At 41.6% G+C, this 144,179-nt stretch overlaps 5 protein-coding genes and 1 pseudogene across 17 annotated transcripts in view; 2 read left to right on the top strand and 4 right to left on the bottom strand.

Annotated features, from left to right (window-relative positions):
- The window catches only part of LOC149320703 (uncharacterized), a 12,238-nt gene extending 1,604 nt beyond the window's left edge, over positions 1 to 10,634 (top strand). Inside the window, exons 1-4 of one of the 3 annotated variants that reach the window (XM_089503105.1) lie at positions 1,364 to 1,424; positions 3,854 to 3,980; positions 5,144 to 5,245; positions 7,358 to 10,634. In XM_089503105.1, the coding sequence (XP_089359231.1) occupies positions 3,947 to 3,980; positions 5,144 to 5,245; positions 7,358 to 10,083 (2,862 nt within the window). In that variant the 5' untranslated portion in view covers positions 1,364 to 1,424; positions 3,854 to 3,946 and the 3' untranslated portion in view covers positions 10,084 to 10,634. Of the gene's footprint in view, positions 1 to 1,363; positions 1,425 to 3,853; positions 3,981 to 5,143; positions 5,246 to 7,357 lie in introns of those variants that run through there. The other 2 variants (XM_089503104.1, XM_089503103.1) reach the window with 2 other exon arrangements.
- Positions 10,635 to 21,613: 10,979 nt separating this feature from the next.
- On the bottom strand, positions 21,614 to 50,264 carry LOC149320702 (uncharacterized). The gene is made up of 9 exons (XM_089503859.1): positions 50,041 to 50,264; positions 42,510 to 43,024; positions 39,838 to 39,961; positions 39,040 to 39,122; positions 35,550 to 35,676; positions 33,829 to 33,924; positions 32,169 to 32,324; positions 30,373 to 30,504; positions 21,614 to 27,351 (listed from the first exon to the last, which is right to left on the bottom strand). Exons 2-9 carry the CDS (start codon positions 42,828 to 42,830, stop codon positions 26,201 to 26,203), a joined length of 2,190 nt encoding a protein of 729 aa, XP_089359985.1. The 5' UTR covers positions 42,831 to 43,024; positions 50,041 to 50,264; the 3' UTR covers positions 21,614 to 26,200.
- Positions 50,265 to 66,669: 16,405 nt separating this feature from the next.
- Positions 66,670 to 76,137, bottom strand: LOC149320701 (uncharacterized). The gene is made up of 5 exons (XM_089503732.1): positions 75,648 to 76,137; positions 72,226 to 72,337; positions 71,718 to 71,803; positions 71,393 to 71,513; positions 66,670 to 68,701 (listed from the first exon to the last, which is right to left on the bottom strand). The coding sequence occupies exons 1-5, from the start codon at positions 75,993 to 75,995 to the stop codon at positions 67,107 to 67,109; spliced, it is 2,262 nt and encodes a 753-aa protein (XP_089359858.1). The 5' UTR covers positions 75,996 to 76,137; the 3' UTR covers positions 66,670 to 67,106.
- A 7,859-nt stretch (positions 76,138 to 83,996) lies between these two features.
- LOC149320700 (uncharacterized) lies at positions 83,997 to 111,366 on the bottom strand. 4 transcript variants are annotated; one of them, XM_089502852.1, is made up of 12 exons: positions 111,349 to 111,366; positions 104,355 to 104,811; positions 102,860 to 103,061; positions 101,346 to 101,514; positions 99,859 to 100,286; positions 98,283 to 98,370; positions 95,950 to 96,063; positions 93,042 to 93,173; positions 89,662 to 91,836; positions 88,143 to 88,249; positions 86,372 to 86,449; positions 83,997 to 85,098 (listed from the first exon to the last, which is right to left on the bottom strand). In XM_089502852.1, exons 2-11 carry the CDS (start codon positions 104,423 to 104,425, stop codon positions 86,405 to 86,407), a joined length of 3,531 nt encoding a protein of 1,176 aa, XP_089358978.1. In that variant the 5' UTR covers positions 104,426 to 104,811; positions 111,349 to 111,366; the 3' UTR covers positions 83,997 to 85,098; positions 86,372 to 86,404. The 4 variants fall into 4 exon arrangements, with proteins under 4 accessions (XP_089358978.1, XP_089358965.1, XP_089358958.1 ...); XM_089502839.1 differs by lacking the exon at positions 111,349 to 111,366 and adding an exon at positions 109,804 to 110,119; XM_089502832.1 differs by lacking the exon at positions 111,349 to 111,366 and adding an exon at positions 109,853 to 110,119.
- LOC149320698 (uncharacterized) lies at positions 94,202 to 143,755 on the top strand. Of its 8 annotated transcripts, none has more exons than XM_089502811.1 (12): positions 111,302 to 111,560; positions 113,649 to 113,749; positions 115,905 to 116,106; positions 118,193 to 118,346; positions 118,839 to 119,245; positions 119,824 to 119,935; positions 121,321 to 121,437; positions 126,346 to 126,504; positions 135,993 to 136,097; positions 136,311 to 138,200; positions 139,870 to 139,922; positions 141,927 to 143,755. In XM_089502811.1, the coding sequence occupies exons 1-12, from the start codon at positions 111,546 to 111,548 to the stop codon at positions 141,969 to 141,971; spliced, it is 3,360 nt and encodes a 1,119-aa protein (XP_089358937.1). In that variant the 5' UTR covers positions 111,302 to 111,545; the 3' UTR covers positions 141,972 to 143,755. The 8 variants fall into 8 exon arrangements, with proteins under 8 accessions (XP_089358909.1, XP_089358937.1, XP_089358894.1 ...); XM_089502767.1 differs by having other exon boundaries at positions 111,303 to 111,560; positions 135,993 to 138,200; positions 141,927 to 141,999; positions 143,474 to 143,755; XM_089502783.1 differs by lacking the exon at positions 111,302 to 111,560 and adding an exon at positions 94,202 to 94,231 and having other exon boundaries at positions 135,993 to 138,200.
- Positions 131,456 to 132,226, bottom strand: LOC149320699 (CD82 antigen pseudogene; annotated as a pseudogene).
- Positions 143,756 to 144,179: the final 424 nt, after the last annotated feature.

Here is a 144,179-nt window from a genome sequence, read left to right as displayed (position 1 = left end):
TCGGGGCGTGGAATTTGTATGATGCATGCCCTGACTTTGCCTCCAGACTGATGTGACGCTGCGCGCTGTGCCACATGGTGCATGCTGTTCCTCTAACACAGCACCAAAGGAGCCCCAAAAAGACACAGTGCCAGTGGCTATGGTGCCCTTTCCGGCGTACAAAAAGTAGCCACTTTCTCCAGCTCCTTTTTGCGCCATGGAAAGGCGAAATTGGGACCGCAGCATGTAGTTGCCATGGCCCCGATCCAGCACTAAAAGGGGTGGTCTGTACAGCCCCTTAAAGAAAAACAGGGTAAACTTCCCAGATCCTTTTTTAGAATGACGGAAGATCTATCAGTAATAGAGGCATGGAGGTATTTGTATAACCAGGAAAAGACTTATACCTTTTATTCCGAAAGGCTTGAGTCCCTGTCGAGGATAGATTTATTCTTGATTTCTAAAATACTAACTAAAAATTTGAGAGACATGGAGATTCAAAATAGAATTATGTCGAACCACAACCCAATTTTGTCGTTGAAGTTGAAGGAACCTCAGAAGATGTTGAGTTGGAAATTGAATGAGGAGTTGCTGAAGCACGAGAAAGTGGTGAACAAAGCAAAAGAAACAATTTTAAAAATGTTTAAAAGAAATTATATATCAAGAAGTGAAATTAGCAACTGTTTGGGGTGCCAGCAAAACAGTTCCCAGAGGTTTTTTTACTCCAAAAAATATAATTCGGCAGAAGGCGAGAAAACAGAAAATGATGGAAATTTCTAATGCACTAAAAGGAAAAAGAAGAGGATCTGAAAAGACATCCAGGAAATAAAAAGGTAACTGAAGAGGCAAAATTGTTGCAGAAGCCATAGTGTTACCACATATGGATTTTAATAAATTTTGGAGTGTGTGTGTGGAGTTCCTTCATGACCCAAACTGACTTGCCAGGCCAGCAGCCATAATCCTGGAAGCAGTGGGTCAGGTAGGCAGATGAGTCAATCTCACAAGACCCCTGAGAAGCAACACTTTGGAAATTCCCCACAGAGAGGTTTGGGAGTTGCTAAAAGAAAAACCATCAAGAATAAAATCTTTTTGGTTTAGGTCTCACACTTGATGAGCCAGTCATTAACTTAACTCCTCTACCTTCTCCCCCTGATTGTTGTCAGACCACTTTGCCTCAACAAGACAAAGCAAAGCCTTTGTTTACAAAGCCCAAGCAACCAAACACCTTTTGTTCTCACCATCAAGCACCTTTGGCAGAAGCAAGATTTGGCCTATAAGTATCATCAGATTTGCCTGTTCACTGGGCCAGTCTGGATTTCAGGGGCAAGCTCTGTCCCTTTGAACCCTGACCTGGCTCCTGACTCCTGGTTCCTGCCCAGTCATTCTATGGCTGAGCCTCATGCCATCATCATCATATTCCATTTGGACTCCTGAAGAAGCCTACTGGAGTAAGTATAGCCCTAGTACTGCCTTGATCTATTCCCTATTTCCACTCTTGATTTCCCGAGCCTTGTATGAGTGTGTGTATGCTAGTGAATTGTATGTGTTTTTCCCCTTATAAATAAATTGGATATTAATTTTAGAAGTCTGTCTCAGCTCCATTTATTGGACTCCCCTGGTCTACTCCGTATACACAACGGGAGGAGATTCTTCAGGGCCGTCGTAGCAGGCCCTCCTCTTGCAATATTTGAGCTAATAACAATACTAATAAATTCCCCGAAACGGACCCTTGGCTAATAGGAGAGAGAAGTAATAAGTGAAATGGGAAAAAAAACTGAAAATAGTAAAACAAGATAACTTTGAGCACGCAAACAAGCCTGGGAAGTTGCTCGCCCACAGATTGAGAAAAGAAAGAGAAAAGAGATACATCACAGAAATAAAAGATAGAAAAGTGATATATACTTCACAAGACAATATTATGGAAAAAAATTTATGAATTTTATTCTGGGTTGTATCAAGAACAATCCATAGATAGTTTTGTTTTGAGTAAATATTTAGATAGTAAAGAGATTTGGAAAATAACGGAAGAACAGAAAGAGGAGTTAGACAAACCTACAACAAAAATGGAGGTAATGGAGGCTATCAAACAATGTAAATCAGGGGAATTGCCAGGGCCTGATGGCCTTATAGCGACATATTACAAAATTTTTGTAGAGGAGTTATGGAGACCAGAGTTAGAATCCTAGTTTGGCCGTGAAACCCACTGGGAGACCTTGGGCAAGTTACACACTCTCAGCCTCAGAGAATGGCAATGGCAACTCATAATTATGAGAACCCTGCACTGAAGAAACATGCCAAGAAAACTCCAGGATAGGTTTGCCTTAAGGTTGCCATCAGTTGGAAATGACTTGAAGTTGCACGACAGCAAATTAATGAGAGACCTCCAAGTCACCTTGCCCTTGCCAGGCCTTGCAGACTGGGCTGGGGCTTCATTGATCGAGTCTATCCATCTGTAAATCAGAGACATAGCCATGTTAGTATGTAGAGAGATCTTGTAGAACCTTTGAGGCTAACTGAAATAAAGAAGTTGGTGGCATGAGCTTTCATAGTCTTCAGTCTACTTCCTCAGATGCATCAGTCTCAAAGGTGCTACAAGATCTCTCTACATACTGATTCTACAGACTAACACAGCTATATCTTTGAATAACTATGTTAATCTAGGATAGATTGGGCTGTGCATTTGCACAGTTAAAGCTAATGTGCCAGTTGTGCCCATTCCTTGAGACACTAGTTCTGGCTACAGTGACACATGTCTTGATTACATCCCGTTTAGACTGCTGTATCACGCTCTACATGGAGCTGCCTTTGGAAACTGTTCAGAAACTTGTCTAGAATGCTGTGTCCAGAATGCTGACCTGTCAGCTCACACTCAAAAAGAGACAGCCTTGGAGGCAGAGGAACTGACTTAGGGCTGAGTGTTGCTTGAAAAGGATTCATAGTTTATTTGCAGAGAAGCAGAATATGCCCGGGTGCTGCCTCAGAATGAGGGATGAAAATGCTGTGTTCAGGGGTTACAGATATAGGGCTGCAGAAGTTTCTTATCAGTGGCCAAACTAATCTTTGACCAGGACATGCCAGTCTAGCCTAATCCTTAAGCAAAAGAAGCACTGGGGTCATTTATAGGAAGCAGATAACTCCTTTGTGATGGAAAAAAATCATTCTCTTTCCCCCTCCTTAGATAGATAGGGAAAATGCAGGCCTATGACTAACATTTTCAATTTCTTTCTCCTGTTTGCCTGATGAAGAAACCAGTATGCCTTTGAAAGCTTGCAACATGTAATTGTGCATTTTGGTTGGCCCAATAAAGGTATCATAGTTTGGATGTTATTGGATTTGTATATATATACTCATAAGTCTAGATATTTAGGTCAAAAAATTGAAACCCAAAACACCTGAGTTGATGTATCCATGGATCAATGCAGGTACTGGTAATTTAACACTCATGTTTGAAAAAGGGAACCATCCCCTGGTGAAAAGAAACAGTGTAATTTGTCCTGGCAGCACTGGCCTCCCTCTGTTCTCTCATTCATCCAGCCTTTAAAGTGAGCACAAAGTTATGTCTGCTGGGATTTTATAAGGTTTTTTGGCATTGTTTTCCTTTGCTTTATCATTGAGATCCTTTGTTACATGCCCCTAAGTTTTACCCTAGACTTATCCATGGGTCATATCAAAATCCATAATTTTGGTCCCAAAACATGCCCTAGACTTATACGTGAGATCGGCTTATACATGAGTCCAGTATATACAATAAATATATAAATAATAAGATTGCCTGGCTCACCTCTTCCCCTTCATCCGAGGAGGCCTTCTCCAGGTAAGACTTGACAGGAGGTAACAGAGACTGAGCAAGGGCGTTGTTGATTTTTTGCTCTTACAGGGTCCAGCGACCTTTGAGGATGTGGCTGTCTATTTCACGGAAGAGGAATGGGCTCTTCTGGACCTGAACCAAAGACTCTTGTACACGGCGACCATGATGGAGAATTATGAGAATGTGGCCTCATTGGGTAAGGCAGTGGTTCTCAAGCCGTGGGGCAGGGCAAGATGTGGAGGCTCTACTCATTCCTCCTCTTCCCAATCTTTTTTATTATATTAACATTGTGAAACATTATTCTATGTATTAGAAAGCTTGATCAGTGATGTTTTAATGCTTTCTAACATTAACAATCCAATATTATTAGGCTTTGATATGTTTTATGTCTTTCAATAAAACACCAAGGTTTTTTTTACTGCTTATACCTGTTGAATCTCATTATGTGTAGATTATATGTAATAAAACTACAAAGTGCTGTTCTTTTAGAAGAACAAATGTTAACCAAAGGATTTGTTTCCGAACAGCCAAAATTTCTTGCTCTATAAAATAAAGGGGTTAAAAAGAAGTAGCTGATGCTGGATGCCAGTCTAATAAGGACTGCCAATATATTGTTCAAGTTGAAATGTTTAAGTTCAAACAATCATGGTTGTTCCAGGAAGAGGATTGGAAAATAGTAATACTAGTCATACTTCTTTTTAATAAATGAATAATCAATTTAAAAAAATAATTTAAAAAATGCTGTGGGTTAAAGTAAACCAACCCAGCTTAATCCAGCTGATCCTGAACCAAAGGACTACCTAAAGCCACAGAGAGAAAAGCAAATTTGAAAGATGGACTTTTGGTTCATAGGAAAGAGCTAGGGCCACTCTGTTGGTGGGGTTTCTAAACTGATCCTCATAGTGAAAGGTTCCCAGACCTTTCACCATTTTGGTGGCCCTCAGTTGCCCTCCAGAAGAAATATGTCGTACAGTTGGTCTTCCGCATTTCCGGCTTTGTCTGTTTATTATTATTACTATTATACTTTATTTATGTAGCGCTGTAGATTTACACAGTGCTGTCCATACAAACAATAAAATCGATAAAAATGAAACCTGCCAATGGCATACATTCTACAAAATACCTATAAAAAATAATAATACAAGATAGAATTAGATAAAAATAATCAGACAACAAATGAAAAAGGTCAAGTGCTGTGCCTCTAACGCTAGAGAATGTGGAGGGTCCATTGTAATTCAAATTACAATAAAACTATTCCACCTATCCATTAGGCAGAATGTGCTGAATTTTCATGTACAGTGTGTTCCTTCTAATGATTCCCTGTTCTCTCTCTTTTTTTCCGCCACATGGGAATGCCAGCTCCCAAACCTGATCTTGTTTCCCAGCTAGAGGAAGAGCCATGGCCTCCTGATCTTCAGGCGTCAGATGGAGCAGAGGCCACTGATTCACAGAACAGCTCAGGTCAGGGTCAAGCATAGACTTCATTTGGGTTTCTCTCTGGACGACAATTCTGGAGACCAGGGTTCAATTTTCAGCTTGGCCATGAAACTCACTGGGTGAGCTTAATTCACACTCTCTCAGGAAAAGGCAATGGCATACTTCCTCCCAACAGACCTTGCCAAGAAAACCCCAGGATAGGGTTGCCATAAGTCGGAAATGACTTGAAGGCACACAACACACACATACACTCTCTCTGGCTGAGAAATGGTGGAGCAATATGTTCAGTCACATCACTCTGAAAGACAGGAAATGTACCATATGTTGGCTCTCCCTTATCTGAAATGTTTGGGACCAGAAGTGTTTTGAAATTTGGGGCAGGGGGGTAGGTGGACTTCAGAATACCTATATTTGTCTGTAGGTACACAATACAATATCTTGGAGATGGGACTCAAGTCTAAGCACAAAAATTAATTTAAGTCTCATATATACCTTCTACACAGAGCCTGAAGATAATTTTATAAACAGCAGTTTTGTCCATTGAATCATTTTGTCCATGGAACAAAGTTTATATATGCTGAACCATCAGAAACAAAAATGTCACTATCTCAGCTGCCCATGAAAAAAAGTGTTGGCTTTTAGAGTATTTCAGATTTCTGAATTCTGTATAAGGAAGATTCAACCTGTATAATGTTGAAATGCTCTTCCTCATTTTGAAAAGAGAGCATTGGCTTCAATAGACTTCTGAGCCCTATCCAGTAATTCTCCTCTTATCCTCTTATCCTACTACACCACGGTGGCTGAGAAAGTGTCATCTTGACTTTCTGATGCAAACTTAGTTTCATACATAAAATCATTACAAATATTATGTGGAAAATTACCTTCAGGATATGTTTATAAGGTGTATACAAAAGATAAAATGAATTTTATGTTTAAACGTGAGTCCCATCTCCAAGATATTTCATTATGTATATGCAAATACATCCAGCCTTTCTTATTTACAGGATATTTTTATCCATGGATTCAAGCATTCCCAAAAAGTATAAATTCCAAAGAGCAAGTCTTGGGCCTGTTACAGACTGCCAAAATAAAGCTGCTTCGGGTCTCTTTGGAGGTATGCTGTTTAAATGATGCATGGGTCCTAAGATTCTGGAGATCGCACCAAAGCCACACTCCATTCCTTAGCACTGGAGTGCAGCTTTGGTGCAGCTTCTGAATTCTTAGGATTCATGCATCATTTAAACAGCATACCTCCAAAGAGACCCGAAGCAGCTTTATTTTGGCAGCCTGTAACAGGCCTTGATTTTTCATTTTATATAAGGGACAACATTTTACTATGCCACTGTATTTAATGGGACTCGAGTATCCATGGATTTTGTTATCCACAAGGGATCCTGGAACCAAACTCCAGCAGATACCAAGGGCCCACTGAATTCCAAAATCCACAACAATCTGAAATCCAAAACACTCCAGGTCCCAAGCATTTCAGATAAGGGAGACTTGACATGTAGTTTAATTTAACTTTTAATGTGGATTTTTTTGGTATGTTTTAATTATTGTGTATTTAATTTGTAGGCCACCTTGCGTTGAGGTTTTTGGGAAAAGGTGGAGTAATGATTATAATAACAATAGTAGAGCCAGTGTTGGACTAGGGCCCTGAGAGACCAAGAGTCGAATTCTGGTTCAGCCATGGAAACCCACTGGGTGTCTTTGGGCCAGTCACCTTCTCTCAGCTTCAGAGGAAGGCAGTGGCAAATTTTGTCAAAATAAATCTTGCCAAGGAAACTTTAGGATAGGGTTGCCATGAGTCATACTTCACTTGAAGGCACACAACAACTACAGCAACAACAGTGAGTATTGGGTATCTCTGTCTGCTCAACCCACTTGAACTTTCTCCCTGAGTAGTCCTCTCAGCAACCTGGGACCAGAGAAAGAGGGGAAGAAGTGCCCACTGTGGAAAGAAGAGCAATTTTCACTGTGGGCATCTTGCCAAAGCTGCCCTCTTTCCATAGTGAAGGTAGCACTGTCTAATTTGGGAAATGGGCACAAGACGAGAGATGGAACTGTTACTGTTCTGTGTTTATATAACATTTAGTCTACTTTCTGATGTTCCCCCTTTCTTCTTCTCTCCTCCAGCAGGGAATTCTAGGAAAACACACATCTGTCCTGAGTGTAGGCGAGCTTTTACCCTCAGATTGTCTCTTGTTGCACACCAGAGACGCCATACAAGAGAGAAGTCCTCTGATTGTGGGGAAAGTCCAGAAGTCAGAAGCCCTCAAGAGCCTCAGAAAAGAAGAAGACCCCACAGCTGCTCTAAGTGTGAAAAATCATTTACTCATCCCTCTATCCTTTTGATTCACCAGAAAATCCATAAGAAATATACATCATATCGTTGCTCAGAATGTAGAATGTCCTTTCCTCGAGTCTCAGATTTTGTGAGTCATTCAAGAGTCCATACAAAAAGTAGGCTTTACAGATGTTGGGAGTGTGGGAAACGTTTTGCTAAGGGAACACACCTTGTCATCCATCAAAGAAGCCACACTAGAGAGAAATCTTACAAATGTCTGAAGTGTGGGAAATGGTTTTCTCAGAACTCACAGCTTTGTAAGCACCAAAGAGCCCATGCAGGAGAAAAATCCTACAAATGCCACGTGTGTGGGCTGTGTTTTTCTGGATGGCAACAAATTGTGAACCATAAGCTGATTCATAATGGAAAAAGGCCCTATCCATGCCCAGAGTGTGGCAAGTCATTTGGTTTATGGTCAGTCCTTGTGATCCATAAGAGAATTCACACAGTAGAGAAATTCCCTAAATCCCAGCAGCGTGGGAAAGGTTTTCCTCAGAAAGTACAACTTAGGAGTCACAAGAGAGTTCAGAGAAGAAAAAGAGTCCATAAATGCTTGGAGTGTGGAAAATCATTTGCTGAGATGTCCTCCCTAGCAACCCATCAGAAAACCCACAGAGGAGAGAGACCATACAAGTGTTTGACATGTGGGAAAAGTTTTACGGATAAAAAGAGTCTTGTGCAACATGAGAAAATCCACACAGGAGTGAAGCCTCATGAATGGTCCAAGTGCAAAAAACGTTTTCTTCGACGTTCAGGGCTTGTGGAGCACCAGAAGGTGCACACAGGAGAGAGACCCCATAAATGCATGGAATGTGAAAAAAGTTTTGTTCGGCAAGCACAACTTGTAGTTCATCAGAGGGTTCATACGGGAGAGAGACCATACAAGTGTGCGCAGTGTGACAAATGTTTTATGATGAAGCAGCACCTTAAGGCACACCAGGTGCTCCACACTGGAGAAAGGCCATACAAATGCTTGGAGTGTGGGAAGTGCTTTGCTCAGGCAAGCTGTTTTAATGCACACCGAAAAATCCACACAAAAGAGAGGCCTTACAAATGTGAGGAATGTGGGAAATGCTTTGCTGATAGTTCATACTTGATTATTCATAAGAGAATCCACACTGGAGAGAAACCGCACAAGTGTCCGGATTGTGGAGAAACATTTGCTTATAAGTGCCGACTTGAGTTTCATAAAAAAATTCATACAGGAGAGAGACCCCATAAATGTTTTGAATGTGGGAAAGGTTTTAACACGAAAAGCAGTATGTTGAGGCATCAGGCCATTCACACAGGAGAAAAGCCCCATAAATGCTTGGATTGTGGTAAATGTTTTGTTGCACATTCAAAACTTCGAAGTCATCAAGTGATTCATACAGGAGTAAAAGCCTCTCAGAGGATGGAAGTAAAAGCCCATAAATGTTTTGAGTGTGGGAAATGTTTCCGCTGGCCTTCAGTCCTTCTGAAACATCAGAAAACTCACAGAGAAGAGCCCCACAAGTGTTTGGATTGTGGCAGATGTTTCTCCTACAAATCCTATCTTCTGCAACATCAGAGAACTCACACTGGGGAGAAACCCTATCAGTGCTCAGAATGTGGAAAATGTTTCCAAAGAAAATGTCATCTTCAGAGGCATCAGATGGTCCACACTGGAGAAAGACTGTATAAATATGTGGAATCTCGCAGGGGTTTTCCTATGAAGTCGGCTCTTGTAGTCCACCAGACAACCCATACAGGAGAGAGACCCTATGAGTGCGAGGAGTGTGGGAGATCCTTTCCTCAAAAGCAATCCCTTCAGCGTCATCAGAGAATCCACACAGGAGAAAAACCGTACAGATGCTTTGAATGTGGGAAATCTTTTCTTACTAGAGCACACCTTATTAGTCACAATAAAATCCACATAGGAGAGAAACCTTACAAATGTTTGGACTGTGGAAGATCATTTTCGTCTCTGTATAGCTTTAAAGGGCACCAGAGGCTCCATACTGGAGAAAGACCCTATAAATGCTTGGTGTGTGGGAAATGTTTTGCCCGGAGCGACAGTTTTTGTAACCATAAAAAAACCCATTCTAATAATCAGAAGCCCTACATGTGTATGGAATGTGGCAGACATTTTGCTTCTGAATCACTGTTAATAATCCATCAGAGAATCCACAGAGGAGAAAAGCCCTTCTTATGCACGGAGTGTGGGAAATATTTTTCCCAAAAAGTATGCCTTGAGAGACACCAGAGAAGTCATACAGGAGAGAAACCCTATAAGTGCCTGGATTGTGGTAAATGTTTTTCCATTAGTTCAACGCTTCAATTACACAACAGAATTCACACAGGAGAGAAACCATATAAATGTTTGGAGTGTGGCAAATGTTTTGTCAGCAATTCAATCCTTCGAGAACACCAGAGGATCCATAAAGGAGAGAAACCCTATGAATGCTTGGAATGTGGCAAATGTTTCACACAAAAATCAACTTTTGTGAGACACCAGAAAAGGCACACTGGAGAAAAAAAAACCATAAATGTTTGAAGTGTGGGAAACACTTTGCCAAAATGGCAGGCCTTCATAGACACCAGAAGATCCACAGGAGAGAAACCCCATAACTGTTTGGAAAGTGGCAGAGGTTTTGCATACAACTCAAGCCTCACAACTACCAGAGCATCCACACTGGAAGAAAACCTTCAGGAAAACAACAACCCTATCAGTTTCCCTGAAGATGCAAAGTTTGCATCAGAAAGCAAAGGTGTCACTTCCGCAGCCACCCTGTGGACAATTTTAGATTTTTTATATTTCAGATTTTGGAGTTCTGGATGAAGGAGACGCAACCAGTACTTTAAAAAAAATTATACGTGGTATTAGGTTCTATTCGAGGAGGAAGGTATGATATAAATGTGATAATATGTAGCCATGATTCCTAGAATGAATGAAGAGGCCATGGAGAAGTGTACCAAAGTGTCTTCTGAATCTGGTTAATGTTTTACTTTTTAAAAATGCTTTTAATAAACATGTCCGGGATCCTGTTGGAGTCTTGCGTGCTTGTATGTGGATGTGCATTGGCAGGAAATAGAATCACAAAGATGCACAATGTCAATATCCAATTGAGGGTTGCTATTGTGTAAACTATGCAGCAAATCCGGCAAAGGATTGATACGTAACAGGAATAAAGGAAATTAGGCACTCTTGTCAATGCGCCGTTATGACCCTTTGCAATTCAGTAACTGGATTTTCTAGTGCCTCTGTTACTACGTTAAGCGCACACAAATTTATGTTGAGTGAAAGGTCATGCAGGATTCTGTCTTAGGTTTTTAAAAGTAGGATCATAGAGTTGGAAGAGACCCCAAGGGCCATCCAGTCCAACCCCCTGCCATGCAGGAACTCACAATCAAAGCGCCCCCCACAGATGGCCATCCTGTATCTGTTTAAAAACCTCCAGACTCCACCACTCACCAAGGGAACGTGTTCAACTGTCAAAGAACTCGTACATTCAGGAGGTTCCGCCTAATGTTGAAGTGGAATCTCTTTTCCTGTAACTTGCATCCATTGTTCTGTGTTCCTAGTTCCTGGAGCAGCAGAAAACAAGCTTGCTCCCTCTTCAATATGACATTATTTGAAATACTTAAACAGGGCTGTTATATCATCCCTTAACCATCTCTTCTTCAGGCTAAACATACCCAGCTCTCTTCATAAGACATGGTTTCCAGACCCTTCACCATTTTAGTCGCCCTCCTTTGGACACGTTCCAGTTTCTCAATGTCCTTTTTGAATTGTGGTGCCCAGAACTGGACACAATATTCCGGGGGGGGGGGGGGGGCTGACCAAAGCAGAATAGAATGGCACTATTACTTCCTTTGATCTAAACACTGTACTTTTATTGATGTAGCCTTAAATTGCATTGGCCTTGTTAGCTGCCGCATCGCACTTTTGACTCATATTCAACTTATGGTCTACTTGGACTCCTAGACCCCTTTCACATGTAGTTTCCTTCAGCCAGGTGACCCCCATCCTATATTTGAGGGGTTATTTTTTTTCTGCCTAAGTGCATATTTCAATGCATTGAATTTCATTTTGTTAGCTTTGGCCCAGCTTTCTAGTCTATTCAAGTCATTTTGAATCTTGATCCTATCCTCTGGGGTATTAGCTGCTACTCCTAATTTGGTGTCATCTGCAAATTTGATAAGTATGCTCCCAATTCTTTCATCTCAGTCATTGGTAAAGATGTTGAATAGCACTGGGCCCAGGACAGAAACTTGTGGTATCCCATATGCTCTTATCATGCTGAAGATATTAAACGTTTAATTCTTTTTAAAAAACTAAAGCCGTTGAATTGTGTTGGATACGACACACCCCAGAAATGATTAATTGAACACATTCAGTTCTTGGGCTCAAATTATACAATCAACCCTCTGTATCCACGGATTGTTTATCCACAGATTCATGCACCCACGGCTTGAAAATATTTTTTAAAATATATAAATTCCAAAAAGCAAACCTTGATTTTGCCATTTTATATAAGGGGGCCATTTGTGTGCCATTGTATTTAATGGAACTTGAGCATCCATGGATTTTGGTATCTACGGGGGTCCTGGAACCAAATACCAGGGTGAAAATGGGAGAATAGTGTCTTTAGATCTGCGTCTGCCTTATTTTTGTTTAATGTGAGGTTGTGGGAGGAGTATTTGAAACTCCACAACAGTGTCTAAGGGGCGTTACAGACCGCCGCTTTGTGGCGGTCTGCCGGCGCTGCTGTTTGCTCCGTGAGGGAGCTGCAGCAGCCAAACCGCACGGCTCCCTCACGGAGCAAAAAAGAAGCTCCAAAATGGAGCTTCTTCCTGCGGCGCACTTATGACGCCGCAAGGCGCCAATGGCGCACTTGCGACATCATATGCGCCACGCGATGTGCGGACACACAGCGTCCGCTATGTCAATATGGTGGCAGCAGTGTGGAATGGCCACCGCCATATTGTACGTATTGACTACATACTAGGGTTAGGGGGGTGCGGAAGCACTGCCCCTTCCTAACCCTAATACGTATTCAATACGTTTTTTATGGCGGTCTGTAACCCGCCTGTGTTTGTGGAAGGGTTTTAAACATATCCCCTCCATCGCCATTATATTTAACTTTACAGTCTTTCATTTAGTTTGGGATGTGTATGAAATTTCCACCTTTCAGATTCCTTGGACTTAGAAGGAATAGTCAAAGCTAAAGGTATCTGGAAGTGGTGGGGCTAATTGCACTGCATGATGATGATGATGATAGTTGTCCCCTGCCTCGAGCCATGGGAAGAGGCGGTTAATTATAATAATAAGGGTGGTGATGCTAATGCTGTGGTCACTATTCTGCTTTGGTCAGGCCTCACCTGGAATATTGTGTCCAGTTCTGCGCATCACAATTCAAAAAGGATGTTGAGAAGCTAGAGTGTGTGCAAAGGAGGGTGACCAAAATGGTGAAGGGTCTGGAAACCATGCCCTGTGAGGAAAGAGTCAGGGAGCTGGGGATGTTTACCCTGGAGAAGAGAAAATTAAGAGGTGATATGATATCCTTGTTTAAGTATTTGAAGGGATGTCATATTGAGGATGGAGCAAGCTTGTTTCCTGTTGCTCCAGAGAGTAGGACACATAGGAATGGATGCAAGCTACAGGAAAAGAGATTCCACTTCAACATTAGAAAAAATGTCCTGACTGTAAGATCTGTTCAACAATGGAACATACTTCCTCCTTCAGAGAGTGGTGAAGTCTCATTCTTTGGAGGCCTTTAAACAGAGGTCAGATGGCCATCTGTTTGGCGTGCTTTGATTGTGATTTCCTGCATTGCAGGGGGTTGGACTGCATAGCCCTTGGAGTTTCCTCCAACTCTATGATTCTATGAGTCAATAAGTACTCATAATGACCACCTGAAATAATAGTCCAGTACTCATACCACTACAGCAGTGGTTCCCAACCTGTGGGTCGGGACCCCTTTGGGGGTCGAATGACCCTTTCATGGGGGTCGCCTAAGACCATTGGAAAACACCTATTGAATTACAGTTATGAAGTAGCAATGAAAATAATTTCATGGGTTTGGGTCACCACAACATGAGGAACTGTATTAAAGGGTTGCGGCATTAGGAAGGTTGGGAACCACTGCACTACAGCATGCTGCCTAGCATAGCCAGTGGTGAGGAATGCTGGGAGCTGCAGTCAATCAACCTCTAGACTCTTTGGTCAGGTTTCCCAGAAGCCTAACGTTCTGCAAGAGGTCACTAGGGATCTCTTTAAACGTTACATTTGGTATTGGGAGGGGTGGTAACAAAATGAAGATTAAAACCTAACCTATACAAAATGAAGGGGGGGGGGAAGTTAAGTATTATGAAATATAAAATATAACTCGGTCTATGAAAATAATATCAAAAGCATTTTTATATAGGTAAGTATTGTTACAAACTCTCAAATCAGCCAGAGCATATTGAAGTTGCACCATCCCAAGAACATACAACCACAGTAAAAAGAACACAGGTCCTGTGGTCTCCAGGAATGCAAGAACCAGTCTCAAATATCACAAAAGTCCTTTAGAAGACAACTGCATGTGAGAAGAAACTTGATGGAGAAGTAAATCCTTTGGTGTCTTGTGAGTCACATCCACCATCATTTCCAGCCAAATGTGTTTCAGTTGAGGGTCTTCCACAGAGACTGCAGTACAAGTGTAAATTCCCACAAACAAATCTTACAACATGCAGAGTAATGTGTAAATTCCCACAAACAAATCTTAGAACACGCAGAGTAATGTATAAATTCCCTCAAACAAATCTTACAGTCTTACATGCAGAGTAGTCAGCATACAGAGTAGTTGCCAATTTCTCTCCCGTTCGTCCACTCTCTGGAAGCTCCAAAGGATTTCATTCCCCATCAGGTTTCTCACAACAATCAGTTGTTTTCTAAAGGATTTTTGTGATATTTGAGACCCATTCTTGCATTACCAGAGACCACAGGACCTAGGTTCTTCTTCTTCTTCTTGTATATTTCTTGGGACAGTATAACATAATTCTTCTCTGGTTCACTTGAGAGGATACTCAACCTGTGTTAGAAATTTGGATTGATGCAAGACATTTTTATGAATGAATACGAAAGCTATTGGAGGCAATTGTAACAAGGCTGAGAATGGCAACCTCTATGCAAAGTATAAATGCTAAATAAACAAATATTGGACTAAATAATCAATAGGAATCCAACAGTGTCAAATTGTTTTGTATTTATGGTGACCCTGTGAATGAGAGACCTCTGGCCAACCCTGTCATCAAATGCTCGGGTCTTGCAAACTGAAGGCAACCATGGCTTCCTTGACCAAGTCCATCCGCCTGTAATAATAATTAATAATAATTTGTTTTATTTATATACCGCTATTCCAAAGATCATAGCGGTGAACAGCAAGTAAGCTAATTAGCAAGTAAGCTAATTTGCCCCCAACAGTCTGGGTACTCATTTTAGTGACCTCAGAAGGATGCAGGCCTGAGTCGAGCTTGGGCCCTTTAGCTGGTCTTGAACTCGCAGCCTTGTGGTCTTGAGTGAATGGCTGCAGTACAAGCATTTAACCACTGCGCCACCAGGGTTTTCCACTTTTCCTACTGGTTTTCATTTTACCAAGCATTACCATCTTTTCTAATAAGCTACGTCAAACTCAGCCGAATCCTCAAAGTCTAGCAAATTCCTCACCTGCCTGAAAAACAATTTCATTGTCCAAAAGGTGGAAGAGGCAACAAGAGGATCAGCTATTTTAGATTTGATCCTAACCAACAAGGATGACTTGGTTAATGGGGTGCAAGTGGTGAGATCTTTAGGTAGGAGTGATCATGTTCTCCTGGAGTTAGTTGTACAGTGAAAGCCAGACATAGTCAGACAGACATTCTAGACTTTAGGAGAACGGATTTTAGTAAACTTAGAGAAATACTGGGGGTGATCCCATGGTCAGAAATACTAAAAGAGAAGGGAGTTCAAGACTGAAGGGAACTGTTCAACAGGGAGATACTGAAGGCACAGTTTAAAATATTTCCAGTGAAGAAGAAAAATGGGAGATGTGTCAAGAAACCAGGATGGATGACTAAGGAACTTTCAACTGAGCTAAGTTTTAAACGGAACATGTATAAGAAATGGGGAAATCACCAAAGGGGAATTCAAACAAATAGTGGACATGTGTAGGGGAAAAGTCAGAAAAGCTAAAGCGCAGATTGAACTCAAGCTTCCTAGAGAGGTTAAGAACAAGAAAAAGGGCTTTATTGGATATGTCTGCAACAAAAGGAAAAAGAGGGAAACAGTAGGGCCACTGCATGGAGAAGATGGCAAAATGGTAACAGGGGACAGAGAAAAGGCAGAATTACTCAACACCTTCTTTGCCTCCATCTTCTCAGAAAAGGAAAAGGGTGTTCAACCTGAGGAAAATGGAGCAGAGGACAGAAGAGGGGAATTTCAGCACATAATAAGTAAAGAGATAGTAGAGGAATATCTGGTTAATCTAAATGAATATACATCTCCAGGACCAGATGAACTGGTCCTGGAGATTTATAAATGTAATATCGGAGCCATTGGCAATAATCTTTGAGAACTCCTGGAGAACAAGAGAAATCCCAGCAGACTGGAGGAGGGCAAACACTTTCCCCATCTTCAGAAAGGGGGGAAAAGAGGATCCCAACAATTATCGTCCAGTCAGTCTGACATCAATACCAGGAAAGATTCTGGAGCAGATCATTAAACAGAGAGTCTGTGAACATCTAGAAGGCAATGCCATAATCACAAAAAGTCAACATGGGTTTCAGAGAAAGAAGTCATGCCAGACAAATCTGATCTCTTTCTTTGATAAAATTACCAGCTTGGTAGATGAAGGGAATGCTGTGGATATAGTATATCTTGATTTCAGTAAGGCCTCTGACGAGGTTTCCCATGACATTCTTGCAAACAAGCTTGTAAAATGTGGACTAGACAAAGTAACTGTTACATGGATTTGTAATTGGTTGACCAGCCGAACGCAAAGGGTGCTCAACAATGGCTCTTTTTCCTCCTGGAGGAAAGTGACCAGTGGGGTCCCACAGGGCTCTGTCCTGGGCCCAGTGCTATTCAACATCTTTATCAATGACCTGGATGACAGAATTAGGAGCATACTTATCAAATTTGCAGATGATACCAAACTAGGAGGAATCGCTAATACCCCAGAGGACAGGATCAAGATTCAAAATGACATGAATAGACTAGAAAGCTGGGCAAAAGCTAACAAAATTAATTTCAACACGGAGAAATGTAAGGTACTGCACTTAGGGCGGAAAAATAAAATGCAGAGATATAGGATGGGGGACACCTGGCTGAATGAGACAACATGTGAAAGGGATCTGGGAGTCCAAGTAGACCACAAGTTGAACATGAGTCAACAGTGCGATGCAGCAGCTAAAAAGGCCAATGCAATTTTAGGCTGCATCAATAAAAGTAGTGTCTAGATCAAGAGAAGTAATAGTGCCATTATATTCTGCTTTGGTCAGGCCCCACCTGGAATATTGTGTCCAGTTCTAGGCACCACAATTCAAAAAGGACATTGAGAAACTGGAGCATGTCCAAAGGAGGGTGACTAAAATGGTGAAGGGTCTGGAACCATGCCCTATGAGGAACGACTTAGGGAGCTGGGGATGTTTAGCCTGGAGAAAAGAAGGTTAAGAGGTGATATGATAGCCCTGTTTAAATACTTAAAGAGATGTCATATTGAGGAGGGAGCTGGCTTGTTTTCTGCTGCTCCAGAGAATAGAATCCAATGGAGCAATGGATGCAAGCTCCAGGAAAAGAGATTCCACCTCAACATTAGGAGGAACTTCCTGACAGTAAGGGCTGTCCGACAGTGGAACACACTCCCTTGGAGGGTGGTGGAGTCTCCTTCTTTGGAGGTCTTTAAGCAGAGGCTGGATGGCCATCTGTCGGGGATGTTTTGATTGAGAGTTCCTGCATGGCAGGGGGTTGGACTGAGTGGCCCTTGCGGTCTCTTCCAACTCTATGATTCTATGATTCTCATGATTTGCCCAAACTACTGCTAAAAGGGTTAAAAAAAACATCCCTCCTGGGGTCGACAGGCCACACACAGACCCTGAGGTCCATAAGCCCATGGCCACAGTCCTATAAGAGGCATTTTACTAAAGTAAATAAAGATATTTTGCATTGTACCCTCCTCTAAATGCTTTGGACCCATGTGCATCCAACATGCACTTTACCCACCTTGATATGGGATTCAGAGACTTGGAACCCTAAAAAGGAACTTTCCCAGTCTCCCAAGGAAATGGGGCTTGGATTTATAGCCATCACCATGTTGTTTTTGTGTGCCTTCAAGTCATTTCCGACTTATGGCAACCCTATCATGCAGTTTTCTGGAGCTGAGATTGTGTGACTCACCCAAGGTGTCATCCAGTGGGTTTGAGTGGAGATTGAAACCTGGTCTCCGGCACTCATAGCACTACATCTCACTGTTCTCAGTGGCACTGTCACATTGTTGTTTCTAACTTTATGATGAAACTATCACACAGTTTTCTTGGCAAGTTTCTTGACATTTTCATCTTCTGAGGCTGAAAGAGTGAGATTTGCCCACGGTCACCCAGTGGGCTTTGTGGCTGAGCCGGGAGTTGAACCCTGGTCTCCAGAGTCCTATCCGACACTCAAACCACTATGCCACACTGCGTGTGACATTCCCCCTTTTTGAGGCACAGGGACAGAAGAGGCCAGATTGTCACATCTGGGAAGAAAATGATCATTCCATTATTCTTTATTTGCAGAACATTTTGCCAATACACTAAAATAGGTATACAGTCTCAAAGCAACCATGCATAATAAAGGCAGCCACCTACGACATCCAACTACTTTAAAACATACGCGCATACACAATTCCTACAGAAGGGCAAACCAGGAGAAGGGAGGGATTGGGAGGAAGAGGGGGAGATGTTGGCTGCATCTGCACTGCAGAAATAACCCAGTTTGATACTGCTTTAAGTAGCCGTGGCTCAATGCTAGGGAATTCTGGGAATGGTAGTTTGTTGGCACCGCAGCAGAGCCGCAACAAGCTACCATTCCCAGAATTCCCTAGCGTTGGGCCACAGCACTTAAAGCGGTGTCAAACTGGATTATCTCTGCAGTGCAGATGCAGCCGTTGTGATAATCAATGAGTGGAAGGACCCGAGCCTCATGATGTCTCAACAAAGTGAATTGACACTTCACCAAGAAAGCCCGAGGCCAAGGCCTTTACACAAACAATATAGTGTTTTCTTTGAAAGGTTGCAGCATTTTCAGAATTTAGTACAGTTGGCCCTTCTTCTACTTGGATTCAAGCATCCACGGTTTTAAAGTGTTCAAAAAAAGTATATATTTCAAATATCAAGCCTTGGTTTTCCATTTTTATGAGGGACACCATTTTGCTATGCCATTATATTTAATGGGACTTGAGCATCCATGGATTTTGTTATCCACGGGGGATCTTGGAACCAAACCCCAGCATATAACAAGGGTCCACTGTATTTCTAGTTGGAGAGCTTTATTTTCTAAAGGTTATCTCAAGGATCACAGTGAGTTTTCCACATTCCCCATTTATTTTTAGTCACTTGCACTTGTATTTTTTAGCATGGCAATCGCCTCCCTCGTAAGGTACTCCGTAGCACCTTTGCTAACATGACTACATTAAGCAACAAAAGAGAAAAGGCAGTGAGGTTAAAATGAGAATTCCCCATAAAACAAGGATCAGCAATATAAACTTGAGTACAAAATAACCTAAAATCTAAAATAAAATACAGAACGTAACAGATTGGATACACTTGCACTGAGAGACATCATACGTGTTAATGTTTTTTTGATGATTTTAGGCTCGTGGGAGGCTAGGACTGGAAAAGGGGAAAACCAAGGGCAAGCTGAGAAAAATAATGACCTGTATTCCCTATCATAAAATCACAGAGTTGGAAGGGACTCCAAGGGTCATCCAGCCCAACCCACTGCCATGCAGGAACTCACAATCAAAGCACCCCAAGAGATGGCAACTCAGCCTGCTTAAAAACATCCAAAGAAGGAATTGAGTTAGGTTAGTTATTTAGTTACTCGGTTACTTAATTAAGTCAGTACTCAAGTCTGTTATTTAGTTACTTATTTAAGTATAACTAAGCAAAATACATTGTAGCATTAGCTTTCGTAGACTTGGTCTTCTTCCTCAGATGCGTGGAGTGTAGACCAAGTCTACGAAAGCTGGTGCTACAACTTCTTTTGCTCAGTTAGTCTCAAAGGTGCTGCAAGATCCTTTTGCATCTAGGGAATTTTAGAAACTGTAGTTTTGTAAGCCTTCGCTGTCAGAGAACTCTGGTGCCACAACAAACTACAATTTCCAGGATTCCCTAGTACAGAGCCAGGGCAGTTAGTGATCTCAAACTAGATTATTTCTGCAGTGTGTTTTGGACCAATGTCTCTGAATTATTTAAGTATACAAAGTAATTTCTCCTGGTCCGTGCTTGACAAAAATGCTGTTCACATATGCTCCGAACACCAACAGTACAGTCCACCTTTTACCCCTGAAGGTGATGTTTAGTAAAGTAGGTGCGATGGGGATTTACAATCGAGAAAACATTGAATCTTAAGAGTTGGAAGGAACCACTAAGGCCACCTAGTCCAACTCCCTGCCATGCAGGAATATACAACTACAAAAGTGTCACAATCATGGCTAAGTAGTGATCATGAATCCAAAACAGTTACCAACAGTTATTCATCTGTAATTGTTTCATATTGATAAGAACTGCTTATGCACGATTGTGACGCTATTGCTATAATCATAATTCCAACCCAAATCTACTTTACCAGCATCAGTTGCATGGGGAAAAGGAGGAGGAACATGGGAAGAATGATGTTTCGGTTAGGTCTGGTGGGAAGTTTCGACCAGGAGAAGTTCAAAGAATCCTAGAAATGGAAAAGACCCCAAGGGTTATCCAGTCCGACCCTCTGCCATGCAGCAAGACACAATCCAAGCACCTGCGACAAAGTGACCAGATGCCCTAACCACAAAGGAGGACAAAGCACCACAAAATGTAGGATATTTGAGAAAAATGGTCGAACCTACCAAATAAAAGCCTTCTGGACAGAGGGTTGAAATGTAGGACATGTCCTGGAAAAGGAGGATATCTAGTCACCCTGCTGACAGATGGCCATCCAGCCTCTCTTTAAAGACCTCTAAGGAAGGAGACTCCATCATTCTCCAAAGGAGTGTATTCCACCCTTGAACAGTTCTCACTGTCAGGAAGTTCCTCCTAATGTTTAGGTAGAATCTCTTTTCCTGTAGCTTGCATCCATTTCTCTGTGTCCTAGGCAGGATACAGACCGCCCAAAAAGGGTGGTCTGCCGCCGCTTCCATTTCTGCTGGCAGGAAGCCTCAGTTACCAAACAACGAGGCTTCCCGGCGGTGGAAAAAGAACCCACAAAAAGTGGGTTCTTTTTGTGTCACGCTTGCGATGCCCGAGTGTGCAAATGGCGCACTCGTGCCGTTGCAAGTGCGATGGGATGCACGGACACTATGCGTCTGGCGCGTCAAAATGGTGGCGCCCGTGTGAACAGGGAGCCGCCATTTTTACACCCCATCACGTGCTGGAGTGAGGCCAGTATGGATGGTGCATCCTCGGCCAACCCCTAGCACATGACGGGGGCGACGCAGAGGCCTATCTAAATCGGGCCCTAGTCTCTGGAGGAGCAGAAATCAAGCATGCTCCATCCTCAGATATTTAAACATGGCTATCATGACACTTCTTAACCTTCTCTTCTGCAAGTTAAACATACCCAGCTTCCTAGGTCTCTCCTCATAAGGTATGGTTTCCAAACCTCTCACTATTTTAGTTGCCCTCCTTTGGACACATTCCGGTTATTTACGGTAGTTAAGTACAACTGCCCCTCCATATCAACAGAATCTGCACCCACAGATTCAACCATCCACAGCGTGAAATGAAATACATATATTTTCACGCTGTGGATGGTTGAATCCTGTGGGGGTATATATATATATATATATATATATATATATATATATATGTATATATATACTCCAAAAAGCAAACCTTTATTTTGCCAGTTTATAAAAGACACCATTTTATTACTCCATTGTATCTAATGGGACTTGAGCATCTGCAGATTTTGATACCCACCGAGGGTCCTGGTACCAAACCCAAATAGATACTAAGGGCCCACTGGTTGTGTAAATAATTAGCCGATAGGGAATACAGAGCAATATTTTTCTATTAGTCAGTCTCAACTCAAGCGCCTCCGGTAAATGACCAAATTCTCTGTTTCTATCCTTCTACAAGTAAAGGATGGTTTTTAGCTTTCGGTTGGCTGTAAACTTCCAGCATAAGCATTGTTAATGACACAATCATTTAAAACACTTTCCAGAAATTTTTGTGACCAACCAGTACCTTTCTAACACGCTTTGTTGTAAACTGAGTAGGCCTGACACACAACAATCCATTTCAAACTGTACCAAATGCCTTTTTAAAACAAAACAACTCTGTTACCCCATCATTTTTAACATTAACTGGTTAATGCTAGTGTTTGCTACAAAAATGTTTTTATCTCTCCAATATTTTTCAAGACGTGAATTCACAAATAGTCCAACCCATCCCACTAAGAGACATTTCAACCCAAATTAATCTGGCAAACGTAGTACCATCAATAATATCTTAAAAGGGCCATACAGAATAGTAAATTTTATTGTCATTTATTTGGTCAAGGGCTAACAATTTAGTGTGTCAGTATTCAAAAGCTTAATCCAACTGATGATACAATTGGGAAGATACCCATTTGCTCACGCATTGGAAAAGTAACTTTGCTATTTGTGCTGATCACAACCCTTTGGACATGGAACAACCCATCCATCCACACAGCTTTCTTTCCTTGCTATTATCCCTGCACTGGTCTACAAAGGGAATGCTGTGGCCCTCTAGTGCTTGTTGAATTTATGCTAAGTTCCACAATCCCAGGCAGTTTAAACAATGGTAAGGAATGCTGGAAGGTGTAGTCCAACATCTGGAGGTCCCATGACTCCCATCTCTCCTCTGTTTCCATCACAGCAACAGCACAACTATTTTAATGGGGAGTTAAATCCAATGGATTTAACAAGGTTTAATTGCTGATACATCTTTCCCCAATTCAGCACTGTGCAGGCACATGTGACTACAACCTCCGTCATCCCCAACCAACATAGGAACTGTAGTCTAGAGGATGTTCAGTTGAGGAAAGCTGCTCTGTTTTTAAGGCAGAGCCTCAACAAGTTATTTTTTGGCACTGGAATTCTATCTGGTCTGTTACATTAGGTAACTTTGTAATAAAATTTATTCGGTCTTTGACCAGTATACATTAGGTAACTTTATGTCTACCTAACCCAGTTGTAGAGGTGCTAAAAGAACTGTAAAGATGTGTAAGGAGACACATCTTTACAGTTGTGCCCAATACGCATTGGTGCCAGATGTACATCAGTTCTGTTGTGCATCAAACACTTTGCTGGCTCTGCTACCCAGGGCCTGAGCAAACCGGCAAGGACGAACACATGCTGGTCCCAGTGCTCAGCCAGATTGGTCTTTAGATTGGCACGGGATGGACGGGTATTCACACACCCATCCTTGCAGCAACCCTGGATCTGGGACTGATGCGCCACTGCTTACCTTGCTGGACCTCGAACCAAATGAGAAAACCTCCAGTCACCACATCTAATGTGGAAACAGGGTGGCCTGGCTGCACCCATATGGCCAGGAGCCCTGTTTCCTTGTCAGACACAGCAGGGCTTCTCAGTTGGATTGATCGCCAGCAAGGTAAGGAGCATTGGGGGAGGGGGCTGTCTGAACAACCCGGTTTTGCACTAGATTCACAGCCTAAATCTTAATGGTTTTCAGCAGCCACACTTAAGTGCACAGAAACCCACTGAAATAACATGGGTTTGCAGTATCTTATTGTGGATAAGTTTGTTGGAAAATGGAAACTAATCATGCTGGTACAATACAATCATTTGCATCATGCATCAACAATGCCTCTGCCAGTTTCTTAGAAACTCTGCAAAAAGCAATGGTACATTAGCCCAGGATCAGGTCAGATCCTCAAGGGGTTTTGGCCTGCGTTGTCTAATCTAGACCATGTGGGGACAGGGGTAAGACAGGCCTTTTGACCCATGTGAACAACCCCTAAGTAACATAAGTGCTCTCAACTGGATATGCATGTTATGCAACTGTGCAATTCCCCGCATATGCAAGTTAACTTACAAAGACGTATGTTCCCCATAGTATTTTGGTTTTAGACTGCAGCTCCCAGCATCACACGGCCAGTTTGGACAATTCCAGGAACTGCAGTCCAAAAAGGTAGTCTTTCCAAGCTCTGATTTTAGGACTGCAGCCTGAGAGGATGGAAATATAGTGTGGGTGGCAAAGTCTCACATAAAATGTTAGTGCCCTTCATTGAAAACGTGTTGTGTCCCTCATCCTATACATTAGTGTTAAATAATCAATAATATTTTTAACCAACACAACCCACAATTCTCCCAAGCTACTGATAGCCAAAGCAGCACCTCTTTTAATTTGCGGGGGCTTCTCCCAATTCCTTCTAGAACAGTGGTTCCCAAACTTTGGTCTTCCAGATGTTTTAGACTTCAGCTCCCAGAATTCTTCACTGCTGGTCTAGCTGGTTAGGGCTTCTGGAAGCTGAAGACCAAAACACCTGGAGGACCAAAGTTTGGGAATCGCTGTTCTAGAACATTTCACATAGTAGAAGCAACCATTTCCTTTATACAAGTCCTTGTATACGGAACTCACATGCAGAAAGCATTGTCTCTGTTAGGGAACTATTGGAACTCTAGCTCCCAGCAGCCCTAGGCAGGACAGCTAATGGCGTGGGATGCTGGGAGCTGTAGTGCAACATGTAGATGGCTTCAACAATTCCCATCCTGCTCTATGCATTTGAAATCCACTGAACTCAGTACAACCAGACTCTGGACAGACAAAAACTGGACTGGATTGTCTTCTTGACCTCTGACCAAGATTCTTCAGAATCCAAATGCACTGGTAATGTGATTTACTCAGAAGTAAGGCATACTCTTTTGTAACTTTGCATAGACTCACAGCCTAAATCTTAATGGTTTTCAGCACAGAAACCCACTGAAATAACATGGGTTTGTAACATCTTAACCTTTGTTGGCTGAGTTGTGGATAAGTTTGTTGGAAAACGGAAACTAAACATGCTGGTACAATACAATCATTTGCATCATGCATCAACAATGCCTCTGCCAGTCTTTTCCAAACATGTGCCCTCTACTTCTGTTGGGACTACAACTCCCTGCATTCATGACCACTGACAGGGATGGCTGGGGATGGTGGGAATTTTAGTTCAACACATCCCAAAGCGCAAGCCTACACCATGAATCACAAACCCGGGAGGGTATTTCCTGGAACCATCTAAAAAGAGTGAATCCAGACTCTGCTCTCCATTTGGGAGTGACTGTTACTTTCTTAGATTTTGACCGTTTATTCTAATGATAACCTTCCCTTCTGTTCTTTTAGCCATATCTCAATATCAGAAGTTCCTTTTATACATTTGACATTTCCAGTCCACATGATTATGATTAATAATTACTTCCAACACTAGCATTTCAAAAAGCCAAATGTGTCCAGCTAGTTTTCTTCTTTAGACCTGTGTTTTTCTTCAAACAAAAAACAAAACAAACTCATACTCCTTGTGCTGTCTTACATGTCAAAAACTCTGTTAACACAATCTTACAGTATATCGTTCTAGGTGCCCTCCTACCAAACTGTGATTCTGAAATGCATTTCTTTTAGTCTTGCACAAAATAGAAAATAGCAAACCTTTCTTTTGATGACATCCCCCCACCTGCCTGTAGATGCTTGGCATAGAAAACTCTATAATCAGCTTGCAAACGTGAGAGTTTATATCTTCATTTACCAAAAATGAGAAACAACTAACCCTTGAAAAACACCCCATTAGGTTTTGATGTCTGTCCAAACAATTTAGAAAGAGAGATAGCAGTATCTAATAATCCTCACCCTGCCACACACACACTATTAAATACAACGGAACAGTGAGGAAGGTAATGGTAGTTATACCACCTTGACTGCCACTTAGTCTTCACGAGACAGAATTCCCATGCTACTCATTTAGCTGGGGAAATCTTTTTCTTTCCATCTTCTCTGAGGACATGAGATTATGATCAGTTTTTAGAAGCCATCAACAAAAATAACTGATTTTGAACTTCTGACCAAAAGCCATTTAGACTATCAGTATTTTTACCCATTTGTCTCTTTTTCTTCCACCCACAAGCAAGCATACTAGCATTAACTTTTGAGAATTCCTGTTCCCTCTCTCCCCAATAATAACACACCAAAGAGTTAGTGAGCGGACGTGTGAAGCATACGAGAAGTCCTCTGCCTTCTGTAACTGCATCTAACATCATTCTTAAAGACTCTTGCCCTCTTTCCTGATGAGGCAAGTCCTGGTATCAGATTGTAGGTCAAGGCGTCTATCCTTGGAAACCTGCTCATTTCAAAGAGAGTCTCAATGTAGTTATGGCTTCTTGTTTTGACTGGGCAATGACACACCCAACAAGTAAGGGCCTAGCTGAAAACACCTCCCATGCCCTGAACATTCATAGTGTTAAAGTCCTGTCCTCCGTTATTTCTTTCATGACTAGGATGGCTTGATCACCAACAGATGTCTCCTCAATTGTCCACAAGTTTGGCAAGCCCACTCCTTCTGCCTCTGTGGAGGATGCATAGGATGTAAGCGGCCAGTGAAAGGGCTCTGTAGGGTGAGTGTAACCATAATAGCTCTCTTGTGTAAACCCTCCAATGTCCAAAAAGATATTGGTTCCAACCGCCGCTTTTGCCCCCCGCAAGCTGCTCTTGTGGCGTTTGGCATCGTGTGTGTTCTGATGCCTGATGAGATGTGAGCTCTGATTAAAGCTTTTCCCGCATTCATTGCATCTATAGGGCTTCTCCCCCGTGTGGATCTTTTGGTGCCTGAGGAGGGTTGCAAGATCATTGAAACTCTTCCCACATTCTGTGCATCTGTATGGCTTTTCCCCAGTGTGGATTCTCTGATGTCTGAGGAGGGTCCTGCGATCGCTGAAGCTCTTTCCACATTCTGTGCACTCAAAGGGTCTCTCCCCTGTGTGCACTCGCCAGTGAGCTTCGAGGTTTGATTTATCGCAGAAGCTCTTGCTACAGCTGGAACATTTGTACGGTTTCTCTCCAGTATGACTCCGCCAGTGTGTTTTAAGACTATACTTGTTGTAAAAACTCTTGGTACAGCTAGTGCAATGAAATGTTTTCTCTCTGGTTTCCACATGAGTTTTCTGATGTGTGATAAGGTTTGTGGTCCGGTTAAAACTCTTCCCACAATCTGGACATTTATATGGTTTCTCCCCAGTGTGGATTCTCTGGTGTCTGAGAAAGCTTGTTTTATCACAAAAGCCTTTGCTGCAGACTGTGCATTTGTAGGGCTTTTCTCCTGTGTGGATTCTCTGATGTACCTTAAGACTTGCTTTACGAGTGAAGCTCTTCCCACAAACCTTGCACTGATTCTTTCTCTTGCCTTTGTATGTTTTCTGCTGAACTGGCACACCACTGAAGTCACTGCCCTGGCAATTGGGTTTATTTCTCCAGTCTTCAGCTTGGTCTTCCTCATTTCTCTCTGATCTTCCTTGACTCCGAAAATTATGTCCCATGTCTTCATTCTCTGTGTCTTCTGACAATGCACCATATGGTTCCCACTCGCTCCCACTCTCCCAGCTATCACCTAGTAGAAAAGGGAGAGAGAAAAAGATAACAAGAAATCAACACAACTACAGGAGATATAAAGACTCAGTTTCAGAGAGACAAAACAAATGTATGGTGTGCACTCTCTCACTGTGTGAGCCATCTCATTTCTTGTGCTATCTCCATTTTCATGTTTAAAATAACACACACACACACTAACATTGCACAAAAATGTGTTTAAAATGATCTTAATATACAGGTTGAAAAACAGCAGCTTAATTACAACATGGTATACAAACAAGCCAGTTAAAATTAAACAATTAAACACACAGCAACAGAAGAAATACAGTTAAAGCTCCTTTCAAAACTAATCAGTTGGATAGAGGAAGAAAAGATTATTGTGGACGAACAACAAGGTTTCAGAAAAGGAAAGACAACGGTTGACCACTGTGCAATTTTGAATCATTTGGCTGAAAAATACTCAAATGCCCTAAATACCAACTTGCATGTTGCTTTTCTGGATTTTGATTCTATACCCAGAAATAAGCTCTGGGCTAAATTGCTCAGCACTACAATTGATAAAAGACTACTTTGGTTAATTATGAACCTATATAGCAATACAACAACACAGGTAAGAACAGGGCTACGAGGGAATCTAACTAAGGACATCCATACCTCTAGAGGGGTGCATCTATTTATGAGGTACTGTGAAGAAAACCAACTATTAATTATAATAAATCCAACATTATGATTTTCTCTAAGACTTGTACTGTAAATGATTGGGAAATAGCAGGCCATAAAATCAAACAGGTTAGATGTTTTAAGTATCTAGGTATAAACTTTCAAGCAGGCAGCTCATGGGTATCCCATCGTATTGCAATTGTCCAGTCTGTAAGTAATAGCAGCAAAGCAATATCCCAGTTTTTCTACACCAAGGGTGGTCAATTTATACCTGCTGCATGCAACATACAACTAATGTTTGGCATCCCAGTATGGATACTGGGCTCCTCCCCATTGGTAGAATGGGTTCTATCAACTTTTCTTAGAAATTTATTTGGAGTACAAAAATGTGTGTCATCAGCAGCTCTGTGATTGGAAGCCAGATGTACATCGATGGAATGTACTGCATGGGAATGGGCACTAAGGGCTAAAGCTCATCTTTGCAGGTCCAGAAAGAGGCCATGTTAGCCTGTTATGAAAGGATTTGTCCAAGAGAAGTTCCAATTAAACTTGCTGTTCCAATTAAACTTGCTGTTATCCAATTTAACGTACAAAGAAAACTATCTGAGAGGCCTCTCAGATAGTTTTCTTTGTATGTTAAATTGGACAACAGCAAGAAAAATCCTCATACAGAGGATTAGAGATATTGATACCCAGCATTCATTATGAAATGCCAACACAACCTGTTCTCCCATTAATTTAGGCCTGGAATTTAATCTAAAGGGTGGTGCAAACTACCTAAAAAAATCTCACAATTCCCAAATATCACCTGGCATTTTCTAAAGTGAGATTTAATGTATTTCCATCTGCGGTATTGGAAGGTTGTTTCAAACATGTTGAGTATAAAGATCGTCTGTGCCCATGTGGAGAAGGGTCTGTAGAATCCATATCACATATCCTCCTTATATGGACTTTCTACAGGGATGATAGAGTGAGATTAATAAAACCCTTATTAAATAAATTTCAGGGAAGATCTCAGGGCTGGTATACAAGATATTTACTAAAAGACACTGATAAAAAGGTTACAGAAGAGGTGGCAAAATTGTTTTTCAGTAATTTAAGACCCGCAGGGCTATAGTAACTATTACAGCAAGAATCAATAACTGGTGTTAGTAACTAACAGTAAACTTCTTCACCTGACCCAGCTCATTTTTACAGTGCACCGAATAACAGGAAAGAGCAGTATCTGTTTCATATAACAGGCCCTGCTTATGTTCTTAACTGATTAACAAGATGAAGAGCTAGAAGCTTTTTATTTTTAATTATATTTGTACTAATATTGTAAATTTATTTTTCAATATGCTATTGTTGTGTTAAAACTGGTTGTGTGTTTTTTTTTGTTCTGTGTTTTGTTGTTGTTGTTGTTGTTGTTGTTTTTAATATTTTGTATTGCCTGGAATTCTGTTGACTGTAATAAAGGCTTTGTATTGTACTGTATAACTAATCAGTGTGAAATTTTAAAGACCTATTAGCATAAAAAGATCTCTGCCTCTTCGCAGAAAGACAACAAAGAGGGATTAAACTTGGGGGTCAAGCAAATGGGGCAAAAGGAATGGCCAGAGGCCACTCCCGCCCCGATCACTGCAGGAACCTGGCAACTGCGTATGCCCAGTCCTGATCCAGGCCACTGCTGTGGTCCTGAACCAAGCCACCGAAAAGGATCGTTTTTTTCCCACTCGTCTGGCCCGGCTCTTTCAGATTAGAGTGGGCTCAGCACAGCTTCTGGCCACATTTGGGGTGTGCGTCGTGTAAACGCCACACCTTTGATGCAGCCTGATGACAGCCCTTTTAGCCAGTCTGTTTCGGGCTAAGGTCTTTTAAAACTTGCGAGTGGCCTCCCTGCATCCCCACCAACTGTGCACCTGGAAATAGCAGAACTGAATTGTCTCATGAAAAACAAGGATGGCCCACGATATTCTGCTGCCAGAGACAAAGAACAAGATGTTGCCCCCCCCTCCATTCCAGAACCTGAGCAGACAAGCAAGTGAATTTTCCTTCAACTTCGGTAATATAGCAGGACCTTCCACCACACCTGAAAGCAGGAGGCATAGTTTAGAGGCTGTAAGACAGGCTGAATGGCATGCACAGCTCTATCTTCACAACAGAGGGAAGCCCAGGGGTTCAAGAGATACAGCTAGGGGGCTATTGCTGCTTCCCTCAAAGACAACTGTTTCATTCTACCTAATGGTAGAGCTGGCCTTGCCATGAAAATTTTAAAGTACAGGTGCAAATCAGAAAAGGAAGCGATTCCCGGCCAGGAAACACAGAGCGCAAGACTGGGAGACCGTGATGTCTGTAAAACTGGAAATTACTGAGAGTCCTGATGGTCAAAGATACTCACTTTCTACTGTCTCCATTATGAAGGGAATGTTCTCTTGGGATCCTCCAGGTAAAGCTTCAAGCGTTTCACCTGATGTAAGATTCTGTTCTTCTTCCACATTCTCTACATTGATCACTCTCACAGGTTCAGTATCTTTGAGAAAAAGAAAAAAAGAAAGGGAATAATATCCTGAAACTTCCTTGCATTTGCTTTATTTACTTTATATACTTGAATATGTACATTTCACTTTTCAAAACATTTCCCCAAGGTCACCTATATCAGAACAAAATAAAAACAGCAATAAAAACAGATAAACCAGACATTAAAATGTCAGTGAATAAGTGGTACTAAACCCAAAAGCTGCACCCCACCCTTATGTTGTAACAGGATTGCTTTCTAATATGTCTGCCAGCTAGCCAAGTCCTTTTCTAGAAAGTCCATTCCATTCTGCCTCCTTTCCCCCTATACTCCAGGGGAAGGATTGCATGTATGTTACTTGATCTTAAAGTCATGCTGTGTGCAAGTTTTCTTAAAATGTAATGTTGGGGAAGGATTAACAGACTCTAAATTGGGCTCATTAAGTATCACATTTCACCCTGAAGCACCCCTAGACTTTCTGGGGACAGGAGAAGCAAAAAAAGGTAATAAACCTTGATTCTCCATTTTGAAAATAACACATTGAAAACTCAAAATTCAGTGCAAACGTCACTGGCTCTTTGTAGGCAGAGAGTAGAAAGCCTCTAGTCTAGTTAGCTGGATAAACCTGGTGATGATTATGTAAAGAACAGAAGCCAAACCTTTTACCTATTTGACTGGAGGGAATGAACCCTCATAACTTTCTGGACTGAGATTTAGAGGAGGTAGTGATAGTAGTGAACATGTCAGAGTGAACCACACAAACCTGTCAGAGCATTAAGATCCTCAAGGGAGTGCTTTCTCTCGGTCTCGCCACCATCACAGGTGTGCTTGGTGGGGAGACTAAAGAGGGTCTTCTTGGCGGCTGCTCCCACACTCTAGAACTCCCTTTTGTAGGAGGCTAGGCTGGTTCCCTTCCTGCTCTTCTTTCACCAGCAAGCAAAGACTTTCTTGTTCAAGCAGGCTTTTAACGAGTAATAGTTTACAGGCAGCTTTCTTATGCTGAGTGGCTGGGTACTCTAGTTTTAACCTTTGTATGTTTTTTAAATGATTTTATATTGTTTAATGTATGATTTCAATAAACTTTATTGTGAGGTTTTTGGCTACTGTATACACTCATGTATAAGTCTAGAAATTTAGGTCAAAAATTTGACCCCAAAAACCTCAGTCACAAGTCAATATAAGTATTGTATCTTAACTCTTATTTAAAAGATGGAATCATTCCTTGGTGAAAAGCAAGATTATAATCGGTCCTGGAAGCACTGACCCCCCCCCCCCCATTACTCTCTCATCCATCAAGTCTTAAGAGTAAGCACAAAGAGTTGTCTGCTGGAATTTTGTAAGTTCTTTGACATTGTTTTGCTTTGCTTCATCCTTTAGATCCTTTGCTATATGCCCCTAGGTTTTGCCCTCGACTTATCCAAAAGTCATAGCAAAATCCATAATTTTGGTCCCAAAACTTGCCCTTGACTTATACATGGGGTCGACTTATAGTTGAGTATATATAGCAATTCTGTTTTATTGTTTGTGAGCCACCCTGGGTCCCACAGTGGGAGAAAGGCGGTATATAACTGTAATAAATAGACAGACAGATTTTTGTGGTAGGTTCCAGTTGTCATCATCACCATCAAGATAATGATACATTTGATAGAGAGTTAGAACAAAACTATCCAAGTAGATACCTTCAGGTTTCTTTTGCCATATCTCTGTTAAATGGTTTTCCTCCTGCACTTTTGTTCCCCTTTGATCCCCTGTAATCTTCTCCACCTCCTCATCCTTATCTCCTTGGGATGATATCTCAATGGAAGCTTCATTGCTTTCGCTTTCCCAGGCATCACCTGCAATAATTAAGCCCAACAGAAATGTAAGGGGAAAGGCGCACCAGTTTTCGACACTTACAAACTCAATGGAGGGCACAGAAAACGTTGCTTCTCAAAGTGACAGATCTGCTGGATGCCTGTTCTTCCTTCTTTACAGACACAGTCACAGTTTCAGTTACTCTCTTCTTTTAAATGTTCTCATATAATTTCTTATTAAAGATGCCTGGCCACTTATAATGGCCTGATTTGTCTCAATACACTGAGATAGGAACAAGTCTTTAGCTTACAAACACAGAAACTAAAGAGTAAAGTTTGAGCTTTGGACTACAGCTCTGGAGAGCAGATTTCAAACCCCCACTTGGCCATGAAGCCCACTGGGTGACCACGGGCAAGTCACACTCTCTCAGCTTCAGAAAATGGCAAAGGCAAACTCTTTCTGAACAAACTTTGCAAACAAAACCCTATGATTGGTTTGCCTTAGACTGAGTCACCATAAGCCAGAAATGACTTGAAGGCACACAACAACACATTAGCAACTCTGAGCTATCCAACTGGGAAACCTCTTAATCAACCATAGAATCTCATGTCATCTGAACCAAGAAACTGTCTTTAATGGCAATATGGGAAATCATATAAGCTTCCCGATGTTGTTGGGCTGCAACTCCCAGCAACTTTAACTAGCATAGCCAATGTTGAGATATTCTGAGAGTCATAGTCCACCAGTATTTGGAAGACCACATAACTCCCACCACTGATGAACAGTTTAAGTGAAATCACAGCACTTTAATTTTACAGTGTGGAACAGCCCTTGAACAGGTGAGCTACAGTTAATTATATGTTCCCCATTTTGGTTGTCAATTCCCAAAGAGAGGTTTGCTGTTGCTGTGTGCTTCAAGTCGTTTCTAATTTATGGCAACCCTAAGGTGAACCTTCACAGGTAACTTGACTAAGTTCACCCAGGGGGTTTCCATGACTGAGGGGGGACTCGAACTCTGGTCTCCAGAGCTGCAATCCAATGCTCAAATCACTACACTACACTAGCTGTCAAAGAAAGGAGCCACAGCGATATAACGGGGGCGATCACTCATTCATATCTTAGCTTATTAAGATGAATGAGGAAAATCCAAATTTGAACCAAGCAGTCTCATATTCTGTCATTGATTACTACAAATATTGAGAAACTTGATTTTTCTTTACAATGTCATTTGTGTTGTCACTCAGTCACAGACAAGAAAAGCTATACAATAGTCCCTTCACTTACACGGGGGATCTGTTCCGGACCCCCTTGCATAAGGGAAATACTGCGTTAAGCTCACAGCGGCGCGGCAGCCATTACGCTTTCTGGCGCACGGCACCATTTCTTCCATTGCGGCTTCCAGCATATGTTGGAAGCCACATAAGACATATAACGTGAGTGCACTGTAAAAGGAAAAACCTCCACCTCTTCTGAGTAACCCTACAATTCTCCAAGAACAGATTTAAAAATGAAAGGCATTTCATTTAAGAATTCAAAGTTTGTTACCTAATGATCTTACTCTTGCTCCAGAGCTCTGATTGAAAATATCTTCTTTTTCTTCCAACCAAGAAATGAGATCTGGTTTAGGTACCGGAGGTCTTTCTGAAGAAGGAAATGAAATGGAGAAACATATATTTTTTAAAAAATTCTGTTGGAGCATATTCTTTCTAACTCTTATTTTCTTTTTATATTTGAAACTTTAAAAAAACAACACAACTAGGCCTACTGTACTCCATTGTTGTTTTCCTCATGTGAAAAATGACAAATGTGAAGAGATGTTCTTGTTCATGCCAAGCAGGAATGGACATCTTTGGAAGGGTAGAGGCCACATTAGCCCCCCAGAAGACCATCAAGGACCTGCTCCTTCTTCCATATGACACTTTCTTAAGCATGGCTATTATGTCCCTTCTTAATCCGCTCTTCTCCAAGCTAAACACGCCCAGATCCCTAAGCCGCTCCTTATAGAGCATGGGTTTCAGATCTTTCACCATTTTGGAGGTCCTCCTCTGGACACACTCCAGCTTGTCAACCTCCTTTTTGAATTGTGGAGCCCAGAAATAGACACAATATTTCAAGTGAGATCTGACCAAGCAGAATAAAGTGGCACTATGACTTTCCTCGATCTAGACACTATTTAATTGTAAGCCACTCTGATAGTCTTGACTGAAGAGCGGGGTATAAATAAATAAGTATTAGTATTATTGATTAATGCAGCCTAGAACCGCATTGGCTTTCTTGGCTGCTGCATCACACTATTGACTCATGTTCAGCTTGTAGTCTGCTAAGACTCCCAGATTCCTTCCACATTTACTGTTGTCAAGCCAATCCTGTATCTGTGCCTTTCTTTTCCTTTTTTCCTACCTTATCATATATACTTGTGCATAAGTCGACCTCACGTATAAGCCAAGGGCAGGTTTTGGGGGCAAAATCATGGATTTTGATATGATTTGTGGATAAGTCGAGGGTCAAACTCAGGGGTATGTAACAAAGGATCTAAACAGAGGAGGGGGGGAACACCACTTCGCTCCCTCCTTCTCCCTCTCTGGACCTCTCCCAAAGGTCACAGACTGGGCATGCAAAATGTGGACACAAACCTCCAATTTCCCTCCCTTCCCCACAACCTTCCCCAAGGCTGATGACTTGCAAAAAAAGGGGGGACACAGAGCTCCGATTTCTCTCCTCTCTCTCCTCCCTCCCTTCTCCACAACTTTCCCAAGACTCACAGAGAAGTATTACTATATTGACCCATATATACAGCTACCTAGGATTTTGGAGCCCCTTTTTGGGCTTAAATTTTTTGACTTATAGACTAGTATATTCAGTAGGTGCTGGGAAAAGAGAAAAACTGCATAAATAGATAAACGGATAAATGCACACCAGGAAGCCACAACTCTGAGTCTGCAAGACCTAAACAGGGCTGTTGAGGATAGGACACCTTGTAGATGTCTCATTCAGAGGGTCGCTATACGTTGAGGTTGACCTGAAGGCAGTTAACATACACACAAAACAAAGCCAGCCAAATGACTCAACAGAAAGAGACAAATATTTCAGGCAGTGCATCTTGTGAGACAAGAAGCAGTAGCACGATGTGCAGAGCTCTGTGTGCTGCTCAGCTTCTTGCACACTCTTAGGACTAGCCTGCTACCCTCAAAGACAATAAGGACAAATTCCTGTCAACCAGTGTTAAAGAACAAGTCACCTACCAGTGCGGTGTGAGAGATCCTTACCTAAAGAGGCTACATTTCCATAGTTTTCCACCATGACTTCTCTGTAGAGAGCTCTTTGGCCTGGATCCAGCAGTCCCCACTCTCCTTCAGAGAAACGCACAGCCACTTCTTCAAAAGTTACCAGACCCTGAAAGAAAGAAACTCAAAATGTTTATTCTCGTAAATAGACTCTGGCAAGCGCTAAACCAGATGGGCAAATTGTGCAGCCCTGTGACCCCCAATTCCTCTCCCATTTACACCTTTTTGGCACCATTTTTGGACAATTATTGCCCCTAAACTATGCAGAACTCTCCCAAATGCATAACACATAATACAACTAGATAGGCTAGAAGTGGATAAGTTGACCTGTCCACTAAGAAGAGAAACTACTACCAGTTTTGTTAAGGACTGGGAACAAGTTGTAAAATACGTAAGTGATGAATAGGAAAGATCTAAATGGTCAGTCTTACAGATTAAGGTGGTTTTAAAAATAAAAGTCTATAAATGACAATCAGATATAAAGTCGAAGGCTTTCATGGCCGGCATCCATAGTTTTTTGTGGGTTTTTCGGGCTATGTGGCCCTGTTCTAGAAGAGTTTATTCCTGATGTTTCACCGACATCTGTGGCTGGCATCTTCAGAGAATGCTGGCATGGAAGAGAATTGGGTGTGTTACACACACACACACACACACACACACACACACACACACACTCACACTGTGTGACCCTGGGTAGGGACAATCAGATAAATTACCTTAAAATGCAAGGATGGAATCTATCTTATGTATAGAAACAGTGACAACAAATTTATGTTAAAAATCATCAAGTCTTGCCAGAGGAGGTTATATAAAGAGAAAGAATCTTTGTTAGCAAAAAGTACAGATGGCAATAACTGGATGGATGTAATGAATTGTATTGTATGGTATTATTGTATATATGTATGCACTTATATTTGTTTTTAATAATAATAATAATAATAATAATGATAATGATAATAATAAGTTAATAATAACAACATGTCAACCCCCCACAAATACCACTGAGCTCCATACAATCCTGAAATACTTCCATTTTCTACTGCAATCCCTCTCAAAATGATGACAGGAAGCTACACAGCATCAATTCCTGCTGCCATTTTGAGAGGGATTCAATAGAAAAGTATTTATTTGTGTGTATGTGGCCCGCAGGAGGATCCATGTTCCCATGGACTGGCCACTTGCCACTGTCCACCCATGCTCTACATTTATTTTATTTCATTTAATTTCATTATATGTTGCCTTTCTCCCCGCAGGGGTCCAAGGCAGCTCATAGACAAAACTTTATAAATATTCATCGTCCTCTATTTCCTCTCTAAGAAAGTGAAGTAAAGCTGGGGAAAGCATATGTGTATCAATGTCTTTGAGGCAGGAATGTTAAGGGCTGTGTGTACTATTTCTCACTCTCTGGGAAAAGTTACATTTCCAAAACATCTTCTACACTCTTCTAGCAAATAAAACTCCCTTTCAAAGACTAGAAGAGTATATCCTCATGTTCAAGTGAAAGAAAGCTGATTAGATAATCTGTATGATCTAGTGGTTAAATATTGGAGAGGGACCTGGGAGATTATCATCCAACAGTTAGGCCGCATCTGCACTGCAGAAATAATGCAGTATGACACCACTTTAACTGCCATGACTCAATACTATGGAACTGTGGCGTTTGTAGTTTTGTTAGATATTTACCCTTCTCTGTCAGAGAGCTCTGGTGCCATAACAACAATGTATCTCCATGCATCTGTGGAAGTAGAGCAAGTCTACAAAAGCTTAGGCTACAATTTCTTTTGCTCAGTTAGTCCCAAATGTGCTATAAGATCCCTTGACATACCGATATTCCAGACTAACATGGCTAGGTCTCTGAATTCTACCCACATTGTACCTGTGTAACACCAAATGGAATCATTTGGCTTAAATATTTTTGTGCACCTATAGCCTTTTTTTGTATTTGTAAATAGAAATGAATCTTTTTTTAAACAGAAAGTGTTGTGTTTGAAAATCAGCAAAACCCACAGTTTTTTCTAGTAGAAACAAAAGAGATGGTTGAAGCAGTGGTTACAGTGTTAGGCCAGGAGTTGGGAGATCCTGGTTCAAGCCATCACCAAGTCCCATGCAACATCCGGTGTGATTTTGGGCTGACCTTTCTCTGAGATATGGATCCATAGCTCAAAGGGTAGTTGTGAAGATAAAACGTGAGAGCTTGCTGGAGAAAAGGCCGACTATCAAGTTAAATCACCCATAATTTAAAAAGACAATGTGTGTTCATCTGTATGTCTACCTCTATCATAGGCAGAGTCCAAAATTTTAAACCATGTATCAGAAATTGCCATAGATACCAAGGGGGTTCATATCAGAGTTACCGTATTTCACTGCATTTTTAATGGATGAATTAATTTTACTTAATTAAATCTGGAGCTTCAGTATCATCTGTAATCATAGAATAGCAGAATTCCATAATAAAACAGGGAGCTGGCCTGGGATATTTACCTCTCTACAGGACATAGCAAAACCACATATGAGTATTTCTTGCCTAAGCAAACCCTGTAAAATTAACGGAGTTGCCTTAAATTGACAGGCAACTTGAAGACATGCATATACAGGTGCACGTTATGTAGGCAGCTCCATAATATGCTTCCTTTTGCAGGATCCAGGATTATTTGAAGACACATTTGAAGACCCAATTCTTCCGGCAGGCCTATCCAGGCAGTTTTTAATCATGAATTTTAAATATGAATTTTATATTTAATTATTGTTCTACGCATTGTGATATAAATATTGTGTAGATCTCTTAATATGTGTATTTTATACAGCTTAATATGTATATTTTATGTAATGATTGTGTTTTAACTATGTTGTAACCTGCCTCAAGCAGTGAGGAGAGGCGGGTAAGAAATAAAATAACAACAACAACAACAACAACAACAACAACAACAACAATTGGTTATTTACTCCAAATTACCCCTCGGGCTTGATGTGTTCAGTATACATATTACTGTTGTTGTTGTTAACTGCTTTCAAGACCAAATGGGAGAGGGGTATTGAGGTAACTACTCAGATTTTTGTTGTGGTTGTTAAGCGCCTGACTCATGGTGACCCTGTGGATGAGACATCTCCAAGACCCCCAATCCTCCACTACTCTACTTAGGTCCTGCTAATTCATACTTGTGACCTCCATAATAAAGTCTATCTATCTGGCATGTGGTCCACCTTTCCTAGCATTACTGTCTTTTCTAATGAGTCCTGTCTTCTCATGATGTGGCCAAAGTACTTGGCCATGGAAACCCACTGGGCAACATTGGCATGTCACACACTCTCAGCCCCAGAAAACTTGTGACAGGTTCACCTTAGGGTTGCCATAGGTCAGAAAAAGCTTGAAAGCACTCAACAAAGGGAAAGGCACCAAAAATGTGCAAATCTGTAATAAAAAGAAGAAAACAAGTTCTTTCTCTCTCTTTTTCTATGATCATCCATCCCCTACCTGGTCTGACTCGACTGAGATGGTGTCCGTTCTGTCATACAATGGAAATTCCCCAGAATACTCTTCTGCTGCCATTCCTTTACCTGCAAAGGAGGCCAAAATAACAATAATGAAGAAAGCAAGACTGCTATTCTTTATATCTATTCCACATTTCACTTCCTTGTGTGAAGTCCAATGGACTAAACAAAAGGCTACTAAACCTCATTCTCCCCCTTCATGGATCTGTCTGGACCAAAAGGACAGGGAAAAGTGGCGCAGAACTGGCTCAAGACATTTTGTCGCAAGGCAGAAAATAGAACATCCTCCTTTTACTTTCCATACAGAGAAGCTGAGTGGGATGAAAGGCGAGTCTGACTTCAGCCTTGGCAAAATGGAATAGTATTCTCCATCACCCCTGATTCTATCGGCTAGATTTTTTTGGTTGAGGGGGCAGAGATTACAATATTTGAAGAGATGTCATTTTGAGGATGGAGTGAGTTTGTTTTCTGCTGCTCCAGAGACTAGGACACACAGCAATGGATTCAAATTACAGGAAAAGAGATTCGACCTCAACATCAGGTTGACAACAAGAGCTCTTTCAACAAGGAAATATGTTGTCTCGAAGTGTGGTGGAGTCTCCTTTTTTGGAGGATTTTAAATAGAGGCTGGACATCAGTGGTGCTTTGATTGGGTTTTTGTGCATGGCAGGGGGTCTTCCAAATCTAGGATTCTAAACTGTGTGGTAAACCTCAGTTTACCAAATCTAGGATTCTAAGTTGTGTGGTAAACCTGAGGACCTCAGGTACAAAAAATCCTTACCAAAAGGAGCTGTGATACTGGCACTCTTTGAAACTCGCCTAAGCAATGGTCTCTGCCCACAGTCCAAAAGTGTCCTGTCTGCCTTGGAGAAATTTGCAGCCATATCTGTCAATGACTCTGGTGTCTGCAAAGGGGAAAAAAAGCAGTAAGAAAACAAGGTTCAGCAAAACAGATAAGAAGGCCCTCTCATCCCACATAAGCCTGTCCAGTCTGTTCTGGTCTTCAATGGAGAGTCTCCTTCTGGTTCAGATGCCAACCTATAGAAGAGAAACATGCCTTTTCTATGTAGTGGCCCCCAGCTGCAGACTATGGACTTTGCTGGCATTTAGGCTGAATCTGCACTGCAGAAATAATGTAGTTTGACACCATTTTGTTGCATCAAAGTGCATTATTTCTGCAATGTAGATTCAATCTTAAATTCCAGATGCTTCCATATCATCCAGTTTGTGGCTCAAATATTCTTTGTATTAGCACAGGGGTGGGCAACCCTTTTGAGCCGGGGGCCGGGTTGCTGTCCCTCAGACAACTGGGGGGCCGAAGCCAAAAAATAAATAAATAAATATTTTTTTAAAAAAAATTAAATAAATAAATAAACCAGGACAAATGTAGGACAAAATTTTCAAATGGAGGGCACTTTTTAAATAAAAAATGGAGGACATGCGAAAAAATTTGCTGATTTTTAAAAAAATGTTAAGATAAATGCATGTTTCTGAGGCTTCTATAGACAATTGCCCCACTATGCCCCTCGTGTGAGACACCAAAGGCCCCGGTGGCAATCGGCGGCAGGAGCGGGCTGGGGCCGGTCCCAAGGCCTTGCCGGGCCGCATTCGGCCCGCGGGCCACAGGTTGCCTACCCCTGTATTAGCATGTTGCTACAGTAGCCGTTGGCCTAGAGTAGACCTGCTGAATCAATTAACATTTGGCAAGTCAACAGTTGTGTAAGTTTCACTGATTCAATGGATCTACTCTGGTGGGACTCACAACTGGATTTAGGCCCTTTTTTATTATTATGGTGCTCCTTTCTTCCAGGGAGTTTAAGGTGACATACACAATTCTTTCTCTCCTAATTCTTTTTATCCACACAACAATGTGCAGGCAACACATTTATATACGCAACAAGGTAGATCAGGAGGGGAAAGAGCTAGGTCAATGGTACAGAATGAGTTTCCTGGCTCATTGGGAACCTGAACTTGAAATTCACAGGTCTTGGGTTACTTTTACATAACAGAATTATAGCAACCTTCCGATACCACTTTAACCCTGCAAAAGAATCCTGTGAGTAGTTATTTATTTAGAATTTACTGTTAGGGAGCTCTGGTGCATCACAAAAACTATAAACATACCTCTTTTCTCCTTCACAGAGTGTTGTACAGTAAATAAATCAATCATCTTTATTAGTAGTCAACAGACCATAAAGCCCCTTGGTAAAAAGGCATAGAAAGGCATATAATACACAGTAAATCATCATAATATTAAAACATTTCAAACATTTCATTGATAAATTAAATAAAATTACAATTATTCTGTCCTAAGTAAGAATTGCCAGATTTAAAAATTTAGCTACTTTCTCCACAAATATGTCAGAGACTTTGAGCAATATAGTTAAAAGAGCCTCAGGGAAACAGCTGGGGAAAAAAGCTGGGTCCCTCTTATGCATCACCTAAGAGGTCATCTAAATTTTTTCCAATGCTAGGAACTTTATCAAATAACAATGGCATTGATGAAGTCTTGATTGATGGCATGGATTGTTGTAGAAGATATGGCAAAAGATTATAGAATCCATTTACAGAATTATAGATTATACAAAGGGCAACGTAGGCTGGTATCTATATACACCACTTTAACTACTACAACTCAATACTATGGAATTCTGGGATTTATACTTTTGTGGGATATTTAGCCTTCCCTGTCAGCAAGCTCTTGTGTCCCACCAAACTATAAATCCAAGGATTCCATAGCATTATGTCATGGTAGTTAAAGTCGCATCAAACTGCTTTACAGCCCAAGTTATTTATAATGGCCTAAATCCTGTTGTTAAGTCTCAACTAGAATAGAGCCAATCAAGTGGATTTAACTGGACCTACCTTGGGCAAGTCACACACTCTCAGCTGCAGGGGAGGGCAATGGCAAATCTCCTCTGAACAAATCTTGCCAAGAAAACCCCATGAGGGTCACTATAAGTTGGAAATGACTTGAAAGGACACAAAAATAACTACAAGGAGTGCATTAGCTGTGAATTTCTACATGATGTGGGATTAGACTAGAAATCAGTGGTTCCCAACCTTTGGCCCTCCATTAGTTTTGGACTTCAGATCCCAGAAACGCCAACTATTAAGCTAACAATCAAGAAATATGGGAGCTGAAGTCCAAAACATCGGGAGGACCAAAGAACTAGATGGTCCTTGAGGTCCCTTCCAACGTTAGGATTCTACCTGGAAGGCCAAGGAGAACCTCTACTGCAGAGGTTCACAAACTTTGGTTCTTTAGGTGTTTTGGACTTCAGATCTCAGAATTCCTTACTATTGGCCAAACTGGCTTGGACTTCTGGGAACTGAAGTCCAAAACACCTGGAGGACCAAAGTCTGGTCTACTGAGATAACTGGTCCCAATGTTGAACTCTCTTGAATGAGGTTGGTACCCCATTTGGAAATGCCCGGATGTGACCTGCTCACCTCATCCTTTTCAGGTTTCCTCAGGAGTAAACCTTCTTCCTGGTCCACTGCTGAGGTATCAGCCTCCGAACAGCCTTCCATCACATTATTCTGCATTTCTTTGGTCAGGAAGGGCTCCTTGCACCAGTATGGATCCTGTGGTCCATTGAACTGGACCATATGCTCCTCCTGAACTGTGTTTTCTTCTCTTTCCCAGAATCTTCTACTATTCCCAAATTGAATAATATGAGAATTTCTGGCCACATTGGATCCCACCATATCTTTCTCTTTGTGCTCCAACTGTAGTCCCAAAGCCACCGGATCACCTTGCTCTGCCCTCATTCTTTTTTGGGGGAGAAGAGGCAAAGGCCACTGAAATTTGGAGAGGTGGGAAACACACTATGTCTCTGTACCAGAAAGTCAAAACAAAACGAGGGCTCTGCAATTCTACTAAATGACAGCATTCAGCAGACAGGCAAAACTTGGATGGTTCCAGCTGGGCAGAGGGGCTTCTCTATGCAGAAACAGAAGACAACCTGTAGCAGAATGAGAATGAAGAGCATGTTATATACAATAATCTCCATGCTTTACAAGAGAATATAGGGACAAGCCTCCCATCCCAGGATCACTCTGAGACTCAGCCTCTGAAACAGAGAATCCAAGTTGAAAGATTCCCCAAGGGTCATCCAGTCCAACCCCATTCTGCCATGCAGGAATACACAGTCAAAGCATTCCTAACAGAGAGCCATCCAGTCTCTGTTTAAAAACCTCCAAAGAAGGAGACGCCATCACTCTCCAAGGGAACGCCTTCCAATGTCAAACAGCCCTTGCCATCAAGACGTTCTTCCTAATGTTGAGGTGGAATTTCTTTTCCTGTAGCTTGAACCCATTGCTTTAAAAAGTGATGGTTTTGGACTACAACACCCAGTGGTGATGCTGGCTGGGGGATTCTGGGGGTTATAGCTAGAGAGGTTATGGACTGGGAGGAAAACCCAGAAAAAATAGTGAGGTTCAATTTTTTTTTCCTGAAGCCTTCCCCCCTTGAAAAAAAATGAAAAAAAATGATCAGATACTTTTTTCAGAATAAGGAATAAATGTTTTAAGACAAGGTTTCCCCCAAAATCAATTCTAAACATTCTGTTAGAGCCGGGGTAGGCAACTTGCGGCCTGCGGGCCGGATGCGGCCCGGCAAGGCCTTGGGACCGGCCCCAGCCTGGTCCTGCCGCCGATTGCCACCGGGGCCTTTGGGGGGCAATTGTCTTTAGAAGCCTCAGAAACATGCATTTATATTAACATTTTTTTAAAAATCAGCAAATTTTTTCGTGTGTCCTCCATTTTTTTTAAAAAAGTGTCTTCTATTTGAAAATTTTGTCCTACATTTGTCCTGGTTTATTTATATATTTAATTTTTTAAAAAATTATTTATTTATTTATTTATTGGCTTCGGCCCCCCAGTTGTCTGAGGGACAGTAACCTGGCCCCCAGCTCAAAAAGGTTGCCTACCCCTGTGTTAGAGGAAGAGTTTTATTGAAGACGGTGTATATCCAGTATCATATCATTATAATTCCTAGTCTCGGTTTTCCTTTCTCAGTTCTTTTTATGGAAGGATTATGTCTACTTTACACTATGGAGAACTAGTGAAAACAAAATAGTCCTTTAACTTTGACAGCCGTGGCTCATTGCTAGGGAATTCTGGGAATTGTAGTTTTGTGAGATATTTAACTCTAGTGCCACAATAAGCTACACTTCTCAGAATTCCCTAGCACTGAACCAGGGCAGTTAAAGCGGTTTCAGACTGGATTATTTCTGCAGTGTGTTTTGGACCTATGGCAGTTTGGTTCTTCATGAGTAGTTCAGCTCTGATGAAACTTGTTTTCGGATTATGGTGGTGAAGGATGCACAGCAGGAACATAACTGTCATACTACACTTTGCAAGCATCTTGTGTTGTGGTGCTGCATGATAAAGTATTTGCTTTGCTTGACCTTGGCTCCCTGGGTCAGTGCTAGAGAATCCTGGAAACTATAATTTACTATAATTAATATATATAGGAATCACAGAGGGAAGAGTCATCAAAGGCCATCAAATCCAACCCCCTGCCATACAGTAGTAACAATGATGATGATGATGATAGAATCACAGAGTTAAAAGAAATCTCAAGGGCTATCCAATCCAACCCCCACCTGCCATGTAATTACTACTACTATTATGAATGACGATGATGATGATGATGATGATGATGATGATGATGATGATGATGATGATGATGATGATGATAATAGAATAACAGAGTTGGAAGAAACCTCAAGGCAGGGGCCATCCAATCCAACCCCCCTGCCATGTAATTACAACAACAACAACTACTATTATGGATAATAACAATAATAGAATAGAATCACAGAGTTGGAAGGGACCCCAAGAGCCATCCAATCCAACCCCTCTGCCATGTATTACTACTACTATTAATATGGATGATCATGATGATAATAATAATCATAGAATCACAGAGTTAGAAGAGACATCAAGGGCCAACCAATCCAACCCCCGCCATATAATTACTTCTACTACTATTATGGATGATGATGATGATAATGATGATGATGATGATACAATCATAGAATCACAGCATTGGAGGAGACCTCAAGGGCCATCCAATCCAACCCCTCTGCCATGTAATTACTACTATTACTACTACTATTATGGATAATAATAATAGAATAATAGAATCCCAGAACTGGAAGAGACCCCAAAGCTATCAAATCCACCCCCCTGTCATGCAATAGTAATAGTTACTACTACTGATTGTACTCCATGCATTTGTGGAAAGGATCTTGGCGGGGGTCAGCCACACCCATCATCCCCTCTCCTTGGAATAAAATCTGTTTTTGGAGGGATGGGCCTCTTTCCCTATCTTAACCCACCCACCCAAAAATCTACAATTTCACAATTAAAATCCCCTTCTGCCTTTCCTCCACCCCTCTCCCACAAAAAATATCTGGCTCCATCTTCTGCCTTATTAAAGGGCCAGGGCTGTGTCTGTCTGTCTGGAGAGAAAACCTGGCATTTTTTTGCACCTGGCATTATCTGCAATGCACCCCCCTACTCTCAATTTCTCAACTGAGTTTTATATCAAATCTCACACACACCCCAAAATAAAAATCCCTGCAAATTTGGTCTCTGTCCTTCCAGGCTCATGTTTTGCATGCTTTACAATCTCACCTGGTCCCTCCCAGCCATTGATGCCAGGCTGGGTGCCTTTTGCAAGTCAAAGGTGGGGTGGGTGGGGGGTGGATTAGGGAGGGTGGGGATGGTATGTCCAGCAGGAAGTGACATCACACCCTTTGGAGTCTCACTTCCTAGGAGGCTCCCTAGGAAAGAGAGACTCAGTTTGCTTAACCCTTTTCAGGGAGGAATTCTCTCACTCACATAGAGCACAGGGCAAAGCAAATGCAAAATCCAGAAAAGTTGCATGGGAAAGTTGCAATTTGTGGGGGACTACAATTCCCCAAATCCACACACAAATACCCCAGAAAGCAAAGTAAAGGCTAAAGAGTGGTCCTGGCTGCAAAAGACCATGGGGAAGTTTCTTTTTTGGACTGCAGTTCTCCAAATCCACTTCCCAGGTAATCTGAAAGCAAAGGAAGAAGAGTGGTCCTGCAAAAGACCTTGGGCGAGGTCCCCAAATCCCCCCAACCAGAAAGCAAAGGAAAAGATGCAGTGGTCCTGCAAAAGACTTTGGGGAAAGAAATCCTTTTTTGGATTAAAAAAAGAAGTCTCACAAGCTCTCACAAGCAACATCTCACTATTGCCAAATAGGCAGCCTTAGAAGTGGCCTGGCCATGCTTTTTAAGTGATTTGTACTATCACTGGTTTATTGTTCAATTGTTTTATATTTCATATTTATATTTTACTACTTTTTCGTGCCTTTATTTATTTTTAACCATAAACCACACAATAATCTGAGTTCCTGGGGTAGTATATAATACAGAAAAATAAATAGATGGTTTAATTTCTTCTACACTGGTGAAGTGTTGTGGTTAAGACCCAGGTTAAAATCTTTGCTCAGTCATGAAACTTACTTGCTGGGCTGATCACACTCTTAGTCTTGGACTGTCCTATCTCACAGGGTTGTTGTATACTCTATTTCCACAATATTTAGACACATAAAAAGAAACAACTACGGTAGCAAACAATTTAACCTCAGCAGAGCTTAGAGTTATGCCTTCCTCTTCCCCACTTCCAATGGGAGTTAACCAAATTACATTACTGCTGAAATAAAGGGTACACTTTGCATTGTAATATGTAAAAAATAATCGTAAGACCTCAGAAACTTATTTTTCCAAAGTAATTCATCCAGTTAATTATTACAGGTATGGATTGAGTCTCCGTTACAGGGTTTTCTTGGCAAGGTTTGTTCTGAAGCTGAGAGAGCATGACTTGCCCAAAGTCATCCAACTGGGGTTCCAGGGTCAAACTTGGATTTGAACCCTGGTCTCCAGAGTCGTAGTCCAACATTCAAACCACTATGCCACACTCTGCAACGTGGCACTGAAAATTTGTGTTACTCCCACATTCCTTCACCATCCTCCGAATGCTGAGGCTGCTAAAAACCTTACAGCTAGAAAGCAGATACCAAAATGAGAAGTCTATACGGCCTGAAAAAAGGAGCTTCTTTGTCAGAGGCTTTGTTAACGGAGGTATACAGTGGCCCTTGGTATCCACTGGGGCTTGGTTCCAGGACCCCTGGGGATACCAAAATCCATAGATTCTCAAGTCCTATATTATTATTATTTTTATTGGTTTATTTTCTTATATCCCGCCTTGCTCCCAGTGTAGAGACGCAAGATGACATAGTATGCCATACAGTCAACCCTTCTTATACACGGATTTTTTATACACAGATTCAAGCATACACGGTTTGAAAATGTTCAAAAAAAGTATAAATTTCAATTAGCAAACCTTGATTTTCCAGTTTTTATAAGGGACACTATTTTGCTATGTCATTATATTCAATGGGACTTGAGCATACACAGATTTTGTTATACACGGGAGGTCTTGGAACCAAACCCCAGCGTATAACAAGGGTCCACTGTACAATGGCATAGTAAAATGGAGCCCGTTATGTTAAAAAATGGCAAAATCAAGGATTGTTTTGGGGAATTTATATATTTTTTGAATATTTTCTATCTGTGGATGCTTGCACCCATGGATAAAATCATGGATCTTTAGGGCCAACTGTATAGGGTTTGAAAAATAATTCTTTGTTATTGATGATGATGATTTTCTTATATCCTGCCTTTCTCCCAAGGTAGGGACTCAAAGTGGCTGATGACGATGGTGATGAAAAAGTTAAACCCTTCTTACTTTTCCAAACTGTTATTGCTTTATTTTTAAGTCGCAGTCTAACGGTCAAACTACTACATCACGCTGGTTTACCAATGCTATAACTTGACGGATTTCCATTTACAATTGGCCCTCCACATTTGCAGCTTTGACTTTTGCAGCTTTGGTTATTTGCAGCTTTGATTAATATGTCCTCGACTCTAGGAATCTCTAGGTCCTCCAGCGCAGCTCTGCCAGAGGTTGACCATAGAGTTGTGCTGGAGAACCTAAACATTCATAGAGAAAATACTTCTCTAGGCATTTGTAGGTCCTCCAGCATGATTCTATGTTCAATTTCTGGCAGATGTTGACCACAGAGTTCTACTGGAGGACCTGGATATTCCTAGACAGGTGTTTGCTTAAGTAAAAAGAATTTGCAGTTTTTCCACATTTATGGAGTCCATCATCCCTAACCCCAGTGAATGTGGATGGACCGCTGTATTTTACACATATCTTTGTCCCTGTCTGAGGGCAATGCCATCATCAATTGTTGTTGTTAGCATCACTCTAATAATAATAATAATAATTTGTATTTCTTTCCTGCCTCCCCTCAAGGCTCAAGGTGGGGTACAACATGTTAAAATACAAAACACAATTCAAAACACATAAATGCACAGTTAAGATACAATACTATAAAATATATACAGTGGTACCCCGGGTTACGAAATTAATTCGTTCCGCCGCCGCTTTTGTAACCCGGAAACTTTCGCTAGCTGAAAAGCCCATAGGCGCTAATAGCGAAAGCCGCTATTCCGTGTGAAATCGCGCCGAAAAGCACCAAATTTTTCTTCGTAACCCGAAATAACCTTCGTAACCCGGAAATGTTTTTTTCAATGGATTTTTTTCGTAACCCGGAAATTTCGTAAGGCGGCGCATTCGTATCCCGGGGTACCACTGTATATACAACTATATACTCTATCCTCCACTGCTCTGTTTAGGTCTTGTAGATTCAGGTCTACGATCTCCCTGTTTCAATCTATCCATCTGTCATGCAGTCTTCCTCTCTTTCTACTGCCTCCATAAATACATAAATAACTTCGACTGTCATAAATATAAAAGCCTTTAAACCAGAGTTGGCTGGTTTAAACCAGATTGGTTTAAACTATGGTTTAAAACAAATTGGTTTAAACCATGGTTTAAACTAAATTACTTCAAAAAATATCTACCGCTTGTTTAAAATTATTGTGTGTGTGTGTGTGTGTGTGTGTGTACACACACACACACACACACACACACACACACTAAAGTCTGGCTATCGTTACTATTTTCCAGCCTTCTTTCTGGAACAACAGACTGAATTTAAAATTTTTAACTTTTAACTTTAGCAGTACATTGTCAGTTCTTGTTAGACCAATATCCAGTGACAGTTGTTGCTTTTTAATCACCTAATTTTATGGTGCAAGAAATGCCATTCAGGAAGAAGTCCTTCTATTAATATAAATCCAACCAAAGCAACTTGCTACAAAACAACACTTTTAAAAGAACAATTATTACTTAAGCTAGTGGCCAGAACATCTGAGCTGTATTTTGTTGCTTAACTTTCTGATGTAGTCCTGTATTGTAGTCTTACACATTAATCTGAACTGCATTTTGACACTTAATTTTCTGATTTAGCCCTATATTGATGTAGTCCTACACATAAATGCAAAGAGTAAAAACAAAAAACAAAAGTGGTTTAAAAGTGTTTTTTAAACTCTTTGCCCCAACCCTCCTTTAAACACTCAGTCACATTGCCATAAAAGCATTTTTTAAAATCCCAATGAAAAACAAGAAGAAGAAAAACCTGGCAAAGTCACCATAATCAGTTTAACACAAAGAGATGATAAACTATTAAGGGCCTGCAGCCGCACTACAGAAATAATCCAGTTTGACACCACTTTAACTGTCATAACTCAATGCTATGGAACCTCTAGGAATGAGAGTTTGGGGTGGCCCCAAAGCTCTCTGACAGAGAAGACTCAATGTCTCTCAAAACTACAATTCCCAGAAAACTATAGACTTGAGCCATGACAGTTAAAGTGGTATCAAACTGGATCATTTCTGCAGTTTAGATGCAGCCTTTTAGAGGCCTAAGAAAAGAGGGGCCTGTCATGCTGATCTTAAAACCTGGGCAGATCTGTGTGTCTGAAAGAAAACAAGGTTGCAAAGGGAATTCAGGTTGACAATGCCTTACCTCCCACCAAAAAGGAATGCTGCTCCTTAGGGTCTTCCAAAATTTGCTCAATGGATTTTGCTAGACTGTATTGCCTTTTTCTTTTCCTCTACATATTTGGTCTCTTTTCTTCCATCCAAGTATCTCTTAAGCAAAATAAATACAGTACTCTCCAAGGTAGCAAGAAGCAAAGATCTGTGGCTGCCCACCCAGAGATCTCAGTCCTTGGCAATCCCCATTGCAGCCCTTCTCTCTTTTTTAAAAACAGTTCTTTAGGGGGTTAAAATGACCAAATATTATATGCCTAGAGAGGCAGGAAATGGAGAGACAAGGGGGAATGGCAATACAAGGCACCCTTCCTGTCCTCAACCCCCCCCCCCCTCCAAAATAATTTGAGTATTTGCATTTCCTTTGGGAAAAGAAGCTGCTTAGTGGTGCATCTATGAGTGCAAAAGTGCCATTTTTGGTTGTAGTTTCTTGCAGGGAGAAGAACATTTGGCAACCAGAAAAGGGCATTTCGCAAACATGGGGGGAAATGTACACTAATTTTCTGATTTTGTCCTATATTTTAGTCTTATGCATGAATCTAAACTGCATTTTGCTTCTTAATTTACTGATTTAGTCCTATATTGTAGTCTTACGCATGAATCTAAACTGCATTTTGCTTCTTAATTTACTGATTTAGTCCTATATTATAGTTTTAGGCATTAATCAGAACTACATTTTCTTCTCAATTTTCTGATTTAGTTCTATATTGTAGTCTTCCGCATTAATCTGAACTGCATTTTGCTTCTTAATTTTCTGATTTAGTCATATATTGAAGTTTTATGGGGCAGTGTAGACACAGGGACTGCCTTGGGAAGAAAGAGCTGGCTTGGGATGGGAGCTGCAGTCCCTGAATGGAAAGTGGTTACAGCTCCCATCACTCTTCACCCACTGGCTGTGGTGGCCAGTGATGACTGGAGTTGCAGTCCAACACCATCTGGGAGTGTCAGCCTTCTTCTGCCTATACCATATTGGGTCAGACTCCTAATCTGTCCAACCCACAGCGGTCTCAACTTTGGAAGGCTGATGCCACACTGCAGAAATAATGCAGTTTGACACCGCTTTAGTTGCCATGGCTCCAGCCTACAGAATCCTGGGATTTATAGTCTGTTGTGGCCCAGAGCTCTCTGACAGAGAAGGCAAATTGGCTCACAAAGCTACAAAATCCCAGGATTCCATAGAACTGAGCCATGACAGTTAAGGCGGTGTCACACTGGATTATTTCTGCAGAGTGGACCCAAACCAAGTGAGCTTTGCTTGGTCTCTTTGGATGCATCTACTCTGCCAGAGAGCTCTCCTGCCACAACAAACTACAAATCCCAAGAATCTGTAGCACTGAGCAAAGACAGTTAAAAGAGTGTCAAAATGCATTATTTCTGCAGTGCTGATGAGGCTGTTGATGGAGTAGACCACAAACAAGACATGAAGGTATCAATTCCTTTCCAACTGTTATTCCTTAGTTTCTGGCACACTGTGCCTGAACATGGAGGTTCCATATAAGTTTCCTAAGTTGCAACACAAATATTTTGATATAAGAAAAGGTATAAGACAGTGGAATGTTTGTACTTTAATGCAGCTGTTAGTTTTTATTTATTTTTATTGATTGAACTGGTGGCTCTTTTTTTTATTGACGCGGAGAAGGCTTTTGACAATATTTATTGGGACTTCATGTTTGGGGTATTAAGAAAAATGGGGGTTGGAGAGAAATTTCAAGGTGCTGTTGAAACGATATATGCAAAACAAGAAACACAGATCGTAGTGAACGGGGAAAAAACACCATCATGTAGAATTTTTAAAGGAGTGAGACAAGGTTGTCCTCTATCACCATTATTATTTATGTTGACTTTAGAAGTGCTGTTGGATAAGATTAGACAGGCCCAGAATATAGAAGGTTTCAAATTAAAGGGGGGAGAATATAAATTGCGTGCATACGCAGATGATTTGGTCTTAACTATCTCAAATGCAAATGAATGTATAGAACAAATGATAAAAGTATTAAAAAAGTTTGGGAAAGTAGCAGGCTACAGAGTCAATGGGGAAAAAACAAGTATACTGGCAATGAATATGACTAGAGAAGAAAAGATGCTTCTACAGGAAAAATCAGGATACAAAATAGTGAATTCAGTAAAATACCTTGGAGTAAATTTAACAACCAAAAATATAGAATTATTTAAAAACAACTATGAAAACATGTGGAAAGGTGTGAAAACTGATCTGGAAAAATGGGCTAAATTGCAAACCTCCTGGATGGGTAAAATTTCTATAATTAAAATGGCGATACTACCAAAGTTTATGTTTTTATTTCAGAATCTACCGGTAATTGGAAATGACAGATATTTCAAGACATGGGAAAAGGAGATTTCGAAATTTATTTGGGGAGGGAAAAAAGCAAGGATCAAAAGCAAGATTCTACAGGATTCGGTAGAGAGAGGGGGACTCGCCCTACCAAACCTAAGATGGTATTATTACGCCTGTGTGATGGATTGGGTATTAGATTGGGTTAAACTTCAAAAAAAGAGGACAATAAATTTAGAGAAAATTGACTTAAAATTTGGGCTCCATGGGTATTTATTTTATGATAAAATTAGAGCAGATGCAAATTTTAATAATCACCTGATTAGAAGAAATCTTTTAAGAGTCTGGAAAAAATATAAACATAGATGGTGTACGAAGCTCCCACTTTGGACATCGTCAAACGAAGCATTGTTTAAAAGAGAAGAACTGAAAAAAGACCACTGGGTGTCATATAAAGATATAACTAAATTACAAAAAGGGGAGAGGGTCATGAAAACCCAGGAGGAATTGATCAAGGAGGGATATTCATGCAATTGGTTCACCTACCTACAACTTCGAGAGAGATTTAATTTAGATAGTAAATTATACGGCATCGGTCCAGCAGAACTAGAATTAGAAAAAATATTAAAAGATCCCACAAAACAAATTTCTAAAGTACATAATTTAATTAGAAAACTCGAATTGGAACAAGAAACGGTGAAGGAATTTATGGTTAAGTGGGCACAAGATTTGGGGGAACAAATTCACCTGGAAGATTGGGAAAAAATATGGAAGATAAAAATTAAATATACTCCATGTGTATTGTTAAAAGAAAATGTATATAAGACAATTTATAGGTGGTATTTAACGCCATTTAATATTTCAAAGATGTTTAAAAATAATAAAAATAAATGTTGGAAATGTAAAAGAAATATAGGTACATACTTGCACTGTTGGTGGAGTTGTAGTAAATCAAAAAAATATTGGAAACAAATACATAAAGAAATTGAAAAAATAACAAAGTTTAAAGAAAAAGCCAAACCCAGGCTGTACCTCTTAAATATAACAGGTACCCAAGAGTTGAATAAGGAAAAAGATAAACTACTTTTTTTCTTGATTACGGCCGCTAGAGTCTCCTATGCAAAATTCTGGAGACTCGAGGAAACTCCGAACATAGAGGACTGGAGATTGAAGGTAATGGAGTACTTCGAAATGGATAAACTGACCACTCTACTTGGAAAAGGCACTCTGGATGATTTTGATAAAACATGGAACCCATGGAAGAAATATTTGAAAAAGGAAATGGGGGATATTACACAGTTGGAGCGTGATGAATAAGAGAAAGAGAAAGCAGAGGAAAGAGTTTGTGTGATAGTAACAATATAAAGGATTTGAATTAGGAAATGGTGTAGTTCTTATAATGGTTATTAAGGATTCGATGGAAACGGTATAACTTGTAATTAAAAAGAGTTAGTGATAAGAAATAATAAGTTAAGGGAGGATACTGGTAGTTAGCCTTAGAAAGGGAGAGAGTATGTGTAACATATAGGATTAAGTTAAAGTTGTCAAGATGAAGAAGAGGTTATAGAAAAGAAGACATCAGAGCTATTAGTTTTTAATTGTATGGTAGACTTTGTAGGAAAATGTATATGTTTGATGTGTATATATTCAATTCTTTAATAAAAAAAAAAAAGAACTGGTGCGATTGGCCTACTCAGATGGTGGCATTCTGGGTCATTTTATTCTATTCTGGATGGTTTGTAGGCATCAAGGTTGGGGATTAATGAAAGCATCATGTTTCAAATGCCTCAGCATTAACATATTGTTCTCAAGCATGCTCAACAGATCCCAATGCTTTTGGCATCCATTAGAATCATAGAGTTGGAAGAGACCGCAATGGCCAACCCTTGCCATGCAGCAAATCTAAATCAAAGCAACCCTGACAGATGGCCATCCAGCCTCTGCTTAAAGACCTCCAAGGAGAGAGACTCCACTACACTCCGAGGAAGGAGTGTGTTCCACTGTCGGACAGCCCTTACTGTCAGGAAGTTCTTCCTGATGTTGAGGTGGAATCTCTTTTCCTGGAGCTTGCATCCATTGCTCCGGGTCCTAGTCTCTGGAGCAGCAGAAAACAAGCTTGCTCCCTCCTCCATATGACATCCCTTCAAGTATTTAAACAGGGCTATCATATCACCTCTTAACCTTCTCTTCTCCAGGCTAAACATCCCCAGCTCCCTAAGTCGTTCCTCATAGGGTATGGTTTCCAGACCCTTCACCATTTTAGTCGCTCTCCTTTGGACACATGGCTCCAGTTTCTCAATGTCTTTTTTGAATTGTGGGGCCCAGAACTGGACACAATATTCCAGGTGGGGCCTGACGAAAGCAGAATAGAGTGGCACTATTACTTCCCTTGATCTAGACACTATACTTTTATTGATGCAGCCTATACTCGCATTGGCCTTGTTAGCTGCCGCATGCACTGTTGACGCAATTTCAACTTATGGTCTACTTGGACTCCTAGATCCCTTTCACATGTTGTCTCCTTAAGCTAGATCTCCCCCATCCTATATCTGTGCATTACATTTTTCTGCCCTTAGTGCAGTACCTTACATTTCTCTGTGTTGAAATTCATTTTGTTAGCTTTGGCCCAGCTTTCTAGTATATTCAAGTCATTTTGAATTTTGATCCTGTCCTCTGGAGTATTAGCTATTCCTCCTAGTTTGGTGTCATCTGCAAATTTTATGAGTATGCTCCCAATTCTGTCATCCAAGTCATTGATAAAGATGTTGAATAGCACTGGGCCCAGGACAGAGCCCTATGGGACCCCACTGGTCACTTCCCTCCAGGAGGAAAAAGAGCCATTGCTGAACACCCTTTGCCTTCAGCCAGTCAACCAATTACAAATCCATGTAACAGTTGTCTAGCCCACATTTTACAAGCTTGTTTGCAAGAATGTCATGGGGAACCCTGTCAAAAGCCTTACTGAAATCAAGATATATTATATCCACAGCATTTCCTTCATCCATCAAACTGGTCATTTTATCAAAGAAAGAGATCAGATTTGTCTGGCATGACTTCTTTCTCTTAAACCCATGTTGACTTTTTGTGATTATGGCATCGCCTTCTGGATGTTCACAGACTCTCTGTTTAATGATCTGCTCCAGAATCTTTCCTGGTATTGATGTCAGACTGACTGGACGATAATTGTTGGGATCCTCTTTTTTTCCCCTTTTTGAAGATGGGGACAACGTTTGCCCTCCTCCAGTCTGCTGGGATCTCTCCTGTTCTCCAGGAGTTTTCAAATATGATTGCCAATGGCTCCGATATTACTTTTGCCAGTTCTTTTAATACCCTTGGATGTAGTTCATCTGGTCCTGGATAATTTAATATCATTTAGATTTACAAGGTATTCCTCTACTATCTCTTTACTTATTCTGTGCTGAAATACCCCTATTCTGTCCTCTGCTCCATTATCCTCAGGTTGAGCACCCTTTGCCTTTTCTGGGAACACAGAGGCAAAGAAGGTGTTGAGTAATTCTGCCTTTTCTCTGTCTTCTGTTAGCATTTTGCCATCTTCTCCACGCAGCGGCCCTACCGTTTCCTTCTTCTTCCTTTTGCTGCAGACATATCCAAAAAAGCCCTTTTTATTGTTCTTAATCTCTCTAGCAAGCCTGAGTTCATTCTGTGCTTTAGCTTTTCTGTATTTACCTCTACACATTGTATCCCTTTACCCCTTTCATGAGGAAACACCACTGACTGGGGGGGGGGGAACCCCAATAATGCTAGTGTTGCAAAAAATAATGCGACTAGAGACCCTCGGAGTAGGAAAACGAGTTTCTTTATTGCAAAAGTAACACTAGCAGGCTCAACAGGAGATACCTTTCTGAAAAGGTGCTGAGTGAATGAGTTAAACAACTGAGCATCTTTTAAAGGACTTTAAACATACAAAGAGCAGTTCTCCCCTCCCTCCTTTCTTAGTTAACTTTCACAATTCAGCACTTCATACTTGAGCAAGAGTTGTTTACAGTACAGAAATTGTTATGGAACATAGAAAGATGTTTACAGAACAGAACGTTAGAAAGCTGAATGTTCATAAGTACTGACGAAAGATGGGCAAAAAGGAACTTAACATCATCATTATTGCTTCTATAAGGTCTCAAGTAGCTATCTAGTCTGACCCCGAATGGCAATCATAGTCAATAATTTTGAACTACAATTTTAACTATAAGCAATTTACTACTTCACTAAGAAAGGTGGTAGCAGAAAGAGAGGAAGGCCACATGCCAGATGCATAGACTCTGTCAAGGAGGCCATGGGTAGGAGTTTGCAGAGCAATGGAGCATAGGGAGTTTTGGGATGTCTCATCTACAGGGTCGCCATGGGTCAAGATTGGCTCAAGGGTGGATGACAATGTACAAAATCATGTAAACCTACTGTAAACCTTAGACAAGCGACACTTTCTCAGCCTCAGGATGATAAGGGCAAACCCTCTCAGAAGGACTGTGCCAAGAAAACTCCATGATATGGCCTTAGGGGCAATATAGCTTGGAACAGACATGAAGGTGTACAACAGCCATATATATTATTATATCCTCTACTTCTGGGAAATAATTGAAGGGGTATTAGTCCTCTACAAGTAAAAAAGATATAAAATCAACTCCATTCAGAAAGCCAAAGAGTTTTTGAGGAAACTGTACGCTGAAGATAAAAATGTTCAGGAAGAATTTCACATGATAACTAGAAGTGCAGAGAGGAAAAAGGCCAAGGAAGCTGATATTGGGTGATAATAGAGCTGTCGACGATTCAGGAACAAAAAAGGATGAAGATCAAGACAAACCATTTTCTAAAGCTTTAGAAGAAGGTGAGCTGGGGACCAGAATTTAGATTTGAATAAATATGGTCAAAATAGAAATTTTATTAATATAAGATTAAAAGACGGTACTAAAACTAGGATCATGGAACATTAAAGGTCTAAATTCAAAATTAAAATGTAGTAAACTTTTGCATTATTTGGAAAAAAAGAAATTGGACATAGCATGTTTACAAGAGATTAAAATTAAAACAAAAAGAATCCTAAATTGGGCCAGTTATTTGCATTCACAAATGAGAAGAGGAAGAGTGGCGTCTCAATAAATGTTCATAACAGAATAATGGCAACGGAAATTTGTAAAGACAAAGACGGCCACTCCATTGGAATTGAAGCTAAACCTGAAGATATTAAATGCTTTTTGATGGGGATTTATGCATCAATTAATAATAAGAAACTTTTCTTCAGTAAAATTTGTGAAATGTTAAGAAATTTGGATTATGAGAACATCATATTACTTAGAGAATGGAATGGAGTAACTGGTCTGGTTAAAGACAGAGATTCTGAGGAAAAGATAAAGAAAAATCAAGGGAAACTTCCTTGTGCCTTCTTTGACTTACAAAATGAAATAATAATAATAATAATAATAATAATAATAATAATAATAATTTATTTATTTATATCCCGCCTCTTCCATTTGGGGATCGAGGCAGGTAACAACAGAGTTTATACAATACACAATATATGAACAATAAAACCTACAAAACCCTGACCCAACCCTCCCTCACAAACTATAAAATTGACATAAAACATAATTAAAATATATCATAGTACAAGGTTATTCTACAATCTGCGAATGACGAGGAGATATAATAAGAAGGACAGATACAATCGGTTCTGGGCGGTTATCACTCAGGGAAGGCCTGCTGGAAGAGAAAGGTTTTTGTCTCTTTTTTAAAAGCCTCCAACGAGGATAATTGGCGAATCTCTTCCGGCAGGTCTTTCCAAGCTTTAGGAGCCATAGCAGAAAACAACCTCTGGGAGGAGGCGTCATGTGCACGAGCCCCATTCGTTTAAATAGGATGTGAGCATAGGTGGAATTTGCTTTACACGGGGGAGTCCGGAACAGATCACCCAGGTAAAGTAAAGGCGCACTGTATTTGAATTTGTATAGAAAGGAAGATATATCTTCAGAACATATTTTTGAATTTCTCAGGGAAAGAGAAATTCCAAAGCAACAAATATTAAATTCCCAGGTTTCCCTAGCACTGAGCCAGGGCAGTTAAAGCCGTCTCAAATTGGATTTCTCTGAAGATGCCAGCCCCAGATGCTGGCAAAACATCAGGAAGAAACTTTTCTGGAACATGGCCACATAGCCCGAAAAACCCACAAAAAACTATGGATGCTGCCATGAAAGCCTTCAACTTTACATTGGAAATGATGGAAATGGATAAATTAACAGCACTTGTAAAACATAAAGACATAAAGAAGGTTGATAAAGAATGGTCTAAGATTGTAGTAAAGGAAGGTGGAAATAATGAACAGGATCTCTTTAAAGAGTTAAAAGTTGTATAAACAGTTCTTTAAGTAAAAGTTTTGAACGATATGTCCCAGGTAACCCTGATCTTATAAATAGAAAATCAATAACATACTACGGCTGTTTGTTTGGACATTTTTGGGGAGGTGGTAGTTGATAATTTAAGCTATATTGAGGAGGTTGTGTTCCATAAATATGGAATGGTATCTCCGAATGTCTATGTAAAACAAGTATTTGTTTGTTTGCTTGTTTTATAATATATATATATATATATATATATAGAGAGAGAGAGAGAGAGAGAGAGAGAGAGAGAGAGAGAGAGAGAGAGACCGTTAGGCTGCACAAGAATGGACTGCAGCAGAGTCATGGAGGCATAGTTACAAAAATAGAGCTTTATTCAGTAGAAGCAAATAATAACCATAGCAAAATGTATTATGGCTAGATACAAACAGGCATGAGGAAAATGTAACCAAACTCAGCCTAGCTCCCAGCATGGAAGCACAGACCAAACAAACCCCAGCATGGAGAGCCTATAATTCCCAGTATGCTCCCAGCCTCCATGCAAACCTCCACAGCATTTGCAGTCTGCTGACTGAGTGCCTTGCAGTCCCTTGGCCTAAGTGGCCCATTGCCATGCCAGCTGCCATGCAGGCTCTCTATCACAGCCTCACCTGCCATTTGCCACACCTTCATTCAGTCACAAGAGTTTGATGCAGACTTGCAAACCGTGGCAGAGCCTGCATGGTTTGAGTGCTGGAATATGGCTCTGGTGACCAAGGTTCAATTCTCAGCTCCTTGGGAAGTCACACTCTCAGCCTCAGAGGAAGGCAATGGCAAATCTCCACTGGACTCATCTTGCCATGAAACCCCCCATGCCTTAGAGTCACCGATGTCAGAAATGACTTGAAGACACACCACAACACACATCTCAATAAAATAATAATAATAGCAATAATAATTGGGATACACATTAATTTTGGGAACGCAACAAAATGAGGATGTGGAGACTGGTAAAGTGCCACAGGGTCCATCAAGGCTCCTGTGATCGTGATCTAGATGGGACACTAAAGTCCTTTCAATGCTCAGGGCCTCTGTGGGTCTTAATCCATCCCCAAGTGTCACCAAGAACTTATCAGGTCACTTGGTGCGATCCTTACCCCCAAAACACACAAACACACCTTAAACACAGACCCATCATCCCCAAGTGAGGCTCCTGTTTTTCAGCCCAAAGGCCTGGAGTCTGTGATTCTGGAGGATCTTCCACCAGAAAGTCAAGGAGCCCCACTTCTTCCTGGCCTTTGCTTTCAGTGGCTGAAGCTGGAAAGTCTGCATTCAAAGGGATCTTGTAGCAAAGGCCAGTTAAAGTAGTTTCAAACTGCACTTTTTCCACACTGAAGATGTCCCCCTTCCCAGTGTGTCTTTTCATCTTCAAAGCCTAGAAAATCAGCATTGAAAGGGATCTGAACTGCCCTGGCTCCATCCCATACAATCTTGGGATCTGTGGTTTTGTGACGCACCACCAGCACTCTTTGGCAAGGAAAGCTAAAGGCCTTGTAAAACTACAACTCCCAGGATTCTACAGAATGGCAATACAGCACTTAAAGTACTGTCAAACTGCATTATCTCTACAGTGTAGATGCACTCAGAGATCATTGACCCTGGTGTGTGCTGTAGTTCCATCCTGTGGAATCCTGGGAGTTGTAGTTTCACAATGTCTTTAGCCTCCTCTACCAAAGAGTGTTGGTGCCTCACAGAACTACACACCACAGGATTATGCAAGCTATGGCCATTAAAGTAGTGTCCAATACCATTCTTTCTACAGTGTAGATGTAGCCCTGGGGTCTACCACTCTTTGCAGAGGTTTAGATATTTACTCTCTATTCATAGGTTCAAACACATTCTGTTGTCTTGGCCAAAGAGTTAGAAGAGACCCCCAAGGGCCAGATCCAGTCCAACCCCATTCTGCCATACAGGAACTCACAATCCAAGCCCTCTCTGTGACAAATGGACGCCCAGCTGCTCTTTCAAAAAGCCTCCAAATGAGACCTCATTCTCCCTATCTGGATCTAATAAGAAGATTAATATGGTCTGTGGCACTGGGTCCAGAACCCAAAGGACCCTTAGGGATCTTTGACTTTCAGCCCTACATCGCCACTGTCTGACTTACATTGAGGGCTTTCAGTGAGACTTGTAGCCTTAGAATTGGAGGACTGGTATAAAGAGGTATGGAAATTAGCGATTAATGATAAATTCACATGCAAATTGAAAGTAAAAAAGGGGATTATGGAAAAGAAGTGATTTTGATGGAATTTGGAAAGAATTTATTAAGAATGTTTTGAGAAAAGAAGATGGAAGATTACCTCCACGAAAGGAACTGAGATCTTGGATGGAAAATAAGGGTGAAAATGGCTCTGGGGAAGGGGAGCACTGAGGTGGGATATTAAAGATACAAATTGTAATAGATTGTAGGAAATATATATATAAAGAATTATGTATTGTATAATAATCAATATTTAATGTATAAATGTTAATAATAAAAACTTTAATTAAAAAAATGATGGAGACATGCCCTAGCCTGAAGAAGCAGAGCCCTCCCTCCAGTCCATCTGCCTTGGTCCAGGCCTCAGAGGGAGAGAAGAGCCACTGGACCTCATCCCTTCCCACCACCATTCCCTTCTCCTTTTGTGTCGTGTCTTTTATATTGTAAGCAGGGAACTGTCCAATTAAAAATAATAATTGTAAGCCACTCTGATAGCCATTAGGGCTCAAGGGCGGGGTATAAATATCATAAATAAATAAATGGCCATTAAAGTGCTGTCCAACTCCATTCTTTCTGCAGTGTAGATGCAGCCCTGGGGTCTAGCACTCTTTGCAGAAGTGCAGGAGGTGAGTATGGAAAGAGCCATTCCTCAGATATTTGAGATGAAGGTGGTTTGGGGAAAAGGGGGTCGGTCAGTTCCCCGGAGCAGAAAAGCCTCCATTGGACAGACTACAGATTTCGGGGGTCTCATGTGGGTCAGGGATGGAGACCCTCGTCTCTGGGGAAAGGGCAGCAGGAGCCCTCTCTGTGTGACTTGGCCTCCCTCTCTTGCCTGGAATTCCCTGGATGGTTTCATATTGATGTTTCTGGGCCTCCAAGTAATTTCTGACTTATGGCCACTCTAAAGTGCTGGGCTTCTCCCAGTGGGTTTCCATGGCTGAGCTGGGAATCGAACCCACGTCTCCAAACTCCCACACTCAAACCCCTCTGCCACACTGGCTCTCGCTTCCATATTTATTTGTTCTTGCTGTGGTGTGCCTTCAAGTAGTTTCTGACTTACCCTACAATGGGGTTTTCTTGGCAAGAGTTGTTTGCCATTGCTGTCCTCTGAGGCTGAGAGCGTGTGACTTGCTCAAGGTCATCCACTGGGTTCAATGGCTGAGCTGGGAGTCGAACCCTGGTCTCCAGAGTCATAGTCTCACACTCAAACTATCATGCCATGATGGCTCTCTTTATATTTTCCAAAGACCTGTTCTTTTAAACTGTTTTCATATTATGCACTTTTTTCAGTGTTGCATTATTTTTGCTACTGTCATGAATTTTAGCTCTATTCTCTTGGAAACTGTATTGTAAGCAACCATGAAAAGGAGGTGACTAACATGGTGAAAGGTCCGGAAACATGCCTTATGAGGAGAGACTTAGGGAGCTGGGTATGTTTAGCCTGGAAAAGAGAGGGTTAAGAGGTGACAGTATAGCCATGTTTGTATAGTTAAAGGCATGTCATACTGAAGATGGAGCAGTCTTGTTTTCTGCTGCTCCAGAGAATAAGACACGGAGCAATGGATTCAAATTACAGGAAAAGAGATTCCGCCTAAACATTAGGTGCATTGATGGTGAGTTCCTGCATGGCAGAATGGGGTTGGACCGGATGGCTCTCGAGGTCTCTTCCAACTCTATGATTGTATGACCCCCCTCCCCACCACACAGACACACAATTGTGTTAATGCATCTGAGGAAATAGACTGAAGGTAATGCTGCCCACTTCTTTCTTTCAGTTAGTCTTAAAGGTGCTACAAGATCTCTCTACATACAATTGTGGTATTCCATCTTGACAGAGAAAGAAGCCATGTTTTATTTTTACCTCTTAGGTTTCCAACTTAACATTGGGATGCCGTTAGCAAAAAAGTTCAAGTCACCAAATATAGTACATAAAACACAAAGTGACATCTCTTTCTAAAGGCAGCGTTGACTAATGGATATTTCCGGGGAGTAATGTTGTTCGACATCAAGTCAACTTGGACTTAAGAAACCCTGTGAATTTTCTCGGTTGTTGCAAACTCAGGCAGCCAATCTTTCCTTGATTGAATCTATCCGCGTGGAACGGGCTCTTCCTTTTTTCTTACTTCCTTCAACTTTGCCCATCTCAGGATACAGTATATCCAAAGGAAAACAACCTCAGTTTAGGCCCTGTTTCCACTGGCCTATAACGTGGATCAGGATGTGAATCATGGGTGCATGGTTTCCATTAGAGCATGCATTTGACCCTCATTGCTCCAAAGTCGTTTCCACTGAGATTCAAATCTGAATCAAATTATCTTGAAAAACCCGAATTATAGGCCAATAAACCGGTTTAAAAAATAATGCTTTCAAAGCGTATTTTCCTGTGCCTCCTGAGTCTGATTCATGGCATACGAATGGGAACGAAAGGGTGTCTGATTCAGGAACCTGGAGATGGGAGGAGCAGCGCTCAAGGGGCTGGCCTGGGGGTGTCACCCTCTTTGTTCTCTTTCTGCATCGCTGGCGCCATTTTCTTCTGTTCGCATAGCCTTTCCCCCCAGTGGATTGGGAAGCAGGGTAAGGCGATCGCGCTACATTGAGCTCCAAACACAGTAAACACATTACTCCCCTTGCAACCTCCCCCCTGCTGCACATTCATAGACCGATGTGTGAGGAGAGCCATTGAACACCATTTTAAACTATTTTTTCTTTTTTTGCCTCTGCCTGAGCAGCAGATGGGCTTTGCAGTACATGCCCTTGATCCAATTTGCCAAGCCTGGGCTTTGGATGCAGAATCTCTCCCCACTGAAACCCACTGCCTTCTCCTCCTTGATCTGATTTGGTAAACACACACGCACTCTCTCTCTCTCTCTCTCTATATATATATATATATAGAGAGAGAGAGAGAGAGAGAGAGAGGTACTAAAAGAGGTTTAGTACCAATGATAGCAGTAACATGGAAATGATGGGGATAGGTTCTTTCAACACCAAAACAGAGAGCAGTTCAACATGTTACATCAATTTTATTTAAACTAACAATATGCACGCATGAAATAAAAAAAATATACACATACACACACACACGTTTATATATGAATACTCACACACTCACATATGCATACACACACACACACACACACAGGTATATACACACATACATATTTGTGTGTGTACACGCATGTATATGCACACATGAATGTATATTTGTGTGTGTGTGTGTGTGTATATATAAAGTAAATTATAAAGTAACAATTTTTTTAATTTATGAAAAAATCCTCATCTGTAGTTCAAAACCCACTGTAGAAATAATATAGTTTCAGACCCCTTAACCTGCCCTGGCTCAGTACTAAGGAATTATGGGAACTGTTGTGTTTGTGAGACATTTATCCTCCCCTGCCAGAGAGTGCTGGTGCCATAATAAACTACCATTCCCAGGATTCCCTAGCACTGAGTTATGGCAGTTAATATGAGGAGACACAGAAGAGCAAGGGTTTAGGACGAATAGAGGCTCCTTCTAGTTTGGGGAGACACAGCAGAAGAGCCTCGGATGCAGCCGATTTTCATTGGCTGCCCCCCCAAAAAACCCCAAGACTTGTGACGTCTGAAGCCTAGGCACTTGATTGACAGCTTACAGACACAAATAGGAATGGGGAGCAAATTATTCTGCTTTAAAATAAAGCGATGTAAAATAAATGGGAACAAAAACAGGGTCTAAATGAATCGAGGTAATTTGCCCCTTTTCGTAATGGAAACGATGGAAAAATTTCGAATTAGACTCGGAAAATAATCTGAGTCAGAATCGCGCCAATATAATCCATTTTATCTGCCAAGTGGGAATGGGGCCTTATAAGTCACCTTCACTTCTAATGAGAGTCCGGGCTAGATTTGCTCTAAGCCCCATTCATTTGGTTTTTTTAGCTGACCATGGTATCCACATTACTGTATTATTATTATTATCCACATAAATCTTCTCCAGCAACACATTTCAAATGAGTTGATTTTCTTTCTCTTGGTTTTTCCTCACTGTCCATCTTTCATAACCGTTGATGGACATGGGAAATACTATGGCCTGGATGATTATGACTTTGGTGTATAGTTATATTTCTTTATACTTTAGGATGTTGTTCCTTCGTGGTTGCCTTTCCCCAGTCCTGGGGATTCGACAAACCGCTGTGAAGGAGTGGTGCGATGCTGCCTCTTTCCTAGCCGGATTAGGGCTGCGGCAACTGCACACCACGGCCCCGATCTGGCCTTTCCAGGGAGCAAAAAGGAGCCACAAAAAGCAGCTCCTTTTCGCACCCTGGAAAGGGTGCCATAACCATGCTGCCACAGCTTGACAACACTCTTTGGCACCAGAGGAGCACCATGATGCCACGCGCCGTATGGAGCAGCATGTGGCGTCATGGTGCCCTGGGGCAGAATCAGGGCGTGTGTCATCTGGAATAGGGAAAAGGGTCATCCTAGGATGTCCCTTATTCTCTTGGCATCAGGGCAAGTGCAACGCAGGCAGCCATGGGCCTCTGCGGAAAGGCTCTGCCAGGTAAAAGCAGGGCACAAGGCCCATTTGGGCTGCACTTTCCAATGCATCCACAGCCACAGAGTGAGTTCTCCTGAAGCACCTGGTCACTCTGCTGGTCTCCTTCACCAGCCTAGGAAGGCAGTGAAAGAATTCAACTATGGAATACTGATAAAGCAGAATGGGTAAAGAGGTAAGACTGGATACCTGGCTACTCCAAATAATATTCAAGGCTCCAAGGCCAGAGGAATGATATCCAAGATCATTAAATGAACTGGCAAAAGTAATCTCAGAGCCACATGCAATAATCTTTGAGATTTCTGGGAGAACAGGAGAGGACCCAACAGACTGGAGGAGGACAAATGTTGTCCCCATCTTCAAAGAAAAGACACTTGCGATGAAGCAAGGTTGTTTTTTTGCTCCTTGAGACATATAGGTTCAAACTAGGACATCAGATTCAGACGTTGAGAGATAGATTCCACCTAAACATTAGGAAGAAGAATAATTTCCTGAGGCTATTTGACAGTGGAACAGGTTAAACTGGAGTGTACTGTAATCTCTTTCTTTAGAGGTTCTGAAACAAAGGCTGGGTGGCCATCTGTCAGGGGGGCTTTCATTGTGTCTTCCTACATAGCAGGAGTATCAATCCATCAAACCATCATATAAAGTTGGAAGGAGTCTCATGGGCCATCAAGTGACACTTGATTTCTGTAAATCAAATTGGACGATGGATTGGATAGCATTTGTGGTCCCTTCCAAGTCTATGATGCCAAGTGGTGGCCCTCTGTCCCCTTCTAAACCAAAGGGCCTCCTGGGTCTTGAAGAGCCGGCTCACTCCCCTCTTGGCCTCTTCTTCTCAGCTCCTGCTTTGGGCCAGTCTAAGCGGCTGCAGTCCAGACCCAAAGGCCTAGCATTTCCACCAGAGGCAGGACTAAGGCTCTCTGTCTCTAGAAGGCTGGCTGGGCACTAGAACTGTATGGTGCTTTTAAACTGTAAACAGCTTTCAGTCCCAATTTTGGGAGAAAAGGGGATATAAATTAAAATAGATTCACCTCATAGATGAGAGGGATATGCTTAGGCTTCATTAAAAGAGGTTTAGTACCAATGATAGCAGTAACATGGAAATAATGGGGATAGGTTCTTTCACCACCAAAACAGAGCAGTTCAACATGTTACATCAATTTTATTTAAACTAACAATATGCACGCATGAAATAAAAACAAAAATTTTTCAACCTTTTGGACCGCATAAACATTTTAAACAGTCAAATATTTTTCATTGCTTCTGCCCTGTAAATTGGTAGATCGTTTTGAATGAAACCTTCTTCATACTCAAAGCATTTAAACAGCTTTTCTCTTGTGCGATTTCTTTTATGACAAGTGTGGAATGCCTTCTGAATATACACTTTCCCACATTTCAGGCATTGAAATGGTTTCTCTCCTGTGTGAGTTTTTTTTTTTATAAAGATGGAATTTTGTCTTCTGAGTGAAACCTTTTCCACATAAAGGTAAAGGTATTCCCAATTGATAAAGCTGTCAAGCCGTGTTTGACTGTAAGTAGTGGTCCTCATGTCCATTACTAAGTCAAAGAGCCAGCATTGTCAAAAACAACTCTGTGATCATGTGGCAAGCATGTTTGCAGGCAAGGCTGTTTACTGGCATTTAAAGAGTTTTTCTCCTGTGTGAGTTTTTTGATGATAGGTGAGCTGTGTCTTCCTAATATAACTGTTTCCACACTCCAGGCATTTAAAGGGTTTCTCTCCTGTGTGAGTGGCTTGGTGACGTGTGAAGTCTCTTTTCACAATGAAACCTTTTCCACACTCCAGGCATTTAAAGGGTTTCTCTCCTGTGTGAGTTTTTTGATGATAGGTGAGCTGTGTCTTCCTAATATAACTTTTTTCACACTCCAAGCATTTAAAGGGTTTCTCTCCTGTGTGAGTGGCTTGGTGATGAGTGAGGTACGTTTTCTGAGCGAAACCTTTTCCACACTCCAGGCATTTAAAGGGTTTCTCTCCTGTGTGAGTTACTTGGTGACGAGTGAGTTGTGTCTTCCAAGTGAAGCCTTTTCCACACTCGAGGCATTTAAAGGGTTTCTCTCCTGTGTGAGTTGCTTGGTGACATGAGAGGTGTGTCTTCCGAGCAAAACCTTTTCCACACTCCAGGCATTTAAAGGGTTTCTCTCCTGTGTGAATTACTTGGTGACAAGTGAGTTGTGTCTTCCGAGCGAAACCTTTTCCACACTCCAGGCATTTAAAGGGTTTCTCTCCTGTGTGAATTACTTGGTGACAAGTGAGTTGTGTCTTCCGAGCGAAACCTTTCCCACACTCCAGGCATTTAAAGGGTTTCTCTCCTGTGTGAGTTACTTGGTGACAAGTGAGTTGTGTCTTCCGAGCGAAACCTTTTCCACACTCCAGGCATTTAAAGGGTTTCTCTCCTGTGTGAGTTACTTGGTGACAAGTGAGTTGTGTCTTCCAAGTGAAACCTTTTCCACACTCCAGGCATTTAAAGGGTTTCTCTCCTGTGTGAATTACTTGGTGACAAGTGAGTTGTGTCTTCCAAGCGAAGCCTTTTCCACACTCCAGGCATTTAAAGGGTTTCTCTCCTGTGTGAGTTGCTTGGTGAATAGAGAGGTGTGTCTTCCGAGCAAAATCCTTTCCACATTCCAGGCATTTAAAGATTTTTCCCTCTGTGTGAGTTGACAGATGAGGAATGAGGGCTCTTTTCTCAATGAAACCTTTTTCACACTTTAGGGTTTTAAAGCATTTCTCTCTTGTGTGAGTTTTTTGATGATCAGAAAGGGCTCTTTTCTCAATGAAACTTTTCCCACACTCCAGGCATTTAAATGGTTTCTCTGTTGTGTGAGCTGCTTGATGATAGTTGAGGGTTGTCTTCTGAGTGAAACTTTTTCCATACTCCAAGCATTTGAATGGTCTCATTCTTCTGTTAACATGTTTAACTGAAATAAAACTGGAGCTGTTTCCACACTCACCACCTTTGATTGATTTCCCTTTTGTCTGAATTCTTCTGCGAAGAGTAAGTGTTGCTTTACAACTGAACCTTCTGTCATGTGTAAGACAAAGATATTTACTTCTTTTCTTTTGTTTCTGTATTGTTCCTTGGATTGTGGTTCTCCACTCGTTTTCTGTGTCGGTTTTTATTTCCTTCTCTTTTACCTGTTTGCACAGGTCTCTTTGCATCAATGCTTGGCATGGCTTCTCTTTACACTCTTTCAGTTGCCCATCACTGCCTGGAAGGGAGAGAAAGAACTGCTCAGAAAAAAATATATATCATAAAACCTCATAGATAAGATGGGACTCCAGAACCTCTTCATTGGTTCTCCTAAGAGTTAAGTTCTCTTTCATTGAAAGCAGGCAGCTCTAAGGACTTTGGCATCATAGAATCATAGAGTTAAAAAAAGAGTCATAGAGTTGGAAGAGAACTAGGAACTAGTAATTTCAGTTCACCTCCCGCCTCACCCGTCACCTTAAACACAATTATCTTGGTTTTCCTGTTCTAATGTCCCTTTCCGAAGGTGGATGTGCATCACTGAGAGTGGCTGGTATTTCCTTGATGGCTTCTAGGGCTGGGTGAACACAACTAACATTGGAAATTACAGGGCCTCGTATATTTGACAAGACTATCTAACTGAATTGTTTCTTTATGTAGTAAACCATTTTCTGAATTACTCAAATACAGTCGGCCCTTCCCTTACACGGGGATCTGTTCTGGACCACCACCCCTGCATAAGGGAAAAAAACATATGCTCAAGCCCCATTAGAACGAATGTATGACGCTGCCGCACTGTACTTCATTTCTGTCCATGACAGAGATTTAATTCTGCTGTCCCTTTCCCATTGTAAACCTCTGGGCAAACAACGTCTGGATTGTTTCTGATCTTGAGTAAAATGTGCCAGAAAAGGAGGGGAACTTCTCACAAACGGAAGAGATTGTGCTTGGCGGCATTAATGCAGAATCAGTATTGTGCAGCAAGTGGTCTTGCATTCATGGAGACTGGGGATCGGCTCCCAGCTCTTACATCCATCAGGTATTGTTGAAATACAGACTGATGTATTCATTTGAAGAAAGAACTGTAGAGCATCGCTCTGTGGACTTAATTTCTGGCACTCTTCCATTTCAGCAGTTTTTAATTGTATGACGTATCTTAACAAGAAATTCTCAAGTCATGTGAAAATTAGTTTGGGGAACAACAAGATAAGGTTCCCGTAGGTCCAAAACACACTGCAGAAATGATCCAATTTGAGACTGCTTTAAATGCCCAGGCTCAATGCTAGGGAATCATGGGAATTTTCATTTTGTGAGACATTGAGCTTTCTCTGTCAGAGAGATCCTTGGTGACACAATAAACTACAGCTCCCAGAATTCCCTAGCATTGACCCAGGGGAGTTAAAGAACATCTGTACAATGTACAGTCGGTTTTCCATGGGCCTGTCATTTGCAGATGGAAGCATCCACAGCTGGTCCCTTCACATTCTCCCCAATGGCAGTGCACACATGAGGTCTATCTGCAATTGGGAAGAAGGAGACTTGAGGTCCTGTGTATTTTGCCATTCATGTGTGTTGGGGGGATGTCCAGAACAGAACCCCCTCAGATACTAAGCGCCAACTGTAAGAGTGTCCTAATAAATATTTTGAAAATGTTTGGAATTTCTAATCCTAAAATATCTAGACAACAGAGTAGGTGCAGAGGACTATTGCTATCTTCTGGGACTGCTCAAGTCCTGTTAAATATAATAGTAGAGTAAAATGGTGCCTCTTAAATAATTGGCATGGTTTACTTTTGGGAATTTATGTCATTTTGATTATTATCAAGATATGGACAGTTGAATCCAAGGATGATGATGTATATCCTGCCTCTCCGGATAGATTGAGGCGGCTTATAATATAAATAAAGACTGACTGTTAAAATATAATAATAATAATAATAATAATAATAATAATAATAAATTACAAAATAAACCCATTATCCCTCATTCCAACACAATAACCTACAATTCCCAATAAACAATACAATTATAAAAACAACAAAAACAATAAAAACTAGAACAGTGGAAAGCTAGTATATTCTACATGGGGTCCTTACTAACAGGGGCCAAGTGAGTAAATCAGGGAAGGGATAAAGAATCTGTGGATCAGGAGGTCCAACTCTACCCTCGTTATCTTGTTCAGTTTAGTTTGGTCAGTCCCAAAATGTGTTCATCTACTGAGAGCATGAGATCCCTTGCTGTCTAAAGGGGCCAAAGGAGAACCAGCATGTAGTAGTTTGGGTGTTGGACTAAGATTGCTGGAGACCAGGGTACAAATGAACTGAGTGGGTTTGGGAAGGTCACACCCTCTCAGCCTCAGAGAAGAGCAATGACAAACTGCCTTTGAACAAATCTTGATGAGAAACCCTATGGTAGGTTCACCTAGAGGTCACTATAGTCTAACTAGCCCCTGCATCCACACCAGGGCTTGGCTTTCTCCATCTTTTGGCAAGAAAGTCTAGAAAAGTAATGGCAGCTACTTCCTCCAGATCTGGCCCTCTCCTCCCTGGAAGGCTCTCCCTCTGTATCCATTTTTGGAGGATTCAGTGGGAGGAACAGGACTAAGTGGGAGCAATGAAGCAAGATGTGGCTGATTTCTACTTCCGCTTTCTCACTTGCCCTAAACAATCTAATATTTCACTTCATTTTTAATGGTGGTTGGATGGGGCCACAGCAGCAATTGGAGGCAAACCAGGCCCTTGATGCGGGAGATACAGCTAGTGAAGCCCTGCCATCGCCACCCAGTGGTTGCTTGGCCAGAGAGGCCAGAGATATAAGCAAAGCTGAAATAAAACCACTCAGCCTGCTGTAATCTATCAAGATTGAAGAAGAACCCTCAAGGTTACTTTTCAGCACTTCTAAGCTGCACAATCCCAAGAAAGAGGGAGCCTTACTCAGAGAGGACAGGGCCCCCAGAATCTCCTCCATCACTTCCCGATGAAGGGCCTTTTGGCCTGGATCCAGCAGGGCCCACTCCTCCTCTGTGAAATCCACAGCCACATCCTCAAAGGCCACCTGCAGAAAGAGAAAATTAATTCTTTCAGGTTGCTCAAGAAAACTGAAATGCTTACAGCATGCCATCCAAAGATTCCTTACAGTGGCAACTTGTGATGGAAGCAAACGGAAAGAACAAGATTCTATGGGGACCAGGGAGTTTTCAAAGGGAGATAGGCACCCAGCCTAGCCCTGTGTTGGCTCACTTGAAATCCTTTTCCTTACCTGATCTAGCCTCCCAGAAGGTGTTCTAAGTCCATCAGGGTGAAGATATGTCCTTGTACACTTAGACCCAGTCCTTATTCCGCCTCCTGGCAAGAAGAGAAAAGGAAAGAGTATTTCTAAACCATCTCTCTCCTTCCAGTCTCTCCTACATGTGCAAATGCAGCATACAACATTTCCCACACCAGGCTTTATTACATTGTTTTCTGCAGACATGCCACTGTAACTGGATACTGAAATCTGCGCTTCTCCTATCCTCCTTCACCATCTTTCAATCTTGCTTTTAAAAGCTAGCAACAAAGAGGATGAGAAGGAACAGGAAGGCTGGTCAGGTATAAAAAGTCTTTGTAAAATATATTCCACTGTCAGAGGCTTTGAGTTATGCCTGTAATTTCGAAGTGCTAGTTACGCTATATAAAATACTCCCAGTACTGCAATAGATAGAGTCCTGATATTTCAGACATATTTGAGAAGAGGGAATCAAAGCGGAAACTACCCTCTTAGCCCTTACTCATTGAGGAGGACATTTCTTCTCTGTCCTGTGTGATCCACTTGGGCTGCTGCCTTTGACTGGTTTCAAAAGGACACTTCTCTTTCTCAGCCATCTCTTTCACAAACAAGTCCTGCAGCAAAAGCAGAAATGGAGAGGGAGGGGTAAGAGAGAAGAATTTGTTGGTGCTGGGGAAAAACTGAGTCCATACGCAGAAGATTGCCAGCCAGGAAAATAAAAGCCACTGCAGAGTCTGGAAGGAGCTGGAGACACAAACTCCTGCTCCTGAACAGAGTTTCACTCACAACTGCTGAGGTTCTTCAAAGAGGCATTAAATCTTGGGAGCTTTTCGCTTTACACTCTCAAAACGGGGCCCCGGGAGCTTTAAATGCTGTGCCTGCTTGCTGATGCATTTTGGGATCTGTAGTTCAGTAAGGTTACAACATCCACTCAGCTCAACTCCACACATTGCACTGGAGCATTCTTCCTCATATACACAAACACTGGCGTTTATCAGATGGGGTCTTTGCAGCTCAGATCTAGGGCTTCTGCGGATCGGGCGATTTGCATTCACGTGATAACGAGAATGTATTTTCCGTTGTTCCGATGCCCTACATCTATCCCAGTGGTCCCCAAACTGTGCCCTTCAAAGGATCCTGGACTTCAGCTCCCAGAAGCCTCAGCCATGTTGGCCAATAGCCTGGGATTCTGGGAGTTGAAGTCCAAAAGCCCTTAAAGAGCTATATCTATATCTATCTACATCCATCCTCCTGTCATTCAGTTGCCTTCTCTTAGGTTGCATCCACACTGGGGAGATAATCCAGTTTAACTCCAGTTTAACTGTCCTGGTTCAGTGCTATGGAATTCTGGGAACTGTAGTGTCCAGAGACATTGAGCCTTCTCTGCCAGAGAGCTCTGGTGCCTCAGCAAACTAATAGCCTAAATTATTATTATTATTTTAAAATAATAAATTATTATTATTATTATTTTAAAAATAAAGTATTACTATTATGGGAGTTGGAGTTTGTTGTGCGGTCCTTGGCTCGAAGCTATGGAATTCTAGGAGTTCCATCTCTCCCTCTATCCTCATGTTTCATTTCCTTCACATCTATTTCAAAAACATTAGTATACATCCTTAGGATAGATGTACATGTGGATGAAATGGATGGGGCTCTGACACGGAGGATCCCTTTGAATTTGGCTGCCAGGGATATGTGTGTGTGTGTGTGTGTGTGCGTGCGTGTGTGCGTGTGTGCGTGTCTGTGTGTGTGTGCATATATGAGGTAGATGAGGAGATTGCCAGGAGGATAGATGTACATGTGGATGAAATGGATGGGGCTCTGACACGGAGGATCCCTTTGGCTCCTGGCCAGGCTGCTCTGCCGAAGTTGCATCGTGGAGCCCCGGTTGCCCTGAAAGCAAAAAGAGCCACCGGAAGAAAATGGGGCAAATTGCAGCAGGGCATCATGGGAGATTTGCAACCTGGGGGTCTTGTGATGGTGTTCAGGATTGGGATTCCACACCAGACCAATTTGCACTGAGATCAAACAGAGCCCCAATGCAAATCGCGTCAATCCACTTATTTCGTGAACTTGCCAAAACGCGCCAAAATGCGGAGCCAGTAAGGATTCAGTTCGGAGGTCCCGCAGAAGGGGCTCACATTTAAAACTACAAGGTATGAAAATACATTCTCATTATCACGTGAATGCGAATTGCCCGATCCATAGAAGCCCCGGATCTGAACTGCAAAGACCCTGTCTGATAAACGCCACTGTTTAGCCTGGAGAAGAGAAGGTTAAGAGGTGATATGATAGCCCTGTTTAAATATTTGAAGGGATGTCATATTGAGGAGGGAGCAAGCTTGTTTTCTGCTGCTCCAGAGACTAGGACCCGGAGTAATGGATGCAAGCTACAGGAAAAGAGATTCCACCTCAACATTAGGAGGAATTTCCTGACAGTAAGGGCTGTTCGACAGTGGAACAAACTCCCCCAGAGTGTAGTGGAGTCTCCTTCCTTGGAAGTCTTCAAGCAGAGGCTGGATGACCATCTGTCGGGGATGCTTTGATTGAGAGTTCCTGCATGGCAGGGGGTTGGACTGGATGGCCCTTGTGGTCTCTTCCAACTCTATGATTCTATGATTCTAGTGTTTCATCATCTTCCTGTCATGGTGGCGCAGTGGTTAAATGCCTGTATTGCAACCACTCACTCACAAACCATAAGGTTGCGAGTTCAATACTAGCAAAAGGGCTCAAGCTCGAATCAGGCTTGCATCCTTCCAAGGAGGCTGCTAAAATGAGTATCCAGATTGTTGAGGGCCATTAGCTTACACTTTGTAAATCTAAACTGCACCTGAGACATTTTTACAGCCTGATGCAAAACCATATTGACAGAATTAGGAAAAGAAGGAAGAAGAAGAAAAAAACCTGGGAAATGGTAGCTAGATTTACATCATTATTATGATTATGTTTTTCATTGGTATCCCTTGTCTCCCCCGGACTCGGATTCATGGTGATTCACAGCAAATAGAACAAGTAGAACAACAAAAACAAAAAGACACAAAAATAAATGCATACACAAATTATATTTAAAAACAAACTATCTGCAGAAGTGAAACGATTAAAACATATGAGGCTAATAGGAGAGATTAAAACAATAAAAACACACATCACTAAAACTAGTTTCAGTCTAACCTCCCCAGGAAGGGAGTTCTAGACCCCAAGGGCAGCCCCTGAGAAGGCTCCATCCCATGTTCCCACAAGACAGGACCATAAGGATACACTCATGTGTGAGAATATGCTCCTTCAAAAAGACTCAAAGGAAGCCAGGCAGAGAGATCCAGGACATAACTAGCTGGACGAATTGTGCCTGGAACTGAATCAATAACCACCAAAGCTGCTTAAAGGGGGAGTCACGGGTTCCCTGTAACCAGCAGCCTCTTTTTGTTCAGAGACATAGCTGTGTAAGTCTGAAATATCAGTTTGCAAAGGGATCTTCTAGTCTATTTATCTTACAACTTTTTTCGAAGTTAGTCCAAACGTGCTACAAGATCACTTTGCATACTCTATTTTCTTGTTTACATTAAGCCTCAGTTGGTTCAAGAATTTTCAAAATCCCTTCCAAAGAAATAGTGATGGTCCAGCAAAATGACCAGATGAAAAGACCTCAGCTACTCCTCTTCCTCCTCCAGACGGAGCTTTACAGGACATAACCAGCACAATGAACTGAGCATGGAGCTGAATCAATAACCATCAAACCTGTTTATAAAGGGAGTCTCAGGTTTCCTGTAACCAAACCCAGTTAGTAATCTGGCTACAAACCGTGTCTTCTAGATACAATAACATCCAAAATCTACCAAAAAATCCTTCAGTAGCAATAATAATAATAATAATAATAACAACAACAACAACAACAACAACAATAATATCCCCTCCAAATGAGCTCACCTGCTCCTCTCCCTGCTTCTCCTCCTCTGCCTGGCTCAGGAGGAAGCCCTCTGCCAAGGCCACTGCTTGGGAGGTTGTCTCCGCTCCACACTCTCGAACCCAGCTCCCCATCTCTGGGGGAAGGATGGCCAGGAACTGCTCCAGGATCACCAGGTCCATCATCTCAGCCTTGGTGTGTCTCTCTGGCTTCAGCCACTGACAGCAGAGATTGTGGAGCTGGCTGCAAACCTCCCGGGGCCCCAAAGCCTCCTCCTGGAAGACAAACTGCCTGAAGTGCTGGCGCTGGACCTCAGAACTGAGCATCTTCTCCCTGAAGCTCTTCTGCATGGCTCTTCCCAAAAGAAGCATGGAAAACAAGAGATCATGTAAACGCTCTTGAGAGAAGGAGAGGTTTTACAACTATAAATCCACATTACTCAGATTCTCAACGCAGCATCCTTCCACTTGCTCTCTCCCTATTGCCTTTCCTTTTTCTTTCCCCCTTTTAGCACCTCTCTGTCACAGGATAGTTTGTTAACTGAAGTAAAATACAAGGTGACACCCCATGTCAGTACACCTGCAACGTATTTGGGGTCTCCATATTTTCAAATCTGGAGCCAACATGCTTTTAAGGGTCCCAGGATGACCTTTGGAATCCCAGGTATATTTCCCATGAGAAAGGAGTGGAGACTGACCCAGGTAATGCTGCAATCCAAGCTCAATGGGGGCTCCGACTCCTTCCTCAGTCCAGGCCCTTTGCCCTTTCCTCTTGCACCAGGAGGCGAAGGAGAAGCCAACTTGATCCACCTGCCCTCTGCCCACCAACAGCCCTCTCCATCCAGCCTGGGGCTGTCCTCATCCAGTCACTGCTTTTGTCCAGAATCCCAATGTCTTTTCCTAGGTCTTTGTTACCTTGCAAGATAGCCCACCCCTTGAGGGTAGGAGCTCAGATATCAATCTTGGTCCCAAAACCTGGCTCCCTCCTGGGCATAGAGAGCATCTCCCTCTCACTTTCTCACTCTCAGACCCCAGTCTGAACCTCTCCCAATGTCCATGGTCTCCTCTTGGGACAGGGAGTTATCACCCCTCTGCACCTCTCCAACTTCGCTCTCCAGTTTCCAGATTGCCATTTTGTTTAGCTCTGAATGTTGTTTATGTTTGAATTCTTATTGTACTTCATTGCACTCTTGCATATTTCTTAATGAAACCTTCTTCATTCACCCAAACATGGAGTCCTCCTGAGGGAGTTCTGGTACACACAGATGTCAATGATCCTAAAGGTACCCATTCTCTTCCAAGCTTAGGAGAATTCCCTCAACATTTTAAGTGATGCTGATAGTTGGTGGGGACCTTTGTCAGCACCCCCCTTTCTTTGGGTAACACCTCTCATCCTTGGACAAACTGCAGTTGACTCGACTGCATCCTCCATCAAAGAGAAACAGCTACTGCTGTCTGCCAACATCTGGTGCCTCAGGCAAGTGCTTCATTCAGTCTAAGGGTAGGTTACAAACACTTAGTACTTTGCACTGACCCTCAGCTTCTACTGAGATGCAAGGAGCAGCAGGCAGAGCACTGCAATGGAGGAATCCAGGCATAAACATCCCCAGAGCAGCAATTTAAATAAATACTAAAAATAAACAAGGATTTCTAAGTAGGTTTTGAAAGACCCCTGAATCCTCAAAGTGCTGCCTCCAGTTAGTTAACAAGACTGAGCTAGATGGACCAATGGTCTGATTCAGTATAAAGCAAGTTATGCTCTAAACATAGAATCCTATTCTCTATTGGTGGTGGTTGTGTGTTTTGGCGAGTTTGTTGTTGTTTTGGCATGCCTTCAAATCGCTTCTGTTTTAGGGGGACCTTAAGGCAGATCTATAATGGGGTTTCCTTAGGATTTGGCAAGTTTTGTTCTGAGAGGGTTCACCCTTGCCTTCCTCCGAGGCTGAGAGAGTGTGACTTGGCCAAGGTCACCTAGTGGGCTTCCATGGCTGAAGGGAATCGGGATTCGAACCCTGGTCTTCCAGAGCGCTAGTCCTACTCTCAAACCACTATGATGCATTGCCTCCCTTTCTTATAGCCCAAAATATTTGGGAGGCTGGGAGTAGCTTACAATACTTTAAATGAAAACAACAAGGGTGGAATATATAATAGATTTTAAGATTTTTTCAAAACATGCTCTACGTATTTCCTTAAGCAAAAATCCTGTTTGAATAGAAATAGCAAGAGATGTAGATTGGCTGCTGTTAGATTGTGGAGTGACTTACTAGAGAAGATAGCCAGCTACACTCTCTGAATTTAAAACAACAGGAAAGACCACTTTCTTCTGATAAGTCTATCCGGATGATTTTTAAACTACGAATGGGAAAGTGTTCATGGACTGTTTTGCCATGTATTGGTTTTATAGCCTCTTTTAATTGGTATGTGTCCAATGTGTTCTTGTTCCTGTGAAAGGACAGTCCCAATGCCATCGGGCCTGGCTTTGATTAAGAAGCAGAGCCCTCCCTCCGGTCCATCTGCCTTGGTCCAGGCCTCAGAGGGAGAGAAGAACTGCTGGACCTGATCCCCTTCCCCCCCACCATTCCCTTCTCCTTTTGTGTCATGTCTTTTTAGATTGTAAGCCTGAGGGCAGCCAACCATCTATTATCCCTTCTGTTGTAAGCCATCCGGATTCCCAGTGACTGGGCGGCATATAAATAATTTGTTTTATTTTTATTTATATACCACTATTCCAAAGATCATAGCAGTGAACAGCAAGTAAGCTAATTTGCCCCCAACAGTCTGGGTACTCATTTTAGCGACCTTGGAAGGAGGGCAATGGCAGCCCCTTCTGGACAGCTCTTAGAGAGAAAGTCACACTCTCTCGGCCTCAAAGGAGGGCAATGGCAGCCCCTTCTGGACAGCTCTTAGAGAGAAAGTCACACTCTCTCGGCCTCAAAGGAGGGCAATGGCAGCCCCTTCTGGACAGCTCTTGGGGAGAAAGCCCCATGATGAGGCCCCCATCCGACAGCCATGTCTCCCTCTGTCTGCTGCTTCTCTCCTTCCACAGGGCCTTCCTTCCGTATCGGTTGTTGTTCTCTTGCCTTTTCTTTTGGGGATGAGAGGGAAGCCCTCTTTGAGGGGTTTCTATGCCCCAGTTACTTTGATGGAAGGAAGACTGTGAAGAGGAGCAGAAGACACAGACCCTCCTCACAATAACAACCAACCCAACAATATTCATTTGCATCTCAGAATATATCTGTCCCTCTTTGAATCTCTCTCTTAGAATATTTATATCTCAGGATCTCTGTATCAACAATGATATATCTATCACTATATAGCTAAAGAGATCCTTTGAGTGGAAGCTGGAAGAGAGGAGTTGGCAGCATGCACTTTCCTAGACCTGAGCCTCCTTTCTAAGATGCATTTGGGTCGAAAGGCAAATATTATTGGAACCAAAGGCAACTATTATTCTTATCTCCAAATGCCTCTGACTTAAACCTAGGAAACCTCTTCCTTCCTTCCTTTGAGTCTCAAAGGGCTCCAAGGCCTTCTCTTGAGCGCCTGGTTTTAGAAACTGACAGAACAGACTCTCTCAATTTATACATTATACGAATATATAAGGTGTATATTATACATTATATACCTACCTACTTCTCCCAGAATAAAATATATATATATATATATATATATATATATATATATATATATATAAAAAATGAGACTGTCTAGGCCTCAGTGTCTTTATCTATCTATCTACCAGGCTGCCTTTCTCCCTGAGAGTCCCTCTCAGACACAAAGAGAGAGACCTCCTCCTCCTTCCTCTTCTTCCCTCACTGCCCTCAGTCAAACTCCTCCTCAGAGGGAAGGCCGTGCCTCAGCCCCGCCCTCAAGGCAGCCTCCTAGCTCTGATTGGCCAATTCTCTTGCCACTCAGGACCCCGACCACCAATCAGAATCAGGCCCCTCCCCCTGAGAGCCCTGCAGCCTTTGAGCGGGAAGCGAGGCGATTGGCCTCCGTTGAGGGGAACTGGGCGGAGCCTAAAGGAAGGGAGGGAGGGGCCTCTGAGGGAAAGGGGCGTTCAGTTCAAGAGCAAAGATGGAGGAGAGGCACAAGGCTCCCCTCAGTACAATTTATAGGTTGTAAATAATATATAACAATAAATCATGCAAATTATGAATAGATAGATAGATTATAAAATATAATAAGGACCCAAGGCTCCCCTCAGTAGATGGAAATAAACACAGATTATATATAAACAAAAATACATCAGTGATGCACAACGTACAGATACAGATATAACTATTCTATCTAAATAAAGAACTATTCAGGGGTAGCTGTGTTGGCCATTTGACAAAAACAAACAGAGATCCACCAGTGATCCCTTTAATGGCCGACCCAAATGCACAATATTCTTGTTGCAAGCTTTGAAGCTCCATGGGCTTCTTCCTCAGGAAAGATGTTTCAAACCAAACAGGAGAAGGAAAAACAAATCATAGAATCATAGAGCTGTAGAGTTGGGAGACCAGAAGGGCCATCCAGTCCAACCCCATTCTGCCATGCAGGAAATCTAAGTCAAAGCATCCCCAACAGATGGCCATCCAGCCTCTGCTTAAAGACCTCCAAGGAAGGAGACTCCATTACCCTCCAAGGAAGGAGTTTGTTCCACTGTCGGACAGCCCTGACTGTCAGGAAGTTCCTCCTGATGTTGAGGTGGAATCTCTTTTGCTGGAGCTTGCATCCATTGCTCCGGGTGCTAGTCTCTGGAGCAGTAGAAAACAATCTTCTCTTCTCCAGGCTAAACATCCCCAGCTCCCTGAGTCGTTCCTCATAGGACATGGTTTCCAGACCTTTCACCATTTTAGTTGCCCTCCTCTGGCACGCTCCAGTTTCTCAATGTCTTTTTTGAATTGTGGTGCCCAGAACTGGACACAATATTCTAGGTGAGGTCTAACCTAAGCAGAACAGAGAGGCACTATTACTTCCCTGGATCTAGACACTATACTTCTATTGATGCAGCCTAAAATTGCATTGGCCTTTTTAGCTGCCACATCACTGTTGACTCATGTTCAACTTGTGGTCTACTTGGACTCCGAGATCCCTTTCACATGTAGTCTCCCATCCTGTATCTGTGCATTTTATTTTTCTGCCCTAAGTGCAGTACCTTACATTTCTCCATGTTGAATTTAATTTTGTTAGCTTTGGCCCAGCTTTCTAGTCTATTCAGGCCATTCTGAATTTTGATCCTGTCCTCTGGAGTATTAGCTACTCCTCCTAATTTAGTGTCATCTGCAAATTTGATGAGTATGCTCCCAATTCTGTCATCCAAGTCATTCATAAAGATGTTGAATAGCACTGGGCCCAGGACAGAGCCTTGTGGGACCCCACTGGTCACTTCTCTCCAGGATGAAAAGGTGCCATTGTTGACCACCCTGTGGGTTCGGCTGGTCAACCAGTTACAAATCCATGTAATAGTTACCTTTGTCTAGCCCCCATTTTAGAAACTTGTTTGCAAGAATGTCATGGGGAACTTTGTCAAAAGCCTTACTGAAATCAAGATATACAATATCCACAGCATTCCCTTCATCTACCAAGCTGGTAATTTTATCAAAGAAAGAGATTAGATTTGTCTGGCATGACTTGTTTCTTTGAAACCCATGTTGACTTTTTGTGATTATGGCATTGCCTTCGAAATGTTCACAGACTCTCTGTTTAATGATCTGCTCCAGAATCTTTCCTGGTATTGATGTCAGACTAACTGGATGATAATTGTTGGGATCCTCTTTCTTCCCCTTTTTGAAGATGGGAAAAATGTTTGCCCTCCTCCAGTCCGCTGGGACTTCTCCTGTTTTCCAGGAGTTTTCAAAGATTATTGCCAAGGACTCCGATATTACATTTGCCAGTTCTTTTAATACCCTCGGATGTAGTTCATCTGGTCCTGGAGACTTATATTCGTTTAGGTTACACAGGTATTCCTGTACTATCTCTTTACTTATTCTGTGCTGAAATTCCCCTAATCTGTCATCTGCTCCATTTTCCTCAGGTTGAGCACCCTTTGCCTTTTCTGAGAAGACTGAAGCAAAGAAGGTGTTGAGTAATTCTGCCTTTTCTTTGTCCTCTGTTAGCATTTTGCCATCCTCTGCATGGTGGCCCATCTTTCTCAAAGATGACCCATTCCGGCTTGTACATTTCAGTTTTCCCTGCAAGCAGTGGGAGACGTTTTAACTGCCTCCATAAAATAGAACACCCCCCCCCCCGCCCCCCGGACAGCTAATAAAAATGCAGCACACACTCTGAGAACTTTAAATACTAATCACTATATTTTAGGCTTATTCTGCTTTATTGCATCCTTCCTCCTTCACTCCAATGGCTCCACTGCACAGTCTTTGCAAGGGGTTCTCCAAAAATTTCAACTGGACATTCCTTGAAATGTCCAGGTAATTCTAGGTTGCATCAATAGGAGTATAGTGTCTGGATGAAGGGAAGTAATAGTACCACTCTATTCTGCTTTGGTTAGGCCTCACCTGGAATATTGTGTCCAGTTTTGGGCATTATAGTTCAAAACAATATTGGGAAGCTGGAGTGTGCCCAGAGAGGGTCACCAGAATGGTGAAGATTCTGGAAACCATGTCCCCTATGACAGGGGTAGGCAACCTTTTTGAGCCGGGGGCTGGGTTGCTGTCCCTCAGGCGACTGGGGGGCTGAAGCCGGGGGTGGAGCTTCAACCCTCTGGGGCGGGGCCACATGCCAGGGGTGGAGCTTCCACCATCCGGGGGCGGGGCCACATGCCGGGGGCGGAGCTTCCACCCTCCGGGGGCCAGGCCTCCCCATCTTTGCTGGCCCCTGACGGGGCCCCAGACCCCATCAGAGACCAGCAAAAAAGCTGGTGGGGGCCGCCAGCGCTGGAGGGCCCCCTGGAGGGCCCCAGCAATGGCACCGTGCCTCCCAGAGGCCCCCTGCCGCCATCGGAGCCCTCCTGGAGGGCCCCAGCGACGGCAAAGGGCCCCCAAGAGGCCCCCTGCCGTCCTCGGAGCCCTCCTGGAGGGCCCCAGGGACGGCAAAGGGCCCCCCAGAGGCCCCCTGCCGCCCTCGGAGCCCTCCTGGAGGGCCCCAGGGACGGCAGCAGACCCCCCAGAGGCCCCCTGCCGCCCTCGGAGCCCTCCTGGAGGGCCCCAGAGACGGCAGCGGGCCTCCTAGAGGCCCGCTGCCGTGGCCGCCCATCACGGCTTTTCGCCACTCTGGGCGCCGCCATTTTGGCCGAAAAAATGGCGGCGCCCATAGCCCCAGAGGCCGCTATGGGCTCCGCCATTTTTTTGCCCAAAATGGCGCCGCCCAGAGCGGCGAAAAGCCGTGATGGGCGGTCGCTGCGGCAGCGGCGGCAGCGGCAACAGCAGCTAGGGGCCAGGCGGCAGGCCTCCGCGGGCTGCATCCGGCCCGCGGGCCGGAGGTTGCCAACCCCTTCCTATGAGGAAAGGCATAGGAATCTGGGAATGTTTAGTCTAGGGAGGTTAAGAAGTGATATGATAGGGCTCTTTAAATATTTGAAGGGATGTCATGTTGAGGGTGGAGCAAGCTTGTTTTCTGCTGCTCCAGAGAATAGGACCCAGAGCAATGGATGCTCTGGGTTCAGTTCTGGGCACTACAATTCAAAAAGGATGTTGACAAGTTGGAGTACGTCCAGAGGAGGGCATCCAGAATGGAAATCATACCTTATGAGGAAGCTGGGTATGTTTAGCCTGGAGTCATAAATTGAGCCTTGTTTCGCCAGCGGCAGATATCCCAGTTCTAAGCATCTGGCAGCAAAAGCTTGCATCTGTCTGTTTTCCTTCTTTGCTCTACATGATGTTGAGTTGGGATAAATTCCAAATCTCTCAATGATCTCCTGCGCCAACGTGGCCATATTGACATGGGGATTCAGGGAGTTATTCAAAATCCCCAAGAGCTTGATGTGAATCAACAGTGTGATGCGGCAGCTAAAAAGGCCAATGCAATTCTAGGCTGCATCAATAGGAGTATTGTATTTAGATCAAGGGAAATAATAGCACTACTCTATTTTGCTTTGGTCAGACCTCAGCTGGAATACTGTATCCAGTTCTGGGCACCACAATTCAAAAGGGATGTGATTCTATGATTCTGTGATTCACTCTGGCCACCTACCGGGGGCTGCTTTGTTAATGGAAGTGGTGAATCCATTCTAAGCTCAGAGCTGAACCTTGTACAGTTTCTTTAACATTTGGACTAAAACTCAGAGTAGTTTCACTAACTGACATGGAAGACGCCAACTGAAACTGAGTGGATGGTCTCTTCCAACTATTATTCTAGGATTCTATGAGTGTGAGGAAGAAACAAAAACAGCGAGCCTAATAGTACTGCCAAAGAACACAAAACTAGCCAATGTGCAGATAACGTCAGTTTATTTTGCCAAGAAAGTCAGCAATCCAAAATAATCTCTTACCAATATACAAAAATAATTAGAAGCATTGGGAGCAGCATCTCATTTTAAAGAAAACAACCACAAAGCAAGAGTTCCCCCCCCCCCCCCTACAAATTCAGTCAAATGAGGGCAGGGAAATGCTTTCTCATATACATGGCTCTGTTGGATGGGGGGGGAAAAACAATTCAAAAAACCTGGAAGGGTGAATAGTAGTAGATTAATGTCAACTGATTAATTGGTTTTCTGTCAGGACATTAAAGGTGGGATAGATTGGAGCATTGTCTTATATGACTGTACAGGCAGGGTAAAATGTCTGTTTTGCGAATGCTCCTACCATAAAAGCTGCAGTGCATAGTGGCCTTCTGGAAATTTCTTCACAGAGAGATTCATTCAGCATCCTTGGGGCTTCCAAGACTCAGGAGGCAAGCATCTGTGGGGACATCGTACAGTATCTTTCCTTGTAAGGTGCATAGCCTATTGCTCTCCTTCCCGGTAATTCATGCTCACAGCCATTGTCACAATCAGTAAGGTCAATACTGAGAGACTGCAATGGCCAAAATCAACCAACCCAAAATTATTTCAATCAAATATATATATATATATATATATATATATGGTGAAGGATTAATTTCACCTCCATCCTTGCTTGTTTCCACCCAAATCAGGCTTTCTCAATCTAGCACCCTTCTCAAGTTCAAGGTTGAACTTAACTTTAACATTAATTTTTAAAAAAAAACCCAATAAGAAGCTTTTGTTATGGAGGGCACTAGGCTTGGAAAAGACATACATTTTTTGGGAAACATATAAATATAATATATACTCTCTCTGTGTGTGAGTCTGTGTGTGTGTGTGTGCACAAAGAAAAAAACTGTTTATGTGTGTGTCTATATGCGTGTTTTAAAGGAGTTTATTGCTTTTTTAAAAGAAAGGATTTAACTACACACAGATTGCAGCATGTTTTGCAGTAGTGTTGTGTAACAAAATTACGATACAGAAATAAATAAAGATGTAATATTCTGATGAAACTCCATTTTCAGGCTGACAGGCCAATCTTGATTGTGGTACCTGCAAAGAAATGTTTTTTTTTTTAAAAATTATCTGACTGCCTCACTTTTTAAAACTACAGTTTCCAGAATCTCCCAGGCAGTATAGCCAGTCCATGCGGGATTCTAGGAGTTACAGTTAAAAAAGAAAGAAAATTAACGCCCCCAATGCTCTGGGGCATTATACAAGACCCTTACCATCACCACCCTCAATGTATCTTCGCAATAACTGTGAGTTAGATTAGACTGCTCCATTTGTTCTCAAAGTCACTCAGGTCCAAAACACACTGCAGAAATAATCCAGTTTGAGACCACTTTAAATGCTAGGGAATCCTAGGAACTGTAATTTTATAAGACATTTAGCCCTTCTCTGTCAGAGAGTTCTGGTTCCACAACAAAGTACACCCCCCAGGATTCCCTAGCACTTAAAGGGCAGTTAAAGCCATCTCAAACTGGATTATATTTGCAGTGTGTTTTGGATCTCAGTAAGTTAGTGCCTTAGTGGGATTTGAACCAAGGTCTCATTCAGCAGTACAGCTATTGGGAGCTATACTGCCTCCCCCATAGCAATTCTGCCTCTCAAATGAAATTGGTTCACAAATTGGAAGAACTAGAAAAAGATTATGTCTGCCAAAGTGGAAGGGGGTAGGAAACGAGGAAGACCATATTATAGGTGTCACAGAAGCCATGGTTGCCCTGAGTTTGCAAGACCCGAGCAGGTCTACTGATCAGGACTCATGTGGGCTTCTCATTTATTGTGCCACCATAAACCAAAATCAGCTTGATGGCAAATAACAACGATCGCAACAATCATTGGGACAGAAATTAAAACAAAATTAAATTCATCCCATTTTCCTTCATTCCCCAATTTAGCATTGCAGACAGTGAGACACTGAGAATTGTTTATACTGAAGGCCCATTCCTTCAGTTTAGAGAGATCCTTTTGTAACTCATCACAGCCCCCCTTTCCCCTTTATTTATTTATTTAATTATAAATAAATTATATAATTATATAATAATAATAATAATAATAATAATATTTATTTCTATACCGCCCAGTGGCAAAGCCAATCTGGGCGGTGAACAACATAAAAATGTACAGAATAAAATATACATAAATATTTATACTCCCTTCCCCACCTTAAAAAATTATTAAACAAATGTATTAAAATGGGACTATAACAATGTATATTTATACTATCCTAAACTAAACCCCAAAACCCTCAGTAATCCTCACCATCAAGTTGTGGAGAAAGCTAAAACTAACATGGCTTCAGTGAAGTTTGTTAACTTACCTGAGCTCAGTTCCCAATGAAGACAATCCAGATTTATGGTGAAGTTTGCACAAGAAATAGCTCACCATCTACATTTACCTGGCAAGATGAGAATTAGAATAAGGGACTTTGCTGAATACTAGTCAGGAAACAAATGGCAGTTCTGCAACTTTAACCATCATACTTGGCTAGGATCAAGGCAAACGCTCCCTTGTACTGACCCTGACCACTGAATAGCCCAGTGTTGTCAACTGCAGCTGGTAGCAGCCAATAACAAACTAAGTTATAATTACAATGTAATGAGGGATGATTTCACTCGTTTTGGTTATACAGTATCTGTAACTGTTCTAAACAGATTGTAAGCCTGAGGGCAGGGAACTAACTAGCAATTTGTAAGGTGCTCTGAAAGCATTTCTAAAGAGCAGGGTACAAATACAGTAAATAAATAATAATAATAATAAATAAATACCCAAAAGGCAACAAATCATGTCTGATCTTAATGCAAATCAGGGTCAGCTCTGGCTAGTACTGTATTTGAATGGGAGAACACCAAGGAATACCAAAGGTTGTAGGCTATATTTCAGAGGAAAGAACTGGCAGAACTCCCTCTGAGTATTTCTTGCTGAAATTCTATGAAATTCATGGGGTCCGTATAAATTGACAGGCAACTTGAAGGTGCATCCCTATACACATGTTTGGCTATTTTTTATAGTTTTATAGGAGTGTGGTTTCACTAAGTGGTGGAGGGGAAACTACATATGGTCCAAGTGCTGGTTTGTGCTATGCTTTCCTGCCCTGTTGTAGATGCTGAGGTGACAACAAAGTGGACAGAAAGAATACATTTGAAACTCACAACATTCTGATGTTTTTCCTCAAAGAAGAAGCTAAAAAGAAACTAGACTAGTTACTTCTGAGGAACAAAATTATTTTCTTAAGATCATAAATATAACTGTAACTAAGTACTAGAGTGAGGAGCCAGTGTGGTATAGTGGTATGAGAGCTGGACTGTAACTCTGGAGACCAGGGTTCAAATCCCTGCTCAGCCATGGAAACCCAATGGGTGACACTGGGCAAGCCACACACTCCCAGCCTCAGAAAAACCCATGATAGAATTGCCATAAACTACAGGAATTACTTGAAGGCACACAAGTATTATGGTGAGGGCCCTTCGAAGGTATGACTGCAGCCATGTAAAAGTAACTTTCCAAGCTCTCAGCTTGATGTGCAATCTGCTCTTTCTTTTCTACCTCATGTCCTTTTCCTGGCCACTCTACTTATACACTTTCGTCTCTGTTTGTACTTTGGGTTGTTTAACCATAAATAGAAAATCAAGATTTTTTTAAAAAAAAAATATGAATCAAACCACTCATTATGAAGAATAGGAGAGCCAACAGCAGGCATTTGTCAAAGATCTGGAATGGTCTGAGAGAAAACATGTTTCACTTGATTAATTGAAAATTACATTTATAGAAGCCACTTTGAGAATCTAGAAAGACAGGTGGGAAATTTCACTGAGAGGAATTTTCGCAGCAGCTGAAGTTCAGAGCCTTCAAAGATCTCAAGCTTCCCACTTCCCCTCACATCACTGATGGGTAATGCTTGGTAAGATATGGGGGACATAACATATCAGAAACAGGTGGCAAACATTTCCCAGTACGAAGACACTGTAGTTGCCTTTAACAAAGGTATTGTCCTATGATAGATATTCAGATGTTTCTTAATGAGGAATATCCCCTACCTTTGTCTTTGCAGTTCTCTAGGAAGCAAAAAAAAGATAATGTATTTTCCTTACCACGGTAGCATTAAACATTTCCACAGCAATCTCAGTAGATTCTGTTGTTTCCATGTCCAACTCAGAAATAGGCAAAATTATTTGGGTTGTTTCGGAAGATGAAATATCTAGGGAGACATGGGAAACATCTGTTAGTGATTTGTAAACAAATGCCTGCAGATCATTACTCATTTCTGGAGTGATTTTAGGTGGTCACCAAAACAAAAATGACCAGAGTAGTCTTCTCCAACCTAATTGATTCTGAATGTGTGGGATAACAGGCTCCCACCTCCCCATCCAGAAACACTGTGTGGGATGAAGGGAACTGCTGTCCAGCTCACCTGGAGGAAGCCTGGTTGGAGAAGGCCAGGAGGAAGCCAGCTAAATTAGAGGAAAGTTTTTTTCTGGGTAAATATTTTCTACTCATGACTTAAATGTTTTTGTATAACTTTTAACAGTCTTCCACTTTTACTGATGGGATTATTAGTTTATGGTCCAACTGGCCCGCCCAGCTATGCTGGTGTAGGTGGTGGCAGTGGCCTTTATGATGGTCAGAAGTGTGTGATAGTGAAGTCTTTTCCCCCAAGAGAGAAAGCTGAAAGGGCAACTGTCTCTGCTGCTCCACCAGAGCAAGTCATTAAGAGCCATCATGTTCATCCACATGTAGAAATAATCCAGTCTGACACCAGTTTCACTGCCATGGCTCAATGCTATGGAATTCTGGTATTTGTTTTGTGAAATATTTAGTCTGTTCTGTCAGAGTGCTCTGCTGCCACAACAAACTCCAAAAACCAGGATTCCACAGGACAGAGCCCCAGCAGTTAAGGCGGTGTCAAACTGCATTAATTTTGCAGTGTGGCGGCAGCAGCCATAGATATATTTTTGTTGGTTTAATGAAGTTAAGGATCTAAGAATCACAAGTCACAATTTAACCAAGGCTTTGCTGACCTAATCAATGCCCACCAATAAACAAGGTGAGCCCTCTGTTCTTATGTGCCTGGCATGTTTGTTCAGTACCTTCAAAAAGAATTTAATCCTGATTTCCAGCTGGAGGTCCAGTTGCATCCATTGCTTTGCTATGAGCTGTCTGGACCTCCCTGCTGCAACCTGTCTTTTCTTCTTTAAGAAATAAACCCAAACAATATTGTGTTCAAAGAAATAGACCATTGGAGAGTCACAAGAACAAAATAAGAGCTGTGTTAGATTGGAACAAAGGCCTGATCTAGTCCAGCTTTCTGTTCCCTCACTGATTCATGTCCAATCAGTAGCTCATAGGAAGCCCACCAGGACATGAATACAAATACACCTTTCATCTCACACTCCACAGCAACTGACACACAGAGGCAAAATATCTCCATAGCCATCCTGACTAGTAGCTATTGTTAACCCTATCCACCAGGATTTTATCCAGTCCCCCTTCTAAAGCTCTCCATGATGGCAGCCATTACATGGCAGTGAGATCCACAGTGTAATCATGCACTTTTCTCCTCACATCTTCCCATATTGTGCACATTCCTTCATGTGCTAAGGGGCCTCTCACCTGCATGCGTCTTTTCATGCCTTCTAAGCTGGGAACGTCTAACAAACTTTTTTTCACACTGGGGGCACTCATAGGGCTCCTCGCCTGTATGAGTTCTCTGGTGTATATGGAGGGACACTTTCTGCTTGAAGGTTTTCCCACAGTCAGGGCAAGAGTACAGTTTGTCTTTGATGTGGGTTGCCTGGTGTGCCACCAAGGAAGCCTTCTGGTTGAAGCTTTTCCCACACTCTGGGCACATGAATGGCTTTTCCCCTGTGTGGATTCTCTGGTGCCTGGCTAAATTGCTTTTATTATGGAAGCTCTTCCCACACTCAGTACATAAAGATGGCTTTTCGCCTGTGTGGACCCTCTGGTGCGTACTGAGGGATGACTGTTGACTGAAGCTTCTCCCACACTCTGAGCACTGATATGGCTTCTCTCCTGTGTGGGTTCTCTGGTGCAAAATAAGGTGACATCTTGAATGGAAGCTTTTGCCACAGGTTGGGCATGGATGGGATTTCTCTTTGGCTGGGGTCTTGTTGCTTGTAAGAAGGGGATCCTCGCCATTAATGCTTTTCTTGGTGGATTCTGGTGGAATCTCTCCTCTATGCATCTTCATGTGGAAAAGGAAGCCTTTATTGCGTTTGAACTTTTTGCCACACTCTGGGCAGACATACGGTTTCTCCTTGCTATGGGTTGGCTCATGTTCAATGAGACAAACTTTCTGAATAAAACTTTTCCCACATATGGGACAGCTGTATGGTTTCTCTCCCGTGTGGATTTTTGTGTGTCTCATCAGATTACCTTTATTGGAAAACCTCCTCTGACACACATTACATGAATATTTTCTCTCTCCTGTATGGACTATTTTGTGTTTACTCAGAGCCTGTTTATTAATGAACTTTTTCCCACATTCAGGACACTGAAAAGGCCTCTCTCCTGTGTGGAGTCTCTTATGAACAATAAGGGACACACGACTCATGAAACTTTTGCCACAATCAAGGCATTTATAGGGCTTCTCTCCTGTATGGGATCTTTCGTGCATGATAAAGCTCCGTCTCCAAAGGAAACTTTTGCCACAAATGGAGCACTGATAAGTCCTCTCCCTCTTAAGAATGGTCTCGTGGCTCTTCTTTTTGTGTTTAGTCAAACTGTTTCTATACCTGAAGCTTTTGTCACATTCGGTGCATCGATATGGTCTCTCTCCTGTATGGATCCTCTCATGTAAAACAAGGAGATGTTTCCAATAGAAGCTTTTGTCACAGTGCGAGCATTTGTAGGGCTTCACTCCTCTGTGGCGTCTCTCATGTCCAGTCAAGGCACATTTGGTTTTGAAGCTCCTACCACACTCAGGACACAGAAAGGATTTCTGTCCCGCATGGGTATTTTGGTGAACGACAAGGGCAGCTTTTCCATTGTAGCGTTTCCCACAGTCCAAGCATTGATATGGTCTCTCATCTGTATGCATCCTCTCGTGTTCAATAAGAGAATATTTAAAAATAAATGTTTTGCTGCAGTGTGAGCATGCGTGTGGTCTCTCCCGTGTGTGAGCCCTCACTCTGTGGGCATTCAGATATTTTTCTAAGGTGAAACTTTGGTCACAATCTGTACATTTGTACAGCTTCTCTGCTGTATGGATTTTCTTGTGTATCCTAAGTAATGATTTCTGATTGAAGGTTTTCTCACACAGTGGGCATGAGAAAGTCTCTCCTGCATGGATTTTCTGGTGTACAGCAAGGGATGTTTTCCATGGGTAGCTTTTCCCACACTCCAGGCATTCGTATGGCTTCTCTCCAGTATGAGTCCTCTGATGTGTGATAAGGGATGATTCCTGACCAAAGGATTTTCCACAGTCAGAGCACTGATAAGGTTTCTCTCCTATATGAGATTTCTCATGTGCAATAAGCTGTCCTTTCTTATTGAATCTTTCTTCACACAAAGAGCATCCATATCGCTTGTCTCCTAGATGAGATCTTCTGTGTTCAAGAAGGAGTGATTTATCACTGAAGCTTTCCCCACACTTGGAACATCCATATGGATCCTCTCCCTCATGAGACCTTTCATAAAAACTGAGGTTAAGACCCTGCAATTCATGCCCTTCAGCCTCTTCCAGTGACGTTCCACTGCCAGTGTCTGCTTGCTCAGATCTTTTCAGTTGACAGCTTTCAACTTCATTCTTCTGTACTTGGTCATTCTCTGTTGGATTCAACAAAGAGATTAAAAATATACATTAAAAAATTAATATCCTGAGAATACAGAAACATAGGAAGAGCTATGTTGGATCAGACCATAGGCCTATCTAGCCAAAATTATTTTGATACAGAGGCCCCCAGAAAACTACCAGCAAGACATGAGTGCAACTGGCACCATCCCTTAATATAAATAATTTAATAAATAAATGTATTGGCTATGCTGCACGTGAATGCCCAGGCAATTTCAAGACATCTGGAAAAATAAAAACCACCCATATGTGTTACAAAAATGTTATTACCACCACCACCACCACCACCACTACTACTACTACTATTTCATATACCTCCAGGTTGTTTCCAATTTATGGTGACCCGAAGGCCCTATTGTGGACTAAATACCATAAAGGCAGATTAGTACTTGGATGGAAGACCACTAATGAATACCAGGTGCTGTAGTCTGTATTTCAGAGGAACAGACAAAACCACCTCTGAGAATTATTCCTTGTCTAAGAAAACTCTATGAAATTCATGGGGCCACCAAAAGTGAATAGGTGACTTGAAGGTGCATGCACACACAAGGTTCTATCATGAGGATTTCTTGGCAAGATTTATTCAGAGGAGGTTCACCATTGAAGTTGAGAAAGTGTCACTTGCTCAATGTCAATTGGTGGGTTTCTGTAGCTAAGGGGGTTTTCAGCCTTGGTGTCTCAGAGTCCTAGTCCAATACTCAAAACCACTGTACCACACTGGCTCTCATTACAACCACCACTACTACTTCTGTTACTTCTGTGTGTGTGCCTTCAAGTTGCTTGTTGACTTCTGGAAGCCCCATGGGCCAAGAGGGATGTGGTGGGGGAGTGCACCCTCCAAGGTCTCCTGATAAGGCAGTACAGCCCCCTAGCTTTCCACTGTTGCAGTTTAATTTGCAGTTGATTTAACTCAATAGGATTTGTGTGTGTATGTGCCTTCAAGCCACCTTTTGACTTATGACAACTTCATGAAACTCATACAAATATCCACCGAAACCTTTGCTGAGAAAAAAGGAAATCTAAGTAGAAAACATTTTTGAGGTATCAAGAAGGGAGGAGATAATAAAGCTAAACCTGGTTTTGCTTGGTGACAGATCAGAACAATTGTATCACCCCTCTGTAACACCACTACATGTTTTGTGTAATGAAATGGTCCAACCACATATTTCTGATTGGCTACCTGGCATTATCTTCTTTTCAGGCATGTCATTTTCCTCCGCATTCCCACAATTCTCTTGTGCATTTCCCCCCTCACTTTCATTTGGTGATGCCACACAAGGATCCCCTGAAGCACTGCAACCCCACACCTCACCTAGTAGAATGATCAAAAACAGGAGAGAGAAACATGAGCCTCAATTAAACATACAAGAAAGAATCATAGAAAAGATGCAAAGAAGAAGCACGAGCCTCAATCTAGCCCACTCCCCACATAGACAGCCCTTCCAACTTTGTGATTCTATGAAGATATCTCTTTTCTGCATCTACGTGCCACTTTTTCTTCCAAAGAGCTCAAGGTGGCATAGAAGGTCATTGTTTTAATAATTACCCCCCCCCCCCCCAGTTCCCATGTTTTCCTCATGCCAACCCTGTGAGGGAGTAACTAACTCAATGTCACCAGTGATTAGAATAGCTTATTAAGGAAGGTTGCCATACTGCAAAATGGAAAGAGCTCTTATACCGTTAATAGTTGTGTGGAAGAGGGGATTTCAGCAAGTATCGCTTGTCCCAGCAGCTAACAATCAACATCTGTTCAAATCCCCTCACCTGCACAACCATTAAAAGGTACAGGCGCCCTCTCTACCTGGCAACCCTAAAATGCAGTCTTCAGTCCAAATCTACTGCTACTACACCACAGGGAATCAAACAAAACATGCCACTACGGAAAATGCCGTACTTCAAAAGCATGTGCAATACAGTGGACCCTTGTTATCTATCTCAGTTTAGTTCCAGGACCCCTCTGTGGATACCAAAATCCGTGGATGCTCAAGTCCCATTAAATACAAGAGCCTAGTCAAATGGTGTCCCATTTCTAAAATGGCAAAATCAAGGTTTGCTATTTGGAATTTATACTTTTTTGGAATATTTTCAAGCCATGTATACTTGAATCTGTGGATAAAGAATCCATGGATACGGAGGACTGACTGTAATTTGCAGCCTGGCCTTCTCCCACAAAACATGCAGAGAAGTAGCCTGGATGTTATGCAAGTGGGGGCATCTGTATAAATGCATTATTGATCCTCATGACAGTTATTTCTATTCACTTTGAATGGCCTCAAAGGAACTGGCATCTTCCACACTATAATTGTCTTCTTTGCTCTAAGGCAGCAGACAAGACATGCCTGACAAAGATGGATTACATGGAGGGCTGAGGTAAAAAAATGTGCCCCAAAATGATTTAGTTGCTCAAATCCTTCCAATAGCATACAACTTGTCTTCAGGGATAACTCATTTGACCCACAAAGAATAACTCAAGCTGTCTTGTCTATTATCTCTGTGGCTGCATCTGCACTGCAGAAATAATCCAGGTTTGACACCACTTTTAACTGCCATGGCTCAATGCTATGGAATTCTGGGAATGGCAGTTTGTTGTAGCCCCAAAGCTCTCTGACAAAGAAGCCTAAGTGTCCCACAAAACTACAGTTCCCAGAATTCCATCGCATGGAGCCATAGCAGTTAAAGTGGTGTCAAACTGGATTATTGTTGCAGTGTGGCCACAGCCTATGTCCGCTTTGAAGTAAACACCAACACATTGCTCTGAGGAAAACACAGATTTCCCTTTCCTTTCTCTTTTCTTCCGTGAGGTAAAATTTGGCTTTGTCTCTTTTGTACCCGAGACAGGCTTCTGCCTAGCAAAAAAGGGCCAACCCAGGATTAAGAGCTGGCAATATTATTGACCCTAGCGATATTAGGAATATCGACTCCAAATCTATACACTGACAGACCATTTTTTGTTAAAGGCTGTTTTCTTCTTTAAACCCACAATAAAACCAATACTTGACAACCCTCTATTGGTTTATGCAAATATTAACCAATGACTTGAGAACATCATACTACTTAACGAAGATTGCATCCGTACTGCAGAAATAATCCAGTTTGACACTGCTTTAACCACCACAGCTCAATGCTATGGAATCCTGGGATTTGTAGTTTGTTGTGGCCCCAGAGCTCTCTGACAAAGAAGGCTAAATAGCTCACACAACTCCCATCCCCAAAATTCCACAGCACTGAGCCATGGCAGTTAAAGTGGTATCAAACTGGATTAATTCTGCAGTGTGAACACAGCCTAAGAGTGTAATCCTACATAAGTTTACTCTGAATGAACCCCCATTAAATTTGCTCAGGCTTCCCTAAATTTTTCTCTCACTCTGTCAGCCACTTTTTAAAAAGTGTTTTCATTACATTTTTTTAAAATTTTGTCTTTTCTCCACAGTGCTCAAGACAACAGACAGTTTCCCTCCAAAATAATCTTATTATCGTTACAACAGCGCTGTGAAGTAAACTAAGCTAACAGAAAGGGACTGCCACCCAAATTCATTCGCCGAGAGCTTCACAGTTAAATGGGGACTTGAACTCGTGTCTCTTCAGATTTTCATACAACATTGTAATCATGTGGCCAATCCAATGTTTGTTTGTTTATTTATTGGATTTATAGCCTGCCTTTCTCCCCAAATGTTGTTGGACTGCAACTCCCAGCATTCTTCACCATGGGCTATGCTCCTGGGACTGGAAATTCAATTATTTTGTTGTTGTGTGCCTTCAAGTCATTTCCAATTTATGGCGACCCTATCATAGGGTTTTCTTGGCATGTTTCTTCAGAAGGGGTGTGCAACTGCCATCCTCTGAGGCTGAGAGAGCATGACTTGCTCAAGGTCATGCAATGGGTTTACATGGTTCAGCCAGGATTCGAACCTTGGTCTCCAGAGTCACAGTCTGACAACTAGACATCATTAATTTACCTCTGGAAAGTCGCATGATGCTCATCCTGCTCTAGCCACTATACTATGTTATCTCATAGTAGACGAGTCACAATACTATACTCCTTTACCCTGGTTTCTGTACTGCCTCACCACTCCAAAATGGGTACCCACTTTCAACAGTCTCAGTCACAAAGGAGACATTTTCCTGGGCCAATCCTTCTTCTGACACAATAAGGCCTTCATTTTGATTGCTCTCCACCTGGGTCTCTTCTGCCGGCTCATTTTCTGGAAGACCAAAAGGAAAACCATGAGACCCCCAAACAAAAGAAAATAAACGAGAAGCCATAAAGGAATATATGTGCATGTTAGGAAATTATTTCTGAGCTGAGCTGTGAAAAATGTTCAGCCAGATATAAGAAAAACTATTTTTAAAATGTTATTTTCTTTTATTTGTACTCTGCCTTTCTCTTAGCCCAGGACCCAAGGTGGCTTACAACAAATTAGAAAATAATACAGCTAAGGAATTATTAGGACAGAAGTTTAAAATAACAATTTTATTAACAGCACAAGGTTAAAACCTGTTCAAAACACATTTAAATCATAATAATGATAAAAAAGGACAGCACACCCCATTAAAAGTTCCTTCTGACCCATCAGTTAAGAGCCAAAGAGCTGGCTAAATAAAAAGATATTTGACTGCTGGCAGAAAGAGAATAAGAGGGGGCCAGTAAAACAAACAGGTTTGTTTAAAAATAACTCCAAAACCCAGGGTTTGGTGTTTTGTTTTGTTTTTTGTTTAAACCAGAGTTTGTTTGTTTTTACATTAATGGTTTAATGAATACTTTGACTTTTGCCTAATTTTGGCACGGAACAGACCTCCCAAAAAGGGAGGCCTGCTGGCGCGTGTTTTTCCTCCACAGGGAAGCCGCAGCCGCCAAACCGCGTGGCTTCCCTGTGGAGGAAAAAGAACCTGCGAAAAGTGGGTTCTTTTTGCCCTGCAGGGTGGATGTCACAAGTGTGCCAATGGCGCACCTGTGACATCACAGACGCGACGCAACGTGCGGACGCTATGGTTAGGGACCGTGCGGTTGCCACGTGGCCCCTTAACCCTACTATGGAGCCAGCACGGCGATTTAGCACCGTGTGTACCATATTAATACCATGAAACATTTTATGTATTAGGAAGCTTGATCAACCCTCCCTCCATAACTGTCATCCTTTGGCCTGTGAGGGAGTGAACAGGCAGGCCCAGCTCCAACAGGGCTAGCCTGAAAAAGAAGAGCCCACCCTCCAGTCCATCTGCCTTGGTCCAAGCCTCAGAGGGAGAGAATAACCACTGGACCTCATCCCCTTTCCCACCACCATTCCCTTCTCCTTTTGTGTTGTGTCTTTTAGATTGTAAGCCTGAGGGCAGGGAACCATCTCATTAAAAATAATAATTGTAAGCTGCTCTGATAGCCTTTAGGACTGAAGGGCGGGGTATAAATACCATAAAATAAATAAACAAATAAACAAATAATGCTAATTAACATTAACAATACAAAGTTATTGGGTTTTGATATCATTTACATCTTTCAATAAAACTCTGGGAGTTATATTGACAAGTTTAGAGCCTATATATAAGAGTATTTGTTGTGGTTGTGTGACTCCCAAGTTAACTTATCGCAACCCTAAGGCAAATTAACCATACTTTTTTTTGGCAAGTTTCTTCGTAGGGGGTTTGCCATTGCCATCCTCTGAAGCCGAGAGAGACTTACCCAAGGTCTCTCAGTGGGTTTCTGCTTGATCTGGGAATCGAATCCTGATCTTCAGAGTCATACACCAACACTCAAACCACACTGATTTATATAGAAGTATAGGACTACTCCAAGGTAGGACTAAATCAGAAAATTCAGTAGCAAAATGAAGTTCAGATGTAATGGCCACTAGCTTAAATGATATTTTTTCTTTAAAATTGTTCTTTTAAAGCAAGTTGTTTTGGTGAAACTTATGGATTTGCTACTGAATAGCATTTCTTGCACAATAAAATAAAGGGATTGAAAATAAAGAACTGATACCAATATTGGTCTGACAATAAACAACTACCAATAAATTGTTAAGATTAAATTTTAAAAATTTAAGCAGTTATTGTTATTCCAGTAAGAGGGTTAGGAAATAGTAATATTAGCCAGACTTAATTAAAATTCAGGCAATCTCATACAGGGGAATATGGTATTCCAGAGCCTGTACAGACAGGCTAAAATAAAACTGCTTCGGGTCACTTTGAAGGTATGTTGTTTGAATGATGCATGTGTCCTAAGAGGCCAGAAGCTGTGCCAAAGCAACGCTCCAGTCCGAAGGACTGGAACACAGCTTTGGCACACCTTCTGGCCTCTTAAAACGCATGCATCATTTAAAGAACATACCTCCAAAATGACTTGAAGCAGGTCATAACCAACACTTTGAATATTATTTTTAATAGCATCTGCCTGGCATCTTGTAGTAGAAGTATAAAAAATTCATACCTAGCTCAGGAGCATTTTCATCCCCCTTCTTCAGAGGGCTTGTGTCCAAGGCAGGTTTTTTTGTCTTGGAGATATCAGCTGCCACCTCCTGAAATGAGAGAGATGGGATGCATATTCATGGATGAATTATTTTCAACAACTCTGTACAATCCCAACTATACTCAGGTCCAACTGCAATAATCTATATGAAAAGGTTACTGGAGATCTAGGAAAAAAGACAAACCCTGAGTATGACATTTACTAAATTGTTACTGAGACTTGCAAGAGAAGGTTGAAATTCAATCTGTAGTAATTCAAACCAAATATAATTACAAACAGTAGGTGGTGGGAAAGATATTCTGGCATTAGACCTCAAAGAGCTCTTGCTAAACAGAGCAGCCATTCTTGGTCTCGTATAAAGAAAGATACCTTAAGGCAGGACAGACATTTGGTGGTGATGTTCTATTTTCATTTTATTATATAACGTTAGGGAGAGCAAATATTTTTCAGAACCACCTTGAACATTTTATCCTCACAACACAGAAGTTTGTAGGATTTTAAGGCTAAGAGACCTAAACTTCATCTGCACTGCATAAATAATCCAGTTTGACACTTCTTTACCTGGTGTGGCTCAGTTCTATGGAAATCTGGGATTTACAGTTTGTCGTGGCACCAGATCTTTCTGACAGAGAAGACTAAATGTCTCACAAAATTACAATTCCCAGAATTCCATCGCACTGAGCCATTACAATTAAAGTGGTGTCAAATTGGATTATTTCTGGAGTGCGGATGTAGTCCTACTAAGCTTCAGAGAGGCATGTTGTAGGGATTTGAGCTGAATGTTTCCTGTCTTGATCAAAAACCTCTTTCTAGAATCAGAGAACTGGGGCCACATCTGCACTGCAGAAATAATCCAATTTGTTACCACTTCAACTGCCATGGCTCTGACTGCACCAGAGCTCTGAAAAAGAAGTCTAAACGTCTCACAAAACTACAGTTCCCAGAATTCCAAACCACTCAGCCATGGCAGTTAAAGTGGTGTCAAAACTGGATTATTTTTGCAGTGTGGATGTGCCCAGGGAGATCACTGGAAGCCATCTGGGGCAGCCCTCTGCTTTATGCAGGAAAATCAGAACTGGAACTTTCTCAAGAGATCGTTGTTCAGCTTCTGGTCTGAAAAAAATCCTGCAAGGAAAGCACAACACTTTGCCAGAAAGTTGTTTCCAAAGGACAACAGCTCTTGCTATGAAGGTATTTCCCCTAATGTGCCACCCTCTTATTCCAGGGAAGTTTAACATTAAACCATTTTAGGAAACAAAGCTTCACAATTGAGTTAGGAATTAAATAAATTTTGATTATCAAGCCTCAGTAAATAAGATTAGGGTATCCTTGCATAAGCCTAAAGGACAATGCTTCCCACCTCATCTTTTGCCAGCTCTCTAGGAAACCTTCTTCCAGGGCTACCGCTTCAATGCAGTTTGCTGGTTTCTCTTTCCTGACATGGTCTTCAGTATTCACTGACAGATGACATTCTAAAGTCTCGGATATTTTTGGACCATTCAGTCACTCTGAAACTACCAAGAAGAAATGCTCTCACCTTCTGACCTTGCTGACTCTTCAGGAAATCCTCTGCTAGGGCTACAGCCTGGTCGCAATTTGCTGGCCCCTCTTCCTTGACGTGTTCTTGCACCTCCTGGGGCAGGATGGCCACAAATTGCTCCAGGATCACCAGCTCTAGCATCTGCAACTTCGTGTGCCTTCCTGGCTTCAGCCACTGGTGACAAAGATCCCAGAGCCGGCTGCACACCTCACGGGGCCCCTCGACTTCGTGGTAGCAGAAGCTCCGGAAACGCAGGCGCTGTACATCGGGGTTGATGGCCTGCTCTTCTGGGACATTTTGCGTTGTTTTTTCCATGAATTCTCTCTTGGTCCTAGCTTGGAGAAGACGAAGGCTTTTTCGGGCTTCAAAGTCTGCTGAGCCTTGGTCCCGTCTAGATGCTACCCGAAGATCTAAGGCAGAGGAAGCTGAAGGGAAGGGGAGAAAATGTCAAGACTTACACTTGTTGCCTGTTTTATTGAATCATTTCCTGTATTGCTATGTATTTTATATGTATTATCCTACTAGAGAGGCCTCTTCCCCACCATCACTCCCTTCAACTTTTGTGTCGTGTCTTTTTAGATTGTAAGCCTGAGGGCAGGAACCCTCCAATTAAAAAGATTGTATGTACAGCGCTGTGTAAATTTACAGCGCTTTATAAATAAAGGTTAATAATAATAATAATAATAATAATAATAACAACAACAACTTATCCCTCCACATTTGTGGCTTTGAGTTTTGCGGATTTGATTATTCACAGATTTTATTAATATGTTCTCTCTAGGAATATCTAGGTCCTCCAGCATAACCCAATGGTCAACATTAACCATAAAGAGGTATCTTGGATCCAGGCCTAAACACAAAATTCATTTATACTTCAGATACACTTTATACACATACCCTGAAAGTAATTTTATACATAATTTTAAAAATAATTTTGTGAATAAGACAAGGTTTGCGTACAGTGAATCATCAGAAAGCAAAGATGTCACTGCCTCAGCCATCAATGAAAAAAAGTTTTTGTTTTTGGAATATTTTGAATTTCAGAATTCCAGATAAGGGAGACTCAACTTGTACTTCAAATAGTTTGAGAGCATCAGTTTAGCACAGAACAATCGTGGAGGTGCTAACTCTCTTAATCCCACCACTTCAATCTGTCATCTACGGTTCTGCTTTTAACAATATTTATTGTTCGGTACAGGGCTTGGAAATAACTTATTACAAGTAATGATGTCACCTATACAATACTTTCGTAAAATTATGTAGTGGCTGGTAACAGCTTATAGCAACTGTCATATCTCAAATTTGACCACAAAAGGGAAGAGGAAGAGTATTAATTAAATTCAATTAGATGACCTTTGGTTTAGCCTTAACAAGGCACCAAACAAGTTCTGCCAAGTGCTTGGAGCCATTCTCTGTCTCTCCACTTCTCATACATCGAGCATCTGCCGGCTATGAACTTTATGAAGTCAGCTTGCTGGTTCTACCTGGGCTTGCTGGAGTAGAGTAGGAATGTTCTAGTATCACGATCTCACTCTTGGAGAATGACGCTTGAACTTCGCTGTCCCCAAGTTCTGGTGGAGGGCTTGGTTTGGGAACTGGTGCCTTACGCTGGGTGAGGGTCAGTCTCTTCCTAGTGCTAACCCTTTTAACACCCTGTCGAGGAATTTAAAAAATACACATAGTCTCCTTACACTGATATTATGAAAAGATAAAAAGACCCAGGCTACATTGTAAGTAATTTATTCTAAGCCAGTGCAGCTGAATATCTCCCTAGAAGCCGAGATGATTAAATTGAGTTTGTTGTACTTTGGTCACATCATGAGAAGGAACAACTCATTGGAAAAGATAGTAAAGCTAGGAAAGGTAGAGGTAAGCAGAAGGAGAGGAAAGACACATGCCAAATGGATGGGCTCTATTAAGGAGTCCACAGGTATAAATTTACAGGATCTAAGCAGAGCAATGGATAGGTAGTCTTGTAGATGTCTCATTCACAGCGTCGCCATGAATTGGGATCAACTCAAGGGTGGTTAATACAACAACAAAAACAACAGTGCCGGCAAAATCTGGGAGGGATGAGACTGCTATGCAACCTGCTCAAAAATTGTGGAAGGTTTCACCATGGCTATCGTGGTGGCTTTTGCCAAGGTTCCTGTCACCTCCACACTTGCTGACCAAATGTTTGGAGCAACCAGGGTGCCTATGGTGGAAAAGGTTCTAGGTTCTGTCTGCATGGCACGGGGAAGCCTGGAGTATCCTGGTCCCAGAGGATACCCTCTCCCATGCAAAGGCCCTCTATTCTGACACCAAATGGCATCCCACTGAGCTGCCTGGCCTGTTTGCTGCCGTCGCCATGGGCCATTTTGCTCTGAAGTCTGAACAGGTTAATCAGCCTCATTCACATGGCAGGGTGGGTTGGCAGCAGTGGTGGAGTCAGACACATTTCGAACAGCCACCTGACATCAGAAGATCTGGGGAAAGTAACAACTTTGTCCCCCCTGCAATAAGAGGGGTATATCCCACTGTTGGTGCCAGCTGTTGTCTCGTCTGTTTGCACCACAACTAGTGTTCCTGCAAACATTTCCTTCAAAATTAGCAATATGCACTTGTGAAGTGAATGAACCACATTGGGCAAGCCTTGCATAACTAAAGAAAAAAAATGGAACTCTGGGAGGAATTAGAACTTCTATTTCCCAAGTCCCAGTCCCACACCTTCACAAGGCAGACTATGGGTGTAGAGCTATGTTTAGTGGGCTTCGATCCTCTAAGACTCCCTAAACCCCTCTTCCTGCCCACTACCAAAGCTAGGGATTGGCTCTGCTTTGTTTATTCATCCTTCTACATATATTGCAAGAGTAACCTGCACTTTTTCAAAAAGCACCCTTTTCTTATTCCTAGTAGAGGAAGACCTACTGCAGAATGGATTCCCTACACAGGTTTGATCTTATAACCAAATAAGCTTTGGTATATTCCTATATAAAACTGGCTTGACAGTGCTTACCCTTTTTAGTCGACCAGGTATCCTAAATAGAGTTGGGACTGCTCCAGGCTTTAGGACTCTTCTCCCAGAAGCCACATTTGCCCAAAAATCAGTCTTTTTGAAATGCTCAGAACAAACAACATCAGTGTACGATGGAGAAAAGTTTGGACGTCCTATATTTGCAAGCCATTTTTTTAATTGGCCTTCCTTTGTAAGAGGAAACCTGCATTGTGTTGCAGGAAAAAAAAGAAAGAGAAATAAATCTCACATAATCAGCTAGGAAACAGTTTATTTCTTTACTGATATAAAATTTGCATTTAGGACTTACACACCCCACTAGATCAGATAAAGGATTAATCTAGTCCACCGCTCTAAAGCAGAGCTGCATCGACTCTGCAGAATTGATGGAATCTGACATCACTTTAACTGCCGTGGCTCAATGCTTTGGGATTCTGGGATGTGTAGTTTTGTGAGATAATTAGTCTTCTGTGTCAGAGAGCTCTGGTACTACAGCAAACTATAAATCCCAGGATTCCATAGTATGGACCTTTGGCAGTTAAAGTGTTGTCAACTGCATTCATGCTGCAGCGTGGCAGCAGCCAGATTAGTGTTTCAAGAAAGTCCACAAGGAAAGCAGGAAAATGAAGAAAAATGAAAAAAATAGGAAGTTATTAATTTCACCCCAAAGGCTACCAGTTTCATACTAATTGAAAAATGAGTTGGGAGGAATGATGAGACACACTTTGCTTCATTGATTTCTGCCTGGTCTGAAGTGTCCCTGCAAACAGAGTATGGTTTATTAGCCAGCCACAAACGGCAATTAAAAGCTTTATCTTTGCTTAGAAATGCTGATTGGTTTGAGCCACTCTTTTCATTGCTACTGAACTCATGGTGTCTTGTCTCATTTCCTTTCTCAGTTTGACCATTTTGAAAACTAAGTTACCAAAAAAGCGTGTAAGGAAAAACAGACCGCTTAGAGGAAACAAACTATGGCGTGTTACAGACAGCCATTTAGTATGCGCTCCGCACGTACTAGGGTTAGAAAGGGGCGTGCTAGGGTTAGGAAGGGTCTTACCTTCCTAACTGGCCCTGTACCTAGTATGCGCGGAGCGCGTAGTAAATGGCGGCGCCCGTCCACACAGGCGCCACCATTTTTATGTCTTGGACGCACAGCGTCCGGACATGGCACGGCGGAAGTATCACTGCGAGTGCGCGCCTCACGTCACCACTTCCAGGTGCCAAGAAGCGCCATTTCAGCGCTTCTTTTTAGCTGCGCCGGGAAGCTTTGCGGTCTGGCCGCTGGGGCTTCTCAGCGCAGCTAATGGCGGCGGCGGCAGACCGCCCGCTTTTGGGCAGTCTGTAATGCGCCTATGATTTGTTGGATTATTTGTAGGACAATTCACATTTAAGCCAACAAATCATGCTAACATAACCCAAGGATTAATGAGATGCACCAACACAGACAATGTCAGAAAGGTCACCCAAAAAATCCACAGAAAAGACCCCAACAACCTACCTGTGAAAGGTGACGTGAGTGCCGTGCCAACGACGGTTTTGGCAGTTGGCCACCGAGCAAGAATGTGCCATGTTTATTCTGGTTTTATCTTGGAGGTGGAGCCTTCAATGCCCAAAATAACATTTGGATTATTATTTCTCTGTTCAAGTCCAATTCCTTTGATACATTTAAAGGATATAAGTGAAAAAGGTAAAGCCGAACTGATAAATAGGACAGAAGATCTTTTATTGTGGCCACTGGCCTTAGGCAGCTTGATTTTCAACAAAACACACCGTACCGCCAGTGTGGTAATTCTTTCAAACGTAATATATTTCTATGGCAGAGTGGTTTACGTGAGCCTATTGGCCAACTCTTCTTTACAACTTTGACAGTTCACGTATTTATTTCACAGACACTGCTTCAGGAAAACAGATCTGGTGGATTTAAGCTTCAAAGGAAAAGAACAAGGAGACACGCCCTGTGAGAAAAGAGAAAACAAAGAAGGCACTATCACACAATGGCGTTTTTAAACCTGTGTCTACACTCACCCAGTGGCTCACAATCGGGAAGGGCACAAACAAGTTATGAGTCCAATGGAGGGATATACTGCCTCTGAGCAAGGAGGTTCAATTAAAAAAGCATCACATTAGTTCCATTTGTTGTTGTTAACTGCCTTCAAGTGGATCCCAACTCATGGCAACCCTGTGAATGAGGTATCTTCAAGATTCCCTATCCTCTGCTTAGGTCCTGCAAATTCATACCCGTGCCCTTCTTAATAGAGTCCATCCATCCAGCATGTGGTCTTCCTCTCTAATACCTTCTACCTTTAATAGCATTATTGTCTTGTCTAATGATTCATGATGTGGCCAAAATATGACAGCCTCAATTTAATCATCTTGCCTTCCAGGGAGGTTTCAGGCTTGATCTGTTCTAAGGCCCATTTGAGGCCTTGGAAAGGAAGCAAGGAGGGAACACTGGTGGCTACCTCCTTCAGTCCAAAGGCTTCAGGGAGCTCAATTATTCCCGAGTCCCTAGCTATGCATGCGCACCCTCTGGCTGTTCCCTCCATCCTCAGCTTTTCCCTCACTCACAGGGGAAAAGCCTGTGAGGGACGACAGAGAGGGAGGAGTGCATGGCCACAAAGCTAGGGACTAGCGAATACAGTAATTGAATCCGCGAAACCCAAAGCCGCGAATATCGAGGGACAACTGTAGCACCATATCCTTTCTCATAAAGACCCCAGGTTAACCAGTAATGTTTATGGCCCTAACCAGTGGCCAGGCGAACATAGCACAAACCTGTGCTATCCTGCTCTGGGTCAGTTTCTGCGCTGGCGTGGTGATGTGTGGGTGTTCATATCCACCTGCCACTACACCATGAACCCACTACCAATGCATGCTTCACCATCACATCTGTTGAGAAGATCTCTGTCGCTGCCCGTAAGGGAGGAAATGGCACATCTGGCTACACCCATGTGGCCATATGCCATCATCCAATGTCACAGGTTGCACCGTGGGTCTTCTCACCAGACGCAATGGCAAGTCTGGTACGGGGTGTGTGGAACCGTCCGGTCTGCCAACAGTTGCCACGGAGTTTCTTAGAAAGTCTGCAGCAAACAGTCAGCCTCTTTAGACTAGGTTAAAGCCCCTTTGGACCAAGATTGGACCGAATCCACTGGATTCACATCTGGTCTGCTGGATCCTGACCAGGTGTAAGGGCTTGTGTCATCCAGAGAGGATAATGCGAGGCCGGCAGTGAGCCCTACACACAACACAATTAAATAACTACCCCAAAATCACAAAGATACTTTAACCACAAAAAATCTTTGGAAAAAAGACTGTAGAAGTATTCAAACAACAAAGGAAAATATAGGCTGAAAAGCTATATAATTCATACCCCAGTTACAGTATTTAAAGTCATTTCTTAACTGCCCCTTGTATGTTCTGTATTACTCCATCCTCACTCTCATTATATGCAGTAAAAGCAAAGAAATCCACCACAGTGTTGAGGAATCAAAGTTTCCAGAAAGTCCAGGTTTTTCTGAGTCTTTTGTAGTTTTGTGAGATATTTAGTCAGAGAGCTCTGGGGCCACAACAAACTGCAAATCCCAGGGTTCCACAGGATGGCGGCATGCCAGTTAAAGCAGTTTCAAACTGCCTTAATTCTGGTGTAGATGCAGTGTGGGTCTAACCTTTCACAGCCTTACTCTGGGGTGAGTTGCTGGAGTATTGGCACCAATGCTTGTAGCTCTGTGTTTCTTTGTTTTTTGTTGTTGTTCTTGAGGGGGTGATTGTCTTCTTCACAGAAGCACTGATTATCTCTATGGTCAGTTGGTCAGTGTGACTCTGTGAGGTGGTCCTTTCTTGTCCCGTCCCCTCTCTGGAGGTTAAGAAGGTTTATTACTCTTTGTTCTCTTTCCCTCTCTCTGTTTTCAACTAGAATGGATTATCTAAAAGACTCTCTCTTCTAAAGATGTGTTTTTCTTCATACTTACACTCTTGGGGGTGTGTAGGTTTTCTCTACTGATTAGTTATTTTTTTAGAATCCAGATATAATAATACAGTAAGTTTTCTGGTATCAAATGAATTGATTCAAATGTAGTGGGATTAACTACGCTCCGATGTCTAATCAATTCATCGATTCAGATCACACACTGATTTATGTGTAAGTGGGAATGAGTGTATGTGGTCTGTCTCTGCTGAGAAGAAAGACATTAAAAAAAACTAGAACGACAAACATTGGCTTAACTTCTGATTTGACTGGAAATATTTGTGCTGCTTCTATTGCAGCATTTTAAAGTAACAACCCAAAAGCTCAAAGTGTATTTTCTTTTTTAAATACAAAAGAAGTCCTTGTGTGCATCCAAATTTTTATTTTACGTTGGAGCAGAAATGCTGGGAAAGGGACCATTAATTCTTTCCCTGCTATTGCAATCACAGCTACCTACACAGGAAATTCCTGGGGGTAGGCCAGGCAGCATGGCCTAGTCATTTGAGTGTTGGGACTATGACTCTGGAGACCAGTGTTCAAATCCCTGTTTAGCCATGGCAACCAACTGGGTGATCTTGGGCAAGTCACACTCTGGACAAAGCTTGCCAAGGGAACCCCCGTAATTCAGAAACGTCTTGAAGGTGAGCCAGCACTGTGTGGTGGTTTCAGAATTGGGGTATGGCTCTGGAGACCAGGGATGAAATTGCTGCCCAGTCATGGGCACTCGCTGGATGGCCTTGGCCAAGGCACACCCTCTCAGCCTCAGAGGAAGGCAAAGGCAACGGCACCCCACCCCAAACAAATCTTCCCAAGAAAACCCTGTGATAAGTTCACCTTAGGATCACTCTTGAGTCAGAAGTGACCTGACAGCACGTGATGACAACAACAAGGCAAGAAGGTGTGGATGTATTGTGATTGCAAGGGGAAAAACCCTGCACCTCCACGCTGAAAAAGTGAAAATTTCAAATTTCACAGCTTGCCATCTCCAGACTGCATTTCCTTTTTATTATAATAACAATGATGTTAGGTGAGTGGATAAGACTTGGCTGTTCACCAAAGCCTTTGGGCTTCATTCATTCCACCTAAAGACTCTTATGAATAGTTTTTAAAACTTTTAATTTTTTAAATTCTGTTTTAAGTCCTTATATTTTTGAATATGTTTTACCTTACTTAAACTATATTACCGTTTTTAGCCTGTTTAACCTGTTTTAATGCAGTTGTTAGCTGCCCTTTCTTGCCTTAGAGTAGCAAAGAAACAAACAGATTATAAATATAAATAATCACTGTGCTACACCGCAAAGCCATTGTGTTATTTTTCACCCTTTCCGAAATAATCCCTTCCTGATATGTAAACAGATCTTGTACTTGTTAAACTTTTCTTCAATCTCAGCCTGCAATATGAACATCTCACCACACTGCAGGGTTGTGGGGTACACTCAGGGTGTATCTACACTGTAGAAATAATGCCGTTTGACACCACTTTAAGCACTGTAACACTATGGTATGGAATCCTGGGATTTGTAGTTTCCCAAGGTCTTTACCCTTCTTTTCCGAACAGGGTTGGTGCCTCACCATACTATGGATCCCAGGATTCCTTAGGATGGAGCCATGGCAGTTAAAAGTGGTGTCAAACAGCATTATTTCTACCCAGATGCACCCTCAGCTTCAACAGAAGTATCAGTTATTGATGTCTCTTGACAGGAGAAACAACTGAACCTAATGGCATCCTGCAGACTAACAATTTTCTTGATTTATTGTGCTGAAAGAGACCCAACAGTGTTATCCCCCATTGGAAAACATTGAAGGCTGAATCGCAGGGCTGGAGTAAGCCATAGGCTCCCCCAAAGGGATGATAAGTACAGGTTGAGTCTCCCTTATCTGGAATTCCAAAATCCAAAATTATCCATATGGGTGGCTAAGATAGTAGTAATACTTTTGCTTTCTAATGCTTCAATATGCACAAACTTTGTTTCATGCACAAAATTATTAAAAACATTGTGTGTAAGATTGCCTCCCAACTATAAGTGGTATACAAAACATAACCTCTCACAAAACTACAGGTTCCAGAATTCCATAGCATTGAGCCATAGCAGTGAAGGTAGTGTAAAACTGGTTTATTTCTGCAGTGTGGATGCAATAAACATAACAACAACAACAATTCTATTTTAATGCTCACTTTTGTATGCTTTTAACTGTACTGCTCTTTTAAACTGCAAGCCACTTTAAGTCCCAATTTTGGGGGGAAATGGAATATAATAATAATTCTAGTTTAATGTTCACTTTTCTATGTTTTTCAATTGTATTGCTCTTTTAAATGGCAAGCCACCTTGAGTCCCAGATTTTTGGGAAAAGCAGGATATAAATATAATAATAATATTAATAATAATACTATTTTAGTGTTCACTTTCATATACTTTTAACTGTATTGCTCTTTTAAATTGTTTGGAGTCCCAGTTTTAAACTGTAAGCTGCTTTGAGTCCCAATTCTGGGGGGAAATATATATATATATATATATATATATATATAGAGAGAGAGAGAGAGAGAGAGAGAGAGTGAGTGTATAATAACAACAATAGTTGTTGTAGTAGTAAAATAATAATAATAAAATAGTAGTAGTAATAAAATAAAAATTAGTAGCCACAATTAGGATCATTGCAGAAGCCATGATCCTCCTCCTCCTCCTTCTTAGCAGATTTTGTATGTAAAGGGCATGTCTATATTATAATTATGATAGAATAATAAGAGAGGAGGGGAAAGAAATCTATGTTTTCCTTCCCTGCCAAGCCTAGACTTAAGCCTAGACTTAGGCACACTTAGAGAGAGAGGAGCAAAAAGAAGAGAACAAAATGGCTCCCCATTAAAGCAAATGCTCTGCAGAGAGAGGAAGGGAGCGCTCAGTCCTCTAACCTTTTCCATAAGTCTACAGTGAGGACGCGTGTCCTCCTCCATTGCACACCCACAAATACACGCATCACAGACCTGCTTCCTCCTCAGAACCCGCGTTATTCTGGACCCTGTTTCCCCTCACCTTTCCTCCTCGCCTCTCCTCCTTCCCAGCCAAAGGCGCCCAGCCCCAGTTTCCTTGTCTGTCTCTCTCACACACAAATAGACACCCCGGCCGCCATTTTGTGGCGAGGAATCGTCCACCCAAACGAAGCCGCTTTCATACGGCTTCCAGGCTCTTTTCAACGTAATAAAAATAACAGCGATACTAGCAATAATGTGAATAGACCAACAACTTCTTTTTTAGTTTAAATTATTACGACCTGGCACGGATTAAAAATGGTTTAGTCCTGGTCTCGCCCCCCTAAATGAGGCAGTGAAATGGTATCTTCCATGACAAGCAGGAAGGCGTAGAGGAGGTACCATTTTTGGGAAAAGGGGGGAACGCATATGGGAGATACCATTTCCCAAAAATAGCAAAATAATAGCATATAATATACCAATAATAATAATAATTTTCTTTGTTTAACTGTACAGTTTGTAATTTTAATCTACTTGAAAATAATAATAATAATAATAATAATAATATTCCAAAATGTAATATATATTTTATATATAATAGATATAAAAAGATATACAGTATATCTTCCATTTCAGATAAATAGGCAGGAGATACCATTTTTGTAAAGGGGTGAGAACTCATATATATATATATATATATATATATATGAATTTATATGAATTTAAAACATTTATTTTAAATCCATTTAAAATAAATTTAAATTATTTTAAAGTTATTTTAAATTCATTTAAAATAAATTTATCATTTACATTTATTTTAAATGGATTTAAAATAAATGTTTTAAATTCATTTAAATAATTTTAAATATTTTTAAATCCATTTAAAATAAATGTAAATGATTTTACATGCATTTTAAATTCATTTAAAATAAATTTATCATTTACATTTATTTTAAATTCATTTTCATATTCATAAATGATTTAATGCATTTAAATGATTATTTTATATGCATTAAAATAAATGTAAATCATTTTAAATTTTAAATTCATTTAAAATAAATATAAATAATTTTACATGCATTTTAAATTCATTTAAAATAAATTTATCATTTTCATTTATTTTCATATTCATAAATGATTCTAATGCATTTTTTATTTTAATGCGTTTAAATGATTATTTTAAATGCATTAAAATAAATGTAAATCATTTTAAATTTTAAATTCATTTAAAATAAGTTTAAATTTACATTCATTTGAATTTAAACAAAAGCTATTTTATAAAGTTAAATAAGGTTATTTTAAATTGAATTTAAATTAATTTAACTTTTAACTTTTCCTCCCAGAAAATCAGGCAGAGAAGGGGGGGGGGGGGAAACCTTTGCTTGGGTCTGTTTCTCTAGATTTGAGGACTTCATCTCCCATAATCCTAAAGAGGCAGCTAGGGAGTGTGGAAATTGTAGCCCACAAAACAAATAAATCAAGCTCCAGGACCAGCCCTAAAGACAGAACCCTTATTCCCCCAAATCCAGAAAATTAAGAGAACCAAGAATTGCAACTTACCAGCCATTCCACAAACTCCTTTGCAACGTTTTCAAACTCCTGCAAGGTTCTTATTCAGTTGCATTCTCAGCTTTTTTTAAAATTAAAACATTTGAGTTCTGTTTTAAAGAAAAGGAAAAGGAAAATCTGCAACCTCCCCAGCAAGTCTGTGCAACCCAATTATATTTGCAGGGATCTAGCAAATGGGTTAAACTGGGATGCTTAACACAGAGGTAGGTTATTTGGAGGAAAGGGTGTGCTTTTTAATTTTAATTTTGGGGAAGGATTTATTTCCTTGGTTTTTTGTGTTTGTGGGGAAAGCAATAGAGGATGCACCTTCCTGTTTTGGACAAAAGAGGAAGTTGCATTTGCTGGAAAAGGAGCTGAAGCTGAATGCAAAGAGAGGCTCAGTGTAAGGAAAATGTGAATGTCTTGGCAATTGTGTGTGTGTCTAAAAATGTATATTTTTCCATAATATGGGGTGGCATTGGGGGTCAAACAACATCTCTAATGGCATGAAAGGCTCCTCTGAAACCCAAAAGCAAGATTCTCTGAAACCCAAGAAGCCACTGCTTCTGCCATTGGAATAGGGATGAGAGTCTTGCATTTGGGTTGCAGCAGCTCCCAGTATCCCCAGCTAGCATTGCATTTGCTGGGGAAGGGGAGAGATCCTTTAAGATCCTTAGATCCTTTTTAAGATTGCCAACTTTTGAAAAATAATACAAAGAAATTAAAAAAGAAAAGAGATGAAGAGGAAAAATAAATAAAAATGAAAGATAAAAAATAAGTATTACTTGAGAATCTAAAGAAAATTGATAGAAGATACTAAGAAAAGTGTAAAAATGAAGTAGGATATTAAATGGGACATTTTATGCCAAAACCGGAAAGAATAGGAGAAAATAAATAAGTAAAAATAATTGAAAATTAATTGATAAATATACAAAGTATAAGTAATATTAAGAATATAATAAATAAGTAAAATAATGGAAATTTAATTGATAAATATACAAAGTGTAAGTAATATTAAGAATATAATGCAAAGTAAAATTAGCGATACTAAGAATTTTGTTTTGGAAGCAAGATACGAGAAGTATTACGTTTGAATGTAAATTGATAATTTTATGGAAATAAACCAACCATAATAATAATAATAATAATTTGAAAAAGGGAAATATTAAAAATTAAGATGTAGGAAGCTGAAGAATATGAAAAGAGGGATGTTAGAAATAATAGAAAGGAAAGCAAGTTGAGAATGAGAAAGAAGAAAGGTTTTGGGTATTACTTGGGAGTAATGAGTATGTATAGAATATTATAGATAAGATAATGTTATGCTTTTTGGTTTAGATCTGTATGATATTTTTTCTTTTTGTAAATTTTAAGTAATGAAGTATATATGACTGTAAATATATATTAAGATTGCCAGCTTTTAATCCAGCCTGTGTTTGTGTTGGGATATATATATTGCCAATAGGGAACAGAGAGAATCTGGTTGAATTGGACTGGTGGATTTCACTCCAAGGATGTATGTGTGTGTGACTATGTTTGTGTTGGGATATATGTGTAGGTATAACTTATGTATTTTGTTAACATCCAAATAGTGATACCTTTATTGGGCCGACCAAAATGTGCATGTTTGCACAAGCTTGCAACATGTAATTGTACATTTTGGTCGGCCCAATAAAGGTATTGTTGTTTGGATGTTATGGATTTGCTATATGGCCAATGCAGCTACAAGTAGATGTTTTGTGTATTTTGCTGTTTTTGTGTGCCTTGAGTTCATTTCCGACGTATGGCAACCCTACGGTGAACCTATCATGGGGTTTTCTTGGCAAGATTGGTCCAGAGGTTTGCCATTGCCTTCCTCCCCTAAGGTTGAGAGAGTGTGACTTGCCAGCATGGCAGCATAGTGCTTTCAGTATTGGATTACGACTCTGGAGACCAGGGTTCGATTCGTAGCTCAGCCATGAAACCCACTGGGTGACCTTGGGCAAGTCACACTCTCTCAGCCTCAGAGGAAGTGAATGGCAAACCCCTGTGAGGAAAAAAAGAAGACATAGACCTCCAATTTCCCTCCTTTCCCCACAACTTTCCTCAAAGCTGATGGCTTGCAAAAAGGGGGACACAGACCTCCAATTTCTCTCCTCTCTCTCCTCCCTCCCTTCTGCACAGCTTTCCCAAGACTCAGGGAGACGTACTACCATGTTGACCCATCTATCTATCGATCTAGGATTTTGGAGCCCATTTGGGGCCTTAAATTTTTCAACTTGTAGACAAGTATATAATTTGTATTGTTAATTGGTCATTGTTTGTCCCCTTTACAGTTTTTGGATGGAATCCACACACAGATAATCATGGTGAAATCGTGCTGTGCAATAAACTGCAACAACAAATTCTCCCTCGGCAACAATATCTCATTCCACAGGTAAGGTGCTTGGTTTCACATTTCTAACCAAAGCTCCAAAGGAGTAGGTCTGGGTGAGCAAGAGCCTCTGTCAAGTCTTCTTGGCTTCACTTCACTTGGGCTGGATGCTACTCCTTCCCAAAAATATATTCCTGGCTTATGGAAATATATCATATAGTCTTTCCATATCAGGACAGATAAAAGAAGTCCTCCTTCAGTCAGCACCTCCCACTGCTCAGTGCAGAAAGGTAGCTGCCCAGTCTCTTTTTGGAGATGTCTAGAGAAAAAGACCCTACCACTTCTCTAGGCAATTGGTTCCATTGCCAAATCACTCTTAACTGTTGAAATGTCTCTTGTAATGTTCAATCAAAACCTATCCTCCTGTAACTTATAACTATTAGGCCTGGTGCTATTCTTTGAGACAACAAAGAACAAACCTGTCCCTTGTTCTCTATGGCAGCCCTTGAGGTATTTAAAAAGTACGATTATGTCATCCATCAGTCTTATTTTTCACCAGTCTGAACACGGCCAACTCATATGTTTTGTTTTCCATGCCTCTTACCATCCTGTCAACCTGCTCCAACTTGTCTATATGCTTCTTAAAATGGAGCCACCAGAAGTGAACATGGTGTTCCAGGTGACACCTGACTAGTGCAAAATACAGTGGGACTATTACTTTTTCTCTTTTTTGCATTTTATTACATTTCAGGTTTTATGTAGTTCTATATGCATACACCATACAGTCAATCCATGACTTGAAAACATTTTTTTAAACCCAAAAAGCAAATCTTGATTTTGTCAGTTTCTATATGGGGTACCATTTTACTACATTATTGTACCTAATGGGACTTGAGCATTCACAGATTTTGTTATCCTTGGGGATCCTGGAAGCAAATCCCAGTGGATACTGAGGACCCACTGTACACACACACACACACACAGTTTTACAAATGGACTGTTCCTTTTTGATTTGGAAAGTATGGTTCTATTATTGCAGGCCAAAATATTACAGTTAGCCCTCCATATCCATGGATTTTTTATCCACAGATTCAAGCATCCATAGCTTTAAAATATTTTTAAAATAAATAAATTGCAAAAAGCAAACCTTGATTTTGCCAGTATGTAGAGAGAGCTTGTGGCAACTTTGAGACTAACAAACCAAGAGGTTGGCAGCATGAGCTTTTGTAGACTTCAGTCTACTTCCTCAGATGCTTTTTTGGTGGAGTGGAAGCCAGGGACAGACATATATATGCCATTGTTTTGTGAGAATGTCAATTCAGATTCAAAATCTTTTGGGTTTGGAAAATAAAGGCAGTTTGATTTGAGCCTGTGTGTTGATATAGTTCAGAGGGCTTGGAGACTTAATTCTTACAGCTGCCAAAGAATCAATAGAAGTATATTTGGACTGCATTGTTTTACATATCTACAAAGATGCATTTAAATTATGCCAGCCCTCCCCATGCAAGTCTGTAGCGGTATTACCCAAGCAGAGGCTTGACAGCCTCATCTGCTTTGTGTAAAAACTGGATCTTAGCAATGCTTGACTGCATACTTTGTTGTTATTTGAAGGTGGTATCTTGAACCTAGACTGTATTGTTCAGTTCACCTCCTTTTACTCCTCAGAGTAGAACAAGGGGGAGAGACACAGGACAGGACACATAGAAACAGGAGCAAAATGTCGACCAGTGCTATCAGTTTCTGTCTCCACGAAGAGCAGATCTTTTGTTAACCTAATAGATTTTAGGTGTTCCCTCCATACAAATTGTTGTTATGTGTTTTCAAATCGTTTCCAGTTTATGGTGAGCCTAAGGTGACTCTACTACAGGGTTTTCTGTGCAAGGTTTGTTTAGAGGGGATTTGCCATTGCCATCCTCTCAGGCCGAGAGATGCACTGCGATTTGTTCACGGTCACCTAGTGAGTTTCTTTTGCCAAGCAGGAATTTGAACCCTGGTCTCCCATAACATTGGCTCTTATTTTCCTACTAAGAGGGACAATTTGTAGAAGCTAAGCATTGTTCTACAAACTAGCCTCCATCAACATCTGTTGTTTTTTAATTGCCATAATTATGGGCTGATTCTTGGGCAAGTGCTAGATATTGAATTTAACATACTTGAACATTGTCTGTGTGGAATGTAAATTTCATTTGTAACTTTTTATAAAAAAATATGGTTATAGGTTTCCTCTTGGGAAAAAGGATGTGCTAAAAAAGTGGGTTTGGAACATCCGACGCAAGAACTTCACACCAACGCGACACCATGTGATCTGCTCTGAACATTTCTGTGAGACGGATTACCTTGAAAATGTGGCTTCTGGCAGGCGATACTTGAAGCCTGAAGCGATTCCCTCAGTGTTTAATATACCTGAACGGCTGAAGAAGGTAACTATTGCCATCACCAGTCCTACCTGCCAAGGGATCTTATAGCATAGCAGCTTTTGAGAGAAACTGTGTGGAAAAAATTGCAGCATCAGCTTTCAGAAAGCTGTAAAAATAATGCTCTTTGACACCACTTTAAGTTCTGTTCCTCCATTCTGTGGAATTCTGGGATTTGTAGTTACAAGGCATTTAGCTTTCTCTGACAAAGAGTGCTGATCCCTCGAAAAACTTCAAATCCCAACATTCTGTAGCATAGAGCCATGGTACTTAAAGTAGTGTCAAACTACATTATTTCTACATAATGTAGGTCTACTTCCTCTGATGCAGACCTAGCCTACAAAAGCTTATGCTACAACTTTTTTGCCCAGTTAGTTTCAAAGGTGCTACAAGATCCTTTGCATACTGATGTGCCTTTGTTTTCTACCAATCCCTAGCCTTAATAGAAAGCATCTTGTTCACACCACACAATTACAAGGGTCTGCCATACTTTTGGATGGTACCTTTGCATGTATAAACCATAACTTGGAAATAATTGGGTACCTGTAATAATTTTCTTGTAATTGCAGTCAGTCCTCCATATCCAAAGGTTCTGCATCCATGGATTCTAGGGCTTGAAAATGTTTTGTTTTTTTAATTCCAAAAAGCAAACCTTGATTTTTCAATTTTATATATGGGACAACATTTTACTAAGTCATTGTATATAACGGGATTTGAGTATCCATAGATTTTGGCATCCATGGAGGGGGGAACCAAATCCTAGTGGATACTGAGGACCTTCTGTACTTTGTTCGCTTAATAAGAAAGGTGTAACTGAATTACATTATGATTGTAACTGAACAAGGGATACCATTACCTCTTTTACAGTGTAATTGTAAATTTTAGGACAGAATTTTGTTGATGGGATCTACTAGTGTAATAGTCTGTTACACTAATGGTTGCAAACAGCCATAGCGGTATTAAAGGGAAACCACTATCTCATAATTGGGAGAAGAAGGTTGTTGGCTTTAAGTCACCTTTTTCCCAACACCTGGCTTCCTGATGGATCCTCAGGAGCAAAGTGCTTTAGACAGCTGGCCTGGATACTCACCTATGCTGTGGATCAGGCAATTGTCCATGGCAGTCTTCCAAAGCACATAACCTCCCAAAAGCCAGATATTGGAAATAAGTTGTTCAAAGCCAGTGAAGACAGTGATGGCAACACTTGCCATCCTGCCACTATACTGCTGTCTGCATTGGAATAATTATGCCAGTGTAAATACACAACAGAATCTCTTCTAATAAATTACTTTTATCATTACAGAGGTGACGGCTCACTTAAATGAAAGGGAAAGAATATCATATGGATGAAGTGTTGGCTTGTGCTAAGCTTGATGCTGCTACTTTCAGATGTTTATTTTTGAAATAATCATTTTAGTTACTTGTGAAAAACCTTAAAACGCAGAGCTTTTTGAAAATAAGAGCTGACCACTTTGAGCTGGGAATTAAAACTGAAACTTTGACTAATTACTTTTTAGAGTGACCTTGCAAGTTGTGGTATAAATTTTGCTGTTCCTGGAGAGTCATATATGAAGAGACCTGTTAGATTAGATGAAAAGTTCAAGTAACTACAACTTGTAGTTATATATACTACAAGTTGAAACTCCCTTATCTAGAATTCTGAAACATTACAAAATTTAAAATTTTCCATACAAGTGGCTGATATAATGACACCTTTGCTTTCTGATGGTTCATTGTACACAAACTTTGTTTCATGCACACAATTATTAATAATATCTGTATGAAATTACCTTCAGGCTATGTGGATAAGAAGTATGTGAAACATAAATGAATGTCATGTTTAGACATAGGTCCCATCTCCAAGATATTTCATTATTTGTATGCAAATACTCCAAAATCTGAAAAACTCCGAAATCCCAAACACTTCTGGTCCCAAGCATTTTGAATAAGGGAGACTCAACCTGTATCTATTTAGGTTCCACAAAATTCCTTCAAAGAAAACATTCAGTTTTTAAAAATGGAGTGTTTTCTTTGTCCCTGATTGTGTCATGTTTGGTCACCATGTGTGTCTTGTATTTAATTTCTCTTGCAGGGAGGTAAAAAGAGACGCTCCCTCCTCCGACATAAACCACCAGAGCCACCTCCAAGCCATCCATTGAAAACCAAAGACAGTGACACAGATGAGCCTTCTCTTGGAAGTGATGTTGTTGGTCTAGAACATTCCTATTCTCTCCCAACAAGTCCAGGTAACCTAAGCAAATTAACTCCACATAGTTACAGATGTCTGGTAAGAGAATAAATTTAGTTTATTATTTAGCCAGAAGGCCAGGACATTGTTACATAATTTGACAGCTGAATATGCTGCCCAAATTTAAAACAGCATTAAAGACCAATCTCTTTGGGCAGGCCTAGCCAGATGATTTTAAATTGTGAATTTTGAACTATGGATTTATTGTTTTAATGTGGTTTTATTTGCTCTTTTAAATTAATGTATGTTTTGAACTGATACGTATTTTTAACTGATGTGTTTTGTATGTGGTATGTTAATTTATTGTTGTTCCTTGCCTCAGTCCTTGGGGAAAGGGGGGTAAGAAATACAAATGGTTGTTGTTCTTGTTATGGGGAGACCCAAAATGAAGTTTTTGGTTATTATGGAAAAACAATGCTTCTCACTCTTCAAGTTCTCTGCATCCTCTTTGATTCTTGTCATTTTTCTCCTTAATTTTAAAACAATTTAGGTCCAGATCTTCCTGTTGCACAGGAGCAGGGCCCAGCTGCACCAAACAAAAGCCCTGCTCTTCTCCAGAGCAGGCCCTGGAGAGAATGCAGGGAAAGGACAAGGCAATATGCCCCAGAGGAACCCATGATCAACTCAGATGTGGAGCGCCAGCATTTTCGGGATTTCTGCTACCAAGAGGGTGAGGCTCCCCGCACTGTTTGCAGTCGGCTCAGAGACCTTTGCCGTCGGTGGCTGAAGCCAGGAAGGCACTCCAAGTTGCAAATGCTGGAGCTGGTGATCTTGGAACAGTTTCTGACCGTTCTGCCCCAGGAGATGCAAGAATACGTCAAGGAAGAGGGGCCGGCAAATTGTGACCAGGCTGTAGCCCTGGCAGAGGATTTCCTGAAGAGTCAGCAAGAGCAGAAGGTGAGGTCATTTCTTCTTAGTAGTTTTAGGATGCTGAAGCTGATTGACTGAATGGTCCAAGAACATCTAGGACTTAAGAATGTCATCTGTCAGTGAATACTGAAGGGAGAGAGGACAAGCTGTCCAGAGGAGGGAGACCAAGATGATAAAATGTCTAGAAACAAAGTCCAAGGAGGAAGATTGAGAGAGAAGAAGACTGAGAGGTGCTATGATAGCCATCATAAAATATCTTATGTAGATGTTTTTAATTATTTTTGTTCTTTTATTTATTTATATATCTCCTTTCTCCTGATATAGGGACTCAAGGCAGTTAACAACATATTTAAAATAGTACAGTTAGTTCTCCGTATCCACAGATTTTTTTATCCATGGATTCAAGCATACAAAAATACAAAAGCATGAACATGCAGATATATTAAACAGCAATTAAACAATTTAAAAAGTTAAAAACATTGGACATTAAAAATATTAAAATGTTTTTAAAGCTGTATACAGATCGTGAGGTCTGAATTGTGCAGCATTTAGTAATCCTCTTCTACCCTCTTCCTTGTCCCTTTGCTCCATTTTGATTTTTCTAGATGCAGCAGCCATTGACAGAGGTGGTGCTCAATATCTCCAGGTCCAAGAAGGTGTCCTCAAACCTTCAGCATTCCCCCATCAAAACTGGAGGCAGAATGACCAACCCAATGTGTAAGTCTTTTTTTGTGCAGGTCTCTGTTGCAGGATGCTGTTCTTAGGACAGATTTACTTTCTGCTTTCTCACTTCTCCTTCCACTCAAGTTTGACATTCTCAGTGGAGGGCTAGCTGGTCTACATGCAAGTGTACTATGAGAATTGGTGAACATTTTTGCACATTCTCAGTGACTGTTAGTGGTTCACTTTCTTGTGCAAATTCACATCTATTTGCATCTATTCATCCTCCCTTTGATGAACATGCGCAGCCACATGCGAAGTGGACTTATGGCTACAGTGCAATAATGTGAATTTCAGCAGATACTCTGGTGAAAACCTCAGAGCATTTTTTCACAGAGATTAAGGATTTTTTGGGGAAGCTCCCCATAAAAAGCCAATAACTCCTGCAAATTATGTGTGCCCAGAATACATTCTGTTTGACTGGAATAAGGAATATTTTAAATGTGTAGACCAGCCATCAGTCTCACCACAGTCATGGGCACATTTGGTGGGGACATGTTTTATTTTTATTTTTAAATGTATTTGTTTGTTTGTTTATTTATTTATTTATTTATGGGCTTTATATCCCAGCTTTCTCTCAGAGTGGGAAATGGCCTTCTTGGTGGCTGCTCCTAGATGACAGAATTCCCTCTTTATACGACCAGGCAAAGACTTTTTTGTTCAAACAGGATTTTGACTTATCTGACCATTGCAGAGGAGTCTTTTAAGAGGGTATACTATATTTTCGTCTTCACTGTTATGTTTTAAATGTTGTTAAAAATTGTTCAAAATTTGTATTTCTAATTTGATTGCTGGTTTGATTTTTTAAATAATAATAATATGTTTTATTTATAGACCGCTATGATCATCGCGGAATAGCGGTCTATAAATAAAACATATTATTATTATTATTATTATTATTATTATTAAAAACTTTTGTAATTTATCTTATTATAGCTGTCTTTTCTTTTGAGCCATACTGTAAGGCTATTGGGTCCCTTATAGGGAGAGAGGTAAGATATAAATAAATAAATGCTGACATTTGGAAGATTGCTTTTATAATCCTCTAGTAGTCTGTGAGAGAGAAAACTTAGAAGAACAGACCTGGCTGGTATCACTTTCTTAAAAATAAGTCCCTTCCTTCTTTCCTTCCCTCCTTCCGTTTTTGGTCAGTTCACATATTACTAGGTATCAAATAGAAAACAGAATATATTTTCTGCATCTATGCCTGCACCTTGATTTGGAGTTACATTTTAATGGGAAAACCCGCTGAGTTTGGAAACCCTTGAACACAAATAAAAAATGACAGCCTTTGCTCATAGCTATTTAGGGTGGTTTCCTGCTTTCTGGATGTGAGATGATTTCCCCATTTCATTTTTATTTTCTTTTTCTCTTCTTTGCAGCAGAAGAAGGTGACAATGTGATAGAAAATCAGACAGAGAATATTCAGGCAGAAGGACATGTGTCAGAAGAAGGCATATCCCCAGAAGACATTTCCTCTGTGATTGAGGTTGTTGAAAGTGAGTATTTGTTTTTGGATACAGGAAGAAGGAGCAAGAAGTATTGTGGCTTCATTAAGAGAACCAGTATATAGTGTAACATAATCCAAGCCTATTTATGTGTCAAGACAGAATGAGCATACACTACCTTCATTTATTCATTTATTTTATACAGTTGCCCCTCCTAACTCGCGGGATCTGAGATCCACAACCTTGAATATCTGCAGAGGGGCGACCGCCACTATTTTCTGTGGTGCGGGACGCCCAGTCCGCACACATGGGTGTGCCCCATTCAAACCTATGGGGCATTTACTAATACTGCATTTACAGTTGAGTCTCGCATTACGTGGGGGATCCGTTCCGGACCTCCCCACGTAAGGCGAATTTCGCCTATGCTTGAGGCCCATTCAAATGAGCCCCAGTGGGTTTCATGGACGAGCCAGGAATCAAACCCTGATCTCTAGAATCATAAGACTTTATCACACAGGGGGAAATCGGGGGTTTAAATTGTTATTATTCTGGGAAAGTCATGTGATCATGGGAAGATTTTCACACAAATTGCGATTAAAGAGGACTTATCCCGGGAATAACCAGATAATAACCAGCAACAAATCATTCACAGGATTTCCCCGTGAATTATTTGTTGCTGGTTATTACCTGGTTATTGCTGGGATATGTCCTCTTTAATCACGATATTGTGTGAAAATCTTCAGCGCGATCATACGATTTTTACAGCATAATGACAGTTTAAACTGCCACTTTTCCCCGATTTTCTCTGTGTGATAAAGTCCATAGTCCAATGCTCAAACCACTATGCCAGTGGTCCCCAAATTGTGCCCTTTAAAGGATTTTGGATTTCAGATCCCAGAATTCCAGACTATTGGCCAACATGGCTGAGGCTTCTGGGAGCTGAAGTCCAAAATCTCTTAAAGGGCAATATTTGGGGACCACTGCATTATGCTATGCTGACTCACTCATTTATTTCTACAGCAAGACATTTTTCATTGTTCTTAGACTCCCGCCCCCCCCCTTGAAAAATGAACATGTTGATTTTCTTTTTGAGAAGACAATAAGGCATTGAATTTGGAACTGACATTTTTGGAACTGACTGACTGATTTAAAAAATAATAATTCTGGACCAAAACACACTGTGGAAATAATCCAGTTTTAGACTTCTTTAAATGCTCTGGTTTAGTGCTAGAGAATCCTGGGAATTGTAGTTTATTTTCATACCAGAGCTCTCTGACAGAAGGCTACATGTCTCACAAAACTACAGTTCCCAGAATTCCCAAGCATTGATCCAGGATAGTTAAAGCAGTCTCAAACTGGATTATTTCTGCAGTGTGTTTTGGACCTCTGACACTGTGGTATAGGCTTTCCTGCTAGGCCAAAGCCTGTCAACCCAAATTTTACCTCATGAGAAGAAAGAGCAGAAAGCATCCATATAAGAAAAAGCCCCAGAAGAGCAAAGCATGTGATTTCTTTGCTATTGACCTCAAAAGTTAGTCAGAGACAAGCAGACTTGTGCATTGTCTTTTAAAAGGATGAACCGAGTTCTCCCTGAAATACTGGGTATATCCACATTGCAGAATTTAAAAAGTTTGACACCAGTTTAATTGCCATGACTCTATCCTACAGAATGCTGGGATTTCTAGTTTGGTGAGGCACCAGAGCTCTCCCACAGAGAAGGCTGAGCACCTCAGCAAACAACAAATTACAGAAAATCACTGAAATTCCTTCCTACACACAACCATTAAAGGTATAGGATAGGTGCTCTCTCCAGTTTTTGCTCTGGCAACCCAAGCCTTCAGGGGAAAAGTATTGTCGGCCCTCCGTATCCATGGATTCAACCATCCATGCCTTGAAAATATTAATTTAAAAAATCCAACAAGCAAACCTTAATTTGCCATTTTATATAAGGGACATCATTTTACTAGGCCATTGTACATAATCATATTTTAACATCCACGTATTTTGGTACCCACAGTGGGCCCTGGAAGCAAATCCCAGGGGATACCAAGGGCTCACTATAGTAGTTGTCCTTGTCTGCTTTTCTTCTAAAATTGGGAATGGTTAATTGGGACTAAAGGTAGCACATGTGTAGGCACATTTGCACACAAACACACACAAATATAGTGGGTGTATGTGCCAGTTTTTAAAAGAAATTGATCTGTCCCTGAGATTCCTGTTTCTTGTCCTGAGAATAAAATCCAATCCCAGGAACTCAGGACCAGGCCATTGTCTGTATTTTATTACTGTCTGTAAGCCGCCTCGATCCTATCGGAGAAGCAGGATAAAAATAAAACATTATTATTATTATTATTATTATTATTATTATTATTATTATTATTTTCTCAGAAACCTACATTGGACTGTTGGGAGACCAAGGGGTCAATTGGAAAGGAAACATTTTTATTATTGCAGCAGCATTGTTCCCAGTAGGAAGTTCATCCAAATTACTGGGACCCCGAATTTAAAGTGAACCCGATTTTTATAGTATTTTGAACAAAAAAACCCTAGAAATCACATTTCATTGGTTATATTGAATTAAACATTTACACCTCTGTATATTCATTGGATGTCCTAACATACGTCTCTATCCCCCGTGGGTTAGCCATCAATCAATCAATCAATCAATCTTTTATCTATATGTTTTGTTCCACTGTCCTCAAACTGTTTATGCAGTACTTCCTTTTATTTGGGTTAGAATAATAAGTTAGGAGGCATTTCCAGTTTGTTTACATTCCAAAACATAATTTTACATGACCTAGAATATCAACCTTTGCTCTTAGTACATGTCAGCACTATAATCTTCAGCTCCTGAGCAGTAGTAAAATTCTGAATTTTAACCCTTTTATCATAGACAATGTGCATTCTGGCAGGCCCTGTCCTCCATTAGAGGGGCCTGGTGGCCTTATTTGGAGGCAAGAAAACAACAAAAAATACACACAATTTCTGCTGGTGATGCTGGCCCATAAATATGTGACAGAATTTGCTTTGTTCGATGATAAATGGGGGGAGTTGTGGTCAGCTGCAGGCTACTGCATAGTGTGTAGAAATGGTTTGTTTGTGTGTGTGAGAGAGAGCATCTACATTGCAGAAATAACACAGTTTAACTATCATGGCTCCATCCTACAAAATCCTGGGATTAGTAGTTTTGTGAGGCACCAGCATTCTTTGGTAGAGAAGGTAAAAGACCTTGTAAAACTAAACATGCATGGATTTCATAGAATGAGGCTACAGCACTTAAAGTGGTGTCGAACCGCATTATTTCTACAGTGTAGATCAGGGGTAGGCAACCTATGGCCCGTGGGCCGGATCCGGCCCTGCGAGGCCTTGGGACCAGCCCCAGCCTGGTCCTGCTGCCGATTGCCGCCGGGGCCTTTGGCCTCTCACGCGAGGGTGTGGGGCCTTTGGCCTATCAGGAGGAGGCAGGCAAGGGGGGGCAATTGTCTATAGACGCCTCAGAAACATGCATTTATATTAACATTTTTTTAAAAATCAGCAAATTTTTTTGCATGTCCTCCATTTTTTTTGGAAAAGTGTCCTCCATTTGAAAATGTCATCCTACATTTGTCCCGGTTTATTTATTTATATAACTTTTTTTTTAATTTTTAAATTATTTATTTTTGGGCTTCGGCCCCCCAGTTGTCTGAGGGAAAGCAACCCGGCCCCCGGGTCAAAAAGGTTGCCTACCCCTGGTGTAGATGCACCAAGAGAGAATGATTGTGACAAAAGAAGTGTGTGTGACGGGTTGGATCTCTGCCGTCTGCCTTACTCTTCTCTTCTGACAGTTGAGGGAGAGGTTGCTGTTACTTACTGGTGAAGGGACAATGCTTTGTACATGCTCAGGAGCATTTATATGTATTAAGAGTTCATTGATATATCTCTCAAAAAAGGCGTGTGGTCAAGGAGGAGCAGGGTTGGTAGTAAATGGCTTGTGGCTAAAGGATGAGAGGTGGGGCAGTAAGACCTATAAGAGATACACTGCATCCCAAGTGTCCTCCCCACGGATCGTTCACATTATAAATGTGGGAAGGAGATTCCACATGTTTTCTTGCAACTTCCATCATCCACCACTATCGGTCAGTGCTGATGGGAGTTATGGTGCAGTATCTGGAGGGCCATGTTATCTATACCTCTGTGAAAAAGTACATTGTAGAAGTACCGTATATACTCGACTATAAGTTGACCTCGTGTATACGAGTCCTGCAAGGGCAAGTTTTGAGGTCAAAATTATGGATTTTGCTATGACCTGTGGATAAGTCAAGGGTAAAATTTAGGGGCACATAGCAAACGATCTAAAGGATGAAGCAAAGCAAAACAATGTCAAAGAACTTACAAAATTCCAGCAGACATAACTCTTTGTGCTTACTCTTAAGACTGGATGGATAAGAGAGTAGAGGGGGTCGGTGCTTCACATATTATACTGCTTTTCACCAGAAGATGGTTCCTTCTTTTAAATAAGAGTTAAGATACAGTACTACATTGACCCATGGATAAGTCGACTCAGGTTTTTTGTGTCAGTTTTTTGACCTAAATTTCTAGACTTATACATGAGTATATACAGTAATACTGATTTTCTCTTAATAATGAGCAGGCAGAATAGCTTTCTTGTTTGGACATTTTCTTTGTGGGTTGCATCCACATTGCAAAATAATCCAGCTTGACCCCACTTTAGCTGCCATGGCATGGTATGGAATTCTGGGAACTGTAGTTTGTCATGGCATCAGAGTTCTCTCACAGAGAAGCCTAAATGTCTCACAAAACTACAATCCCCAGAATGCCATAGCATTGTGCCATGGCAGTTAACGTGGGGTCAGACTGGATTATTTCTGGTGTGTAGAAGCAGCCTATGGGGAGACTTGGTCTGAGGCTCTTTCTCTTATTCGTATAAACACACATACACTTCTTTTTCGTTGTTTTCAGCAGCTGACATGTGGCAGAGTGATGATGACGGGGAACCAGGTGAGGCCTCATGGGAAGGAAGCAAGAGTTTGGAAGCTGAAGAGAATTCTGGGGGTCTGGCTGGACCAGAGATGCGAGAGGGAAACGAAACAACTGAAAAGAAGAGGGAGAAACTAGCAGGTAATGGCTGAAACACTTGAAGGAAGACCATTTTTTGTCTTGGAGTTACAATGGCCTCTTGGAAGGCCAATAGCTTTCTCCAGCTCTGAGCCTAGATTTTTTTCTCTCTCTGAAAAAGTCCAGATTACACTGCAGAAATAATCCCATTTGAGACCATTTTAACTACTCTGGTTCAGTGCTAGGGAATCCTGGCAATTGCAGTTTCTTGTGGCACCAGAGCTCTGATAGAGAAGAAAAAATGTCTCACAAAACTACAGTTCTCAGAATTCCCTGAGGAGGGGGGGACAGGAGGAAGAGGAGGAGGAGGTGGTGAGTGGCCAGAGGCCTCTGGCTACAAGGTTTTTTTTGTTGTTGTTTTTATTTTTGGTACTTTTAATGCTAACAAGTCTCCCTTGTTTTGACAATGATAGTGTGATGATGATGATGATGATGATGATGATGATGATGATGATGATGATATGAGTCAGCTTCAGAGGCATGCAGGCACTGTTTCAGAAGCCGAGAGAGTGTGACTTTCCAAAGTGCCTTTTCTGTGTGTTTTTGGTTCTTTAATGGTGATATTGATATCAGAAAGCCTCTGAGGCAAGGCCAATGTAAATTGCTGTGATTTTTACAAACTCATGTGCAGTGAAGAAAAACCAAAGTCCCTTGACCAAGTACACACTTCTGAGAAGTATAGTTGGTGCAAGAAACCTGAAACAGCAAATCCACTTCTTGTGAAACCACTTGGACATGTTCAATATATGCATAGCCATGTTAAACCATGTTCAGTGTGAAACCCAAAGAGTTTGGTTCTGCAATAAGCCTCTGATTAAATATGCAAGAGATTGCCATGTTAAGTAAAGTCATGTGAAATGCCCAAATGTGCTTAGTGTGTGTTTTGGAATTGTGTGTGTGTGTGTGTGTGTATTGGGGGGGGGGGGTGTTTGGCCAGAAAGGGAAGTCCATTTCTGCCATCTGTGCCCTCATGCCTTCAAGATACAAGGGCTGGGAGGTGTGGTTGTTGTTGTGTGCCTTCAAGTCGTTTTCCTGACTTATTATGAAACGATCCTTTGCAAAGTTTTTTCAGAGGTGGTGGTGGTTTGCCGTTGCCTTCCCTTGAGGCTGAGAAAGTGTGACCCCCCCCCCCCCCCCCGGGCAAAGTTTGGATTTGTTGCTGTGTGTGCCTTCCAAGTTGTTATGGCTTCTGTGGGGTTTTTCTGGGCAGTTTTCTTCAGAGGGGGTGGGGATGCCATTGCTATCCTCTGAGGCTGAGAGAGTGTGACATGCCCAAGGCAAAAAAAAAAGGAAAGAAGGAAAGAAGTAGTAGTTAATTTCTCAAACCCTTTCCTTCCTAATAAAGTCTTGTGTGCAGAAGAGGCGGGAGGGGGTTTGCTTTTGCAGAACTGCAAGGCTGCAGAAAAGAGAAAAGAAAAAAAGAGAGAGGTTGCATGACGACTGGTTTGGTTTTTACTTCAAAATATGATGTGCGCAGTGTATGTAGGAATTGTTTTTTTATATTTTATTTATTTAATTTAAAAAAATTAAAAATATTTAATTATTTATTTTTTGGCTTCAGCCCCCCCAGTTGTCTGAGGGACAGCAACCCGGCCCCCGGCTCAAAAAGGTTGCCTACCCCTGCCTTAGGAGCTCTTGTGGGCTGGGAGGAAATACAAAAATGCTTAAATAAATTAATAGTCCTCCTTGTAAGTGCTATATGGTTTAAGAGCAGTAAACTGATGCAGAGAACCCAGAGATCTCTGAAGGAAAGCTTTGAAATCCATGCCCTATGAGGAGCTCTTTGGGGACCTGGGGATGTTTAGCCTGGAAAAGAGAAGGTTAATATATGATAGCCCTGTTTAAATATTTGATGGGATGTTATAATGAGAATAGAGCAAGCTTGTTTTCTGCTGCTTCAGAGGACATAGAGCAATGGATTCAAACTACAGGAAAAGAGATTCTAACTCAGCATTAGGAAGAACTTCCTGACAGTAAGAACTGTTCGACAGTGAAACACACTCCCTTCGAGGGTGGTGGAGTCTCCTCCTTTGGAGTTTTTTAAACCAAGGCTGGATGGCCATCTGTCAGGATGCTTTGATAGAGTCTTCCTGCATGGCAGGTGGTCTCTTTCCACTGTATGATTCTATGGCGCACTCCTGGCCTAAATCATGTCACCCTTTTGGGTGCCCACCTTGTGACACTACTACTAAATGCTGCCCTTAAAGGGCACAGTTTGAGGACTCAGCCACTCACTGAGTAGGTTTCCCCTATGGAAAGCAGCAATGCTCTAAATGATAGCTTACCATTCATCTGTGGCAGCAGACAGTGTTTTACATAGCCAATGCTACCGTATTTTGGAAAGCAATAAAAGAGGACACATTTACTGACTACTTCAAATTTTTGATCACTGTGACAATTCACCCTACTTATTCAGTTTGTACACAGAAAACATACAAAGAATGGGTTTAGACTTAAAAGAAGGAGGAGTGAAGATAGGAAGAAGGAACATCAACAATCTAAGATATGTGGATGACATAATATTACTAGCAAAGGTTAAGGAAGGAAGTACAAAAGCAGGTTTGCTGCTGAACATAAGGGAAACAAAAATAATGACCATGGAGGACCTCATAAATTCAGCTTTGACAATGCAGAAATCAAAATTGTTAAAAGATTTCCCGTACTTTGGGTCAAACGTTGAACAGAATGGAGGCTGTAGTCTTTGGATCAAACGTTGAACAGAATGGAGGCTGTAGATAAGGAGAAGACTAGGAATGGGAAGGGCAGCCACGAAAGAGCTAGAAAAGATTCTAAAGTGCAAAGATATACAACTGAGCACTTAGAATTATCCAAGCCATTGTATTCCTCCTCATCATGTATGGATGTGAGAGCTGGATTGTGAAGAAAGTTGATAAAATCAATTCATTTGAGATGCAGTGCTGGGGAAAAGTGCTGAAGATACCGTGGACAGCCAAAAAGTCAAACAGTTTCATCCTGGAACAAACCAAGCCTGAAATACGCTTAGAAGCCAAGATGATCAAATTGAAGCCTTTTGTATCATGAGGAGGCACAGCTCACTAGAAAAGACAATAATGCTGGGAAAGGTTCAGGGTAGAAAAAAGAGAGGAAGACCACAGACAAGACGGATGGACTCAATCAGGGAGATCACAGGCCTGAATCTGCAGGACCTGAGCAGAGACGTTGAGGACAGTGGGGCTTAGAGATGTCTCATTCACAGCGTTACCATGAGTTCAGGTCAACTCAAGGGCAGTTAACAACAACAACGACAACTACTATGTTAAATACCCTATAAGCTCCTAGCACCTGTGAAAAGTCACCACTGCTCAAGTGAGTCAGTCCAACAGACAAGACAACCCTTCCTAACAGCTGAACACCATCCCAGCAACAGCAAGGGGCGTCTTTCTCTTCACTGTTTTCCTCCCCAATGGGCATCTCTCTCAGGATGGAGGTTGCTCATGGTCCCAGCAACCACAGTGGTGGCTTCAATCTCTGTTCCTCAGAGCTCTACTACCTGATCATCCGCTTCCTCTAACCCAGATCTTGTAAAAGAAAACCCGAATGTTTTAAAATCACTCAGACAGAAATGTTAGCTCTGAAAGAGGATATGTCCAAGAAATTGGAGGAAGGGAATGTTAGCTCTGGAAAAGAATCAGTGACTTGGAAAATAGAAAATATATGGTAACCCCATACATAGCTGGCTGTCACATGCCACCTTTCAAAGCCACCACTCACCAAAGAAATGAATACACGGTTGGAGGACAAGCATTTTCCTTGTCCTCTCTTGTTATAAAAGTTGACAATCAAACAGCATATTCCCATTAGCCTGTGCAGATTCACTGCTGCTGTATATCACATTCTTTGTTAAAAGACATTCAGTTGATACTCCCAAGCTCTCCCCCCACATACAAAATTATTACTGGTTAAATTAGAAGATGAAATCAGGGCCTTTCTTTGGTGGTTCCCCAAGATAGAATAAGTGAAATGGAATCTTTTTTAAAAAGACAAGGGACATAGTAAGATGGATAACAGTAGATTCAAGAGAGAGTTTAGTAAATCTGAGAAATTAGTCATTTTACTGTCTGAAGCAAAGCGGCAGCTGACCACACAAACACATGAAGTCATGATGTATAGTACCCAAAGTCAGCCAAGTTAGTCTGGCTCCTGAGACAGAAAAGTGCCACAACACGTGTGAGGAGTCCATGGCCTACCAGATGATGTTGGATTCCTCATCATCTTTGACCATTGGCTGTGGTGACTGGTGGGAGTTGGAGTCGAGCTACATTCATTTTCCTTTCCTACAAACACCTCTTCCCATCTGCAAACAGTAATGGGTGAGATAACCAAGGAATTACTGCCTTTCTGCACTATCCCAAATCTACTTCTTGAGGGAGATTTGCCTCACTTTGCCTAGCGGTAGAGCCAGACCATGAAGCAAAGAAAGGCAGAGGCCTATCAGATGAATTAGAAAAAGGGTGCTCTTTTCTTTGCCATGTGTGCTTAAAAAGAGAGAGTACTTGGTGATCAAAGCCCCCACAATTCTGCCAAATAAAAGAGAATGCAAGGTTTATTGTGTGCACAGATCAATGATAGTTGAGAACCAGAGTATCCCCAGTCTTGTCACAGAAGGTCCAAAGTGGATCAAAATATGGGAAAGACTGTCTAAAACAGTCCCGGTGGCAAAGGCAAATGGTGCCACGCAAGCAGAGGAAGATGAAGTGGATTCCTTCCTAACGAGAATTAGAAAGTGGGGGGAAGTGCCAAACCTTTTATCCTTCCAAAAATGTATAGCAGTCCCATACGTGCACAGTAATGTTGGATACTCCAGGAACGATGGCCAGTGCTAAACACAGTCCCAAGTCTAAAGAATCAGTGATACTGATTGCTTTGGAGTAGCCCTGAAACCAGACATGTCTGTGTTTTGGGAAGTGTGCGTAGGGAGGCGGGTTCACCATCTTCAGAGTCTCCATCTTTTCTTCTTGCAGAGGCAAAAAGCAAGGACTATGCCCAACATCTCTGAGAGCACCAACCCTATGGAGACACCAATAATAATGTCAAAATTCTCCTCCATCCATGTATGGACAGCTCTCTCACATCCCTGCTGTCTAACTGGCCAGTCATTCACCGTGATGTTTTGAGAGGCTGCTGCCTTCTCCAAGGGGCAAAAGCCCTCTTGTGTCATGGTGCTGTTGTCACAGGAGCAGGGGTAGTAGGTCAAGTTTCTCTCCTGAAGGGCCATGTTGACCACCCAATTTTCTGGTCCCGTCCAGCCACAGCAAGAGAAATGGACCTGGACATAGTCCAGCACGGTCTCCAGGCTTTTATTCACTTTATCTGTTGAGTTGTAAGTCTGAAGAAGCTGTGTGAAAGTATCCGATACTTTGGTTCTGAGAGTTGTATCCTGAAAGTACACAAAGAGCCCAGCTGCCATCTGGGCTGCGAAGATGAGCACCAGGCAGATGACATACAGGCCCAAAAAACACTGGATCTCAAATAAAGTGGCTGCACAGCCCAGGAACCCCTTCAGCAATATAATACCCCCGACTCCGATAAGGACGTAGATGCCCACCTTGATCAAGGGTGAGGAGGCCTGCAGGAACAAGGTGAAGGGGGCTTTCTCAGTCAAGATCCATACCCCACAGCCTACAATCAGAGCTCCCAGGATAAAGAAAATATGATTGAAGAAGAAAAATACGTATGGTGTGATTCTCACACAGCATAAACCCATTCTTTTCTCTTTTTTTCCCCACACCACCTTCTGTTTCTTTTCAGAGCTTGGAAGGTAGAAGATTCAACCGCCCACTCACCCAACGGAACGTGGAAGTTTCTTCCATGTGTTCCATGCCAAGATTGGCAAAGTGTGCCCTGCAGGCTGCATAGCACCTGGTCCAACCTATTTTGCCCCTTTTGGGTAGGCCGATCATATGTACCATTTTAAACTGAACAGTATCATTTTGTTCATATTTCCAGACTGTCCCGTTATTTTAATATAAATGTCAGCTTTTTTCCGTTCTCAAGAAAAATGCCCTGTTACATTGTGAAAATGGTTTGAAGATCCCTGTTTTTAAAATCGTGGTTGTCATATGCAAGAAGTCAAGGGGCTGCGTTCCAAACATACTTTAGTTCTCTGAAGATGTCAGCCACAGAGGCTGGCGAAACGTCAGGAGTAAACTCTTCTAGAACATGGCCACATAGCCTGAAAAACCCACAAAGAAACTATACTTTAGTTCCATTGAAAAGGATAATGTTTCATCTACTGAGGCAGCCATCAACTTCACCAACTGAAAATCTTGTAAACAATTTAGAGTCTGGAACAAGTGAAGCATTTGGAACTACTAAAACAAAATTGTGTCATGGAGTGTGAGGCGTTTTATGATAAGGTGCTAAAAGAACAAAATTTGCTGCATAAGGTTACTTCATCAGAGAAATATTCATGGTATCATCGTGGTGAAATACAGTTCCCCTCTACATCTGCCTAAACTTTTGTATGAGTTCTGTCATTGAAGAATAATTGTTAGATCAATATGTTCATGTAATAAAACCCTTGTTATTGTCTTACTTTTCCATGAATATGGAATATTACATACCCTCATCCCGTTTTTGCCATCCCAATGTCTCATTTTTGTCTCAAGGAAATACAGTCAGCCTACATCTGGGGAGAGAAGGGAGGCCTGTTTTAGGTTCATGGGGGCTTTTTCAAAACAGTCTGGTCGCTTTTGGTTCTTAGAAAAATGGCCCTGATGAGCCTAAAACAAACTCTTTTCTTCCTTAAAATGGAGAAGAATGCTGTACAAGCAAACCTAAGGAGCAAGCATAATTTTCACGCTTGTTCTTTGTATTTCATTCCAGTGTTGTGGCTGTTTTCAATAGCGTATATGAAGATGTTTTGGAACATGGTTCAGACTCTTTTGTACATGTTTAACTTAACTTGAAATCACCAGGAACTTACAATATTTTCTATAATGAAGCAAACTGCCCCCCCTCAACATGTCTCCTCTTCACACAAGGCTTATGGTCACTTTCTGACTTTTACCCCTTCAGTGCTCTATTGTGTTCCATAGAGATTGTGATGGGCCATGTTTATTTGGATATTATAAATTTTATATTTTATATAATATAATATATATTATTTTATTATAGGTCAGCTCCCAAACATAGAAATTGTCAACTCCACTTGTAGACCAATAGCTTTTCCATTGTAGCCTGTTCAGGTCACTCTACCCATGTCCTTCATCTGTGATTTGTTGCTCCCCGTACTGTTTTTAATATATAGGAGCACCTTCCCCAACTTGAGGTCTTTTAGATATTTTGTACTTCAATGCACGGATCTCTCATCATTGGCCTTATCTCTGTGACTAATGGGAGCTATCCAAGAGAACTAGTTTGGAGAAGGCTCTTTGGGGAAGTTTATTATGGAGTATCCAGAAGTGATATGCTCATTGTCTGAAGTGACATGATCCAGCTTGTTTCCTCAGTCCTGATTTCAGGGTAACGTTGCCATAATGGAACTGGAAATGACTCCTGTACCTTTACTGGTACACAAGAGGGAATTTCAGCAGGTGTTGCTTGTGACCTGGTTGCATGAGAGTCAACACGTGCTCAAATTTCCAGCTATATACATAACCATTAAATGTACAGGAGCAGTCTCCAGTTTTCACTCTAGCAGCCCTATTTGTGGGGATGGTGGGAGCTGCTGTCAGCTGGACACATAAACTGAAGGTCACCACAGACACGCAAAAAAAAAAAAAGGCCAATGAAACCAGATGCTGGGAATGTGTGTTGTTTTTCAAATGCAGCGGAACTACAATATCCCTTATCCTGGTAAATGTTTCTCGGCAGTATGCCTCTGAGGAAGGGCTGCCTCTCCTGCACACCCAAAAGCATTTGGGAGCCAGAATGAATTTCTTTTTTAGCACTGGGAGTTGTAGTTTAACCCATCAGGAAGTCGGTGGGTTGGGAAAGTTGTTTTGAAAGCTCGGCTGGACCATTTATCTCCTAGGTTTTAAAACAGCAATTTTTAAAAATCTGGCAATTGTTCTGGGTTTTTTTTGCTACTTTTTACCTCCTCTTCTTCCTGCCTCTTCTGTACTTTAATTTTAAGAATTCAAAGATATAGCTATTTACTCTGGAAAATCGGTGTGCAAAGGGATCTCGTGGCACTTTTGAGTTAGTATCAAAGGTGCTACAAAATCTCTTTGTTTACTTTAACTTTTAGAGTAATGTGTCAGTATATTAAATAGACAATATAGGCACAGATGCCCTAATCTGTGGTGTAGTGGTTTGAGTGTTGGACTGGGACTCTAGGGACCAAGTTTCGAATCCCAGCTCGGCCATGTAAACCTACTGGGTGACCTTGGGTAAATTACATTCTCTCAGCCTCAGAGGATGGCAGTGGCAAACCCCTTCTGAAGAAATTTTCCAAGAAAACCCCATGATAGGTTTGCCTTAGGCTCACCATAAATTGGAAAAGACTTGAAGGCACACAACAAGAACAACAAATAGACAGATGCATGCTTGTATAATTATTAATTTATTCACTAATTTTTAAATTTGCATGTGATGGGGAAATGTCTTTTTAAGATGATGTATATGAGGGTGGTCTTCTGTTTTGCTTTTTTTTATCCCAGTGCGGGTTGTAGGAAAGGCATCCCTCCTTTGCTGGGCAGATCAAGATATTTTGCTGCCTGAAGTGAAGCAGAAAAAATCCTGCCCCCTTGCACAAGTTAGTTCCAAATGAAGCACCAGCATTTTCAACTCAGTACTTGGTATTTTGTTGCCACTAAGATAGAGATGGGAATTGGGCAGATGCTGTTAGACTGCAGCTCCTGATAGTCCTAGCTAGTACAGCCGAAGGTGGAGAATCTGAAAGCTGCACTTCAGCAATACCTGGAGCTGTGCATAGTTTCCTTCCCTAAATAAAATCATGTGTGGCCACAGCCTTCTTCATAAATTAGCATTGTTGGTGTGCTAGTATAAGCCGGGCAAAACATCAGAGAGGAACATCATACAGGTCTGGTCTCAATTCATGTATTTTGGAAATTGTGTCTCAGTGTTACAGTTGTCAGGCATTTTAAATATACACTAGAAGCTTAGCTACTGCATTTTGCACAGTCTGAATCTCCTGGAAATCCCCAGGATAGCCCCAGTGGCCAAGATATGATGTGAAACTAAAGAAGGAATGACTGTTAATGTCAGTTTAAGAGAAGTTACAGTTGTAATTATTGTCTTTCTTTGTGTGTTGTCCCCTATATAGACAAAATAGTAGTACCCACACAGAATTGGGGAGCTTTTTGGTAACCTAAACAAATCACAAGCTTTGCACAAGTATAAAAACCTAGAAGTTAAGGCAGAATCCTAAAGACAGTCCACTAAAGACTGTGTATGTTCAAAGGTCATGAAATGCTAACTGGTGGGAAATTAAATGCAAAGGATAAAGGAATGTTCCGCCCTTCAGCATTTTTTGCCACTTACTATTCTTGTCGTTGTTCCAAAAGGCAGTGACCCAGTCCAAGAGAGAGAAGACAACACTCAACTGGAAACACCTGAGCCAGAAGAGGGAGCAGTGTTTAGAAAAGTAGAAGGAAATTCTATTTCTGCTGGTAAGATGGAAGAGATGCCCAGAATCCTTCAAGGTGCAGAAGGTCCCCAGGAAGCTGTTCAGGGGAAATCAGTGAAGAAGAATGCATGCAAATGTGTACATTGTGGACAAGGTTTCCATAAGAGGTCACAGTTGGTTATTCATGAAAGGGGTCATGCCAGAGAGAAGCTGTATGCTTGCTCTGAGCGTGGCCAGTGTTTTTCTTCCCATCCAGATCTTCTCAGTGATGAGGCAAGCCATGAAGAGGAGAAACCGTACCAGTGCTTGGATTGTGGGAAAAGTTTCCGTGAAAAAGCATATGTTATTCATCACAAGAGAATCCACACAGGGGAGAGGCCCTACACATGTTCCGAGTGCGGGAAGAGCTTCTTTCGCCGAGGATCCCTCATTTTGCATGAAAGAATGCACACAGGAGAGAAGCTGTACAGATGCCTGGACTGTGGGAAATGCTTCAACCGGAAGCCGCACCTTGTTGTACATAGAAGAATTCACACAGGGGAAAAACCATATGAGTGTTCCGATTGTGGGAAGAACTTCACTGTCAAATCTGCTCTTAATGTGCACATGAGGACTCATTCTGAAGAGAAACCCTACCAGTGCTCGGATTGTGGGAAGAGCTTCCGTGAGAAAGGAACCCTCAAAATACACAAGCAAAGCCATACATCAGAGAAACCATTCCAATGCTCTGAGTGTGGGAAGTGTTTCAGTTACAAGGCATCTTTTAGGAGGCACAAGAAGACTCATGCAGTAGGACCAGTCTTGAAATCCTATGACTGTCCTGACTGTGGGAAAAGCTTTGGCCGCAAAGATTACCTTATCACACACCAGAGAATCCACACAGGAGAGAAGCCTTACATGTGCTCAGTGTGTGGGAAAAGCTTCAATCATGGTGCAACTCTTGTCACTCATAAGAGGACCCATACGGGAGAGAAGCCTTATGAATGTTCTGAATGTGAGAAAAGCTTCAAGCAGATTTCAGGCCTTATTACACATCGGAGAACTCACACGGGAGAGAAGCCATATGAGTGTCCTGACTGTGGTAAACGCTTCATCCTGAAATCATATCTTGATGTACATAAGAGAATCCATACTGGAGAGAGGCCTTATCAGTGCTCGCACTGTGGGAAGGGATTCTCATGTTCCTCTTATCTTTTGCGGCATGAGAAAACCCACACAGGGGAGCGATTGCACACATGCTGTGACTGTGGGCAAAGCTTCCATTGGAAACGTTCCCTCATCATGCACATGAGAAAACATACAGGGGAGCAGAATCTTCACGAATGCACCATCTGTGGCAAAAGCTTCAGTTGGTCATCAGCCTTGAATGTCCACATGAGAACTCACACGGGGGAGAAACCTTACATGTGTTCCGAATGCGGGAAAACCTTCAGTGGGAAATGGATCCTTATTCAGCACAAGAGGACCCACACAGGCGAAAAACCCTATGACTGTCCCGAGTGTGGGAGAAGCTTCCATGCAAAGTCATCACTCTTTGCACACAAACGAACTCACACAGGAGAAAAGCCACATGAGTGCTCTGAGTGTGGGAAGAGCTACAGCGTGAAAGCCAATTTTGTAGCACACATGAGGACCCACACAGGAGAGAAGCCCTATGACTGCTCTGAGTGTGGGAAAAGTTTCTATAAGAAAGACCGTCTCATGACCCACAAGAGGACCCACACGGGAGAAAAACCCTACCAGTGCTCTGAGTGTGGGAAAGGGTTCAACTGGAAAGTCGGTCTGATCAACCACATGAGGATTCACACTGGGGAGAAGCCATATGCCTGTGCCGAATGTGGGAAGAGCTTCCATAAAAAAGACCACCTTGCTCGGCATGAGATCATCCACACGGGAGAGAAGCCATATGCCTGCTTTGACTGTGGCAAGAGCTTTAATCAGAAAGTTGCCCTGATAGTGCACATGAGGACTCACACAGGAGAGAAGCCGTATAAATGTTCTGAGTGTGGGAAGAGCTTCAGCTGGAAGAAATCCTTGATCACACATAGTGCTGCTCACACAGGGAAGAAACCCTATCAATGCTCCGAATGCACAGAAAGCTTCAGCCGGCGTTCTCAACTGACAGAACATGAAAGTGCTCACACAGGTGAGTAAAGTGATATGGAAAACTTGGTTCAGAAAGGGGAAAAAAGAGGAGAGGTCTTTGGAGAATGGACCTAGTTCAGCAGGGGGCACCTGCTGTGCATATAGAAGGTTCAGTTCCCAGCATCCACAGTTATAAAGTTCTCTGATAGCAGCAGGGTTGGCACCAGTTCTTTGACTTCCTTAGCAGGGCCCTAGAATCCTGTCAGGACCAGAGGCTGAGAACATAACTTTTGAGGACAACAGCTCCCATGGTGGGGGCCATATTGACTGGGGGATTCAGGAAAAAGAAAAAATATTTCTGAGCTCTGGACAGAGCCCACTCTTGGTGCTCATCCTGTAATTCCTCCCAAAGTCAGCCTGAGGCTTGGAGCAGCACTGAGTGGCTGGAGCCTGGCTTCCATTTTAATTATCCATAATGTATCTGATGTACTGAGAAGTCGAAGGATTTCATGGTCAGCATCCATAGATTTTTTGTGGGTCTTTTGGGCTATATGGCCATGTTCTAGAAGAGTTTATTCTTGATGTTTCGCAAGCGTCTGTGGCTGGCATTATGCTGACAAAATGTCAGGAATAAACTCTTCTAGAACATGGCCACATAACCCAAAAAACCCACAAAAATGTACGATCTGGTGTACTGGGATTCTAAGGCATTGTGGGAAAATGAAATGGTGCACCTCAGTCTTCCAGTGATGCTGGTGGTGGCTGCTGTCACTGACAACAGAGAAGGGAGTCAACTGGAGTGTCCACTAGCTTGCAAGATTTGTCCTGCAGAGAGTAGCAGGGCTTTGAAAGGACTTTAACCCTAAAGTCCATATGTAGCCATTGATCCATACTTTAAGAAAAGCAGCTTAGAGCTCCAGCTGAACCCAACTAAAGGTCAGTCTCGTCCAAATTCTTTTTTCTCAATGTCCAGCCAGATGTCTCCAAAAAACCAGGAGCAGAATATGGAGGCATCACACCTTCCCTTTGATCTCTCCACTGCCACAGCAGCAACTGAGGTTGCTCTCTCTTGGTCTGTGCAGATTCTCCCATAGCTATTGTGGTCAGAGATGCTGTAAGATTTCCAGCAATTTAGAAGTCCAGCCATAATGTCAAGCAGCCATAGCCCACCCATTTTCATAATAAGTAAATCAGGACCATTATAATGATCTGATTCTGTGCATAGTTTTACATAAAAGTTTTCTTCTTACATAGTTTTAAAAATTATTTTGAGTCAAGAAATAATATTTCCCCATAGTTCTGGGAAAATGTTTGCAGGGAGGGGAGCAAACTTTTCTTTCTTATGTCCAGGCCTTCCCATCTCTGATCATGACTAGGAGTAAGAGGCAGACCTCCTCTCCATGGATTTGCCTTATGCCCTTCTAGAACTGTCTTTATTACCATCACTTCATCTTTTTTGCAGTAACCTCTACACATTGACATAATGCTCTACAGAAGAAACCTTTTCTGTTTGCTCCTTTGAGCCTACAGCCCACTCATTTCATTGGAAGATTGCCAGGTTGTAGACATACATGCATGGAAGAGTGGCGTCTCTCAACCAGTTTCTCCACAGCAGTGAATGGTGTCAGAAACTTCCTATTGTATCCCCAGAAGAATCTATGGTGCGTCTGGGTGTGGGTGTGTTTGTTTTAAAGCTAAAATTCACCCCAGGACTGTTTCCTATCTTCTAGGTTTTGTTGCTGTCTCTTCAGAACTCACTGTGGAGGAAATCAGCACAGCTGTGGTAAGGGAGAACTCCTGTGATTTTTTATTTTAATTTTTTTGGCCTTACCAACAGAAAAGGTCTCTTAGGCACGTTACAGACCGCCTGTTTGGGGCGGCCTGTAACCGGCCCTTTCCCCGCTGTATCAAGGCCTCAGCTGCCACAACGGCAGCCTCCGAGGCCCCAATCCACCGCTTTCCAGGCGCGGGGAAGCGGCAAAAGGCCGATGGTGGAGGGGAGGAGGAGAAAGTGGCCGCTCGGCCCCTTTCTCCCTTGCGTCCCTGGCGCAGCCGTCTAAAGGCTGCACCAGGGACGCAAACCTCAGAAGGAGCTCCATTTTGGAGCTCCTTCTCGCGTCGCGGAAAGGGCGCTCTAGGCGCCCTCACGCGGCTCGACGACGTCACAACCACACAGCCTCGTTTGGAGGCGGCGCAGTGATGACGTCGTCATGGCGACCCCCGTGTAGAACAGGCACCACCATTTTGTACGTGCTAAGCACGTACTAGGATTGGGGGCGTCCGGAAGGGACGCCCCTTTATAACCCTAGTACGTGCTGAGCATGTACTTTTAGGCGCGTCTGTAATGCGCCTTAATAACCTTATGTTGCCTCTTTTTCTGTAACAGAAGAAGAAAACTTCAAATGGTCTGAGAGCTGCCCTGGGTCTTTTTAATTCCAAGGTCCAGGATAAACTGCATCAAACCCAGAAATGCTTTTTTAGAAATCATATGCAAAAATCACTTACAGATTTGGGAATTTTTGCAACCTCCAGGAGATGGGTTGGTGAGGCCTGCACTGTGCTTTGATAGAAAGCAACTCAAGGAATGGAAAAAACACATTCTTCATAATTAAAAAATAGGGAGAGAGGGACGAAAAAAATTGTGGAGACTTGTAGGTTGCAAAAGCAGGTTCAGGGGTAACACACCATCTGTGGACCAAATTTTGCCCATCTATAGAATATCCTGGCACATTCCAGATGTGTTGGACTTCAACTTGTCAAGAGCATGCTTGCCGGGGATGAGTGCAGTTGCATTCCCAAGACATTTAGAGGGTGCCAGGCTGGGGGTAAGTTGCGTTAGAAGCTCCAGCCAGGGAATTTCAGGCAAGGAGACAGACGGGAGCAAGGAAGAGAGATCCTATGTCAGTAATCCTATGTTGATTAATTTATTTATTGGATTTATATTCCTCCTTTCTCCCGAAATGGGCTATAAAGCAGCTCAGAAGGAAGTCCCATTGTATTTAAAGATGCTTTCTTGCTTGTTAAATTTTGCATTTTTCTTTCCCTATTTTTGGCAGTCAATATGAAATCCATCCCAGGGTTCCAGGGAGGGAAAGTAGCCCTGGGAACTACTGAAGTTAGCCATCTGACTTAAGACTAATATTTTAGTCAGTATGCCAGGTCCAAATTCACAGCAGCTTGACATTTCATAAGAGGTGCTGAGGAATAACTGAGGAGAGGGGTTTTGTCTTTCAAGGATAGCCATATGACACTGGTGCTTTAACATCTGCACTCATTTCCAGTCCTTTCCAAGTGCAATTCACTTTTAAAAGCCTGAAACTGGATTCAGGAAAAAATTATCTGGACCATTTGTCCTATTCCTCATTTCCACACTGACAGATAGACAGACAAATGGTGGTGGTGGTGGCTGTGCTCAGGGTCCACTTTGTACTTTTTGCCCCAGGTCACTAAATTAAGTCCCATTACTCAATAGCCATCTGAGTTGTTTGGCACACCAGCACAATACCCACTGGCCTCAATCTTACATCGTCTTGACATATCATTGTTGCAACTATTTCTATGTGGACCTATGCTACGTTGAGCTACTTTGCATTAGTTCTTCCTACAGAGGCTACTGAATAATGGGATTTATTGATATAATAATGGAGTAGGACAGAATGGTACCACTGGATGGTAGTCCAGAGGAAATGCCCCACTGTGTCCAGTAATAACTATACCGCCTTTTAACAGAAAAGTGAAATGTGGCTTTTAATGTTTTCTCGTTCTAATCCTCTTTTTATTGTTCCAGATGAGCTTGGATTGTAATGCAATCATTTTGACCACTGCCGTGTAGAGCGAAATCCCCTGCAAGCTAAACCGGGGTGAGAGGAACAAGACTTAACCATGGTGCTGCAGGCAAGAGTCTTAGGCCAAGGCCCCAGGCATGAAAGGGCAGAAGCAGTAACCTCCCAGACGTTCTCCTGAACTCCCCAGCCATTCTTTTTTTGTTGTTGGAAAGAGTTACGTATGCCACACAATGGCTACAGTCCTATTTGCACACACTTGCATAGTCAGGGGCAACAGGAGAGAGAAGGCTGTGAAGGCTGATTCCATGATGGAAGGCAAATGAAGCATTAGGTATAATAGGTTGTTCAGGCCTGGTAGATTTTGGCTCCCCCATCCCACGACCACAGCAACCTTGGAAAAAGTGGGGCAGCCAGAACAGTGTGCCTAATAGGATTCCTACCAAACTATTCTGGGCCTCCAAAGCCCCTTCTCTCTGGTGTGGTGGTGGGCACTGTCCCATCATCAGAGGTTAAGTAAAATTCAACTGCCAGCTCAGTCAGCTTCTGTATGTGGAATGAGGGAGCAGCTGCCATCTTGACATTCACATCAGGCTTGTCCTGACTGGGAGAACAGTCTGTTTCAAAAGCTTATAGAGATTAATCACCTAACCCTCATTGCAGAGCCATTTTCACGCTGATCCCGCCACCAAGGATGCCCTCTGCATGTAAAGGCCACAGGGCCAGATGAAGACATGCCAAAGGCAGGAAAAAACTATGAGAACAATATAGATCTCGTAGCATTACCCTCAAAATTATTTTGGCAGAAATTGTAATGCCTGAAATGGTGTGTCATTATAACAAATTGTAATACAGAGTGAGCCTCCCTTACCCAAAATGCCTGGGACCAGAAGTATTTGGTTTTCTGTTTGTTTTTTGGATTTTGGAATTCCTGTATTTGTATATACATATATAATGAGATATCCTGGAGATGGGACCCAAGTCTGTATACAAAATTTATTTATGTTTCATATACACCCTATAGACATCGCCTGAAGGTAATTTTATACAATATTTAATAAGTTTCTGCATGAAACAAAGTTTGTTTGAACCATCAGAAAGGAAAGGTGTCACTATCTCAGCCTCTCATGAGAAAAGGTTTGGTTTTTGAAATATTTTGGAATTCTGGATAAGGGAGACTCAACCTGTCCTCTGAAATATATTGCTCTCTAACAGATTGGAAGGTGTTTTTTTTAAAGTTGTTGGGTTTTGAGGGGAGATATTTTAGTGTTTGTTTGGACACGATCCCTCAAAATTTGACGCCCTTTGCTACAGTTTACTTAGCTTACATACAAATCCAGTGCTGCAAGTGCTGTGATGTTTGTTTTTAACTTTGCGAATTCACACAACTGTGAAATGCTGCTGTAGAATGTGCTAGAAATTGGTTTGCTTCAGTTTGTCTGAAAGGATTTTTGCAAATATTTCCAGATCTTGCTTTTTGTAAGCAAGACCCACTTTGAAATGGATCTTTTTGAGGAGACTAATGGTCATTTTACCTTGGGCTTCTTTACAGGATTCTGGAATCCCATCCACTTGTTGAACCTGACAAAAAGCTTTTGCTTAAGCCACTCTAGCAGCATCTCCATCAGCAATGTCAAGTCTGAAACTTGTCCATTTCTGCAACCCAGTTACTTGTCAAAATTAGTGCAATTCCTCCTAAATTATTTTCTCTCAAAATTCCCATTATTCATTGGAAAACTTTCCTTGGATTTTGAGATATATGTATGACTCATTGTCTTCTCTTCCATTTTTTAAGAATATAGACCAGAATAAAATTCATTGGAAATAAGCATTATATCTCTTTGCTTTGTTAAGATGATTTGCTTTGTTAAGATGATTTTTTGTGATCACAGGCTGCCATGGCATTTGTTTTGCCTTACCTACTCTATCTGGGATGTGCATAAACCAGTTGTAACCAATTTTAATTATTTCTGTTATGAGAAAAGAAAAATGAAATCCCTCTGTGTGTGTGTGTGTGTGTGTGTGAGAGAGAGAGAGAGAGAGAGAGAGAGAGAGAGAGAGAGAGATATTAAAGGGGTTTATTTTAGAATAACTGTCGCTAATTTCCTTAATTTTTCAAAATCATCCTTATACAGTGGACACTTGGGTTTGATTTCCTGTGGATACCAAGATCCATGGATGCTCAAGTCCCATAATATACAATGGGGTACTAAAATGATGTACATTATATAAAATGGCAAAATCAAGGTTTCCTTTTT

Source organism: Sceloporus occidentalis, unplaced genomic scaffold, assembly GCF_023333645.1.
Source record: "Sceloporus occidentalis isolate IW3139 unplaced genomic scaffold, rSceOcc1.0.p SCAF_1, whole genome shotgun sequence".
Classification (NCBI taxonomy): Eukaryota; Metazoa; Chordata; class Lepidosauria; order Squamata; family Phrynosomatidae; genus Sceloporus; species Sceloporus occidentalis.
This window is presented reverse-complemented; position numbering and strand designations above follow the sequence as displayed.

Excerpts from the sequence above, each read along its gene's own strand:
- LOC149320702 (XM_089503859.1), bottom strand. The coding sequence starts at position 42,830 with ATGAGGGCAGAGCAAGGTGATCCGGTGGCTTTGGGACTACAGTTGGAG. Across the intron at positions 39,123-39,837 it reads CAGTATCACAGCTCCTTTTG|GTAAAGGAATGGCAGCAGAA; the intron begins GTAAGGATTTTT and ends CCTCCTTTGCAG. Across the intron at positions 30,505-32,168 it reads ATGGCAAAAGAAACCTGAAG|ATACTGAACCTGTGAGAGTG; the intron begins GTATCTACTTGG and ends TTTTTCTCAAAG.
- LOC149320701 (XM_089503732.1), bottom strand. The coding sequence starts at position 75,995 with ATGCTTCTTTTGGGAAGAGCCATGCAGAAGAGCTTCAGGGAGAAGATG. Across the intron at positions 72,338-75,647 it reads AGAAGCAGGGAGAGGAGCAG|GACTTGTTTGTGAAAGAGAT; the intron begins GTGAGCTCATTT and ends CTTTTGCTGCAG. Across the intron at positions 71,514-71,717 it reads CTTCTGGGAGGCTAGATCAG|GTGGCCTTTGAGGATGTGGC; the intron begins GTAAGGAAAAGG and ends CTCTTTCTGCAG.
- LOC149320700 (XM_089502852.1), bottom strand. The coding sequence starts at position 104,425 with ATGGCACATTCTTGCTCGGTGGCCAACTGCCAAAACCGTCGTTGGCAC. Across the intron at positions 91,837-93,041 it reads TGAAAAGAAGATAATGCCAG|AGAATGACCAAGTACAGAAG; the intron begins GTAGCCAATCAG and ends TGAATCCAACAG. Across the intron at positions 86,450-88,142 it reads AAATGTTTAATGCTACCGTG|GTAAATGTAGATGGTGAGCT; the intron begins GTAAGGAAAATA and ends TCATCTTGCCAG.
- LOC149320698 (XM_089502767.1), top strand. Across the intron at positions 116,107-118,192 it reads TACCTGAACGGCTGAAGAAG|GGAGGTAAAAAGAGACGCTC; the intron begins GTAACTATTGCC and ends TTTCTCTTGCAG. Across the intron at positions 126,505-135,992 it reads GAAGAGGGAGAAACTAGCAG|GCAGTGACCCAGTCCAAGAG; the intron begins GTAATGGCTGAA and ends TTGTTCCAAAAG.